The 121,918-nt window shown below is 41.7% G+C and overlaps 1 protein-coding gene and 2 pseudogenes across 4 annotated transcripts; all 3 read right to left on the reverse strand.

The window, feature by feature from the left end:
* Positions 1-9,813: 9,813 nt before the first annotated feature.
* On the reverse strand, positions 9,814-10,096 carry LOC128578222 (small nuclear ribonucleoprotein E-like; annotated as a pseudogene).
* Positions 10,097-17,613: 7,517 nt separating this feature from the next.
* Positions 17,614-17,941, reverse strand: LOC128576863 (gamma-aminobutyric acid receptor-associated protein-like 1; annotated as a pseudogene).
* A 16,256-nt stretch (positions 17,942-34,197) lies between these two features.
* Positions 34,198-113,098, reverse strand: SNX12 (sorting nexin 12). 4 transcript variants are annotated; one of them, XM_053579836.1, is made up of 6 exons: positions 112,756-113,057; positions 106,555-106,650; positions 104,721-104,845; positions 104,225-104,315; positions 100,183-100,240; positions 35,012-35,169 (listed from the first exon to the last, which is right to left on the reverse strand). In XM_053579836.1, the coding sequence occupies exons 1-6, from the start codon at positions 112,918-112,920 to the stop codon at positions 35,150-35,152; spliced, it is 555 nt and encodes a 184-aa protein (XP_053435811.1). In that variant the 5' UTR covers positions 112,921-113,057; the 3' UTR covers positions 35,012-35,149. The 4 variants fall into 4 exon arrangements, with proteins under 4 accessions (XP_053435813.1, XP_053435810.1, XP_053435811.1 ...); XM_053579838.1 differs by lacking the exons at positions 100,183-100,240; positions 112,756-113,057 and adding an exon at positions 109,489-109,545 and having other exon boundaries at positions 34,198-35,169; XM_053579835.1 differs by lacking the exon at positions 100,183-100,240 and having other exon boundaries at positions 34,200-35,169; positions 112,756-113,098.
* Positions 113,099-121,918: the final 8,820 nt, after the last annotated feature.

Raw genomic sequence — 121,918 nt, forward strand, 5'->3', positions numbered from 1 at the left:
GTTCTTTTAAATAATTTTTTTTTTTTTTTTTTTTGTAGAGACAGAGTCTCACTGTACCGCCCGAGGGTAGAGTGCCGTGGCGTCACACGGCTCACAGCAACCTCCAGCTCCTGGGCTTACGCAATTCTCTCGCCTCAGCCTCCCGAGAAGCTGGGACCACAGGCCCCCGCCACAACGCCTGGCTATTTTTTTTGTTGTTGCAGTTTGGCCGGGGCTGGGCTTGAACCCACCACCCTCGGTATATGGGGCTGGTGCCCTACTCACTGAGCCACAGGCGCCACCCTAATGTATTGTTCTTAATAATCAAAAGAAGTTAGGTTAGCTGTTTAAGGCTGGTATCTGCTCTGTTCTCAGAATTGACTGTTGCCCTTAAATATGGTCATGAAATAAAAAGGAAGCTCACCTTTTCACTGATCCTGGCCTACATGGCTCCTAAAATCCTGTTCTGGAAGGGCTTCCAGAAGCAAGGTAATATTTTTATATTACTAGAATATTTATTATTAGGTACTCACCCAACATTCCCATTTGTTCATGAAATGAAATGAGAGGAAATAGGGAAAAGGAGGATTTAATGGATATCCAAGTTTTAGGATTCAGTCACCAAGTGACAGTAGTGCCTTTTACTGAGATTAGAAAGTCTTAGGGAGATATAAGTTCGGAAGAGAAATCAGGAGTTCTATCTTGGACATTAAAAAAACTCTTCCTCTTATGTCTCTAACCTCTCCTTCCTATATAAATGGTCAAATCTTGGTGGTGCCTGTGGCTCAGTCCGTAAGGCGCCAGCCCCATATACCAAGGGTGGCGGGTTCAAACCTGGCCCTGGCCAAACTGCAACCATAAATGGTAGAATCTTTTCTTTCTTAAAAGAGATTAAGCCCTTCCCAAACCTTATAATCCCTCTAACTATTGCCCTTTTTCCTTCCCTTTAGATACAAATTTCTTTTTTTTTTTTTTTTTTGTAGAGACAGAGTCTCACTTTATGCCCCTTGGTAGAGTGCCGTGGCCTCACACAGCTCACAGCAACCTCCAGCTCCTGGGCTTAAGCGATTCTCTTGCCTCAGCCTCCCGAGTAGCTGGGACTACAGGTGCCTACCACAGCACCCGGCTATTTTTTTGTTGCAGTTTGGCCGGGGCTGGGTTTGAACCCGCCACCCTCGGCATATGGGGCCGGCACCCTACTCACTGAGCCACAGGCGCCGCCCGGATACAAATTTCTTTAAAAGATCATCTATTCACTTTATCTACTTCCTCACCTCTGAGTCTCTTCTAGACACCCTGCAATCTGGTTTCTGCTCTCACCATATTTTTGGAACTACCCTAACTAAGGCGTCCAATTATGTCTTAATTGCCAAATCTAACACATACTTTCAGTCCTAATCTTACTACAGCTCTCTGTAGCCTTTGATATAGTTGATCACATCCCCCTCTCTTTTTTGAGACACAGTATCACTTTGTCACCCTTGGTAGAGTGCTGTGGCATCATAGCTCACAGCAACCTCAAACTCTTGAGCTCAAGCAATCTTCTTGCTTCAATTTTTCACTTTTTTTTTTTTTTTTTTGGCCGGGGCTAGGTTTGAACCCGCCACCTCCGGCATATGGGACTGGCGCCCTACTCCTTGAGCCACAGGTGTCGCCCCAATTTTTCACTTTTAATAGAGACAGGGTCTCACTCTTGGTTAGGCTGGTCTAGAATTCACAAGCTCAAGTGATCTAGCTACCTTGGCCTCCCAGAGTGCTAGGATTACAGGCCACCATGAGCCACCATGCCGGGCTCAACATCCTTCTCCTTGAAAATCTCTGCTCTCTGGCTCAGTGCCTGTAGCTCAAGTGGCTAAGGTGCCAGCTACATATACCAGAGCTTGCAGTTTCGAATCCAGCCCAGGCCTGCCAAACAGCAATGAAAACTACAACCAAAAAATATCCGGGCATTGTGGCAGGTGCCTGTAGTCCCAGCTACTTGGGAGGCTGAGGTAAGAGAATCGCTTAAGCCCAAGAGTTGGAGGTTGCTGTGAGCTGTGACATCATGGCACTCTACCCAGGGTGACAGCTTGAGGCTCTGTCTCAAAAAAATAAAGGAAAGAAAGAGAGAGAGAGAGAGAGAGAGAGAGAGAGAGAGAGAGAGAGAGAGAGAGAGAGAGAGAGAGAGAGAGAAAGGAAGAAAGAAAGAAAGAAAGAAAGAAAGAAAGAAAGAAAGAAAGAAAGAAAGAAAGAAAGAAAGAAAGAAAGAAAGAAAGAAAGAAAGAAAGAAAGAAAGAAAGAAAGAAAGAAAGAAAGAAAGAAAGAAAGAAAGAAAGAAAGAAAGAAAGAAAGAAAGAAAGAAAGAAAGAAAGAAAGAAAATCTCTCCTCTCTTGGCTTCCCTGGCATCATTCTCTCCCACTTCTCTTCCTCCTCTGTGACTTTTTCTTCTTACATTCTTCCTGGCACCTCCTCTAGCTGCTGTTTGTTTGTTTGAGACAGGGCCTCACTCTGTTGCCCCTGACTAGAGTTCAGTGGTGTCATCATAGATCGCTGCAAATTCAAATTTCTGGGCTCAAGCTATCCTCCTGCCTCAGCCTCCAAACTGTCTGAGATTACAGGTACCTGCCACTACACCTGGCTGATTTTTCTATTTTTTTTTTTTAGAGACAGAGTCTTACTTTATTGCCCTCGGTAGAGTGCTGTGGCATCACAGCTCACAGCAACCTCCAACTCCTGGGCTTAGGCAATTTTCTTGCCTCAGCCTCCCAAGTAACTGGGACCACAGGCACCCACCACAATGCCCAGCTATTTTTTTGTTGCAGTTTGGCCGGGGCCGGGTTTGAACCCATCACCCTCTGTATAAGGGGCCGGCGCCCTACCCACTGAGCCACAGGCACCACCCAATTTTTCTATTTTTTTGTAGTGACAGGGTCTTTCTCTTGCTCAGGCTGGTCTTAAATTCCTGGAATCAATAGATCTTCCCACCTTGGCCTCCTAAAGTGCTAGCATTACAAGTCTCAGCCACTGCACCCAGCTTCTATCTGCTGTTTAAATATTGAATTTGCAGAGGTTCTGTTCAGCTCTTTTCTCATTTTATACTATTTTCAGGGATGACCTTATGTTTTAGATAAGTTTGGGGATCATCTATAAACTATCAACTCCCACTTTTGAATTGCCTATTAGACAGATCCATGATATTCTCAGGTGTCTCAAACTCAACATATTAAAAATTCATTTCTGGCTCAGCGCCCGTAGCACAGTGGTTACAGCACCAGCCACATGCACCAAGGCTGGTGGGTACAAGCCCGGCCCAGGCCAGCTAAACAACAACAACTGCAACAAAAAAATAGCCGAGCGTTGTGGTGGGCACCTGTAGTCCCAGCTATTTGGGAGGCTGAGGCAAGAGAATCGCTTAAGTCCAAGAGTTTGAGGTTGCTGTGAGCTGCAACATCACAGCCCTCTACCGAGGGCGACATAGTGAGACTCTGTCTCCAAAAAAAAAAAAAAAAAAAAATCATTTCTAAACAAGATAATCTAAAGAAGTTCAAGTTGCCAAAAAAAAAAAAAATAAGAAAGAAAACCTAGTCAACCTTACCTAATAATCAGGGAAATTCAAATTAGTTTATGCAAAATTTCTCACAAAGACTGGCCAAAATTAATGAGAATGATAACATTTAATGTTGATGAAAATTTAGGGAAACAGGAAGTCTTACACCCTATTGTAGAAGTATGATCTGCTGTAATCTTTTAGGAAAGCAATCTGGCAGTATTTATTAAAATATAAAATACGCATACATCCCTTATTTGCCAAGGAAATGCCCACACAGATCCATAAGGGTGCTTGTATGAGGATGCTCATCACATTGTTGTTTGTGGTAATAGGAAATTAGAGGTAATCTGGTTGCCCATCACTGGAATATGTGGTAGTTGTATGCCCTGGAGTACTATACAGCAGTTAGAAGGAATAAATTAGATACATATGTAGCAACAAGAATGGCTTTTACAAAAGAGTACCATGTGAAAAAAGAAACATTGACATGTCTAACACAATACAATTTATTTATTTATTTATTTATTTTGTAGAGACAGAGTCTCACTTTATGGCCCTTGGTAGAGTGCCGTGACGTCACACAGCTCACAGCAACCTCCAGCTCCTGGGCTTAGGCGATTCTCTTGCCTCAGCCTCCTGAGTAGCTGGGACTACAGGCGCCTGCCACAACGCCCGGCTATTTTTTTGTTGCAGTTTGCCCGGGGCTGGGTTTGAACCCGCCACCCTTGGCATATGGGGCCAGCACCCTACTCACTGAGCCACAGGCGCCGCCCCATAATACAATTTATGTAAATTAAAATACACACACAAAAATAATAAATTGCATTTTTAAGAATACATTCAAATAAAATGATGTACATTAAGGACTGGTTGCCTATGGGGTGGAGAGGTGGAGAGGGCATGGGAATGGAGAGTTAAACAAGAATATATAAAGGAGATTAAATAAGGGAAGAACTTAGTATGGACCAATAATAATATGCTATAGTCTGAGGAATATGATTAACCCAATCTGTGTCACTGAGAAACCCACCAAATTAATAACATTCTCTTTGAGCCTATAGTCTGTTTCCAGCATTTTTCCACTACAATAATGCTGCAATAAATATTCTTTATATGTTTATCTTTATATTGATGATTATGTTTCTTTTCTTTCTTTCTTTCTTTTTTTTTTTTTTTGAGACACAGTCTCACTCTATCACCCTGGGTAGAGTGCCATGGCTTACAGCAACCTCAGTCTCTTGGGCTTGAGCAATCCTCTTGCCTCAGCCCCCTGAGTACCTGGGACTACAGGCATGCTGCCACTACCCCCAGCTAGTTTTTCTATTTTTTTTTCTTTAGCAGGCTTGGGCCAGGTTCAAACCCCACCACCCCCAGTGCACGGGGCCGGCACTCTAACCACTTGGCTATGGGCGCCCAGCTGAGTTTTTTTATTTTTAGTACAGACAGGGTCTCACTCTTGTTCAGGATGGTCTCCAACTTCTGAGCTCAAGCTCTTCACCCACCTCGGCCTCCCAGAGTGCCAGGATTACAGGTGTGAGCTACTGAGCCCAGCCAGGTGATTATATTTCTACAGAATATATTTTTAAGTTGTTGTATCTCATTGGGCACAGTGGCCTGCATCTGTAACCCTAGAACATTGGGAGGCCAAAATGGGAGTACCACTTGAAGCCAAGAGTTCAAGACTAGCCTGAGCAACAAAGCAAGATTCCATCTTTACAAAAAAATTAAAAAATTAGACAGGCATGGAGCTACATGTTTTTTTTTTTTTTTTTTTGTAGAGACAGAGTCTCACTGTACCGCCCTCGGGTAGAGTGCCGTGGCGTCACACGGCTCACAGCAACCTCTAACTCTTGGGCTTACGCGATTCTCTTGCCTCAGCCTCCCGAGCGGCTGGGACTACAGGCGCCCGCCACAACGCCCGGCTATTTTTTGGTTGTAGTTTGGCCGGGGCTGGGTTTGAACCTGCCACCCTCGGCATATGGGGCCGGCGCCCTACTCACTGAGCCACAGGCGCCGCCCCAGCATGGAGCTACATGTTTGTAATCCCAACTATTCAGGAGGCTAAACCAGGAGGATAGCTTGAGCCTAGGAATTTGGGGTTGCAATGAACTATGTGAGCCACTGTACTATAGCCCAGGTAACAGAATGATATCTTATCTCTAAAAATTAAAATAATAAAATAAATTGGGTTATCTCTATTATATTTATTCATATGCAGAATGGTTTACAAAGAAATCCATGCCAAGACACATCATAATTAAACTTCAAAAACCAAAAGACAAAGAAGAAAATCTCAAAGTCAGCCAAAGAGAAAAGATGCATCACTTACTTATAAGGCGACACCAATTTAAATGAGAGAAGATTTCTCATCTGAAACCATTTGGGCCAGAATGAAATGGCATGGCATTTTTTCTTTAAAGTTTAAAGAGTTTCCACTGAGTGGCATGGCATTTTTTAAGAGCAGAAAGAAAAGAACTGTCAGATTAGGGCAAGACATATACAAGATGAGCCTAGAACATCTCATAGTACCAGAAAGTAAGGAAATGCTCAAAAAAAAAAAATGGTAGGGGTATGTGAAAGGGACACAGAAGCCAACTAAAAGAGCTCTCAGTGGCCAAAGCTAGAACAATTTGAGCAATAAAATAAAGTACCATTGGTTTGGCCCGGCACAGTGGCCGGGATCACGCCTGTAATCCTAGCACTCTGGGAGGCAGAGGCAGGTGGATTGACCCGAACTCACGTATTTGAGACCAGCCTGAGCCAGAGCAAGACCTCATCTCTAAAAATAGCTGGGCGTTGTGGCAGGCACCTGTAGTCCCAGCTACTTGGGAGGCTGAGGCAAGAGAATGCTTGAGCCCAAGAGTGGAGGTTGCTGTGAGCTGTGACACTATGGCAGTCTACTGAAGGTGACAAAGTGAAACTCTGTCTCAAAAAAAAGTACTATTGGTTTATAACACAAAGTATAAAATAAATATCCATGAGTAACTGATTGGCTGATTAGATGAATGGATGGATGAATAGTGTCTTAGTCTGTTTCCTGCTGTTACAAGGGGCTTTTTAAAAGTTTGTGGAAAAATAGAATTAAAAGATAAAAATAAAAAACACAAACTTTATTTCTCAATAGTCTCCATCAAGGTCAAGACATGTTTGTAAGCAGTAATAATAGCCATTTAGTCCAACCCTAAAGAGCTGAGGGCCCTGGGAATTTAAGCATGTCAATGCAGTCTTTTTTACATTATTAACTGAAGAAAATGTGTACTCTTTAATAATTTTTTTTTAAGATTAGGAAACAAAAATAAGTCAGACGACCCAAATCAAGGCTGTTAGGTGGATGCCTGATGATTTCCCACCAAAACTTTCACAAAATTGTCTTTGTTTAATAAGAAGAATGAGAAGGAGCATTGTTGTGCCAAAGATCTCTCAAATGCTTTTCTGCTAACACTTTGGCTAACTTTCTCAAAATACTCTCACAATAAGCAAATATTATCTTTCTTTGGCCCTCCAGAAAGTCAACAACCAAAATTGAGCATTCCTGAAAACTGTTGCCACGACCTGTGCTCTCAACCAGTCTGATTTTGCTTTGACTGGACTACTTCCACTTCTTGGTAGCCATTACTTTGATTCTGCTTTGTCCTTTGTTGTTGTTGTTGTTGTTGCAGCTGTCATTGTTGTTTTAGCTGGCCCGGGCTGGGTTCGAACCTGCCACCCTCGGTGTATGTGGCCAGCACCCTACCCACTGAGCTATAGGTGCCACCCAGATTCTGCTTTGTCTTTAGGATTGTACTGGCAAAGCCATGTATTATCTCCCGTTACAATTCTTCAGAGAAATGCTTCAGGATCATAATCCCACTTCCACTTCTTTAAAATTTCCATTGAAAAGCTCTGCTCTTATTGGCAGCTGATTTGGGTGCAATGGTTTTAGCGCCCATCAAGGTGAAAGTTAGCTCAAATTTAATTTTTCAGTCAGAATTGTGTAAACTGAACCAACTGAGATGTCCATGGTGTTGACTATTATTTCTTCTGTTAATCATTGGTTCTCTTCAATTAGAGCACAAAGAAGATTAAGTTTTAATTCAAAATTGATGTGAATGGTCTGTCTCTGCAGGTTTCATCTTCAATGTTCTCTCATCCCTTTTTAAAACAAATAATCCATTTTAAACTGATGATTTCTTTGGTGTATTGCTCCGATAAACTTTTCACAAAACATCAATGATTGCACCATTCTTCCACCCAAGCTTCACCATAAAGTTGATGTTTGTTCTAGCTTCAATTTTAGCAGAATTTGTGTTCCTCTGAGAGGGGCCTTTTTCAAACTGAATGTTTTGTCCTTCTTAGTGCCATTATCATGGGAATGGGTTAGTTAATTCAAGAGTGGGCTCCTGATAAGGTCATATTTAGATATGTTTTTTTCTTTTCCTTTTCTTTTCTTTTTTTTTTTTTTTGAGACAAATTCTCACTATGTCACTCTTGGTAAAGTGCTGTGTCATCACAGCTCATAGCAACTTCCAACTCTTGAGCTTAAGCAAGTATCTTGACTCAGCCTCCCAAGGAGCTGGGACTACAGGCACCCACCAAACTGTCTGGATATTTTTTTGTTATAATTTTTGTTGTTGTTTAGCAGGCCTGGGCTGGGTTCAAACTTGCCAGCCCTGGTATATGTGGCCAGTGCCCTAACCACTGAGCTACGGGCGCTGAGCCATGTTTCTTTTCTTTTTTGTAAAAATTCATCTATGTATTTTAATAAAAGTTCAACTTAAATAATAGGCCACCATAAAGTGAAATTTAACCATGTTATGATTTGGAGATGCCTTTTTTTTTCTTTTTTATTGTTTGGGATTCATTAAGAGTACAAAGAATTACGTTACACTGATTGCATTTGCTAGGTAAAGTCTCTCTTATAATTGTGTCCTGCCTCCAAGAGGTGTGTCATACACCATAACCCGCCATCCCCATCCCTTCCCCCCTCTACCCAGTCCCTTCTTTCCCTATCCCCCACCTTATAGATCATCTACTGCCTTTGTATTAAAATTGAGTACATTGGAGTCTTTATTCTCCATTCTTGTGATGCTTTACTAAGAAGAATATGTTCCAACTCAATCCAGGTTAATACAAAAGATATAATCTCCATCTTTTTAATGGCTGCATAGTATTCCGTGGTATACATATACCACAGCTTATTAATCCATTCTTCGGTTGGTGGGCTAGATATGTTATAACAACTTAGAATGAGTTTATTTTGATGTTAAAAAATTTTGAAATCCGGGTGGCGCCTGTGGCTCAGTGAGTAGGGCGCCGGTCCCATATGCCGGAGGTGGCGGGTTCAAACCCAGCCCCGGCCAAAAAAAAAAAAAAAAAATTTTGAAATCCATGCATAGTTATTTCATAATACACATTTTCCATGAACTTTTTGAAAAGTCATCATATAACAGAATGCCACACATTGGGTAATTTAATAAGAGCAGAATTTTATTTGGATTACAGTTCTAGAGACTAGGAAGTTCAAGAGCATGGCACCAGCATTTAGTGAGGGTCCATTCCACTATGGAAGGGCAGGCAAGCAAGCATGTGAGACAGACAGAAAGGGGGCTGACCTTATCAGGAGTCCACTCTTGAATTAACTGACTCATTCCCATGATAATGCCACTAGTCCCTTCATGAAGGTGGAGCCTTCATGGCCTAATTACCCTCTGAAGGCTTCACCTCAGCTGGACATGTTGGCTCATGCCTGTGATCCTAGCACTCTGGGAGACTGAGGCAGGAGGATCACTTGAGCCCAGAAATTTGAGATTGCTGTGAGTTAGGCTGAGACTGTGGCACTCTAGCCCAGGTGGCAGAGTGAGATTCTGTCTCCAAAAAAATAATAAATAATAAATAAGACCCCACCTCTTTTTTTTTTTTTTTTTTGGTTTTTGGCTGGGGCTGGGTTTGAACCCACCACCTCTGGCATAGGTACTGGCGCCCTACTCCTTGAACCACAGGCGCCACCCAAGACCCCACCTCTTAACACTGTTACAATGATAATTAGGTTTTCAACACATGAACTTTTGGGTGACACATTCAAACCATAGCAGATAGGTACATACAAACATACATATATACATTGACAAAAAGAGACAACTCCCCAGTTCATAATTATAAATAATTTTTTAAATAAAAACAATCCCACAGCATTTATTATCATTTTGAAATAACATAAAGGTAATCATAACCATATGAACAAATGTTTCAGAACTATACTCCCAACAAAGTATGCCAAAAAATCCTGTATTGTCCTTTCAACAATTTCTCACTTCATTGGTCATTTTTAGTTGGAGATGCTTTGTAGCAGAGTGATATTATCTCCTTTTAGCATGATCTGACCCAGTTGTTTTCTTGACTTGGTTTTAGAATGAATCTCTTCAGCATCATCTAATACAAGGTTCATATACTCTTCAAAACCAGTGATACAGCCCTGTATCCGCATATTCACTTGCTCATAGAGCCACACCTAAATCCAGGATCGGTACATTTTGTAAGTATCTGAAGATGAGGTTGATGGGCTGCACCATCACCTTCTGCACTTTCTGGCCCTGGCCGCAGTATGCCATGGCAGAATCTGACAAAGACCACACTGACCAGTACGCTATCCCAGAAAGAAACTTCCGGAATTAATCTATAAATAATTTTTTTGTTTGTTTGTTTTTTGAGACAGAGCCTCAAGCTGTCACCCTGGGTAGAGTGCCGTGGTGCCACAGCTCACAGCAACCTCCAGCTCCTGGGCTTAAGCGATTCTCTTGCCTCAGTCTCCCAAGTAGCTGGGACAACAGGTGCCCACCACAGCACCCGGCTATTTTTTGGTTGTAGTTGTCATTGTTGTTTGGCCAGCCCGGGCTGGATTTGAACCCGCCAGCTCTGGTGTATGTGGCTGGTGCCTTAGCCGCTTGAGCTACAGGCACTGAGCCAATAATTTTTTTTTTTTGAGACAGAGCCTCAAGCTATTGCCCTGGGTAGTGCAGTGGCATCACAGCTCACAGCAACCTCCAACTTCTGGGCTCGAGCGATTCTCTTGCCTCAGCCTCTCAAGTTGCTGGGACTATAGGCGCCATCACAACGCCTGGCTACATTTTGGTTGTAGTTGTCATTGCTTTTTGGCAGGGCTGAGCTGGATTCGAACCCACCAACTCTGGTGTATGTGGCTGGTGTCTTAGCCACTTGAGCTACAGGCATTGAGCCAATTCTAAATAATTTATGTATATACTGTGCTTTCAAGGAGGTGAAGCATAACACTATTCCTTAAGTTTGGGCGTTCACAGTGACTTTCGAGAGTATAGTATGAAAAGGAGAAAAAATAGTAACTTTACTATGGCAAAACCTGACATACACCACTTTGTCCAGAAGATTAAGCTCAACATCAACTGCAATAAGTCATTTTGATAGTATGTATCCTTGATATAATATGATGAAATGGTACTTTACTTTTGCGTTCTTCCTCCCTAAAATCCATAACTCAGTTTAATCATGAGACAGGCATCCGATAAATTCCAGTATTTTACAAAACAGCTGACAAGTACTCCTAAAAACTGTCAAGAAAAAAAATAAAAAATAAAAAAATAAAAACTGTCAAGGTCATCAAAAACAATAAACATCTGAGAAACTGTCACAGTCAAGAAGAGAGCCTAAGGAGACATGATGACTGAAAATAATGCAATGTCCTAGATGGTTTCCCAGAACAGATAAAGGACATTAAGTGAAAACTAAGGTACTCTGAATAATTCATTGACTTTAATAATAATGTATCAATATTGCTTCATTAATTGCAATAAATGGACTATACTAATATAAAAGATTAATAATATGGAAAACTGGATGCAGGATATATGGGAACTCTCTTTGCACTTTTTCTATAAATATAAAAGTGTTATAAAAAAGAAATATTAGTTTAAAAAGAACAATTAACCACAGATTCTATATCTAGAAAAACTATCCTTTGGGCTCGGTGCCTGTGGCTCAAGCGGCTAAGGCGCCAGCCACATGCAACTGAACTGGCGGGTTCGAATCCAGCCCAGGCCCACCAAACAACAATGATGGCTGCAACCAAAAAATAGCTGGGCGTTGTGGCGGGTGCCTGTAGTCCCAGCTACTTGGGAGGCAGAGGCAGGAGAATCGCTTGAGCCCAGGAGTTGGAGGTTGCTGTGAGCTGTGATGCAACGGCACTCTACCCAGGGTGACAGCTTGAGGCTTGGTCTCATTAAAAAAGAAAAAAAAAAGAAAGAAAGAAAAGAAAAACTATCCTTCGTGTAAGTAAATTTAGAGAATTTGTTGCTAGCGAACTTACCCTTAAAGAACAGCTAAAGGGAGGGACTTTACCTGACAATTGCATTCAGTGTAACCTGGCTTATTGTACCCTCAATGAATCCCCAACAATAAAAAAAAAAAAAAGAACAGCTAAAGGAAGTTCTCTAAACAGAAAGGAAATGATAAAAGAAGAAGACCTATAATTTCAGAAAGGAAATAAGAATATTGGAATCGGCAAATGTAGGGGTATACTATCCTTTTCATGACCTTCTTAAATCATATTTAATAGATAAACACTATCTAATCTGCTGCTCAATTCACATAGACTCGCAGGAGTCCTCAAACTTTTTAAACAGGGGGCCAGTTCATTGTCCCTCAGACCATTGGAGTGCCGGACTATAGTTAAAAAAAAAAAACAGCTATGAACAAATTCCTATGCACACTGCACATATCTTATTTTGAAGTAAAAAAAAAAAAAAAACGGGAACAAATACAATCACACTGCCTCAGGTGGCCTGCGGGCCGTAGTTTGAGGACCCCTGACATAGAGGAAATACTTAAGACAATTACATATTTTCCAAGTGGGGAAGACTAAGGGATCTAAATCTAAGTAAGGCCTCTATACTTTACATGAAGTATCAAAACATCAATACTAGTAGACCGTGATAAGTTACATAATTTATATTATAATACCTACAGTAACCACTAAGCAAAGTATATAAAGCAGTATACTCAAAGGTACTATAAATAAACTAAAATAGAATCCTAAAAACTGTTCCAAGTATCCCATAGGAAGGCAAAAAAAGTGAAAGTGAATAAGAGGAAAGAAGAAAAATAATAGAATGTCAGACTCATTCCTTAACCAAATAATAATTACTGTTATGAATTGATTGTGTTGCCCCAAAGATATGCTGAAGTTTTTAACCCCAGGTATCTGTGAATGTGACCTTATCAGGAAATAGGGTCTGTACAGATGTAATCAAGTCAAAATGAGGTCATCAGGGTGAGCCCTGATCCAACATGGCTGGTATCCTTATAAGAAGAGAGAAATTTAGACAGACATGGAAAAAGGAGAACACCATGTGAAAACACAGACACAGAGGGAAGATGGCCATATGAAGATGGAGGCGGAGATCAGAGTTAAGCTGCTGCAAGCCAAAGAGTGCCTGAACTATCAGAAGCTGGATGAAGCAAAGAAGGATCCTCCCCTAGAGTCTCTGGTGGGAGCATGGCCCTGCCAACACCGTGATTTTGGATTTTTAGCCTTGAGAATAGTGAGAGAATAAATTTCTGTTGTTTTAGCCACCCAGCTTGTCTTACTTTGTTATAGCAATTCTAGACAACTAATACAATTATCTAAAATGTAAATGATCCAAATATACCCAATTAAAAGACAGAGATTGGCAGAGAAGATAAAAGTAAAACATGATCCAAATAATATATGCTGTCTAAAAGAAACTCACTTGAGGCTGGGCGTGGTGGCTCATGCCTATAATCCTAGCATTCTGGGAGGCCAAAGTGGGTGGACCGTTTGAGCTCACAGGTTTGAGACAAGCCTGAGCAAGAGGGAGATGCCGTCCCTACTAAAAAGTAGAAAAACTGAGTCAACACTTGAGCCCAAGAGTTGGAGGTTGCTGTGATCTATGACACCATGGTACTCTACCCAGGGTGACAGCTTGAGACTGTCTCTCAAAATAATAAAATAAAACAAAACAAAACATGCCCGTAGCTCAGTGGTTACAGCTCCAGCCATATACACTGTGGCTGGTAGGTTCAAGCCCAGCCCAGGCCTGCTAAACAACAATGACAACTACAATAAAAAAAAAAAATAGCAGGGCATTGTGGAAGGCACCTGTAGCTCCAGCTACTTGGGAGACTGAGGCAAGAGAATCACTTAAATCCAAGAGTTTGAGGTTGCTGTGAGTTGTGATGCTATGGCACTCTACCGAGGGCAACATAGCAAGACTCTGTCTCAAAAAATAAATAAATAGGGTCGGCGCCCATAGCTCAGTGAGTAGGGCGCCAGCCACATACACCGAACCTGGAGGGTTCAAGCCCAGCCCGAGCCTGCTAAACAACAATGACAACTGCAACCAAAAAATAGCCAGGCATTGTGACGGGTGCCTATAGTCCCAGATACTTGGGAGGCTGAGGCAAGAGAATCACTTAAGCCCAAGAGTTTGAAGTTGCTATGAGCTGTGATGCCACAGCACTCTACCAAGGGTGACACAGAGAGACTCTGTCTCAAAATAAATAAATAAATAAATACATCTCGGGTGGCGCCTGTGGCTCAGTCGGTAAGGCGCCGGCCTCATATACCGAGGGTGGCGGGTTCAAACCCGGCCCCGGCCAAACTGCAACCAAAAAATAGCCGGGCGTTGTGGCGGGCGCCTATAGTCCCAGCTACTCGGGAGGCTGAGGCAAGAGAATCGCTTAAGTCCAGGAGTTGGAGGTTGCTGTGAGCTGTGTGAGGCCACGGCACTCTACCGAGGGCCATAAAGTGAGACTCTGTCTCTACAAAAAAAAATACATCTCACTTGAAATACAATGATATAAGTAGGTTGAAAGTAAAAGAATGTAAAAAAATATACTATACAAATATCAATCAACAAAAGCACAAGTTAGATCAGGGGTATCCAACCTGTGGCCCATGGGTTACATGTAGCCTAGGATGGCTTTAATGTGGCCAAACACAAAACTGTAAACTTACTTAAAACATTATGATAGTTTTTTAGTGATTTTTGGTGGAACTCCATTGTTTGGGTCTCGAGCATGAACTTTGTAGATGACAAGGTCGTGTCACAATGTCACATAAAATAAACATAGAGGCTAGGTGAGGTGGCTCACGCCTATAATCCTAGCACTCCGAGAGACTGAGCTGGGTGGATTGCTTGAGCTCTGGAGTTCATGTCCAGCCTGAGCAAGAAGCTGGGTGTTGTGGTGGGCGCCTGCAGTCCTAGCTACTCAAGAGGCTGAGGCGAGAGGATCACTTGAGCCCAAGAGTTTGAGGTTGCTGTGAGCTGTGACACCATAACACTCTACTGAGGGTGACTAAGTGAGACTCTGTCTCAAAAAAAGAAAAAAATACATATTTGTATGCCTGCATGGCTTCAGTTTTATAGCAGTATGTGGCTTCCAGTGTGTTCTCTTCCAAGAACAGTCAAATTGACACCATTAGATATTACATGTGCTCATGGTGACTCAGTGAGGCAGCAATTATCAATAATATGCCAACCTACTACTGCAACATTAGGCATTTAATGTTTTATTTATTTTTATTATTATTTTCTTTGAGACAGAGCCTCAAGCTGTCACCCTGGGTAGAGTGCCATGGCATCACAGCTCACAGCAACCTCAAACTCTTGGATTTAAGTGATTCTCTTGCCTCAGCCTCCCAAGTAGCTAGGACTACAGGCGCCCACCACAATGCCCGGCTACTTTTTTGTTGCAGTTGTCATTGTTATTTAGCTGGCCCGGGCAGGTTTGAACCTGCCAGCCTCGGTGCATGTGGCCAGCGTTGTAACCACTGTGCTACAGGAACCGAGCCTAGGCATATAATGTTATTTAGAAGTCAGGTAAACATTTTTATTTGATTATTAAGGTACTTCCACACCTCAGCAGTGCCTCACACATTGCCTGCTATGCTTTACAATGAGCCCTCTGTCTTGTCCTGCATCTGCAGTCAAATGTGGAAGGGCCCAAACCTTGCTTTCTATTTTCCTGTCAATTAATTTTCATAATTAAAGTATATATAGTCCCTTATCTATTATTATTTGTTTAATACCAGCATGGCTTCTATGTCTCAAAAGAAAACAGAACCGCAAAAAGAAAAATTACAGATGAAGGAAAATTATTCAATGACAAATGGGCAGATGACTACTTTTTTTTGAGGCAAATGGGTAAAACACTCTGCTTAATTTGTAGGGAATTTGTGCACATTTTCAAAGACTATAATTTGAAAAGGCATTATATGCAAAAATGTGCTGCCAAATTTGATGTGTATGAAAGATTTTGTCTTAAGAACAAAACAGTGGAACTGAAAAAATGTTTGTCTTCTCAAAATTTTTTTTAAAGTTACAACTCAGGCTCAGCGCCCATAGCATAGTGGTTATGGCACCAATCACGTACACTGAGGCTGGCAGGTTCGAACCCAGCTCAGGCCAGCTAAACGACAATGACAACTGCAACAAAAAATAGCCAGGTGTTGTGGTGGGCGCCTTTAGTCCCAGCTATTTCAGGGGCTGAGGCAAGAGAATCGCTTAAGCCCAAGAGTTGGAGGTTGCTGTAAGCTGTGATGCCATGGCACTCTACCGAGGGCGACATAGTGAGACTCTGTCTCAAAAAAAAAAAAAAAGTTACAACTCAGACCGGTTCCATTATAAAAGCTAGTTATATAGAAGCATATTTAATAGCAAAAAAATCAGAACCATTTACTTATGGTGGGTTTATTAAGTAATATATGGAAAGCATGGCAGATATAATTTGCCCTGAACAAAAGAGAAATATTTCTAAAATCAGTTCGTTTCACCAGACTATAGCCAGGTAAATTGAAGAAATTGGAAAAGCTATTGAAAGTTTTTTTTTTTTTTTTTTTTTTTTTTAGGATAAGAAATTTCTTTATTTCCTTGGCCTGATGGCATTAACATTATTATACAAAAACCTGCTGCTGACAGATCTCCCCCAACAGGAAGGCCTCTGTTCATTACTAGAGATGAATAGAAATGTCCCATTTGAGTGTAATTCCTGCTCCCCACCCCCACCCCACATAACCCCTAAAGTGAAAATCAATAAAATCCCCATGAATTACTAAAAGTCATCCCTCCAAACTTTTCTAACTAGTAGCTGCAGTGGATTAAAACCAAAGGAGGGAAGTAGCTGGCCATCACGTATTATCCTGTGCATGCGAGACTGCAGGGACAGCATCATGGGAGCAAGAATTCTATATGAGTAGGAGGTGTCATCTCCCTTACTTTACCTGCCCAGTCCCTCCATAAGACATTTCTGTCCCTAAACATGGAAAATGCTAAAGGAGACGCTAAAGGAGTGGCTTTAGTCTGCAATTAGAAATATCTGAGGCTCATTAAATTGCAAAGTGGGTGCCAGATAAGGGGCACCGGCAGAGAGAGCAAGTTAGTCTGAGATGTTCAACACTGCATCAATTCCAGTTTAATGCTACAGAAACTATCTTTGTAATCCTAACCACCTGAAAAGGTAAGACAGTGCCATCTAAACTTCCTAGTCAATGTCTACTGCCACCCATGGCAGTGGTACTGTGACATTTGCGAGATTATGTCTGAGATAGGAGGGAGGAGGTGAGAGACTGGGGGCCATAACACTTTGATTATAGTTGGTTTCTTTTGGTCCCCAGGCACTGTCTATTGCCACATGTCCTAAAACATTCCTATCCCCTTTCCATATTGTTTACAAATGTCAAAAACAGACTCTGCCCAAAGAGCAGGGAGTTGCTACTGGACTACAATCATCTCTGGCCCCAACCCATCCACTTCCTGACCCTTCTATGAAATCCCAAAAAATTCATTATCAGAAATGCTATGAAATTATGTCATCCCGATTCCCCTACCAAAGCCAATCCAACAGCTCTGTTCTGACATGCTTTCTCCCTGGGCTGAGGAAGCAGCAAAAGATATCGATTGAGTATGTGAAAATGTGATGACAGTGTGTGCGGTGTAATGTTTCTTGATGTCTTCACCTTCTGTCTCCTCCTTGATGGGAGCCTCCCTCTCTATCCCACACACACCCCTCTCCTAACCCCAAGTCCAGGTGCTCTCATCTGCTGGGTTTACACCACTCACTTTCCAAAGACACACTCTCACCACTTATAGGCCACATACAGAAAATAGTGTTCCTCATAGTTGTCCTCATACACCTGGCCCATGGTAGCACTAGTGGGAGGTATAGTGTTGTTGACAAAGAAGAATAAGGCATCCTCAGGTCTCAGGTGGATCATCTTCTAGATAAAGGAGTAGAATTGCCCAATGGTGAGATCACATGGTACTAGGTACTTCCGTTTGTTCAGATCAGGCACCCTAGCTTTCAGAGCCTTCCCCATAATCATAGGGATCCTGTCAGGATATTTCTTCCAGATGTTTTCTCTTTTGATATTCAAAGGGATGGTTTTCCTTATACTGGAACTTCATGGTGAACCAGAGGGTTTCCAAGATCCCCTCATGAGGCCTGTCTCCCTCGCTGATGACTGCGTCTCTCTCTAGTCCTGCTTCCCTCTGCCAAGTCCAATGTTATCAGAATTGCTTCCGAAGTTTCAGTTTCCCTCACAACACCACCTGGCTGAATGTTCAGATGGCATTGGGACCCTTGCCTAGAGATAATCAATAGCCAGGTAAAGAAATCCCTATTGAAGTAAGTTTGAAGAGTAAAACTGCTAATTTTTAATTTTATGTTTTGGCAATGGATAACAGCACTGATGCCATAAATATGACTCAACTTGCCATTTTTATTAGAGATACTAATGACAAATATAATGTCATTGAAGAAATGGCTTCTTTAGTGCCATTAAAAGATACAACTAAATCAAGAGATTTATATGAAGCAGTAAAAATGTTACAGTGATTTTCTTTGTCCATTGTCAACATATCTGGTATAGTTAATGATGGTGCCCAACATGGTAGGTAAAAGAGAATGACTCGTAAAATTAATAGAAGATGATGCAATTGTAGCCCAAAAGTGACATTTGATGAAGTATCACTGCATAGTACATAAAGAAAATTTATGAGAATTCTGAGAGGATGGCCGACTAGTAGCAACCCTCAGCGGAGGCTTCTAACCAGAGAGAGAAAAACTGGACAGAATCAGACTCTATGAAGCCAAAGGTAGGGAGCTGAGCCAAGAAAGAATTTTGATAGCCTGCAATTCCAAGGAACAGCATTCGAGAAAACAAATTACAGATACAAAGCCTATCAGCTAGAAGATGGGAGACCCCTCCCCCAGTGCAAGGCCTGCCACAGGCTCTCTGCGAGTGAGCAGGGAACCAAAAAACCTCTCATTTTACCTCACTGGAGAGAGCCACTAAACACTGGTCTCTTTCTCCATGGAGGTCCCACTTATGAACCTAGACACGACCCATGCAGGCATAAAATTGAACAAATATTTCCGCCCACAATCCCAAACTCACAGTTCACCCTTACCCCCCTCACATGGCAGTCTGAAGTTCTGCCCCTCATAGAGCACAGAGTGTTTGGTCTTTTCTTGAGAGATCTGGGCATAGCGTGGACCACTGAACATCAGGACAAAATCTGTGACTAGTGGGGAATAAAGAGGTCATGGGAAGAAAGGGACACTCACGGAAAGAGGAGCATTCCCCTGGTTATGACTTTACCTGGCTAGTGGTGGTGGTGACCCTTGGCTCAGGCTGTGTCTGGTGGGAGGGGGTAGAGAACCCCTGGCTCTGACAGTGCCTGCAAACAGGAGAGTGGTTGCCCAGTGTGGACTGAGTTCAGGGGGCAGGGCTAATCCCCGGCTCCAACTGGGCCAGCAAGCAGAGGTTTGCCAGGTGCGGACCGAAACCTAAAGGCAAGGGCTTGGTCCCCTGACTTCATAAGAGTCTTCAAGGCTCCAGGTGTGGACTGAGACCGGTGGGTGGGAGAGTGGTCGCCTGACTCTAACAGAGCCCACAAGCAGAGGCTTACTGGGTGTGGACTGAGATCTATGGGTGGGGGCGTGGTCCCCTGACTCCAACAGAGACCTCCAGCAGAGGCTTGCTGGGTGTGGAATGAGATCGGCAGGTGGGGGCATGGTCCCCTGCTCCAACTGGGCCTGTTGAGCAGAGAAGAGGACACCAGTGTGGACTGAGTATGGCAGGAGAGGGTGTGGACCCCTGCCTTCATTTGACCTGTTAGGGACCCTTGGATCCCTCTCTGTTGAGCAGTGTTTGTACTGCCCAGACAATTTGATTGGAACTTGCATCTGGGGCTGTCCACCCAGGGACACTCTGAGTTTGACCTTGGAAGTTTTGTAGCATAAAAGGACTGAATGGTGGGGGCGGGGTACCACAGCTATCTCTCCACAGCCGAGATTTAAACTTAATACTGTGGCTTCTTAGGATAGGGTACAGTTTGGCTGATTTCAAAACAGAGTCAGTTTGCGTTAGCTTACCAAATAGGTCCTCAGAGTCTCTGGCCAAAACTCTGAAAGGGGCCTTTGTAAGGTTGTAGGAGATAGCCACAATTACAAAGCCTAGCACTTTGGTAAGGGGCTGATCAACTCTACTACCTGGGAGACTCAATTCCATCTCACCCTATCAGTTCTAATAACCAAACGGTGAAAAATAAACATGGAGTGGAACCAATGGAAGAACTCTGGCAACACAAATAACCAGAGTAGATCAACCACCCCTAAGGAATGACAAAGGAGATATAACTGAAGATGACATGCATAGACAAATGGCTGAAATGTCAGAAATTGAATTCAGAATATAGATGGCAAATAAGATGACTAGACCAGAAGAAAAGTTGGAAATTGAAATCCAAAGAGTAGTTCTAAAGTTATCTCAAGAAATTAACGAATTCAAAGACAAAGTCACCAAAGATACGGACATAATGAGAAAAGAGATAGCAGAGCTCAAGGCAATGAAAAAGTTATTCAAGGAGCTCCAAAATACAGTAGGATCCCTCAGTAATAGAGTACAACAGGCAGATGAAAGGATCTCTGAAATTGAAGACAAAGCTTTTGAATGTTCCCAAACGCTCAAAGAGGCAGACAAATGGAGAGCAAAAACTGATCATTCCCTGAGAGAGTTGTGGGATCACTCCAAAAGAACAAACATTCATCTTAAAGGAATTCCTGAAGGAGAAGAGGATGGTCCTAAAGGTACAGATACTCTACTCCAAGAGATTATAGAGGAGAATTTCCCAAGCATTGCAAGAGACACAGAAATTCAGATAGTAGACAGTTTCAGAACCCCAGCAAGACTCAATCTGAATAAAGCATCTCGGCTTGGTGCCTGTAGCACAGTGGTTATGACACTGAGGGTGGCAGGTTTGAACCCAGCCCAGGCCAGCTAAACAACAATGACATCTGCAACAAAAAATAGCCAGGCATTGTGGTGGGCACCTTTAATCCCAGCTACTTGGGAGGCTGAGGCAAGAGAATCGCTCGAGCCTGAGAGTTGGAGGTTGCTGTGAGCTGTGATGCCACAGCACTCTACCGAGGGCAACATAGTGAGACTCTGTCTCAAAAATAAATAAATACAAATAAAGCATCTCCTAGACACATTGTGATTAACTTTGCCAAAGTTAAGATGAAGGAGAAAATTCTCCAAGCAGCCAGAGGTAAGAAAAGCATCACCTAGAAAGGGAGGAATATCAGAATGACTGCAGATCTCTCAACCAAAACATTTCAAGCCAGAAGAGGATAGTCATTGACCTTCAATCTCCTAAAACAAAACAACTTTAATCCCAGGATCCTGTATCCAGCTAAACAGAGTTTCATCTGTGATGGAGAAATCAAATACTTTAATAAGATACACATGTTGAAGAAATTTGTCATAACTAAACCAGCTTTCCAGGATATTCTCAGACCCATCCTCCACAATGACCAGCACAATGCTCTATCACCAAATTAAACTCACTCAGAAATTTTTGAACAAAACCCAACTTCCACAGTAGTGAAAGTATTAAAAATGTCCACTGCAAGATCTTTTGAAATTGGAGGCTGAATTTTGTAGTAATTATTAGCATGTGTAAATTTGGGTAGGTTAAGTCACTTTTTAAACTTTTTTGTTTCCTATTCTGTAAAATCAGGATAATAATATCTACTGATCTTCTTGTGGATTAAATGATGTAAAACATCTAACAAAGTGCCTGATATGTAGACATTGTTCAATAAATATTATCATTATGACCTATAAAAAAAAATGTCCACTGGACACTCAAAAAACATGACACCCAAAATACTACCAGGCTTATCAGTTATCTCAATTAATGTGAATGGTTTAAATTGTCCTCTAAAGAGGCACAGTTTGGATGACTGGATACATAAACTCAAACCAGATATCTGTTGCATACAAGAATCCCATCTTACCTTAAAGAAGTGGTTCTCGCTAGGGTACATGTGAGCCTTGGCAAATGTGGAATGTAAATGTCTTGGCAAAGTAACTAAGAAAATGCCAGGAGGGCTATGTCAACTAATGAGATGAAAATGTGTCAAATATTCTGTGAACCAAGTGTATGGTGCCCCATGATCATATTGATGTACACAGCTATGATTTAATAAAAAATAAATAAATAAATCCAGCAAAAAAAAAAAAAAAAAAAAGAAGTGGTTCTCAACCTTCCTAATGCCGCAACCCTTTAATACAGTCCCTCATGTTGTGGTGACCCCCAACCATAAAATTATTTTCGTTGCTACTTCATAACTGTAATTTTGCTACTGTTATGAATTGTAATGTAAATATCTGATATGCAGGATGTATTTTCATTGTTACAAAGGGGTAGTGACCCACAGATTGAGAACTGCTGCCCTAAAGGATTAAAAATAGCCTCAGGGTGAAGGGATGGACATCTATAATACAGGCAAATGGAAACCAGAAAAAAGTATGGGTTGCAATTTTATTTGCAGATACAAATAAAATTGTATTTTATGCAATACAATACATATTGTATTGTATTGTTTTAAACATATTGTTTATAAAGCAAGCCCTACTGGAGATGAACAACTTGATATCTTCCTGCACTATAATAAATGGAGATTTTAACACCCCTTTGACAGTTTTGGATAGATCCTCCAAGAAGAAGCTAAACAAATAAATATTAGACTTAAACCTGACCCTAGAACAAATGAACTTAACAGATGTCTACAGAACATTTCATCCTAATTAAACTGAATATACATTCTTCTCATCAGCCCAAGGATCATCCTCCAAAATTGATCATATCTTAGGACACAAGTCTAACTTCAGCAAATTTAAAAGAATATAAATTATTTCTTGTATCTTCTTGGACCACCATGGAATAAAAGTTGAACTCAACAGTAATAGGAATCTTCATACCCAAACAAAGTCATGAAAACTAAATAATCTTAGGCTGAATGATAGCTGGGTAAAAGACGAGATTAAGAAGGGAAATCACCAAATTTTTGGAACAAAATGATAGTGAAGACACAAATTATCAAAAGCTGTGGGATACTGCAAAGGCAGTCCTAAGAGGAACATTTATAGTATTGGAAGCTGTCATCAAGAAAATAGAAAGAGAGGAAGCCAACAACTTAATGGATCATATCAAGCAACTGGAAAAGGAAGAACATTACAACCCCAAACCCAGCAGAAGGAAAGAAATAACCAAAATTAAGGCAGAATTAAATGAAATTGAAAACAAAAGAATCATTCAGAAGATCAACAAAATAAAAAGTTGTTTTTTTAAAAGATTAATAAAATTGATAAACCTTTGGCCAAGCTAACCAGAAACAGATAAGTAAAATCTCTAATATCATCTATCAGAAACAATAAAAGAGAAATAACAACAGACACCTCAGAAATTAAAAAAAAGTCCTCAATGATTACTACAAAAAACTCAATTCTCAGAAATATAAAAATCTGAAGGAAATGGACCAATACCTGGAAGCACACCACCTTCCTAGACTCAACCAGAAAGAATTAGAAACCTTGAATAGACCTATATCAATCACTGAAATAGGATCAACAATACAAAATCTCCCCAAAAAGAAAAGTCTGGGACCAGATGTCTTCACATACAAATTCTATCAAACCTTTAAAGAGGAACTAGTACCTATATTATACAACATTTTCCAAAGTATAGAAAAGAAGCAGAATGTTCCTGTAGTCCCAGGTACTCGGGAGGCTGAGACAGGAGAATCACCTAAGCCCAGGAGTTGGAGGTTGCTGTGAGCTGTGTGATGCCATGGCACTCTACTGAGGGTGATAAAGTGAGACTCTGTCTCTAAAAAAAAAAAGGAAGAAGAAGCAGCAGAATGTTTATTGCAACCCAATTCATAATTGTGAAGTCATGGAAGAAGCCCAAGTGCCCATCGACCCTTTAATGGATTAATAAATTGTGGTATATGTATACCATGGAATATTATGCAGTCTTAAAAAAAGATGGAGACTTTACCTCTTTCATGTTTACATAGATGGAGCTAGAACGTATTCTTCTTAGCAAAGTGTCTCAAGAATGGAAGAAAAAGTATCCAATATACTCAGCCCTACTGTGAAACCAATTTATAGCTTTCATATGAAAGCTATAGCCCAACTATAGCCTAAGAAGAGGAGGAGAGAAAAGAGGGAGGGGAGAAGAGGGGGGAGAAAGGGTGGAGGGAGGGTAATTGGTGGAAACACACCTACGGTGCATTTTACAAGGGTACGTGTGAAATTTACTAAGTGTAGAGTATAAATGTCTTAACTCAATAACTAAGAAAATGCAGTGAAGGCTATGTTAACCAGTTTGATGAAAATATTTCAAATGGTATATAAAACGAGCACATTGTACCCCATGATTGCATTAATGTACACAGCTATGATTTAATAAAAAAAAAAAAGAAAAAGAAGCAATACTTCCCAATACATTCTATGAAGCAAGTATCACCCTGATCCCCAAACCAGGAAAGGATCCAACAAAGAAAGAAAATTATAGATCAATATCATTAATGAATATCAATGCAAAAATCTTCAATAAGATCTTAGCAAACATAATTCAACAACACATCAAAAAAATTATACACCATGATCAAGTTGGTTTTATTCCAGGGTTACAGGTTTGGTTCAACATACACAAATCTATAAATATAATGCATTACATAAATAAAATTAAAAAACAAAGACCATATGATTCAATTGATGCAGAAAAAACTTTTGATAATATCCCGCATCCTTTCATGATCAGAATACTTAAGAAAATAGGCATAGAAGGGACATTTCTTTTTCTTTTTTTTTTTTTTTTTTTTGCAGTTTTTGGCTGGGGCCGGGTTTGAACCCACCACCCCCGGTATATGTGGCCAGAGCCCTACTCCTTTGAGCCACAGGCGCCTCCCCAGAAGGGACATTTCTTAAACTGATAGAGGCCATCTACAGAAAATCCACAGTTAATACCATAGTGAATGGAGTAAAATTGAAAACATTACCAATCAGATCAGGAACTAGGCAAGGATGCCCATTGTCTCCACTGCTATTTGACATAATAATGGAAGTCTTAGCCATCGCAATCAGGCAAAAGAAAGCTATCAAGGATATCCAAATAGAGTCAGAGGAGATCAAACTCTCACTCTTCGCTGATGATATGGTGCTGTACCTGGAAAATCCCAGGGACTCGACTACAAAACTCTTAGAAGCAATCAAGGAATACAGCAGCATCTCAGGATACAAAATCAATACTTACAAATCAGTAGTTTTTATATATGCCAACAACAGTTGAGCAAAAAATATAGTCGAGGACTCTATTCCTTTTACAGTAGTGCCAAAAGAAGATGAAATATCTGGGAATTTAGCTAACAAAGGATGTGAAGGATCTCTATAAAGAGAATTATGAAACTCTGAGAAAAGAAATAGCAGAAGATGTTAACAAATGGAAAAACATACCATGCTCACAGCCGTAGCTGTGATTGAAGCATGATCTTATACTTAGAGAACCCCAAAGACTCAACCACAAGACTCCTAGAAGTCATCAAAAAATACAGTAATGTTTCAGGATATAAAATCAATGTCCACAAGTCAGTAGCCTTTGTATACACCAATAACAGTGAAGATGAGAAGCTAATTAAGGACACAACTCCCTTCACCATAGTTTCAAAGAAAATGAAATACCTAGGAATATACCTAATGAAGGAGGTGAAGGACCTCTATAAAGAAAATTATGAAATCCTCAGAAAGGAAATAGCAGAGGATATTAACAAATGGAAGAACATACCATGCTCATGGATGGGAAGAATCAACATTGTTAAAATGTCTATACTTCCCAAAGCAATCTACCCATTCAATGCCATTCCTATCAAAATATCAACATTGTACTTTCAAGATTTGGAGAAAATGATTCTGTGTTTTGTATGGAACCAGAAAAAAACCCCTATAGCTAAGGCAGTTTTTAGTAATAAAAATAAAGCTGAGGGCATCAGCATACCAGATTTTAGTCTGTACTACAAAGCCATAGTGCTCAAGACAGCATGGTACTGGCACAAAAACAGAGACATAGACACTTGGAATCGAATTGAAAACCAAGAAATGAAACTAACATCTTACAACCACCTAATCTTTGATAAACCAAACAAGAACATACCTTGGGGGAAAGACTCCCTATTCAGTAAATGGTGTTGGGAGAACTGGATGTCTACATGTAAAAGACTGAAACTGGACCCACACCTTTCCCCACTCACAAAAATTGATTCAAGGGCAGCGCCTGTGGCTCAAGGAGTAGGGCGCTGGTCCCATATGCCGGAGGTGGCGGTTTCAAACCCAGCCCCGGCCAAAAACCACACACACACAAAAAAAAAAGAATTGATTCAAAATGGATAAAGGACTTAAATTTAAGGCATGAAACAATAAAAATCCTCAAAGAAAGCATAGGAAAAACACTGGAAGATATTGGCCTGGGGAAAGACTTCATGAAGAAGACTGCCATCGCAATTGCAACAACAACAAAAATAAACAAATGGGACTTCAATAAACTGAAAAGCTTCTGTACAGCTAAGGAGACAATAACCAAAGCAAAGAGACAACCTACACAATGGGAAAGGATATTTGCATATTTTCAATCAGACAAAGCTTGATAACTAGGATCTATAGAGAACTCAAATTAATCCACATGAAAAAAGCCAATAATCCCATATATCAATGGGCAAGAGACATGAATAGAACTTTCTCTAAAGATGACAGATGAATGGCTAACAAACATATGAAAAAATGTTCATCATCTCTATATATTAGAGAAATGCAAATCAAAACAACCCTGAGATATCATCTAACCCCAGTGAGAATGGCCCACATCACAAAATCTCAAAACTGCAGATGCTGGCATGGATGTGGAGAGAAGGGAACACTTTTACACTGCTGGTGGGACTGCGAACTAGTACAACCTTTCTGGAAGGAAATATGGAGAAACCTCAAAGCACTCAAGCTAGACCTCCCATTTGATCCTGCAATCCCATTACTGGGCATCTACCCAGAAGGAAAAAATCCTTTTATCATAAGGACACTTGTACTAGACTGTTTATTGCAGCTCAATTTACAATTGCCAAAATGTGGAAACAGCCTAAATGCCCACCAACCCAGGAATGGATTAACAAGCTGTGGTATATGTACACCACGGAATACTATTCAGCTATAAAAAAAAATGGAGACTTTACATCCTTCATATTAACCTGGATGGAAGTGGAAGACATTATTCTTAGTAAAGCATCACAAGAATGGAGAAGCATGAATCCTATGTACTCAATTTTGATATGAGGACAATTAATGACAATTAAGGTTATGGGGGAGGAGGAAAAGCAGAAAGAGGGACGGAGAGAGGGGGGTGGGGCCTTGGTGTGTGTCACACTTTATGGGAGCAAGACATGATTGCAAGAGGGACTTTGCCTAACAATTGCAATCAATGTAACCTGGCTTATTGTGCCCTCAATGAATCCCCAACAATAAAAAATTAAAAAAAAAAAAAACTGGTTTACAGATCTAGCATTTTTAGGGGATTTAACTGCTCATTTAAATGAATGAAACATGCACCTTCAAGGTGAAAACCAATTTATCAATACAATATTTCAAACCATAACAACAGTCTAAATGAAACTGAAATTATAAGAAGCTCAAATTAAGGCAAAAAATTTTATGCATTTCTGGCTTAGGCACCTGTAGCACAGTTGTTACAGTGCCAGCCACATACACTGAGGCTGGCAGGTTCAAACCCAGCCTGGGCCAGCTAAATAACAACAACTGCAACAAAAGAATAGCCAGGCGTTGTGGCAGGTGCCTGTAATCTCAGCTACTTGGGAGTCTGAGGCAAGAGAATCACTTAGGCCCAAGAGTTGGAGGTTGCTGTGAGCTGTGACGCTACAGCACTCTACCAAGGGCAACATAGTGAGACTCTGCCTCAAAACAAACAAAATTTTATGCATTTCAACACGTTGGCTAAATACAGTCCTGTGAACAGCAAAACAAATATGGAACTTTGCTTTTTAATTTGATACCAAGAATTTGAATACAAATTTCTAGATTTTCAAGAAAATAATATTTTGGTGCATTTACAACTTTATTTTCAGTCAGCATAAATATGTTATCTGACAATTTTCAAATGGAAGGCATAGAGCTGCAATCTCACATTCAATTTTATTTATTTATTTATTTATTGAGACAGAGTCTTAGTTTGTCACCCTTGGTTGAGTGCTGTGGTATCACAGTTCACAGCAACCTCAAACTCTTGGGCTTAAGCAATTCTCTTGCCTCAGCCTCCCAAGTAGCTGGGATTACAGGAACCCGCCACAACACCCGGCTATTTTTAGAGATGAGGTCTTGTTCTGGCTCAGGCTGGTCTCAAACCTGTGAGCTCAGGCAATCCACCCGCCTTGGCCTCCCAGAGTGCTAGGATTACAGGCGAGAGCCAATGCGCCTGGCCCTCACATTCAACTTAAAGAAAAATTTCATCATGTCTTTTTAGTGGACTTTTATAGGTCCTATCTTCCGAGAGACAAATATTCCTTGCATTACAATCATGTCTTATTCATATCATCACTTTTTGGCAGCACTTACATTTGCAAACAACTATTTTTTTTCAAGTTTTTACAATATCTTTTTTTTTGAGTTAATATATGCAGTATGGGAAACTGAAAAAGGAAGCAAAGAACAAAGTCATCCACAATCACAAGCAGTTTATGGTTTGACGTGTCCTGCTAGATCCTGAATGTACATACACAATATCCAATTTTATGGGATTGTGATTGTACAGTATGCATCGTGCTTTTTCACACATCATGAATATTTACCAACAAGCAACTGTTTTCAAGAATGAAGTATATTAAGAGTAAGATTAGGGCTTGGTGTCTGTAGCTCAGTGGCTAGGGCGCTGGCCAAATACACTGGGGCTGGCGGGTTTGAACCCGGCCCGGGCCTGCCAAACAACAGTGACAACTACAAGAAAAAAAAGCTGGGCGCTGTGGTGGGCACCTGTTGTTCCAGCTACTTGGGAGGCTGAGGCAAGAGGATTGCTTATGCCCAAGACTTTGAGGTTGCTGTGAGCTGTGATTCCATCGTACTCTACTGAGGGTGACATAGTGAGACTGTCTCAAAAAAAAAAAAAAGAATTAGATAAACCAAACAAGAACGTCCACTCAGGGAAAGATTCCCTATTCAATATATGGTGCTGGGAGAATTGGATATCCACTTGTAAAAGACTGAAACTCGACCCGTACCTTTCTCCACTCACCAAAATTGATTCAAGATGAATAAGGGACTTAAATTTAAGGCATGAAACAATAAAAATCCTTAAAGAAAGAATAGGAAAAACACTGGAAGATATCGGCCTGGGGAAAGACTTTATGAAGAAGACTGCCATGGCAATAGCAACAACAGCAATAATAAACAAATGGGATTTAATTAAATCGAAAAGTTTTTGTATAGCCAAGGAGACAACAACCAAAGCAAATAGACAACCTACCCAATGGGAAAGGATATTTGCATATTTTGAATCAGACAAACACTTAATAACCTGGATCTATACAGAACCTCAATTAATTCACAAGAAAAAAAAACCAACAATCCCACACATCAATGGGGAAGAGAGATGAATACAATTTTCTCCAAAGATGACTGACAAATGGCCAGCAATTATATGAAAAAATGCTCATCATCCCTAATTATTAGAGAAATGCAGATTAAAACCACTCTGAGATATCACCTAACCCCAGCAAGAATGGCCTATATCACAAAATCTCAAAACTGCAGATGCTGGCGCGGTCGTAGAGAGAAAGGAACACTTTTACACTGCTGGTTGGACTGCAAACTAATACAACCTTTTTGGAAGGAACTATGGAGAAACCTCAAAGAACTCAACCTAGACCTCCCGTTTGATCCTGCAATCCCATTACTGGGCATCTATCCAGAAGGAAAAAAAACCTTTTTTTTTTTTTTTTTTTTGTAGAGACAGAGTCTCACTTTATGGCTCTCAGTAGAGTGCCATGGCCTCACCCATCTCACAGCAACCTCCAACTCCTGGGCTTAAGCGATTCTCTTGCCTCAGCCTCCCGAGTAGCTGGGACTACAGGCGCCCGCCACAACACCCGGCTATTTTTTGGTTGCAATTTGGCCAGGGCTGGGTTTGAACCCGCCACCCTTGGTATATAGGGCCGGCACCCTATCGACTGAGCCACAGGCGATTATAAAGACACCTGTACTAGGCTGTTTATCGCAGCCCAATTTACAATCGCCAAAATATGGATACAACCTGAATGTCCTTCAACCCAGGAATGTATCAGTAAGCTGTGGCATATGTATTCCATGGAATATTATTCAGCCATAAAAAATGGAGATTTTTCAGTATTTGTACTAAGCTGGATGGAGGTGGAACACATTATCCTTAGTGAAGCATCACAGGAGTGGAGAAGTATGAATCCTATGTACTCAATTTTGATTTGAAGACAATTAATGACAATTAATGACATAGTGGGACATGGGGGAAGGGGAGAGCAGACAGAGAAGGAGGGAAGGGCTGAGGGAGAGGAAAAGAAGAAAAAAAAAAGAACAAGAAAAGAAAAGAAGGGCGGCGCCTGTGGCTCAAGGAGTAGGGCGCTGGTCCCATATCCTGGAGGTGGCGGGTTCAAACCCAGCCCCGGCCAAAAACCACAAAAAGAAAAGAAAAGAAAAGAAAATGGTGACTAATTTTCACATAAATTGGTTTTGATTTTGACCAAAGTATATTACTTAAACATTAATTTTTAACTCAACATGTTAATATGTTGTTTAGGATATTGTATCCTCATTCATAAGTGACATATGTTTGTAATTTCCCCTTTATAATAATATATTTTCTCCAACTTTAATACCAGGTGTACCCAGATCAAGTAGAATGATTTTGATGTATTTCTTCTCTTTCTACTGTCTGTAAGATTTAGCATGATCTGTTTTTTGAAATTATCTTTTACTTTTATTTATAAATATTAGTTGTCTATTTTTTGATACTTAAAAAAAATAATAAGAAGTTAACTGATGACTCCATACTGAATCTCAGAGTCAAAGCATTCTATAATAGACATACTCTTATTTGACAATGTGAATGTTACTTTATTTGCATTATTTTATTATTGCTTAATATTTCCATTAAGCAATTGTTTGATTCCTTTTCTGAATGTATTTATGTTTGTTCGTTCTTTACAAGGTTTTTGTTTCTAATCCTTATCTTAAACACTGTTATTGTTATTAAATTTTCAGTCTTTTTATTTTTGTGAAGGCAAAAAAATGGAAACCTAATTAACACATGTATATGCAAAAATAAAAATTAAAATTAAAAAAAATAAGATTAGAACCAAAATATCTGATGAGCACCTTATGAACTCACTGAGAATTGCAGCTACTTCCATAGAACTAGACATTGATGAATTTGTTTCTCAAATACAGTTTCAAACGTCCCACTATTTTTTACCACAACACCCAGCTATTTTTGTTGTTGTTGTTGTCGTCATTGTTGTTTAGCAGGCCCAGGCCAGGTTGGAACCCACCAGCCCTGGTGCATGTGGCCTGGCACCCTAACCATTGAGCACATACACTGACTTTTGTTGTTTTTTTTTTTTTTTTTGAGACAGAGTCTCAATCTGTTGCCCTGGGTAGAGTGCCATGGTGCCATAGCTCACAGCAACCTCCAACTTGGGCTCAAGCGATCCTCTTGCCTCAGTTTTTCTATTTTTAGTAGAGACGGAGGTCTTGCTTTTTCTTTTTAAGAGACAGAGTCTCACTTTGTCCCCCTCGGTAGAGTGCCGTGACGTCACAGCTCACCGCAACCTCCAGCTCTTGGGCTTAGGCGATTCTCCTGCCTCAGCCTCCCAAGTAGCTGGGACTATAGGCGCCCACCACAATGCCCAGCTATTTTTTTGTTGCAGTTTGGCCAGGGCCGTGTTTGAACCCGCCACCCTTGGTATACGGGGCCAGCGTCCTACTCAATGAGCCACAGGCGCTGCCCGGTCTGCTTTTTTTGTTCAGGCTGGTTGTGAACTTGTAAGCTCAAGACCCACTTCGGCCTCCCAGGGTGCTAGGATTATAGGCGTGAGCCACCATACCCGGCCCCCACTAGTTTTATGTTGCCCACTTTTCTTTTACGTTTATAATAAAAAAATATTTAAAAAAAAACCAAAGATGTTTTATTACTTAGATATGTACATTTTCTATATTACAGACTGCAAACTTGGGAGCTGTTCAATGAGTATAAGACTTTCCAAATGGGCTAATGCATAATCAGGATTATTATGTGAGGACTTTTTGGCTTATCTGTGATGGCAGATATCACAAAAATTATTCATGGACCTTGTTTATTTTGCTCATCAGCTTCCATTACTATTTGTGTATTTAACGTGCAGCCCAAAACAACTCTTCTTCCAATGTATGGCCTAGAGAAGCCAAAAGGTTGTATATCCCTGGGTTACAGTGTTATACACCTATTGACCTGGGTTACATCCACTACAGTATTATCTTTTTCATAATATTTTATTTTATTTTATTTTATTTTATTTTATTTTATTTTATTTTATTTTATTTTATTTTATTTTATTTTATTTTATTTTATTTTATTTTGAGACAGAGTCTCACTCTACACAGCTCACAACAACCTCCAATTCCTGGGCTTAGGCAATTCTCTTGCCTCAGCCTCCTGAGTAGCTGGGACTACCGGCGCCCATCATAATGCCCAGCTATTTTTGTTGTTGTTGCAGTTTGTTTGGGGCCGGGTTCAAACCCGCCACCCTCGGTATATGGGTCCCGCGCCCTACACACTGAGCCACAGGCACCGCCCCCTCCACTACAGTATTATCAAGTGCGAAAATTAAGTTGCATGATTCATATATATGTAGCCTCATTTTTATTAAAAATTATTATCAAAACCATATACATATAAATACACAGTCATGAAGATGTGAAAGGCTACACATATTTGTTCCCTCGATTTTTTTTTTTTTTTTTGAGACAGTCTTATTTTGTCACCCTAGATAGAGTGCCCCGGCAGCAGCCTAGCTCGAAGCAACCTTAAGCTCCTGGGCTCAAGTGATCCTCCTGCCTCAGCCTCACAAGTAGCTGGGACTACAGGTACCCATCACAATACCCAGCCAGTTTTTCCTATTTTTATTAGAGACAGGGTCTCATTCTTGCTCAGGCTGGTTTCAAACTCCTGAGCTCAAGCAATCTACCCATCTCAGCCTCCCCGAGTGCTAATATTACAGGTGTGAGCCCCCCTGCCCAGCTGGTTCCCTCAATCTTTTTTTTTTTTTTTTTTTGTAGAGACAGAGTTTCACTTTATTGCCCTCGGTAGAGTGCTGTGGCGTCACACAGCTCACAGCAACCTCCAACTCCTGGGCTTAGGCGATTCTCCTGCCTCAGCCTCCCGAGTAGCTGGGACTACAGGCACCCGCCACAACGCCCGGCTATTTTTTGGTTGCAGTTTGGCCGGGGCTGGGTTTAAACCCGCCATCCTCGGTATATGGGGCCAGCGCCCAGCTCATTGAGCCACAGGCGCCACCCTGGTTCCCTCAATCTTAAGAAGGAGAACAGGATATGAAAAGGGAGAGATTATATTTTTATCTTCCTGTGTCTTTGGATTGTTTCACTTGTTACAATGAGAATGTACTATTTTTTTTAATTTCAAAGAAAATTGTAATTGACAAAGAAAGCTTGAGGGAATAGAATTATCTTTTTTTTTTTTTGGCCGGGGCTGGGCTTGAACCCGCCACCTCTGGCATATGGGACCGGCACCCTACCTGTTGAGCCACAGGCACCTCCCGGAATAGAATTATCTTTTACCCCAAATCTACTTTTGCTCTTGTCCTCTACGTTGGTTTATGGTACCATCATTCACTCCCAAGAAAGACAGAGACCTACAAGTAATTCTGGATCCCTCCCTTTCCATAATCTTCTACTCTTCCACCGAATTTGTCATCAGATCCAGATTCTAGTTCATAAATATGCCCACCTTCCTCTAATTAATCATAAGTGCTGTATTTTCTAGCTCCTAAATGTCTTTTAAATCCCTTCCCTCTTCATCACTTTTGCCAATAGGCTTTTTTTATTTGAGGACTTTATTATCTCTCGGTATTTCAATAGATATTAAAGTAATCCCATCTTACTCCTCCACCCAATCTCTCTCAAACAATGTTCTCAGAATTAGCTTCTAATTCTGTTACAGTCACAAAATGGTGTACAACATGATTATAGGTGGTACACAAATATATTTTTATTTTGATAGGTACAGTTTTAATATAAAGAAAATATAAAATATAAGAAAATATAAAATAAAATTTATGACTTCAAAGATACATGTATTATTATCTTTTTTTGGTGGGGGGGGAACAGAAACTCACTTTGTTGCCCCCAGTTGAGTACTGTAGCATCATAGCTCACAGCAACCTCAAACTCTTGGGCTCAAGCAATCCTCTTGTCTCAGCCTCCTGAGTAGCTGGGACTATAGGTACTCACCACAACACAACAGTTTTCTATTTTTAGTGGAGACAGGGTCTCGCTTTTGCTCAGGGTGGTCTTGAACTCCTGAGCTCAAGGCAATCTACCCATCTTGGCCTCCCAGGGTGCTAAGATTACAGGCGTGAGCCACCCTACCCGACCTATTGTCTAAATTTAAGAATTTAAAATAGTGAAGGTAGAATATGATTAAGTGAAGTTTAGAAAACACTGGCCTACATGATAAACTCCAAACTCCATAGGGAAAGTCCCATCGTATCTTTCTGATTTTGTCATCATAAATGTACCATACTAATTAGAGAGAACTTTCTGATGGCCCCCAAATAGTCCATGTTCTTTTACCCCCTCTGCTCTTACTCATTTTGTTCTCTCTAATCTCTGCCTAGTAAACTTTTATGCTTCAATATTCAGCTCAAATACCTACCTTTTCCATGAGGATTTCTTTCTGACACTTTTAGGCTCTCACTGTTTTTCTCTATTCTATTGCTTAAACTTTAAAATATGGTAACTATTTATTTATATGCTTGTGTTCTACCACAAAATTATGAACTCCTCCTGGACAGTGACTAAATCTTACCCAACTTCTTATCCCAAAGTTTCACAAAATACCTGGCATAAGTAAGTACTAATAAAATTTAAGTAGAATGAAAAGATCAAAGTCTGGAATCTAGAGCCAAGTAGAAATTTCCCTAAAGGCAGATGTGTTTTGTTTGTTGCTATGGCTTTCTTTCTCCTTTTAGATGTCATCCTGGTCACCTGGAAAAGAACACAAAGGCCAAAGTCATAAAGATTTCAGGGAGAGGAACAGAACAGATTAGGAGGGTCTAGTTTATTTCACTTAGAATAATGTCCTCAAGGTTCATCTATGTTGTAGTATATATCAGAATTTCTTTCCTTTTTAAAGTTGAATAATATTCCATTGTATGCATATATCACATTTCTTATATTCATCCATCCATTGCTGAGCACTTAGGTTGTTTTCACCTTTTGGCTATTGTGAACAATGCTGCTAATAAACATCGATGTACAAATACCTATGTAAGTCCCTGTTTTACTTTTATAGTATACACTCAGAAGCAGAATTGCTGTTTTGCATTTTTTAATGTATATTGTTTCTTGTTATTGTGGTCTGTTTTGAATTTTTAATCACATTTTGTATTTTGATTCTCAGTGTGAGTTTTCCACAAATGTGTTACTTTAAATTAGAAAAAATAAAGCTATAGCTGGGTGCTGTGGCTTATGCCTGTAATCCTAGCACTCTGGGAGGCCAAGACAGGTGGATTCCTTGAGCTCAGGAGTTCAAGACCAGCCTGAGCAAGAGTGAGACCCCATCTCTAACAAACAAACAAACAAAAACTAACTGGGCATTGTGGCAGGTGCCTGTAGTCCCAGCTACTCAGGCAGCTAAGAAAAGAGGATCACTTGAGACCAAGAGTTCGAGGTTGCTGTGAACTATGACACCATGACACTCTACCAACGCAATGTAATCAGACTTTGTCTCAAAAAAAAAAATCTACTAAAATAAAAGCAAAAAAATGCTGTACACATTTAAGAAACATTAATTAATACAGTTGTATTTCTGGTCTATTTGCCACAGAATTCAAGTTAGAATCTGATTATTTTTCCATGAACTGACAAAATTGTGTTTGCAGATCTACAAAACAATGGATTAGACCCTGGTCTTAGAAATGCCATAAAGATATAGGCCTCTTTAAGGCTCAGTCTAAAGCAGCCTGCTGACACCTTTCTAATCTCTCTGTAAGCTGCAATGTTGGTGATTCCAACGTTAGGAACAATGAAAACCAAATTTAGAAATAAGAGCTTCCCGGTTTTCTTTCTTTTTATCACTTTCCTGAATGAATTTCAGAATTGGAAAAAGCATTAGATGTCAATAAGAAAAATCCTTTTATAAAACAATCTACCTGAACCCTGAGATATCATCTAACCCCAGTGAGAATGGCCCACATCACAAAATCTCAAAATTGCAGATGCTGGCGTGGATGTGGAGAGAAGGGAACACTTTTACACTGCTGGTGGGACTGCAAACTAGTACAACCTTTCTGAAGGAAGTATGGAGAAACCTCAAAGCACTCAAGCTAGACCTCCCATTTGATCCTGCAATCCCATTACTGGGCATCTACCCAGAAGGAAAGAAATCCTTTTATCATAAGGACACTTGTACTAGACTGTTTATTGCAGCTCAATTTACAATCGCCAAAATGTGAAAACAGCCTAAATGCCCACCAACCCAGGAATGGATTAACAAGCTGTGGTATATGTATACCATGGAATACTATTCAGCCACTAAAAAAAATGGAGACTTTACATCCTTCATATTAACCTGGATGGACGTGGAAGACATTATTCTTAGTAAAGCATCACAAGAATGGAGAAGCATGAATCCTATGTACTCAATTTTGATATGAGGACAATTAATGACAATTATGGTTATGGGGGGGAAACAGAAAGAGGGAAGGAGGGAGGTGGGTGGGGCCTTGGTGTGTGTCACACTTTATGGGGGCAAGACATGATTGCAAGAGGGACTTTACCTAACAATTGCAATCAGTGTAACCTGGCTTATTGTACCCTCAATGAATCCCCAACTATAAAAAAAAAAAAAAAAATCTACCTGAAATGAATAGGCTTCTGACAGTGCTTTTAGTGTACAGATGTTTCGCCTCTAAGGGCATTAATTAATCCGGGTGTAGATCTCTTAAGAAATGCAATTACAGGATTATTGTTGTTTTTTAAAATAATATTTCAGGAGATAATTTCCAAACACTCTATAACTCCATTTATACCAGGACAGCTATCTTCTCTGTACTACAGAGTAGGAAACTTTATCATAAGTTTGTATCGCAGACTGACTACAGAACTCAGCTCCCCTTAAGGCCAACTACAAATGTATCAAGCAAAATCCACCTGGAAGAAAAATTCAGCGGGAATTAACTGCAAATAGGTATAGAGTTAATTTTAGGGGTAATGAAAATATTGAAATTTGGTTGTGGTGATAGTTGTACAACTCTGTGAACATAACTAAAAACCCCAGGCTGGGTATGGTGGCTCATGCCTGTAATCCTAGCACTCTGGGAGGCTGAGGTGGGTGGATTGCCTGAGCTCAGGAGTTTGAGACCAGCCTGAGCAAGAGACAGACCTCTTCTCTACTAAAAATAGAAAAAACTAGCTAGGTGTTTTGGTGGGAACCTGTAGTCCCAGCTACTCGGGAGGCTGAGACAAGAGGATTGCTTAAGCCCAAGAGTTGGAAGTTGCTGTGAGCTATGGTGCCAGGGCACTCTACCCAGGATGACAAAGTTACACTCTGTCTCATTAAAAAAAAAAAAAACTAAAAACTATTTAATTATAGACTTTAAATGAGTGAATTGTATGGCATGTTAATTATATCTCAATAAAGCTGTTTTGTTTTGTTTTGTTTTGAGACAGAGTCTCACTTTGTTGCCCTTGGTAGAGTGCCATGGCATCACAGCTCACAGCAACCTCAAACTCTTGGGCTCAAATGATTCCTTTGCCTCAGCCTCCCAAGTAGCTGAGACTACAGGAGCTCATCACAATGCCTGGCTATTTTTAGAGATGACATCTTACTCTGGATCAGGCTAGTCTCAAACTTGTGAGCTCAGGTGATCTACCCTCGGCCTCCCAGAGTTCTGGGATTATAGGCATGAACCACTGCACCCAGCCTAAAGCTGTTATTTTTAAAAAAGAAAACAAGGGAATGAAAAGACAACCCACAGAATGGAAGAAAATATTTGCAAATGATATATCTGATAAGTGCCCAGTATCCAGAATATGTAAGGAACTCCTACATCTTGACAACAAAAAGATAAACAAACCAAGATTTAAAAGGTAAAGAGTTCAACAGACATTTCTCTAAAGAAGAAGTGCAATGTCAACAAGCACGTGAAAAGATGCTTAACATCATTAGCCATCACAAAAATGCAAGACAAAGATGGGTGCAGTGGCTCACATGTAATGCTAATACTCTGGGAGGCCAAGGTGGGCAGATCACTTGAGGTCAGGATTTCGAGACCAGTCTGAGCAAGAGAAAGACCCCTGTCGCTACTAAAAATAGAAAAAAAAATAGCTGAGTGTTGTGGTGGGCACCTGTAGTCCCAGCTATTTGGGAGGCTCCAGCAGGAGGTTTGCTTAACCCTAGGAGTTTGAGGTTGTTGTGGCAAGGCTGAGACCATGGCACTCTAGCCTGGGCAATAGAGTGAGACTCTGTTTCCAAAAAAAAGGAGAGTGGGGGGGAGAAAAGAAAGAGAGAGAGAAAGGAGAGAGAGAGAGAGAGAGAGAGAAAGAAAGAAAGAGAAAGAGAGTGAGAGAAAGAAAGAAAGAGAGAGAGAAGTCAAAACCATAATGAGGCTGGGGCAGGTGGCTCACTCCTGCAATCCTAATACTCTGGAAGGATCGCTTGAGCCCAGGAGTTAGAGACCAGCTTGAGTAAGATTAAGACCCTATCTCTACTAAAAATAGAAAAATTAGAAGGGTGTGGTGGTACACACCTCTAGTACTAGCTAACTGGGAGGCTGAGGCAAGACGATCGCTTGAGCCCAGGAGTTTGAGGTTGCTGTGAGCTAGGCTAACACCAGGGCACTCTAGCCTGGGCAACAGAGTGAGACTCTGTCTCAAAAAAAAAAAAAATTCGGCAGTGCCTGTAGCTCAGTGGGTCAGGTATCGGCCACATACACGGAGGCTGGCGGGTTCGAACCCAGCCCAGGCCAGCTAAAATCAACAATAACAACTGCAACAAAAAAATAGTCGGGTGTTGTGGCAGGCACCTATAGTCCCAGCTACTTGGGAGGCTGAGGCAAGAGATTCTCTTAAGCCCAAGAGTTTGAGGTTGCTGTGAGCTGTGGTGCCATAGCACTTTACCAAGGGCAACATAGTGAGACTCTGTCTCAAAAAAAAAAAAATCCATAATGAGATACCACTTCACATTCACTAGTACGGCTATAATCAAAAAGGCTAGTGCAGTGGCTCACTCCTGTAATCCTAGCGCTCTGGGAGGCTGAAGTGGGTGGGTCCGTTGAGCTCAGGAATTAGAGACCAGCCTGAGCAAGAGTGAGACTAAAAATAGAAAAAAACAGCCAGGTGTTGTGGCCCAACCTATAGTCCCAGCAACTCCAGAGGCTGAAGCAAGAGTATTGCTCAAGCCCAAGAGTTTGAGGTATCAGTGAGCTATGACGCCATGACACTCTACCCAGGGTCACAGAGTGAGACTGTCTCAAAAAAAAAAAAAAATCCAAAATGACAAATAATAGCAAGTGTCAGTGAGAATGTGAATAAACTAGAGCCCCCATGCATTGCTGGTGGGAATATAAAATGGCACATCTGCTGTAGAGAACAATGTGTCAATTCTTCAACAAGTTAAACATAGAATTATCATATGACCTAGCAATTCCACTTCTAGGTATATACTCCAAAGAATTGAAAACAGGTATTCCAATAAAACTTTAAACAAAAATGTTCACGGAGGTACTACTCACAACAGCCAAAAGATAGAAACAACCCAGATGTCCACTAATAGATGAATGGATAAACAAACTGTGTTATGTCCATACAATGGAATGTCATACAACCATAAAAATGAAGTACTGATACACGCTACAACACAGATGAACTGTGACAACATTATGCTCAGTGAAAGTAGTCAGACCACATATATTCTGTCAAGTGGGAAGTATCTTTTTTTTTGAGACAAAGTCTCACTTGTCACCCTCAGTAGAATGCTGTGGCTTCACAGTTCACAGTAACCTCAAACTCCTGGGCTTAAGCGATTCTCAACTTCCCAAGTAGCTGGGACTACAGGAGCCTGCCACAATGCCTGGCTATTTTTAGAGACGAAGTCTCACTCTGGATCAGGCTGGTCTTGAACCTGTGAGCTCAGGTGATCCGCCCGCCTTGGCCTCCCAGAGCGTTGGGATTGCCCAGCCCTGAAGTGGGAAGTATTTTTAAAAAATAAAATAAAGACATATTATCTGATTCCATTTATATGAAATACACCAAATAGGTAAATCTACAGATACAGAAAGCAGGTTATTATTATTATTACTTTTTTTGCAGTATTTGGCCGGGGCTGGGTTTGAACCTGCCACCTCTGGCATATAGGTCTGGCACCTTACTCCTTTGAGCCACAACCACTGCCCAGAAAGCAGGTTATTTTGTCAGTACCTGGAGGAAGAGGAAAATGAATGATTGCTTAATTGGCATAAAGTTTCCATTTGGGATGATAAAATAATTCTGGAATGGCTCAGCACCTGTGGCTCAAGCGGCCTGGGCCCGAATCCAGCCCAGGTCCACCAAACAACAATGACGGCTGCAACCAAAAAATAGCCGGGCGTTGTGGCGGGCGCCTGTAGTCCCAGGAGTTGGAGGTTGCTGTGAGCTGTGATGCGACAGCACTCTACTCAGGGTGACAGCTTGAGGCTCTGTCTCAAAAAAAAAAAAAAATTCTGGAACTAGAGAGAAATGACGATTGAACAACACTGTGAATATACTTAATGCCACTGAAATGTACCCTTTAAAACAGTTAAAATAAGGCCAGGCCTGGTGGCTCACACCTGTAATCCTAGCACTCTGGGAGGCTGAGGTTGGTGCATTGCTTGAGCTCACAGGTTCAAGACCAGCCTCCCTTGAGCCACAGGAGCCACCCCAACCTGGCTACTTTTTGGTTGTAGTTATCATTGTTGTTTGGCAGGCCCAAGCTGGATTTGAACCCGCTAGCTCTGGTGTATGTGGCTGGCATCTTAGCCACTTGAGCTACAGGCGCCGAGCCCTCTCGTTTTTTCTTTGGCACAAGGTCTCGCTTTGTCACCCAGGCTAGAGTACAGTGGTGTCATCATAGTTCACTGCAACCTTAACCTGCTGGGATGAAGCAATCCTCCTGCTTCAGCCTCCTGAGTAGCTAGGACTACAGGTGCATGCCACCATGTCCAGTTACTTTTTCTATTTTTTTGTAGAGATGGGTCTTGCTCCTACTCAGGCTAGTCTCAAATTCAAGATTTTCTTTCATAGACTAAGTGAATTAATATGAAGTAATCAACAGAGGAATAAATCAGGAGGCTCTCTTGTAGAACTTTACTTCTTGTTTTGGGTTTTTTTTTTAACTTTATTCAAATTAATAGGAGGGTACAATATTTAGGTTAAATTGTTCTCACTTCCAGGGTAAAGTTCCATTTATAGAAGAGCCCCTCACCCAGGGGACATGTTATATACCCTCATAATGTGCGCATTAGGTGAGATCCCACCTCATGCCCTCCCTCCCTCTGCCATATATCTTTTCCCCCACCTCCCTCGACCCCTGAAATGAACTATAATCATATTTTATTATTCTTATAAACATGTAATTATTATTATTATTATTTTTTTTTTTTGTAGAAACAGAGTCTCGATTTATGGCCCTCGGTAGAGTGCCATGGCATCACACAGCTCACAGCAACCTCCAACTCCTGGGTTTAAGTGATTCTCTTGCCTCAGCCTCCCGAGTAGCTGGGACTACAGGCGCCCGCCACAATGCCCAGCTATTTTTTGGTTGCAGTTCAGCCGGGGCCGGGTTTGAACCCGCCACCCTTGGTATATGGGGCTGGCGCCCTACCAACTGAGCCACAGGTGCCGCCCTAAACATGTAATTATTTATATATTGATTTCATATTAGTATGGAGTACACTGGATATTTATTTTTCCATTCTTGCAATACTTTACTAAGAAGAATGTATTTCAACTCCATCCAGGTAAATTTAAAAGATGTAAAGGCTCCATCTTTTTCTTTTTTTTTTGGCCGGGGCTGGGTTTGAACCCACCACCTCTGGCATATGGAGCGGCACCCTACTCCTTTGAGCCACAGGCACTGCCCAAGTCTCCATCTTTTTTAATAGCTGAATAATATTCCAAGGTATATGTATGCCACAGTTTGTTGATCCATTCATGGGTTGATGGACACTTAGGTTGCTTCCACAACTTGACAATTATGAATTGAGCCACAATAAACATTCTAGTGCAAATGTCTTTGTGGTTAGAATTTTACCTCTTGAATTAACTTTCTCTTTTAGCAGCTTATTCTACTGACACCTCCACAACTTATCAATGTTTTTAAGCCTTTTCCCTTCTTAAAAAAAATAGTATTTATAGGGAGGCTGAAGCAAGAGAATCGCTCAAGCCCAAGAGTTTGAGGTTGCTATGAGCTGTGATACCAAGGCACTCTACCAAGGGCGACATAGTGAGACTCTGTCTCAAAAGAATAACAATAATAAATAAATAAAACAGCATTTCTTCAAATGCCTATTTTCTCTATTGCCCTTTTCCTTTGCCAAACTTCTTCAATGATTAGTCTGCATTTCCACACTTCCTATTTCCTTTTTTTTTTTTGCAGTTTTTGGCCAGGGCTGGGTTTGAACCCACCACCTCTGGCATATGGGGCTGGTGCCCTACCCCTTTGAACCACAGGCACCGCCCCCCACTTACTTTTTTAAAATTTAGGAATGGTTTAAACAAACAAAAAAGGGTAGAGAAAAGTATAATAAAAACTCATGGCCAGGTGCAATGGCTCACACCAGTAATTCTAGCATTCTTGGAGGCCGAGTCAGGTGAATTGCTTGATCTCAGGAGTTCAACAAGCCTGAGCAAGAGTAAGACCCCATCCCTACTAACAATAGAAAAACTAGCCAGGCATCAAGATGTGCAGCTATAGTCTCAGCTACTTGGGAGGCTGAAGCAAGAGGATTGCCTGAGCCCAAGAGATTGAGGTTGCTGTGAGCTATGACAATGCTATAGCACTCTACCCAGGGCAACAGAGTGAGGCTCTGTCTCAAAACAACAACAAAACAACTTGTGTACCTACAACTTAATTTGTCAAATATTAACATTTTGCCAAATTTCTTATAATTTTTAATGAAATAAAACATTGATACAGTTTAAGGATCATGTATAGCTATCCCCTCCCCATTCCTCTTCCTCCCTCCCCAGAGGTAACCACTATTTAGACTTTGGTATTTCTTATTTCCATGCATGTTTTTATATGTATGTGAAAACTACATGTGTATGTAGCTCTAAAAAATATGTAGTTGTGGGAGATGTGAGAGTAATGGCTCCCAATGAAGTGTTCCTTCCTGAATGCATAGTATTCCTTGAGTAGTCTCCTCCCTCATTGACTCTGAACTTGGTCATGGGATTTGCTATGGCAAATGGGATATCTGCAAATGTGATGCAAGTAGACTTTAAAGGCACTTGTACATTAGGGCCTGACCCCTTGAAATGCTGCCATCATGTGAGCATGTCCAAACCTTCTGGAGAGACCACATGGAAGATAACCTGGCTTCTGAATCATGGCTGACAGCCTGCCAACTGCCAGATGTCTCAGTAAGGTCATTTTAGATTATCCAGACCACATCACATTGCCAACTGACTGCAACAGTATAAGTGAGCCTAGGCAAGATCAGCAGAAGAAATGTTCAGCTGAGTCTAGTCCAAATTATCTACTGAAGTTTGAATACAAATCATAAATTTTGTGTTAAGTGACTAAGTTTGGGAGTATCTTAGCTTTATAACTATAGTTTCACACTATACATGCCATGTCACAATTTGTTTTTTGTTTCTCCATATTGAGATATTTCAAAGTTTATACATACAGCTGTAGTTCATTTATTTATTTATTTTTTATTTTTTTCTTTTTGAGACAGAGTCTCACTTTGTCACCCTCAGTAGAGTGCTGTGGTTTCACAGCTCACAGCAACCTCAAATTCTTGGGCTCAAGTGATTCTCTTGCCTCAGGCTTCCAAGTAGCTGGGACTACTGGGACCCACCACAATGCCTGGCTATTTTTAGAGAGGAGGTCTCACTCTGGCTGAGCTGGTCTTGAACCTATGAGTTCAGGCAATCCACCCGCCTTGGCCTCCCAGAGTGCTAGGATTATAGGCATGAGCCACTGCGCCTGGCCTGCAATGAACATTCTTATATGGGTTCTCTTGAACTAGGTGTAGAATTACTTGTTTGAAATGTGAAGACATCTTCAGCTTTACTGTACAGTCATGCACTGCGTAATGACATTTCAGTCAAAGAAAGACCACATATGTGATGGTGGTGCCATAAGATTATATTACCAGCTCGGCACCCGCAGCTCAGTGGTTAGGATGCAGGCCACATACACCAGGGCTGGTGAGTTCGAACCCAGCTCGGGCCTGCTAAACAACAATGACAACAACAAAAATAACCGGGTGTTGTGGCAGATTCCTGTAGTCCCAGCTACGTGGGAGGCTAAGGCAAGAGAATCGCTTAAGCCCAGGAGTTTGAGGTTGCTGTGAGCTGTGATTCTACAGCACTCTATACAAGGAGACATAGTAAAACTCGGTCTCAAAAAAAAAAAAAGATTGTATTACCACATTTTTTTAAGGCAAGCATGGAAGCATAAAACAAAGTTTATTGAGGAAGAGAAAGATAGACTTACAAAGTAAGAAAGCTTACAAAGAAGAATACATCCACCATAGGCAGCAAATGGGCCTTTATTGCCAGGGCAAGTAGGCAAAGAGGCCTATACTACCATTGTTACTGTATCTTTTCTATGTATCTCTTTCATCCAACATAACATAGAAAGATATCCAAACATACACAAATACTAGATAAACAAATGTTTATTGTTGTGTTGTAATTTCCTACCGTATTCAGTACAGTAATATGCGATACAGGTTTATAGCCTAGGAGCAATAGGCTATAACATGTAGCCTAGGTGTATAGTAGGCTGTGTCATCTAGATTTGGGTAAATACACTCTATGGGCTGAGCCAGGGCAGCCCTGCGCTGGCAGAGGTGTGGTGGGCACACGGGGCTGCGGCGCGTGGGAATGGAGGTCACAGTGGATGTGTGTCAGGTGGACAAGTACCCCTTCAAGCAGGTGGTAGCCAGCTTCCTCCAAAAGGACAGACTTCATTCAGAAAGGCAGGATTTCAATCACAGGAGCTGGATTTCTCAACGACATTTTAGAAACTTTTGCCAGTACATTCTTAAGACAGGGTGCCCAGAAGGGAATTAGAATCATGGAGATGCTGCTAAAGGAACAGTGTGGTGCCCCTTTACCTGAATAAAGAATTGTCGGGAACCTGTAACCATGTACATTTATTTTTGAGAATCACTTCTTGGCCACAGCATATCATAGACACACACAGTTTCTGGAATACAGATTTGAGGATATAGTATCAGCAGCTTAAAGAAGAGGAAACCTTCTTGTCAGGACATACAATGATGTACTCCCCTGGGAGCTTGCTTCAAATAGGGCGACTCATGGAGGGAGATAAAACCTTCCTGCTGGTTTTTTATGACGCATCTCTTTATGATTTTTACAAATAAAAGAAAAGCTCATAAAAAAATTCTCTGAAAACCAGAGTATTTTCATAAGTTTGGTTTTTTAATTTTGTTTATACTGTTTTGGTATTTTCTACTACTTAAAAGTTTTCCATTTAAGGTAATCAAGTTTACAATCATTTCCTTTATGGATATGCTTTACTTTACTCTTCCATCCACTATAAACTGATTTATGAACCATAACACTCCAGTAAATATGCTCAAGAAGGCCACCAACTGCCTTTAAAAGCCAAATCTCATGGATGTTTTCAAGTTTAATAGAACAACTAATTGACCTCTGCAGCCTTTGATCCTATTCATTTTTCCTGCTTTAGAACTTTTATTTCCTTTAGCCTCTCTGATACCACTACCTCTTTCTTACCCCTGTGAATCTCCCTTTCAACTAACAGTTTACACATCATTAGTGGGATACAGCCATGTGCAGTGGTATTCAGAGTTTTGATAAAAATTACCAAGAATTCTTCTTTCCTCATGTTCATCTGTGTAATGTCTTAGGTATGGTAGGTGTGATGTATTGTTAAAAACATGGGCAGCACCTGTGGCTCAGTGGGTAGGGCGCCGACCCCATATACCGAGGATGGCGGGTTCAAACTCGGCCCTGGCCAAACTGCAACAACAAAAAAATAGCCAGGGGAGGTGCCTGTGGCTCAGTGAGTAGGGCGCCGGCCCCCAATACCAAGGGTGGCAGGTTCAAACCCGGCCCCGGCCAAACTGCAACAAGAAAATAGTGGGGCCTTGTGGTGGGTGCCTGTAGTTCCAGCAGCTTGGGAAGCTGAAGCAGGAGAATTTCCTAAGCCCAAGAGCTGGAGGTTGCTGTGAGCTGTAACACCACAGTACCCTACCCAGGGTGACAAAGTGAGACTCTGTCTCTAAAAAAAAAAAAAAATGGGTGCCACCTGTGGCTCAAGGAGTAGGGCACCAGCCTCATATACCAGAGGTGGTGAGTTCAAACCTAGCCCTAGCCAAAACCTGCCAAAAAAAAAAAAAAAATCTGGGCGTTGTGGTGGGCACCTGTAGTCCCAGCTACTTGGGAAGCTAAGGCAAGAGAATCACCTAAGCCCAGGAGTTGGAGGTTGCTGTGAGCTGTGACACCACGGCACTCTACTGAGGGTGATAAATAAATAATATATAAATATTTTTTATATATTTAAATTTCATTTATATTTAAATATATAAATAAAATAAAAATAAATGATATATATATATCGTTAAAAACTTAACTGTGCGCTAAGAACTCATAGCACAGTGGTTACGTCACTGGCCACATATATTGGGGCTGGCGGGTTTGAACCTGGCCCAGGCCAGCTAAAACAACAATGACAACTGCAGCAAAAAAATAGCTAGGCATTGTGGTGGGCACCTGTAGTCCCAGCTACTTGGGAGGCTGAGACAAGAGAATCGCTTAAGCCCGAGAGTTTGAGATTGCTGTGAGCCGTGACGTCACAGCACTCTACCGAGGGTGACATAGTGAGACTCTGCCTCAATAAATAAATAAATAACGTGGGGACAGATGCCTATAATCCTAGCATTCTGGAAATCTAAGGTGGGCAGATTGCTTGAGGTCAAGGTTTTGAGACCAGCATGAGCAAGAACAAGACACCATCGCTACTAAAAATAGAAAAAAATTATATGGGCGTTGTGGTGTGTGCCTATAGTCCCAGCTTATTGGGAGGCTGAGGTAGGAAGATCACTTGGGCCTAGGAGTTCGAGGTTGCAGTGAGCTATGATAACAACACTGCACTCTAGGCAGAGTGACAGAGCAGAACCGTCTCAAAAAAAAAAAAAAAATTACTATGGGGCGGCGCCTGTGGGCGCCGGCCCCATATACTGAGGGTGGCAGGTTCAAACCTGGCAGTGGCCGAACTGTAACAAAAAAATAGCCAGGCATTGTGGCGGATGCCTGTAGTCCCAGCTACTTGGGAGGCTGAGGCAAGAGAATCGCCTAAGCCCAAGAGCTGGAGGTTGCTGTGAGCTGTGATGCCACGACACTCTACTAAGGGTGACGGAGTAAGACTTTGTCTCCAAAAAAAAAAAATACTATGCAAAAATATTAATGAGTACTTTTGAAATAAATTCTATACTACAGTGATGTGACATTAATGCCAATGAATTTAGGAGATAAATTATGTATCTGCTACACCTACACTAATTGTCACATATTCATTTATTTTTTTCTACCCAAGTGCCATGTGTTTCCCTTACACTAGCAGATAGTTAGCTGCTGATTAAGATGTATCTTCTCAAGAATGTAAATTTAGTCAAAACATTCACAGTCCTAACATAAAATAAAGGTCAGATACTGAAAACAAAACACTTCATTGTGCAACATTTTGCAGCTACCATAGTAATAACTGTTTTAGGCAAGAATCAGCAAGGCATGCTAAAACTACTGTTTGATGAGAAACAAGATATCTCCCTAAAAGTTACTTATTAGTTGCAAAAGGAAGAATAGTACTTTACAGTAGAGAACCTGACAGACCTTACTTTAAAGAACTGATCAATGGGCTCAGCGCCTGTAGTTCAGTGGCTAGGGCACCAGCCACATACACCCGAGCTGGCAGGTTCGAATCCAGCCTGGGCCTGGCAAACAACAAAAAAATAGCTGGGCGTTCAGGTTCAAACCCAGCCCCGGCCAAACTGCAACAAAAAAAAAAATAGCTGGGCGTTGTGGTGGGCGCCTGTAGTCCCAGCTGCTTGGGAGGCTGAGGCAAGAGAATCGCGTAAGCCCAAGAGTTAGAGTTTGCTGTGAGCCGTGTGACGCCACGGCACTCTACCCGAGGGCGGTACAGTGAGACTCTGTCTCTACAAAAAAAAAAAAAAAACTTGTGGCCGAAATAAAAAAAAAAAAATCTCTGAAAAAAAAAAAAAATAGCTGGGCGTTGTGGCAGGCACCTGTAGTCCCAGCTACTTGGAAGGCTGAGGTAAGAGAATCGCTTAAGCACAAGAGTTTAAGGTTGCTGTGAGCTGTGACGGCATAGCACTCACCTAGGGCGACATAGTGAGACTCTGTCTCAAAAAAAAAAAAAAAAAAAGAAATGATCAATAGCTGGGTGCTGCGGCTCATGCCTGTAATCCTAGCATTCTGCGAGGCCAAGGCAGGTGGATTGCTTGAGCTCAGGGGTTTGAGACCAGCCTAAGCAAGAGCAAGACCTGTCTCTACTAAAAATACAAAAATCTGAGGCAACAGGATCACTTGAGCCCAAGAAATGGAGATTGCTGTGAGCTATGATGATGCCATGGCACTCTACCCAGGGCGACAGCTTGAGATTCTGTCTCAAAAAAACAAACGAACAAACAAAAAAAATCTTCACTCTGGGCCAGACGTGGTTGCTCACACCTGTAATCCCAGCATTTGGGAGGCTGAGGCAGGTGGAATGCCTGAGCTCACCAGTTAGAGACCAGCCTGACCCAGAGCAAGACTCCATCTCTAAAATAATAGCTCAGCGGGCGGCGCCTGTGGCTCAGTGAGCAGGGCGCTGGCCCCATATACTGAAGGTGGCGGGTTCAAACCCAGCACCTGCCAAACTACAACCCCCCAAAAAAATAATAATAGCTCAGCATTGTGGCAGGCGCCTATAGTCCCACCTGCTTGGGAGGCTGAGGCAAGAGAATCACTTGAACCCAAGAGTTTAAGGTTGCTGTGAGCTATGACATCACAGCACTTTATCAAGGGTGACCAAGTAAGACTCTGTCTCAAAAAAGAAAAAGAACTGATCAATGTTAACATTAGTAGTGATGGCACAGACAGATACTATGCGCCTCTTTATATTACGCACTGGGAAAGACACAAATTACTTCTGCAGTATTCCTACCCAAAATGCTTAACCTGAATCTGATCACATGGAAACATCAGACGAACTCAAAATGAGAGACATTCTACAAAATAACTGGCCTATACTCTTCAACAATACTAATGTCAAACCAAGTATGGTAGCTCATACCTATAATCCCAGTGACTTGGGAGGCTGAGGCAGGAGGATCTCTTAGAACAAGAGGTTAAGACCAGCCTGAGCAACATAGAGGACCCCATGTCTGAAAAAATAACAATAATAAATAAAATAATAGCAGGACAAGGGCAGTGCCTGTGGCTCAAAAGAGTAGGGCATCAGCCCCATATACTGGAATAATAGCAAGACAATCGGTAAAATTTGAATAAGGTCTGTAGATTAGGTAGTAGCATTGTATTAATGTTAATTTCCTGATTTTGATCATTGACCTGTAGTTTTATAAGAGAATGTTCTTGTTTTTAGGAAAAATGATCTGGAGTACATAGGAGTAGAAAGTCATTATGCCTATAATTTGTGGGGTTCAGAAAAAAATAGAGAAGAGAAATGAAGTGAGGGAGAAAAAAAGAGAAAGAATGATAAAGCATATGTGGTAAGATATTAATATGTCAGGAATCTGAGTTTAAAAAAGTAATTATACACACTGTTCTGACAACATTTTTGTAGGTCTGAATCATTTCAAATTAATGTTTTTATAAACCAGCCTGAGAAAGAGCAAGACCCCATCTCTATAAAAAATAGAAAAACTAGCCAAGCATTGTGGAGGGTACCTGTAGTTCCAGCTACTTGGGAGGCTGAGGCAAGAGGATTGCTTGAGCCCAAGTTTGAGGTTGCTGTGAACTATGATGATACCATGGCACTCTACCCAGGGTGACAGAGTAAGACTCTGTCTAAAAAAAAAAAAAAGTTTTTTTTTTTTGTTTTTTTTTTTGACAGTCTCACTTGGTCATCCTTGGTAGAGTGCCAAGGCATCTTAGCTCACAGCAATCTCAACTCTTAAGTTCAAGTATCCTCTTGCCTCAGCCTCCCAAGTAGCTGGGACTACAGGCGCTCACTATAATGCCCAGCTATGTTTTTAGAGACAGGGTCTTGCTCTGGCTCAGGCTGGTCTGGAACCTGTGAGCTCAGGCAATCCACCTGCCTCAGCCTCCCAAGTTCTGGGATTACAGTCATGAGCCACTATACTGGGTTAAAAAAAAAAGTTTTTTAACAAAACCTCCAAGTTACCTGAATCTGGGCGGTGCCTGTGGCTCAGGGAGTAGGGCGCCAGCCCCAAATACCAAGGGTGGTGGGGTCAAACCCAGCCCCAGCCAAACTGCAACAAAAAAATAGCCGAGCATTGTGGCAGGCACCTGTGGTCACAGCTACTCGGGAGGCGGAGGCAGGAGAAACGCCTATGCCCAAGATGGGGAGGTTGCTGTGAGCTGTGACATCACACCACTCTATTGAGGGTGACAAAGTGAGACTCTGTCTTAAAAAAAAAAAAAAGAATAGGGACTATTGCTTATTTCTCTCTATCTCTTAATCTCTGGTATATATAAATTCTCAATAAATTTCTATCAAGTAAAATTATGCATTACAAGCAAGGACCACAGTGCCTGTCAGGCAATAATGAATTTCCTCATAATCCAAGGAATTCAAGTTGATTGCCAATTAGAATCCAGAAAATCCTATAAAAGGAATTAGGCATTTTAACATTTTTTTTTTTACTTTATTGTCCTCGGTAGAGTCCTGTGGCATCACAGCTCACAGCAACCTCCAACTCCTGGGCTTAGGCGATTCTCTTGCCTCAGAGTGGTAGAGTGCTGTAGCATCACAGCTCACAGCAACCTCCAACTCCTGGGCTTAGGCGATTCTATTGCCTCAGCCTCCCAAGTAACTGGGACTATAGGCACCTGCCACAACACCCAGCTATTTTTTGTTGCAGTTTGGCCAGGGCTGGGTTCGAACCTGCCACCCTTGGTATATGGGGCCTATGCCCTACTCATTGAGCCACAGGGGCCGCCCACATTTTAACGTTTAATCTTATTACTTATTATGTGGTATCTGACACAAGCAGAGAGTAGAAATTCAAAAAAATAGGCAACAGGCAACAGTGTTACTGACTTTTAATAGAATCAGAGAAATATTTGTCTAAGATTCTACTTATAAGATAAAATGAAAGATGCCTGCAGGTACCCATAAATTCTACATTTCGAGTCTGTCCCACCCACTTCAGCCCCATCATAGTGACTAAGTTCAGGCTTTCATCATCTCTCTCCTAGAATACCATAATAGCCTCTTGTACTGTGATGAATAGTGCTCCCCAAGATTAATGTCCACTTAGAACCTCAGAAGGTGACATTATTTGGAATTAGGGTCTTTGCAGATGAAATTAGTTAAGATAAGATCATAGTGAATTAGGTTAGGACCCAAGATCAAGTGTTCTTATAAAATGGCCACATAAATATCCACAGAGAAAAGACCATGTAAAGCAGCGGTTCTCAACCTGTGAGTCATGACCCCTTTGTAACAATGAAAATACATCCTGCATATCAGATATTTACATTATGATTCATAACCGTAGCAAAATTACAGTTATGAAGTAGCAACAAAAATAATTTTATGGTTGGGGGTCACCACACCATGAGGAACTGTATTAAAGGATCACGGCATTAGGAAGGTTGAGAACCACTGATGTAAAAGCATGCAGGGAAGAAGGTCACAAAAAGAGAAAAACAGAGATTAGAGAGATACAACTACAAACCAAGGAATGCCAAGGATTGCTGGGAGCCATCATGAGTAGGAACAGGCAAAGAAGAATTCTTCCCTCGAGCCTTCAGAGGGAGCATGGCCCTGGCAACACCTTGATTTTGGACTTCTAGCCTCCAGAACTGTGAGAGAATAATTTCTGTTGTTTTAAGCTACACAATTTGTGGTAATTTATTCCAGCTATCCTACAAACTAATATACCTCCTAAATGATCTCCTTGCCTTGGCTTGCTTCCTTCCGATCCATTTTCCAGAGTGTCACCAGGATGGCCCTTTTTAACATATGTGATCATGTCACTCCTCTGCTTAAAATCATGCCATAAATCCCCATTGGCCCATGTTACTCCATTACATAATCCCTGATCTTTAACAATATATTATTTGAAGTTCTCCCCAAATACTATACTCATGCACACTTCTATGCTTTCCTACATACACACTGCTCCCTCTGTTTGAAACATACCTCTACACCATCAAAACATTCTTATTTCTATCTCTATAGCCTAATATGTAAGACAGTGACAACAGTGAATACAAATGGGTTTTCACAAAATTTGACTATGAAGGCTAAGTTCTTTTGTCAGTTCCACATTTTGAAAATCAGATTCTAGAGTTTGCTTTTAGGCATACACTGCTAGAAAGGAATCCCCTACTTACATAAAGGCATTCTAACAATATCTCATTGATCCTCTTCCGTTTTCCCTCTACTATTTTCCCCCTTTGGGATAGCATCCAGTCTTACAGCTGCAAACCACCTATCATCAATGAGATTAGCAAATCTCTCTTTACTTTTACTTTCTCACCCCAAGTTCAGGCAACTTGAAGTTGTCCCCATAGCACACTGATGCTCTATTCATTTTTTATCCCAGTTATCTCTTCTCTCAGTTTCATTTTGGATAGTTTTGATTTCTGTATCCTCACGTTCACTAATATTTTTTCAGTGGTGTCTAATATCTGTTAATTCCATCAAATATATTTTTCTCAGATATTGTATTTATCATATCTAGAAGTTTGATTTCAGTTCTTTTATATTGTCCATTCCACTCAACATGGTCACATGATCATATTTTCCTCTACTTTATTGCACATAGGAAGTATATTCATAATAAATGTGTTAATGACATTTCTTTCTTTCTTTTTTTTTTTGAGACATAGTCTCACTCTGTTGCTCCAGGCTAGAGTTCCATGGCATCATAGCTCACAGGAACCTCAAACTCCTGGCTCAAGTGATCCTCCTGCCTCAGCCTTCTGAGTAGCTGGGACTAGAGTCACCTGCCACAATGCCTGGCTAGTTTTTTTTTTCTATTTTTATTTATTTTTTTTCTTTTTGAGGCAGAGTCTCACTATGTTACCCTTGGTAGAGTGCAGTGGTATCGCAGCTCACAGCAACTGCAAACACTTGGGCTTAAGTTATTCTCTTGCCTCAGCCTCCCAAGTAGCTGAGACTATACGTACCCACCACAATGCCTGGCTATTTTTTTTTTTTTGCAGTTTTTGGCTGGGGCTGGGTTTGAACCTACCACCTCCAGTATATGGGGCTGGTGCCCTACTCCTTTGAGCCATAGGCACCGCCTGGCTATTTTTTTAGTTGCAGTTGTCATTGTTGCTTAGCAGGCCCAGGCTGGGCTCGAACCCACCAGCTTTAGTGTATGTGGCCTATGCCCTAACCACTGAGCCATAGGTGCCAAGCCATTTTTTTATGTTTTTGAGACAGAGTCTCACTCTGCACCTTGGGTAGAGTTCTGTGGCATCACCACAGCTCACAGCAACCTCAAACTCTTGGGCTCAACTGATCCTCTCACCTCAGCTTCCCAAGTAGCTAGGACTATAAGTATCTGCACAACACCTGGCTAGTTTTTCTATTTTCAGTAGAGATGAGTCTCACTTTTGGCTCAGGCTGGTCTCAAATTCCTGAGCGCAAGCATTCGACCCACCTCGGCCTCCCAGAGTGCTAGGATTACAAGCATGAGGCACCACACCCGGTCTGACCAGCCTGGTCTTGAACTCTTGGCCTCAAGCAATCCTCCTGCCATGGCCTCCCACAGTGCTAGGATTGCAAGTATGAACCACCACACCTAGTCAAACATATTCTTTTTTGATTTAACAGATAACAGTCTGCTCAAAATACTAATAGCAACAATAGATTCAATTATATATACTTATACGTCTCTCTCTGTATATATTTGTATACAAACACATATACTTATTTATACTTTTGTATAAGTGAAATGAATCACAATACAAGGTACACCAGTTGGCTTGAATTAGTTCTAAATATATATTGCAAATTCTGGAGCAGTGATTTTCAATTGGTGGGCCATGAGAGGATCTTAGGTGTGCCACAAAAATTTTTAAAGATCATTAATTAAATTATTTTTGAAAGAAGTTCAAAACACAGGAAGTATATTCTTTTTTAATTCTTTTTTGGATCAACATAATTTAAGTGTGCCACTGAGTTTAACTACAAGAGTTTTATGTGTGCTGTGAGATAAAAAAGGTTGAAAAGTGCTGGCGTGGATGTGGAGAGAAGGGAACACTTTTACACTGCTGGTGGGACTTCAAACTAGTACAACCTTTCTGGAAGGAAGTATGGAGAAACCTCAAAGCACTCAAGCTAGACCTCCCATTTGATCCTGCAATCCCGTTACTGGGCATCTACCCAGAAGGAAAAAAATCCTTTTATCATAAGGACACTTGTACTAGACTGTTTATTGCAGCTCAATTTACAATCGCCAAAATGTGGAAACAGCCTAAACGCCCACCAACCCAGGAATGGATTAACAAGCTGTGATATATGTATACTATGGAATACTATTCAGCTATTAAAAAAAATGGAGACTTTACATCCTTCGTATTAACCTGGATGGAAGTGGAAGACATTATTCTTAGTAAAGCATCACAAGAATGGAGAAGCATGAATCCTATGTACTCAATTTTGATATGAGGACAATTAATGACAATTAAGGTTATGGGGGGGAGGAAAAGCAGAAAGAGGGACAGAGGGAGGGGGGTGGGGCCTTGGTGTGTGTCACACTTTATGGGGGCAAGACATGATTGCAAGAGGGACTTTGCCTAACAATTGCAATCAGTGTAACCTGGCTTATTGTGCCCTCGATGAATCCCCAACAGTAAAAAAAAAGAAAAAAGGTTGAAAAGCACTGCTCTAGAGTAACTAGTAAAAAAAAAAAAAAATCAGTATAACTGATATGCTAAGAAAGGTGAGAAAATGAAATCAGATAGTGGTCAATTAAAACCACAAAAGGCAGAAAAAGTGGAAGACAAATATAGGAAGAACGGACAACAAATCGAAAGCAGTAACAAATATTGTAGATATTAATCCAACTATATTAATAATACTTTAAATATTGATGGTCTAAATACACCAATTAAAACACCAATTTTGTCAGAGTAGATCAAAAAAGAAGACCCACTGTATGTTGTCAATAGGAAAACCACTTTAAAAATAAGGACACATAGGTTAAAAGTAAAAGAATGGAGAAAGATATGCCATGCTAACACTAAGCAAAAAAGAGCAGGAATAGCTATATTAATTTCAGACAGAGCAGACTTCAGAAAAAGAATGTACTGAATACCACTGAAGTGTTCATTCTACAATAGTATTTTTACCTTATCTTAATTTCACTCAATTAAATTGAATCATATACTTTCAATATGTGAGTTTTGTGGTGTGTGAATTATACTCCAATAAAGCCACATTTAAATATCAGAGCAAAACTACAGAGACAATAAAAAGATCAGTGGTTGCCAGGAGTTGGGGGAAAAAGGGATAAATAGGTGGAACATGGAGGATTTTTAGGGCAGTGAAACTATTCTTTATGATACTGTAATGGTGGATACATGTCACTAAACATTTGTTCAAACCTTTAGAATATATAACAGCAAGAGTAAACCCTAATGTAAACTACAGACTTTGAGTGATAATGATGCTGCATTGATTGAGACAAATGTACCTAGTGTGGGATGTTGATAGTGCAGGTGTGTAGACAGGAAGTATCTGGGAACTCTCTGTATTTTCTGTTCAAGATTGCTATGAACATAAAAATTCTCTAACAAGGCAGTGCCTGTGGCTCAGTGGGTAGGGCGTTAGCCTCATATAACAAGGGTGGCAGGTTCGAACCCAGCCCCAGTCAAACTATAACAAAAAAATAGGCAGGCATTGTGGCAGGTGCCTGTAGTCCTGGCTACTCAGGAGGCTGAGGCAAGCGAATCGCCTAAGCCCAGGAGTTGGAGGTTGATGTGAGCTGTGACACCAGAGCACTCTACCAAGGGCGATAAAGTGAGACTCTGTCTCTAAAAAAAAAAAAAAAAAAAAAATTCTCTAAAAAGTAAACTCTATTTAAAAGAAAAAATGTTTCACCACAATGAGGTATCACTTCACACCAGTTAGAACAGCTAATATCAAAAAGGTGAAAGTGGCGGTGCCCATAGCTCAGTGGGTAAGACCCCGGCCACATACACCTAGGCCGGCGGGTTTGAACGGGCCCAGGCCAGCTAAACAACAACAGCTGCAACAACAAAAAAATAGCCGTAGTCCCAGCTACTTGGGAGGCTGAGGCAAGAGAATCACTAAAGCCCAAGAGTTTGAGGTTGCTGTGAACTGTAACACATGGCACTCTACCCAGGGCGACATAGTGAGACTCTGTCTCAAAAAAAAAAAAAAAAGGTGAAAGTAAGGCAAGGCACGGTGGCTCATGCCTGTAATCCCAGCACCTGGGAGGCCAAGGCAGGATTGCCTAAGCTCACAGGTTCGAAGCCAGAGCAAGACCTTATCTCTAAAAATAGCTGGGCTTTGTGACAGGTGCCTTAGTCCCAGCTACTTGGGAGGCTGAGGCAAGAGAATCACTTAAGCCCAGGAGTTGGAGGTTGCTGTGAGCTGTGATGCCATGGCACTCTACCAAGGGTGACAGATTGAGACTGTCTCAAAAAAAAAAAGAAAAAGGAAAAGAAAAGAAAAAATGTTTCAAAAATCAGAGACTCTTCAAACAGAATGTGAAATGACAACAAAAATTATCCCATATCTTTAAACTTTATCCTCCATGGCTCATTTTTAGGTTTAACAAAGCTAGATCCATAAAAACCAGTCCATCCTCTCCCTCCCTATCTAGATTAAGAGGTCTACCTTCATCTCTTTAACTTCAATAGGCTGGCCAGACAGCCTTTTTAGGACCTCTTTTTTAGGTTCCCTGTGACAATTCAACTCTAAGCAGCCTGTTTTGCTCTACCCAGACAAATGACCTAATGAATTAGATCCTGATTACAGAGGAAATTTTATCTTTTATACTCTTACCATCTTCTCTGTTTTCAACTATCATGGGCTGGCTACCTGACCTGTCCATTGTTTTGCTGTGTTCCTCCAAAATTCAAGATCTAAATCAAGCAAATAAAAACAATAAAAATGCTAATGGTAAGTGCTAACTTAAAATGCTAATGTTAAAAGTACTATTCTGAAAGAAAAGTGTATTAGTCAGGGTTCTCCAGAGACAAAATCAAAAGAATATATATAGATAGAGGGATGAGAGGGAATTTATTGGTTAGGGAAATTGTCTCAAATGATTATGGATGCTGAGAAGTCCCACACCAGATCCAAGACCAAAGGGATGCTGATGGTTAACTCTCAGGCCAAGGCCAAAGGCCTGAGAACATAGCAGGGGTTGGGTGAGGCAGGAGTTCTGTTGTTCAACTCTAAGTCCTAGAGTCCAAAGACTGGGGAACCTGGAGTTCTGTTGCTCAAGGCAGGAGATAAATGTATCCCACCTCCCCCAGATAAATCAACATATTCACCTTTCCCCCATTTTTTGTTCTCTACAGGTCCCTAGATGGTGCCCACCCACATTGAAGGCAGATCATCCCCAACTAGTCCATTCAGATTCACATGACAATTTCTTCTAGAAGCATCCTCATAAACATACTCTAAAATAATGCTTTTCCAGGTTTCTAGGCAGTCCTAATTAAGTCAAATTGATACCTAAAATTAACCATTACAGAAAGTATATAGAGGACCTAATTTTTTACAAGTTCAAGAAACAAAGGGGGCAGCGCCTATGGCTCAGTGAGTAGGGTACCAGCCCCATATACCAAGGGTGGTGGGTTCAAACCCAGCCCAGGCCAAATTGCAACAAAAAAATAGCCGGTGTTGTGGCGGGCGCCTGTAGTCCCAGCTGCTCGGGAGGCTGAGGCAGGAGAATCGGGTAAGCCCAAGAGCTGGAGGTTGCTGTGAGTCCTGTGACATCCTGGCACTCTACCGAGGGCAATAAAGTGAGATTCTGTCTCTACAAAAAAAAAAACAAAATAATAAATAAACAAAGGAAATTATCTTTTTTCAAATGGGCCTAATTTTCACTCACTACAGCCTGATCTCTAAGAGGTTCTGACTCTGAAACTTCTATAAACCGTTCTAATAAGAAATAATTGATTGCATACCTACCCGTGAAGAAAAATCTGTCACATGATTAAACTTCCGTCTCACTAACTCTCCTTTTCCCTGCCTGGTAATAGTGATTATTTATTGAACTCTTAAGTATATGCCAGGCACCATGCTATGTACTTTATATGTTTTCTCATTTAATTCTTAAAATAACCATATAAGTATCAATAATCCATTTGATAGATGAAGAAACTGAGGTTTGAAAAAGGTAAATAATTTCCCCATGACCACACAACTAGCAAATAGGAAAGCCAGGATTCATTCTTTTAACCATTAAACTTTATAGAAATCTTTAAAGTATGATTATTATCTCTATATAGCTAATATTTCCTTAGAAAATGACACATCATTATAATTGAACTTCTATCCATTTTAACTTCAAAGCATACTTGCTTTCTATTTAACCTTGTCTTCATAGCTATTTTAACTACAATTCAATCTAAGTTTTTTCATTCTTGAACTCAAGCCAAGTACCAAAGCAGACTTAGTTCTCCCAGTTCCCCCAGTTTTTATATTTCACGAATACCACTCCACTGAGTTTGTGTATAACCCCAGGGCCCTCTCTCTTTGTTTTGCCGCTTGTGGCCCAAGCTTTCACTTCTCCCCTAGAGTCTAAGATCCATATCTATATTTTTCCATATTTCCCATCTTTGCTTTTTTCTTTCTTGTTCTTTTCTATAGAGCCAGGTCCTGTATGACTAGTCCTCAGAAGTACTTACCTGGCTAAACCAGAATGACATAGATTACCTCATAAACTGGAATTCTGACAGCCTAAGAGCTCAATATTCCAGGTCACTAATGACAGAGGACTATACAGGTAACAGCTTTTTTGTGATATTTTTTTATGACGGTTGCTAGAGTAACAATAAAAAAAAAAAGAAATATTACCTCTATAAGAATAGCCATTAAATTCCATATTATTTCAGAGTAGAAATCAATTTAACAAGTCCTCAGCATGTTGATAATTTTTCTTCTATTGTCAGCCAATATCAAATATACAGTATTCATATAGAAATAGTTATAAGCCTCCTTTCTAGGTAATCAACCTCTCCTCCTTCACCCCATTGCCAGCAATTATGCACCTCACTATCTATTCCAATGTTCTTTTTTTAATTTTTTAACTTTTTTAGAGACAGAGTCTCACTTTGTCACCCTTGGTAGAGTGCCATGGCATCACAACTCACAGCAATCTCCAGCTCTTGGACTTAGGTGATTCTCTTGTCTCAGCCTCCCGAGTAGCTGGGACTACAGGCATCCACCACAATGCCTGGCTATTTTTTGGTTGCAGTTTAGCAGGGGCGGGGTTCGAACCCACCACCATCAGTACATGGGGCCAGCGCCCCACTCACTGAGCCACAGGCACCGCCCTATTCCAATGTTCTTTTATACTCTAACAAATGGTAGCCAGAACAGAATATATGCCAGATTACCATAAGAACGATTAATCTTAATGGTTTTCATAACTGGAACTCTACATCTCTAATTCAGTCTCGTTTTAGCTTTACATTTTCTCTTCTTCCCTGCTTCTAGACACATATTTATATATAGACACAATTATATCAAATACAGTTAGGGAAATTAAGATCAAATCCTTACACTAAATCAGATCCTACACAGTCCTCTATATACTGTGGGTTGCAAATGGTCCTGGAAAAGAATAGTAAAATGATTATTCCAAAAAGTCAATATATTTTTTAGGTTCTGATTTTCTAATTACAAACTAGATCAAAATTTATCACACCACACTGACCACAACCCAAGAATAATCTCTTTTCTACTAACCTTCATTTATACCAAAATTATAATCTATATACAATTTCAATTCCAATGGTGGCATTAATAACTTATCAAATGTATACCAATTTCACATTCCTCATAGTCACACTACTCTAAAACTTTCAAATTACTTCCCAGATACCAATATCAGTTTCAAAATTGCCTTAAAATCTAAACAAAACAATTTCAAGAGGTTTTCTTATATACCATCTAGTGAATAATAGATATTTTAAACAATAGTGACTCTAGTTATATTCTGGATTCATACTAATTGCATACATTCCACTATTATATTCTTTTTATACACCTAATTGCACCCAATACTTGAGTTAAAAAAAATGAACTATCCACCATTTCCTAAAACCTTCTAACCTTTGGTCATGCCATCCATCTTGGGTGCCACCATGACTGGCTGAGGCTATTCACTTTCCTTTGCTTACCTCTCCACATAAGTCAAGATCAGGTTGGTATGTTTTCATATTTTCTTCACTGAATCCTCAAAATTTTACTTTACCATCTTACCTCACTGGCCTCTCCTAAAGTTCATACTACTCAATTCTGTAGTCCTCTCAATGTTAAATATCAACCTCTAAGTCTCTCCCCTAACATTCACTGAGGACTTTGGTACTGTTTTCCTTTCTTCTTTTTATCCCGAAAGCCTTCATTATTCTCCTTGTGACCTAACATACAAACCTTACAGATCCTTGGCATATTTTATTCTAATTTCTTCAATTTGATAACATTTCAATCCTCCATTTCTTTAGTGACACCTGGAATGGCTCCACCTCCAAAACCAAACACAGGGTCTACTCTCAGAACTACTTCTTTTCTACCTTTCCTTTACATTATACTCCCTGAATTTACCCTTGAACTTCCTCAAGGCCTTTAATTCATTAACCCTCTTACCTATTCTCCAAGGCTATCATGTCCTTTTGAAACTTCCTTCTCTACCTAAAATTCCATGGACAGTGGGACTTTAATGACAGTAACCAACAGTCTCAATTCTCCTATAACCTTGATTTTTCACTATACCTATTATGTCAACACTTACCCACAAATCAGCCCAACTATTTATATTCTCTATTCCTGCTTATAGTTTAGTGCTGCTGAATAAGATTCTATGCTCCTGGCTACCAGTTTCCCTTCCACCCAGACCACCTTCCTCTGCTTTTAGAATGATCTAATTTTTTTTTTTTTTTTTTAGATAGAATCTCACTATGTCACCCTGGGTAGAGTGCCGTGGAATCATGGCTCACTGCAATCTCTAACCCTTGGGCTTAAGCGATTCTCTTGCCTCAGCCTCCCAAGTATCTGGAACTACAGGCACCTGCCACAACGCCCAGCTATTTTTGTGTTGCAGTTGTCATTGTTGTTCAGCTGGCCCAGGCCGGGTTCAAACCTGCCAGCTTCAGTGTATGTGGCTGGCACTGTAACCACTGTGCTACAGGTGCCGAGCCTGATCTTGTTTTTTTTTTTTTTTTTTTTTTTTTATTACTGATCTTGTTTTTTTTTAATTGACAAATACAAATTGTATATATCAATGGTGATGGGGTATCCAATCTTTTTTTTTTTTCCTCTGCCACACATTAGAAGAATAAGAGTTGTCTTTGGCCACATATTAAATATACAAACACTAACAAAAGCTGATTAGCAAAAAAAGAAGAAAAAAAAGGTTTGTACATACTTTTTCTGAAATCTGACACTGAAAATAAGCAAAAAAACTCCTCACAAAATTAGCATGTGGTCCATGGGCCACAGTTGCACACCCTAGTTTTACAACATGATGTCTTGAAATATGTATACATTGTGGAATGGCAAAATTGAGTGTGAATAAGTAACATACATTTTACCTGAAATAATTTTTGTGACAAGAATACTTAAGAATAATCTTTTAAAACATTTTAAAAGGGGTGGATCCCGTAGTTCAGTGGGTAGGGTGCCAGCCACATACACCCGGGCTGGCAGGTTCGAACCTGGCCAGGGTCAGCTAAACAACAACAACTGCAACAACAACAAAAAAATAGCTGGGTGTTGTGACAGGCGCCTGTAGTCCTAGCTACTTGGGAGGTTGGGACAAGAAAATCACTTAAGCCCAAGAGTTTGAGGTTGCTGTGAACTATGACACCAGAGCACTCTACTCAGGGGGACAAAGTGAGACTCTGTCTCAAAAAAATAAGGCTCAGCACCCATAGCACAGTGGTTATAGCGCCAGACACATACACTGAGGCTCGCGGGTTGAAACCCAGTCTGGGCCAGCTGAAAAACAACAATGGCAACTGCAACAAAAAGAATAGCTGGACATTATGGTAGGCGCCTGTAGTCCCAGCTACTTGGGAGACTGAGGCAAGACAATCACTTGAACCCAAGAGTTTGAGGTTGCTGTGAGCTGTGACGCCACAGCACTCTACCAAGGGAGACATAGTGAGACTGTGTCTCAAAATAAATAAATAAATAAATAAGTAAAACATTTTAAAACATAAATTGGTCAGGACTTCTGGAAAGGCAGAATGAGGAGGTTAGTAAATCCTCTCTTCCTTAAAACAATGATAAAGGTGTATAAAGTTGTCAAAAACAACAATTTCAGGACCCTGGAAATAGGTCGAAATTAAATTAAGAACTTTTTAAGAACACAAACCAGGGGGCAGTGCCTGTGGCTCAAAGGGTTCCAGAGGTGGTGGGCTCAAACCCAGCCCTGGCCAAAAACTGCAAAAAAATAATAATAATAATTATAAATAAATAAATAAATAAATATGGGTAGAACACTGAACTCCTTTAAAAAAAAAAAAAAAAGAACACAAACAAATCATCAAGAAAAAACAGGCCCTGCAAGGTAGCTCACGCCTGTAATCTTAGCACTCTGGGAGGCCGAGGCAGGTAGGTTGCCTGAGCTCAAGAGTTCTAGACCAGTCTAAGCTAGAGCAAGACCCCATCTCTAAAAGAACTTTGCCAGGCATTGTGTTGGGTGCCTGTAGTCCCAGCTACTCAGGAGGGTGAGGCAAGAGGATTGCTCAAACCCAAGAATTTGAGGTTGTGTGGGCTATGATGCCATGGCACTCTACCGAGGGCTACAAAATGAGACTTTGTCTCAAAAAGAGAAAAAAAAAAAAAAGACAACCTCATTAAAAAGTGGGCAAAAGGGTGGTGCCTGTGGCTCAGTGAGTAGGGCGCCGGCCCCATATACCAAGGGTGGGTGGCGGGTTCAAACCCAGCCCCGGCTGAACTGCACCAAAAAAAAAAAAAAAAAAAGTGGGCAAAAGACAAGAAGTTTTTCAAAAGAAAATAAAGGGTATATAAAAAAATGTTCAATGTCACTAATCATCACAGAAATGCAAATTAAAACCACAATGAGATATCACTTTACCCTAGTTAAAATGGATTTTATTAAAAAGTCCGAAAACAGGGTGGCGCCTGTGGCTCAAGGAGTAGGGCGCCAGCCCCATATACCAGAGGTGGTGGGTTCAAACCCGGCCCTGGCAAAAAACTGCAAATTAAATAAAATAAAAAGCGAATGTTTAAAGAAAAAGAATCCAAAAATAGGGCGGCGCCTGTGGCTCAAAGGAGTAGGGCGCCAGCCCCATATACCAGAGGTGGTGGGTTCAAATCCAACCCTGGCCAAAATCTGCAAAAAAAGAAAAAAGTCCAAAAACAATAGATGCTGGCATGGATGCATGCATGAAATGAAAATAGAAAGGAACACTTATATACTATTGGTAGGAGTGCAAATTAGTACAACCTCTATGGAAAACAGTGTGGTAAACCTGCCATTCAATCCAGCAATCCAGCTACTGGGTATCTACCCAAATGAAAGGAAATCATTTTATCAAAAAGACACCTGCACTCAAATGTTTATTGTAACACAATTCACAATTGCAAAGATGTGGGGAATCAACCCAAGTACCTATCAATTCATGAATGGATTAATAACATGGGATACACACACAAACTACACAACTACTCAGTACTACTCATCCATAAAAAAGGATAAATTAATGCCTTTTGCAACAATTTGGATTGAACTGGAGGCAATTCTCTTATGGGAAATAGCTAAAGAATGGAAAAACAAACAGCATAAGTTCTTGCTATTAAATTGGAACTAACCAATACACATGTGCACAGAGGGAAGTAAAACTCAGTGGAAATCAAGCAAGGGGAAGGGAAGAGAAAAGGGACAAAAACCTACCTAATGGGTATAATGAATACTATCTGAATGATGGGCACACTTATAGCCCTGACTCAAGCCATGTAACAAAAACAGTCATACCCCTTAATATTTTGAAATAAAATAATAATAAATAAAAGAACAGAGGCTCGGCGCCTGTGGCTCAAGTGGCTAAGGTGCCAGCCACATATACCTGAGCTGGTGGGTTCGAATCCAGCCTAGACCCACCAAACAACAATGATGGCTGCAACCAAAAAATAGCCGGGTGTTGTGGTGGGCACCTGTAGTCCCAGCTGCTTGGGAGGCTGAGGCAGGAGAATTGCTTGAGCCCAGGAGTTTGAGGTTGCTGAGCTGTGATGCTACGGCACTCTACCCAGGGCAACAGCTTGAGGCTCTGTCTCAAAAATAAATAAATAAATGAATGAATAAATGAAATAAAATAAAATAAAAGAACAGAGGCAAAAGTGTTTATGAAAACATATTGAACCTTGGGTTTAGAATAGTGGAAGTCTATGGTGTTTTAGCCTGAGGCTGCTCTCATCTCCTTTCCCAGGTCCACTGGAGCTTATTTTACAAATGCAGACAAGGCAAGCCATTAAAAAAAATCCCAGTAATTTAGCTGCTGGAGGGGAATTACTTGAATGGGAAGTATTCAAAAAAATTCCTATGCCCAGGGGTGTTGAAAACAATAGCCTAAGAATAGGGGGAAGGGGGAAAGGGAGGGGAGGGAGGGGGGAGGTGGGTAGAGGGAAGGGGATTGGTGGGATTACACCAGCGGTGCATCTTACAAGGGTATATGTGAAACTTGGTAAACGGTCTGTGAAGCTAGTGAATGATGCCCCATGAATATATCAATGTACACAGCTATGATTTAATAAAAAAAAAAAAAAGAAAACAATAGCAAACTCAGTGGCATACTTTGCCAAACCACAAAATCAAGGTGGCTATGGTGGTGGATCTAGTAGCAGCAATATGTATGGCAGTGGCAGAAGGTTTTAATTACTCCCAAGAAACAAAGGTTAGCCGGAGAGGAGAGCCAAAGAAGTTACAAGAGATTTGTGAACTCAGCCAAGCACAGTGGTGGCCAGGCCTAGGTGCTACAAAGAAGACATGTTTTAGATAATACTCATGTTGAGAGAGGATACTCAGGAAAAGTAGTCTGAGAGAACAAAAGTCTTCTCACAGGAAGCCCCAAGGACACACCTGTAAGGTCCTCACCATGGTGACTCAGATCTTAAGAATTTGTAGAAACTTAACTTTCTGGGACCTGGAAACGCTTCTGTAAAAGCCCACAGTTCTGTAAAAGCCTGAGCCCACCTTCTCTAACTTGATTCAAATTGACCAATCAGAAGGATAGCCAAGGATGAGGAACCCTTGACTGAAGATAAAAGGGAAAACACTTAGCCAGTCCAGAAGCACAGCCATTTTTGGACTATAGTCTGCTGTGTCTCTGCCTGCTAGAATAAAGCTCTTCCTCCATATCTTTGTGTTTGGGTGAGGGCCTCCATGGGGCCCTCATCTTCCTGTAACAATATGTAGGAGTAAAAAACTGAGAGGATTGTATTTGTGACTAGTTGTATAACAGGTTATTTTAGTTTCCATTCTGTGGAAAGTGGAAAGCATTCCAACAAAGGATTTTAATGTAGATTTTTTTTTTTTGTAGATTTTTTTTGCACCCATGATGTTGATTGCTAAATGTAATAGTTTGATATGATGCTGAATAAATGTCTTAAAAAAAAAAGAAGACATGTATAAAGTTAGTCAACTCTGAAGACATTTTGACAAATGTCCCCAAAAGCGTAAAGACAGAATTCCTTCAGGGTGGCTCTGCACCTGTAGCTCAAGCGGCTAAGACGCTAGGCACATATAACAGAGCTGGTGGTTTTTTTTTTTTTTTTTTTTTGTAGAGACAGAGTCTCACTTTATGGCCCTCGGTAGAGTGCTGTGGCGTCACACAGCTCACAGCAACCTCCAACTCCTGGGGCTTAAGCGATCCTCTTGCCTCAGCCTCCCGAGTAGCTGGGACTACAGGCGCCTGCCACAACGCCTGGCTATTTTTTGGTTGCAGTTTGGCCGGGGCCGGGTTTGAACCCACCACCCTCGGTATATGGGGCCGGCGCCTTACGGATTGAGCCACAGGCACCGCCCGAGCCACAGGCACCGCCCAGAGCTGGTGGGTTTTAATCCAGCCCAGGCCTGGCAAACAACGACAACTATAATCAAAAAATAGCTGGGCATTGTGGTGGGCACTTGTAGTCCCAGATACTTGGGAGACTGAGGCAAGAGAATCGCTTAAGCCCAGGAGTTGGAGGTTGCTGTGAGCTGTGACGACATGGTAAAGAATTCCTTCAGGGTAATGCCATGCTCTGTTTGAATTCATTTACAACCTGCTTGGGTGAAGAAGCTGTTGTCTTCGGAAACGTTTGTGTAGTTGAACTGAAGGTAACTGTTGTGACCCAAAGTTCAACATTAAAAGGGGTAATCCAAGGAAAATCATGAAATTATTGGTTATAAAGATGATTGTTGGTATATCCTATCCAATACATCTAAATTGAATAATGGTACCTGATAAAATTATAGATGAGAATGAAGCTTGTGCATCAATCATAATCCTGTATAATCAATAAATGATTTCATTAAATAAATGATTTTTTTCAGGGAAAAAAGCTAGGTTTGTTGTTTGTTTTTTTTTTTGAGACAGAGTCTCACTATGTCACCCTGGATAGAGTGCCGTAGTGTCACGGCTCACAGCAACCTCAAACTCTTGGGCTCAAGTGATTCTCTTGCCTCAGCCTCCCAAGTAGCTGGGACTGCAGGCGCCTGCCACAATGCCTGGCTATTTTTAGAGATGAGGTCTCACTGTGGATCACGCTAGTCTCGAACTTGTGAGCTCAGGCAATCCACCCGCTTCAGCCTCCCAGAGTGCTAGGATTACAGCCACCGTGCCTGGCCAAAAAGCTGTTTTTTAAAAATAAAATATAAATCAACTAGGGATCCTTGGAGAAATAACAGTCTATGGCTGGAAATATACAAGATAAACCTAGTGCCAGAAGTCAAGCAACCTATGGAACACTAACAAGTCATGTCAAAATGATACAAGAGATGGGATAATTTGAGCATTAATAAGACTAATGAATGCAATCAATTTAAACACATTGAATATGCTACTTAATTTTTTAAAAATATTTTTTAAATTTTATGGATACATAATAGTTGTACATATTTATGGAGTATATGTAATATACATTTTAAAAGGGGGTTCATGATGATAAAGAACAAACACAACTCATTGGATATCATCGAAAGTAAGTAGGGTACCAACCCTTTATTCTGAAAACTGGTAATTAAGGAAAGAAGTAATTGTTTCTTCTGCCTTCCCCGTAGAGGTATACCAATAGTTCTAGTTGATGAGGGAAAGTTAACTTTCAGAAGAATTCCAGTTAATTAATGTAGAAAACAAAATTAGGAAATCGGGTGGCGCCTGTGGCTCAGTGAGTAGGGCGCCAGCCCCATATACCGAGGGTAGAGAGTTCAAACCCGGCCTGGGCCAAAACTGCAACCAAAAAATAGCCGGGCATTGTGGCGGGCGCCTGTAGTCCCAGCTGCTCCGGAGGCTGAGGCAAGAGAATCGCTTAAGCCCAAGAGCTGGAGGTTGCTGTGAGCTGTGTGAGGCCACTGCACTCTACCGAGGGCAGTACAGTGAGACTCTGTCTCAACAAAAAAAAATAATAATAATAAAAAAACAAAATTAGGAAATCACCATTTTGAAACCTCTAGTAAAATAATTAAGTCCACCAGTGGTCACCAATGGATTAAACTATTAGATGAAAGGCTGATGGGAAACAATGAAGGATCAGAATGTCACTGATTCATTAAAAGTAGAATAGAAGCCAGGTGTGACCGCTCATGCCCATAATCCTAGCACTCTGAGGCTGAGGCAGGTAAATTGCTTGAGCTCATGAGTTCAAGACCAGCCTGAGCAAGACCGAGACCCATCTCTAAAAAATAGCAAGGGTGTCATGGCAGGAGCCTGTAGTCCCAGCTACTCGGGAGGCTGAGGCAAGAGGATTGCTTGAGCCCAGGAGTTTGAGGTAGCTGTGAGCTATGACACCATAGCACTTGATAGAGGGTGACAAAGTGAAACTCTGTCCTGAAAAAAAAAAAAAAAAAAAAAACCTAGCTGATGCCAGGCTCTCTAGCCTGGGGCAACAGAATGAAACTCTGTCTCAAAAAAAAAAAAAAAAAAAGGGCAGCGTAGTGGTTCAGTGAGTAGGGCGCCGGCCCCATATGCCAAGGGTGGCGGGTTCAAAACCCAGCCTCCGCCAGACTGCAACAAAAAAAGTAGCCGGGCGTTGTGGCGGGCGCCTGTAGTCCCAGCTGCTCGGGAGGCTGAGGCAGGAGAATCGCGTAAGCCCAAGAGTTAGAGGTTGCTGTGAGCCGTGTGACGCCACGGCACTCTACCCGAGGGCGGTACAGTGAGACTCTGTCTCCACAAAAAAAAAAAAAGTACAGAAGAAATGTGATTCAAAGTGAATTAAGTAAATTATATAGCCACTATGGGGTGGCTCCTGTGGCTCAGTGAGTAGGGCGTCGGCCCCATATACTGCGGTGGGGGGTTTAAACCCAGCCCCGGCCAAATTGCAACAACAACAAAAAATATCTGGGCGTTGTGGCAAACGCCTGTAGTCCCAGCTACTAGGGAGGCTGAGGTAAGAGAATCGCGTAAGCCCAAAACCTGGAGGTTGCTGTGAGCTGTGAGGCCACAGTACTCTACTGAGAGCGACAATGTGAGACTCTGTCTCTTCTGTGGCTCGGTGAGTAGGGCGCCGACCCCATATACTGAGGGTGGCGGGTTCAAACCCGGCCTCGGCCAAACTGCAACAAAAAATAGCCGGACGTTGTGGCGGGCGCCTGTAGTCCCAGCTACTGGGGAAGCTGAAGCAAGAGAATCGCCTAAGCCCAAGAGCTGGAGGTTGCTGGGAGCTGTGATGGCAAGGCACTCTACAGAGAGTGACAAGGTGAGACTCTGTCTCTACAAAAAAAAAAAAATTATATAGCCATTTCTATGAAATATTGTTACCAAACTTAAAAAAAAAAAAAAAGTTGAACCTGGCCAGGCGTGGTGGCCCATACCTGTAATCCTTAGCACTCTAGGAGATCTAGGAGTGCGGATTGCTTGAGTTCAGGAGTTTGAGACCAGCCTGAGCAAGGGTGAGACCCTGTCTCTATTAAAAATGAAAAAACTGAGGCAAGACGGTCACTTGAGCCTAAGAGTTTGAGGTTGCTGTGAGCTATGACACCATGGCACTCTACCAAGGGTGACAAAGTCAGACTCTATCTCAAGGAAAAAAAAGTTGAACCTGAATATTATCAAGCCTCTAAAACTAACTTAATTCTATTATAGGAAAATATGAAATATAGAAAAATAAAGTAAATGACAGAATGATAAAGAAAACAAATACAAAATGTGGGATATTATATAGGACAGCAGACCCACTGGCCCATGAGTCAATAAATGAGGCTGGCTCAGCACCTGTAGCTCAAGCAGCTAAGGCGCCAGCCACATACACCTGAGCTGGCAGGTTCGAATCCAGCCCAGGCTGCCAAACAACAATGACGACTCCAACCAAAAAATAGCCGGGCATTGTGGTGGGCGCCTATAGTCCCAGCTACTTGGGAGACTGAGGCAAGAGACTCACTTAAGCCCAGGAGTTGGAGCTGTGATGTCATGGCACTCTACTCAGGGCAACAGCTTGAGGCTCTGTCTCAAAAAAAAAAAAAAAAAAAAGAGCACAGATTGCTCTTGATTAAGTGAGATTTCAGAGTTAATAACCACATGTAACATAAGGATTGTGCTTCAATCTTGGTATGAATAAACCAACTATTAGACAATCTTCTGAGACAATCTAAGAAATTTAATAATAGACAATATTAGCAGCTATTAATGAATCAGTCATTTTTAAGGTAGCACAGTGACAGGGTAGTTATATAAGAAAATGTATGTACTTTTTAGACATGCCTACTAAATATGTAGGGGTAAAATAACATGATGTCTGGGGTTTGCTTTAAAATATTTTGGCAAAAAAAAATTTTTTTTGAGGAAGTCTCACTGTGTTACCCTCAGTAAAGTGCAGTGGCATTACAGCTCACAGCAACCTCAAACTCTTGGGCTTAAGTGATTCTCTTGCCTCAGCCTCCCAAGTAGCTGGGACTACAGGTGCCCACCACAATGCCAGGTTCTTTTTTGTTGTTGTTGTAGTTGTCTTTATTGTTTGCCAGGCCCCAGGCCAGGTTCAAACCCACCAGCCTTGGAGTAGGTGGCTGACACCCTACCCGCTGAGCTGTATAGGCACCAAGCCTATTTTGGCAATTTTTTTAAAATAAAAGGAAAAAGAAAAAATGTAAAAAGATGGCTGAAATAAGACTAGCAAAATCTTGATAATTATTGAATATGATTATGGGTATACGATGGTTCATTATGCTATTCTTTTTACTTATGAGTACGTTGTTTTTAGAGACAGAGTGTTACTTTATCGTCCTCAGTAGAGTGCCGTGGCGTCACAGCTCACAGCAACCTTCAATTCTCTTGCCTCAGCCTCCCAAGTAGCTGGCACTACAGGCGCCCGCCATAATGCCTGGCTATTTTTTTTGTTGCATTGTGGCTGGGGCCGGATTCGAACCCACCACCCACAGTAAAAGGGGCCAGTGCCCTACCCATTGAGCCATCCATACTTATGAGTACTTTTGAAAATGTTTAATGATTTTAAGTTCATAAATCTGACCATGTAATCTGCAAGCATAAAAAAACATCAGTGGTTCCCCAAAGTCCACAGAGATAAAGTCCAAATGTACAGCATGGCCTATAAAACCCTCCATAACGTGGTGCCTAACCTCATCTCTTACTACTCCCTAAATTCCAGCAACTAAATCTCCTATTTCACACCTTCATGCCTTTGTACCCGCTGGTTCTTTTGTCTTTGCTATCACACTTCTTCTCCCACCTTTTTGGGCTGAGGAGTTTTCTGACTTATCATTTAGACTTCAACACAGGTCTCCTCTGTGAAGCTTTTCTTGACCTCCAGTGTTCAGTCTACTTTTGTTTTGACCCTAATCCTCCTACCATGTAGGCTCTGGGTTCTTACGTACAGCGAAAGAGATTATAACTCTTGTACCCAGGACCTCTACTAGGACTCCCAAAGTCCTTCCATGGCTCTCACAGCCCTATTTCACAGTGACAGATCTCAGAATCTCTGTTCTAGGGCATAAACTTTAAGGAGGCATTCACTCTCAGGGTCAATCAAGTGTAGGTTCCCCTCTATAGGTACTTGGCTTACCTTAACCTAGTCCTGGCCCTGGCCCTGACTTACACCTCAAAGTCCTGACATAAACATTTTACTTCTTCCTCCTCCTTGTTTTATATTACTTTCAGCTCAGTTAACCTAATACTTGGCATACTAAGAAATGTGCTTCTTCATTTATGAACCAAAATTATCTTGATCATGGGCCCTAGTTGCTGAATATAAGAAAAGTGTTGGCAATAACACCTGTCAAAGAAATGGAAATTGTTTACATATGTAGTGAAATTAGATATAAGAATCAGTACTATCAAACTCTAAAAGCCCTTAAAAGTACTCAGCAGATCCCATCAAATCACCATACATACTTACAAAGCTCCAAATTACAAATTACAATGACCTTTTACCATCCTTATTAGCAAATTCTAAGAGCACCTTTCTATAAGGCACTTTTCTTCCTTCAACTTGTACACTTAAGGCGTCTAAGTACTACCTCTTCTTCCTCTAATTAAGATTGCTTTCTCTGGGGCGGCGCCTATGGCTCAGTGAGCAGGGTGCCGGCCCCATATACCGAGGGTGGCGGGTTCAAACCCGGCCCTGGCCAAACTGCAACAAAAAAATAGCCGGGCGTTGTGGCAGGCGTCTGTAGTCCCAGCTACTCGGGAGGCTGAGGCAGGAGAATCGCCTAAGTCCAGGAGTTGGAGGTTACTGTGAGCTGTGTGACGCCACGGCACTCTACCAAGGGCGATAAAGTGAAACTCTGTCTCTACGAAAAAAAAAAAAAAAAAGATTGCTTTCTCTGGCAGCACTTGTAGCTCAGTGGGTAGGGCACCAGCCACATACACCGAGGCTGGTGGGTTTGAACCCGGCTTGGGCCAGCTAAATAACAATGATGACAACTGCAACAAAAAAAATAGCCGGGGGTTGTGGAGGGCACCTACACTCCCAGCTACATGGGAGGCTGAGGCAAGAGAATCGCTTAAGCCCAAGAGTTGGAGGTTGCTGTGAGCTGTGACACCATCGCACTCTACCAAGGGTGACATAGTGAGACTCTGTCTCAAAAAAAAAAAAATTGCTTTTCTCTCAAGTACTAGCACTCATGTTAAACTTTAAAAATTCATTCAGTTTTCTTTTGTTTAATAACTAATATTTTAAAATTTTTCTATTTTTCATTGCTATATGTAAGGTTTATTTACCCTGTGGGTTAAAGGGGGCTTTTATCAACTATTCTGGAAACAAAACTACCACTTATAAAGGGTTTCTCTGATAAAGCTGTCCGAAGATCCAAATTACAAAATTTAAATGAACTTTATTTATTTATTTATTTATTTTTCGAGACAGAGCCTCAAGCTATCACCCTGGGTAGAGTACCGTGGCATCACAGCTCACAGCAACCTCCAACTCCTGGGCTCAAGTGAGTCTCCTGCCTCTGCCTCCCAAGTAGCTGGGACTACAGGTGCCCGCCACAACGCCCGGCTATTTTTTGGTTGCAGCCGTCATTGTTGTTTGGTGGGCCCAGACTGGATTCGAACCTGCCAGCTCAGGTGTATGTGGCTGGCGCCTTAGCCGCTTGAGCCACAGGCGCCAAGCCTTAAATGAACTTTAAAAAACACAACAACCAGGCTGGATATAGTGGCTTTCACCTGTAACCTCAGCACTTTGGGTTGACCAAGGTAGGAGAATTGCTTGAGGCCAGGAGTTTGAGACCAGCTTGTCTGACATAGCAAGACCTCATCTCTACAAAAATTTTTCTAAAATTAGCCAGATGTGGTAGAACTTTACCTGTAATCCTAGCTACTAGGGAAGCTGAGGTAGAAGGATTGCTTGAGCCCAGGAGTTTGAGTTTACAGTGAGCTATGATTGTGCCACTGCCTTTCTATCCTGGGTGACAGAGAGAGACCCTGTCTCTCTCTCTCTCTTCTTTTTTTTTTTTTTTTTTTGTGAGATAAAGTCTCATTATGTTGCCCTCGGTAGAGCGCTATGGTGTCACAGCTCACAGCAACCTCAAACTCTTGGGCTTAAGCAATTCTCTTGCCTCAGCCTCCCAAGTAGCTGGGACTACAGGCACCTACCACAATGCCCAGCTATTTTTGTTGCATTTGTCATTGTTGTTTAGCTGGCCCAGGCGGGTTTGAACCCACCAGCCTTGGTGTATGTGGCTGGCGCTGTAACCACTGTGCTCTGGGCGCCAAGCCTAAATTTTTTTTTTTTTCTATACAAAGAGCACCTAACCAAAATTATGGACAAGAGGATTGGTGAAAAGGAACTTACTCTCACCTATAATGTTTTTATATTTTTATAAGAATATACTCACATAATTACCTATGTAATTTTTAAAAAGCAACAAAAAGAACCCCCAGAAAAAGCTAAAGAAACAAAATACCATCCTTCCCCTTTCCAGACTCCTTGAAAATAACTACCCTTTGTTCTTCTATTCCTAGATTGCTATTTCATATGGCCAAGTTATAAAGCAGTTAAGTGAGTTAGGATTTCTTTACATTATTACATTTCATTCCCTTTTTCCTAAGACCACACTCTGGTCTTTGATGGAAACTTGAAAACTATCCTAATGTCATTAAAAGAAAACTTAGCTCTCTATTAGGGTAGATTAATTCAGTAAATGTATGTTTTGTTTTTTTAAATGTATGCTTTTAGATAGCTATTATTATTATTTTTTTTTTTTTGCAGTTTGGCTGGGACTGGGTTTGAACCCGCCACCCTCGGCATATGGGGCCAGCGCCCTACTCACTGAGCCACAGGTGCCACCCAAAGATACATTTTTTTTTTTTTTTTGGTTGCAGTTCAGCCGGGGTCGGGTTTGAACCTGCCACCCTCGGTATATGGGGCCGGCGCCTTACCGACTGAGCCACAGGTGCTGCCCTAGATAGCTATTTTTATCCATATGTTTCATTTTACTTCATTTTCAGACAATGACCATTTCCCATCTTTATTTGCAAATTCTGAGAGCACCTTTCTATAAGGCACCTTTCCTCCTTTAACTTATATACTTAAGGCATCTAAGTACTTGTTTAATGATATAGCACTAAAATAAAAGGGCACATTAATAGACATTGTTAGTCAGATTTTTATTTTCTATTTTTTTTTTTTTTTGAGACAGAGTCTCACTTTGTCGCCCTTGGTAGAGTGCCATGGCGTCATAGCTCACATCAACCTCTTGGCCTCAAGCAATCCTCTTGCCTCAGCCTCCCGAGTAGCTTGGACAACAGGCACTCACCACAATGCCTAGCTCATTTTTCTATTTTTAGTAGACATGGGGGTCTGACTCTTGCTCAGGCTGGTCTTGAACTCCTGAGTTCAAGGGATCCACACACCTCGGCCTCCCAGCATGCTAGGATTACAGGCGTGTCAGTCAGATTTTAGAAGGTTGAACTAGATGACCACTGAAGTTCCTTAGATTCAGTAACTAGTATATTAGATTAAGTAAAATAGCCTTGGCTGCCTGAAACATTTCTCTTTGCCTCTGTGACCAAGGAGGACACAGACTGAACCAAACCAGGACAGTCTCCACTCAAGAATAGTAAGTGTGGGGCTCAGTGCCCGTAGCACAGTGGTTATGGCGCCAGCCACATACACCAAGGGTGGCAGGTTCAAACCCAGCCAGGGCCAGCTAAACAACAATGACACCTGCAACAAAAAAATAGCTGGGTGTTGTGGCAGATGCCTGTAGTCCCAGCTACTTGGGAGGCTGAGGCAAGAGAATCGCTTAAGCCCAAGAGTTGGAGGTTGCTGTGAGCTGTGACGCCACAGTACTCTGCCGAGGGTAACATAGTGAGACTCTGTCTCAACAACAAATAAATAAATTAAATTAAATTAAAAATAATAGTAAGTGTGGACTATGTGAAAAGCCCCCATTTTTCTTTTTTTTTTTCTTTTTTTTATTGTTGGGGATTCATTGAGGGTACAATAAGCCAGGTTACACTGATTGCAATTGTTAGGTAAAGTCCCTCTTGCAATCATGTCTTAAGGCCCCCATTTTTCAAGAAACAAGCATCCCTATAACACTGAAGCACTAACCCCAGAAAAGATTAGAAATTGGTTCTCAGCAGTACTGTGACAGGTCTGTTGGCTTAGATCCTATATACAACAGCAGCTGAAGGTAGATGAACAGCAGCAAACCCTTACTTGATAGATTGATTTCAAGACACTATCATGGGAGAAAGTGTCTAGTCAAACTGAAAAGATTTGAGCTCCACTCTGCCTTTTTTTTTTTTTTTTTTTTGCAGTTTCTGGCCAGGGCTGGGTTTGAACCCACCACCTCTGGCATATGGGGCAGGCGCCCTAGCCCTTTGAGCCACAGGCGCCGCCCCAACTCTGCCTTTTTTGATATTTTTAAATATTTATTTGTATGAAGACACTAATGGCATAATAGTCAAATTTGCATATGATAAGCTGGAAAAGAAGCTAGTACATCTGTATGACATTTGGGATTCAAAGAAAGTTTGACAAGCAGGAATGATAGGATAAAATTTAATAAGCTGAAAAAAAAAGAGATCAAATTAAAATCTCATACTAGGTCCTAAAAACACAAGTGTTCAAATATCAAATGGATGAACAGCAGAGTTAAAGTATTAGGGATTTCAAATCAATAATTGTAACTGATATGACTGTCAAAAAAGAAAAATGCTAACAATCTTGGTCTGCATGAGTAACGGCATAGAGTCTAGAACAAAGAAAGTCATTGACCACTCTTCTGTACTGATCAGAACATGTACCTGAAACAGTACATTTCATTCTAGATGCCAATCTTTAAAGAGATACTAATGAACTGAAATATGAACAGAACAGAATAACCAGAATGATGAGTTTACCTTAAAACTCTGCCATGAGAGTAATGGCAATAAAGGAACTACAAACTGCAGACATTTAGCACAGTGGAGACAAGACTTAGTAGAAGAAAACCAATGACCATTGTTTTCAAATATAAAATGTTGTCAAGTATCAGAGCTACCCAACAAAGAAAGAGTGTCACGGGAGCAATTCTTCAAACAAAGAAGTTTCAAGCACAGACCTACAATCACTTCTTAGAAATACTAAGAAATATATTTAATTCTAGGTCTGTTTTCTAAAAGAGCCCTAAAGCAAAGGCATTCTAGTAGCATAAGTATATCCAGCACACAAATATTGGTTTCTAAATATCATTCCTCATTTAAAGGAGTCAGGGCATCTCGGAGAAATAGCTGATTCCAGGGTGAGAGCAGGGAAAATACAAGATAAGCCTAAAACATTCTTCTTGTCCCAGAAAGTAAAGAAATGCTAAAAAATAATGGAGACATGTCAATGAAAACAGAAACAAACTTGAAGGGACTCCCACTGGCCAAATCTGAGGTAACTTGAGCATCAAAAAGAATAACAACGGTAAAAGTTTATAACCTATATAATAAATAAGAATCCATGAGTCCATACCAATAACCAATTGATCAATACATGGGGTAAAGGAAAAACTCTTCTTTACAATAATGCCAACTAATAAATGTAGAACTAATGATGTATTTAGAAAATCACCATTTTTCAAAGATCACACTAATAACTGATTTGGGCAATAATCATTAATAAATGTTTAAAACTATTGGGCAAGAGTTTGATGAGGAACATTTATTTTCTTAGAGACAGAGACTCACTTTATCGTCCTTGGTAGAGTGCTGTGGCATAACAGCTCACAGCAACCTCCAACTCCTGGACCTAGGCGATTCTCTTGCCTCAGCCTCCCAAGTAGGTGGGACTACAGGCGCCCTCCACAGCACTGGGCTATTTTTGTTGTTGTTGCAATTTGGCTGGAGCCAGGTTCAAACCTGCCACCTTCGGTATATGGGGCTGGTGCCCTACCCACTGAGCTACAGGGGCCGCCCAAGAGGAACATTTATATAGTTTCAAAGTATCCCACCACAAACAGTGTATCCTTTTCTATTATTTATTTATTTATTTATTTTTAGACAGAGTCTTTGTTGCCCTTGGTTGAGTGTCGTGGAGTCACAGCTTACAGCAACCTCAAACTTTTGGGCTCAAGCGATTCTTTTGCCTCATCCTCCCAAGTAGCTGGGACTACAGGTGCCCACCACAATGCCCAGCTATTTTTAGAGATGAGGTCTCACTCTGGCTCAGGCTGGTCTAGAACCTGTGAGCACAGGCAATCCACCTGCCTCGGCCTCCCAGAGTGTTAGGATTACAGGCATGAGCCACTGCGCCTGGCCTATTTTTTAATTCTTGTATTTCTTTCTTACTTTCTTTCTTTTTTTTTTTTTTTGAAACAGAGTCTCACTCAGTCACCCTGGGTAGAGAGCCATGGTGTCATAGCTCACAGCATCCTCAAACTCTTGGGCTCAAGTGATCCTTTTGCCTCAGCCTCCCAAGTAGCTGGGACTACAGGTGCTCACCATAATGCCCAGCTAGTTTTTTTTTTTTTTTTTTTTCTATTTTTAGTAGAGACAGGGTCTCACTCTTGCTCAGGCTGGTCTTGAACTCCTGAGCTCAAGCAATACACCGCCCTCAGCCTCCCAAAGTGCTAGGATTACAGGTGTGAACCACAAATCACGGCTAAATTATGTATTCATTACAAGGGTAAAAGTAGACCTTACATTAACCAAACAGTCAAAGTTAACATCACTAATGGGGGGGGGGCAAACTGACATCATGTACCTCCTGCTGCAACACACTGAAAATACATTACTACTGTGACAGTCCTACAAAAAAAGTATAACCTGAGTCTAATCATGAGGAAACATCAGAAAAATGCAAACTAAGGGACAGTCTACAAAATAACTAGCCCATATTTTTCAAAAGTGTCAACATCATGAAAGACAAAGAAAGGCTGAGAAACTATTTCAGATTAAAGGAGACCAGAGTGGGCTGGGTGCTGTGCTCACACACTATGGGAAGCTGAGGCAGGTGGATTGCCTAAGTTTACCAGTTCCAAACCAGCCTGAGGCACAGCAAGACCCCATCTCTAAAAATAGTTGTGTGTTGTGGCGGGTGCCTATAGTCCCAGCTATTTAGGAGGCTGAGGCAAGAGAATCCCTTGAGCCCAGGAGCTTAAGGTTGCTGTGAGGTACGACGCCACCGCACTCTACCAAGGGCGACAAAGTGAGACTCTGTCTCGAAAAATAAATAAATAAATAAAAATAAAGGAGACCAGAGTGACATGATAACTGAATTCAATGTATAATCCTGGATTGTATTCTGGACTAGGAAAAAATTGCTATGGGGACATTACTGGGACAAGTAGTAAAATCTGATTAAGGAGAATAGTATTATATCAATGTTAATTTTCCTGATTTTGATCACTATACTGTGGTTTTGTAATAGAATGTCCTTGTTCTTAAAAAAGATATGCTGAAAAAAAATTAAAAAAAGATATGTTGATATATTTAGGAGTATAGGGGCCTTATGTTTGCAAGTTATTCTCAGGTGATTCAGAAAACAAAATAGAGATAGAAGGATAAAGCAAATGTGGCCAACAGATTAAAAATTTATGAATCTGGGTAAACGGTATATGGAAATTCTTTGTATTATTCCTATAACTTTTCCTTAAGTTTGATTTTTTTCAAAGTAATATCTAAAGAAAATCTTTGAATGATAAAATAAAAAAGGGATAACTATACTAAATTTTCTCTAAAATTCTAACAAGACTGTCAGCAGGAACCAAATTCTGAAACTAAGGCTTTTAACATAGGAGATAGAATCTAAATAATTTTTTAAAGACTTGGAAAAGTTATTAAAAGACTAAAAATAGGCTTTCTGTAACAGAAAGAACATGGCATTTTGTGTCATACAGACCAGGATTCAAATCTTTGCTTTTTTATTATTTCCGTGACCTTGGTCCAAGTCATTTAGCTTTTCTCAGCCTCAATCACTTCCCTGCAATACTACCTATTTTTCTAGTTACACACACACATATGCCTGAATGCAAAAAGCTTTTACAAATCATTACATATTAACATTAAAAATATAAATACCACAATAGAAAAATGGGAAAGGGACAAGAACTGACAATTCAACAAAAATTATAATATATACAAGTAGTCAAAAACACAGTATATGAAATGTTTAACCTTACCAGTAATCAACGAAATGTCAATAAAACAGATAGGGATGGGCACGGTGGCTCATCCCTATAATCCTAGCACTCTGGGAGGCTGAGGTGGGTGTATTACTTGAGCTCAGGAGTTTAAGACCAGCTTGAGCAAGACAGAAACCCCATCTCTCAAAACTAGCCTGATGCCTGTAGTCCCAGCTACTCAGGGGACTGAGGTAAGAGGATTACTTGAGCCCAAGAGTTTGAGGCTACTATGAGCTACAGGTACCATGGCACTCTACCAAGGGCAACAAAGTGAGACTGTCTCAAAAAAAAAAAAGAAAAAAGAAAAAGAAAGAAAACGAATTAAGTAAGCACAGACTGGAGTACAGTGGTGTGATGACAGATCACTGCAACATCCAACCCCTGGGGTGAAGCGATCCTCCTGGCTCAGCCTCCCAAGTAGCTAGGACTACAGAAATGTACCACTATTCTTAGCTAATTTTTTTTCTTTTCTTTTTTGAGACAGAGTCTCACCATGTCGCCTTCCGTAGAGTATTATGGCATCACAGCTCACAGCAAACTCAAACCCTTGGGCTTAAGCAATTCTCTTGCCTCAGCCTCCCAAATAGCTGGGACTATAAGCACCCGCCACAACGCCCGGCTATATTTTTGTTGTAGTTGTCATTGTTGTTTGGCAGGCCTGGGCCAGCTCTGTTGTATGTGGCTGGTGCCCTAGCCGCTGAGCTACAGGTGCGGAGCCTTAACTAAATTCTTAACAGTAGTTACCTCAGAGTGATAAGATTACAGGGACTTATGTTCTCTAGTTTATAGATCTATGTCATTAAGAAAATTTTTAGGGCCAGGCGTGGTGGCTCACGCCTGTAATCCTAGCACTCTGGGAGGCAGAGATGGGTGGATTACTTGAGGAGTTCAAGACCAGCCTGAGCAAGAGTAAGACCCCATCTCTACTAAAAATAGAAAAAAAACTACCCAGGCTGTATTATGGTGGCTATGGCCACCTGTAAGCTTATGGCTTATGCCTATAGTCCTAGCTACTTAGAAGGCTGAGCCAAGAGGATCGCTTGAATCCAGGAGTTTGAGGGCAACAGAGTGAGACTGTCTCCAACAAAACAAAACCAAAAAAACCCACAAGAGCCATATCAATAAAGAAGCATACTCCTAGAGAGAAGCCTCCCAAGTAGCTGGGAGTTGAAGTTGCTGTGAGCTGTGACACCACAGTACTCTACTGAGGGTGACATAGTGAGTTAAAGTAAGCAAGTGGAGAGATAATTTGGGAATGAAATTCAGGGCACAGTAGAGTTCATCTGCAATAGAAACTGTTTTCCAGAATACATGGTACAAATAATTGGCAAGAGAGGCAATAGTGAGTTGGTGATTGGGAGTAAGGGAAGGTATAGAAGGGCAGGAAGAAGCCAAAGGGATTCAAGAAAAAGAAAACAAAACAGCAAATGATCAAAAGGCTTTCAGGATAAACTGGTTTTCCAGTTAACTGGACACTTTCACCTAAAATGCCTCCCCCATCCCCGAAAATCCAAGAAATGCCTACTCATTCTTTAAATCTTAGGCTAAAAACGATCTTGTCTCTGCAGCCTTCCCTGATAGCCTGTGGTTGAATTATAAAATTCTTCCCTAAATTCCACAGTAATTTATATGACCATGGTTATAAGATGTAACACTACTGATTAGGGGTATTTATATATATATATATATATTTTTTTTTTTTTTTGAAACAGAGTTTTACTCTGTCACCCAAGGTAGAGTGCTATGGCATCAAAGCTTATAGCAACCTTGAAATTTGGGGCTCAAACAATCCTCTTGCCTCAGTTTTTCATTTTTAGTAGGTTTATGGATGGGTATCAGGGAGTAGTACCCAGGTATGAAACGTTATACAAAATTCTATGTATAGTGGCAATTTTTCTAGGGGGAGAAGTGTATGGGTTTTTTATTATTTCAAAATTGGGATTCAAAAACTCTACAGTGACCCCAACAACAACAACAACCATGTACTCACGATGAAAAGTATACAGTTTTTAATCAAATTCTGGAACAATTAAAGTAGTGTAGTTTGTTCAACATTTACTGTGCAACCTATTATATGTCAAGGCAGTATAAATACAGAGATGAAACAAGAAAGTCCCTAAACTCAAAAAGTTTACAGATGAGAAAGAGAGAGAAGTAAATACAGGGTTACAAAATAATGTAAAACACAAAAGAGGCCTAAATAATAAGAGAGAGATACTATTAATAAAGACCTAAATAAATGAATATACCATGTTCCTGGCTGGGAAGACTCAATATTGTAAAGATACCCATGTTCCCCAAGTTAGGCTGAAAATTCAATATAATCTCAATTAAAATCTCAGCAAGATTTTTGGGGGGAATTTATTGGATGATTCTAAAAATTCTCATGAGAGGAAAAATGAGCTAGTCAGCCAAGAAATGTTTATAAATAACAAACATCAGTGAAAAAAAATAGATGGTGCAGAAACAAACTTATGTGCATAAGGAAATCTGGCATATAATAAAGGTGGCATTTCAAATCATCAGAGACAGAAATAATGTTGGGATAATTAGCTATGTATTTGGAAAACAATAAGTTATAATGATATACCATTCACAAAAATAAATTTTCTATAGACAGCTTAAAGAATAAAACCTAAAAATTAAATTTAGAAACAACTTTGTGGTAGATAAAGATTTCTTTTTTTTTTAATGTATTTTTATTTTTTTTATTTATTTTTGCAGTTTTTGGCTGGGGCTGGGTTTGAACCCCCCACCTCTGGCATATGGGGCCAGTGCCCTACTCCTTTGAGCCACAGGTGCTGCCCTGATAAAGATTTCTTAGATACAAAACTAAAAAGCATGAGCCATAAATGAAAAAAAAACTGTTGAGTTGAACTTCATGGAAATTATGAATTTTTGTGCTTCAAAAGATACTGGTAAGACAGTGAAAAGACAAACTAGCGACTGGCAGGAAATATTTATAAATCACATATCTGATAAAAAGGATTTGTATTGACAATATGTAAGAACTCTTTAAACTCAAGAAAATAAATAACCCAATTTTTTTAAGTGGTCAAAAGATTTAAAGAGATACTATGCTAAAGCAGACATACAGATGGCAAATAAGCACATTAGTCTTAGGAAAATGCAATTGCAACCACAAAGGGATACTATTAAACACCTAAAATTTAAAGAGAAAAATTGGCACTACCACGTGCTAGGGAGCTAGGAAATTGGAAATGAATGGAACTCTCATACATTGCTGGTGGGAATGCAAAACCATACATCCACTTTGGAAAACAGTTGGAAGTTTCTTACAAAGTTAGACATACGTTGACAATACAACCCAGCAATCTCACTCCTGGGCATTTGCCCAAGTGAAATGAAAACTTATATTCACACAAAAATTTGCTGATATTTATAGTGACTGTATTTATAATCACCAAAAACTGTAAACAACCCAAATGACCTTCAATTGGGGAATAGAAAAACAAACCATGGTACATCCATACAATGGAACAGTACTCAGCAATAAAAAGGAACAAACAACTGATAAATACAACAATATGGATAGCTTTTAAAGGCATCATGCTGATTGAAAGAAGCCAGTCCTAAAAGGTTATGTACTATATGATTTCATTTAGATGAGTAATTTGAAAAGGCAAAACTAGCCGGTATGGTGGCTCATGCCTGTAATCCTACCCTTGGGAGGAGAAGGTGGGAAAATTGCTTGAGTCCAGGAGTTCAAAGTTGCAGCAAGCTATGTTGACAACACTGCACTCCAAACTAGGTGATAGAGCAAGACTTTGTCTCAAAGGAAAAAAAAAAGAAAAAAGAAAAACTATACTGAGAAAAGTAGTGATTACTGGGAAGTAGTGGGGAGGAGAGGACTATTAAGGGGAACTGGGGATTTTTTGAGGTGATGGAACTAGTCTTTATCTTTTTTTTTTTTTTTCTGAGGCAGAGTCTCACTTTGTTGCCCTTGGTAGAATACTGTGGCACCGGGGTGGCGCCTGTGGCTCAAGGAGTAGGGTGCCAGTCCCATATGCCAGAGGTGGTGGGTTCAAACCCAGCCCCGGCCAAAAACCACAAAAAAAAAAAAAGAATACTGTGGCACCACAGCTCACAGCAACCTCAAATTCTTGAGTTCAAGTGATTCTCTTGCCTCAGCCTCCCAGATAGCTAGGACTATAGACACCCACCCACAACATCCGACTATTTTTAGAGACCAGATGTCACTCTGGCTCAGGCTGGTCTCGGACTCGTGAGCTCAGGCAATCCACCCGCCTCGGCCTCCCAGAGTGATAGGATTACAGGCGTGATCCACTGCGCCCAGCCTTTATTCTGTATCTTTTTATTCTCTCTCTCTTTTTTTTTTTTTTTTTTTGAGACAGAGCCTCCAGCTGCTGCCCTGGGTAGAGTGCTATGGCATCACAACTCACAGCAACCTCCAACTCCTGGGCTCAAGCGAGTCTCCTCCCTCCGCCTCCCAAGTAGCTGGGACTACAGGCGCCAGCCACAACGCCTGGCTATTTTTTGGTTACAGCCATCATTGTTGTTTGGCAGGCCAGCTCAGGTGTATGTGGCTGGCATCTCAGCCGCTTGAGCCACAGGCACCGCCGAGCCTCTCTCTTTCTTTTTGAGACAAAGTCTCACTATGTCACCCTCGGTAGAGTGCCGTGGTCTCACAGTTCACAACAACTTCAAACTCCTGGGCTTAAGCGATTCTCTTGCCTCAGCCTCCCAACTAGCTGGGACTACAGGCGCCCGCCACAACACTCAGATATATTTTTTGGATGCAGTTGTCATTGTTGTTTAGCTGGCCTAGGCCAAGTTGGAACCCGCCAACCTCGGTGTATGTGGTTGGGTCCTACCGACTGAGCTTTGGGCGCCACCTATTCTACATCTTGATTGTGGTGATTGTATGCATTTATCAACATTTGCAGAAATGTATACTTAGAGTGAATCTTACTATGTAAATTTACCTTAATTAAAAAATAGGTGGTGTCTGTAGCAAGTCAGTAGGGCACCAGCCACAAACACCAAGGCTGGCGGGTTCCAACTCGGCCCAGGCCAGCTAAACAACAATAACAACTGCATCCAAAAAATATAGCTGAGTGTTGTGGCAGGCCCCTGTAGTCCCAGCTAGTTGGGAGGCTCAGGCAAGAGAACCCAGGAATTTGAAGTTGCTGTGAGCTATGACTCCACAGCATTCTACCCAGGGCCATAGCTTGAGACTCTGTCTCAAAAAAAAAAAAAAAAGGAGGGCGGTGCCCATAGCTCAGTGGGTAGGGCACCAGCCACATACACGCAGGCTAGCAGGTTTGAAACCAGCCTGTGCCAGCTAAAATCAACAATGACAACTGCAACAACAACAACAAAAATAACCGGGCATTGTGGCAGGAACCTATAGTCCTAGCTACTTGGGAGGCTGAGGCAACAAAATGACTTAAGCCCAAGAGTTTGAAGTTGCTGTGAGCTGGGATGCCACGGCACTCTACCAAGGGCAACATAATATGAGACTCTGCCTCAAAGAAAATGAAAATATGGATATTCCCTGTACATGTCCATGCATGCACACACACATGCACACTTAGAAATGTATGAGAACAAAGGGAAACACAGGTAATTTTTGGAGGTGATAGACATGTTCATTATTTTGATTGTGGTGACTTCACGTGTGTACATATGTCAAAAATTCATCAAATTGGCTTGGCACCTGTAGCACAATGGTTTTGGCACCAGCCACATACACCAAGGCTAGTGGGTTCAAACCCAGCCTGGGCCAGCTAAAAAGAAAAAAAAAAACAATGACAACTGCAACTAAAAATAGCTGGGTGTTGTGGTGAGCACCTTTAGTCCCAGCTACTTGGGAGGCTAGGCAAGAGAATCACTTAAGCCCAAGAGTTAGAGGTTACTGTGAGCTGTGACACCATAGCACTCTACCAAGGGCAACATAGTGAGACTCTGTCTCACAAAAGGAAGTCAACAAATTATATACCTTAAGTATGTTCAGCTTAGTGTACATTGATTATACCTCAATAAAGCTATAAAAAGGGGAGAGAAGAAACATATGAGAAGAAAATATCAGTGAATATGTTTAAAATATTGAATAGAAACAGCTATCTTAAACAAGACTAAAAAAGCAAAAGCCATAAAGAAAAAGGATATATCTGACTATATAAATTTAAAGTTTCTATCGCTTAAACCCAAGATTTTGAGGTTGCTATGAGCTGTGACACCACGGCACTCTACCAAGGGTGACATAATAAAACTCTATCTCAAAATAAATAAACAAATAATGTTTCTACTCTAGGCTGAGCTTTGGGAGGCAGAGACAAGTTTATTGCTTGAGCTTAGAAGTTCGAGACCAGTCTGAACAAGAGCAAGACCCGGTCTCTACTAAAAATAAAAAAAATGCCACAAGAGGATCATTTGACCCCAAGAGTTTGAGGTTGCTATGATCTATAATGATGCACAGCACTCTACCTAGGGCAACAAAGACTGTTTCAAAAAAAAAAAAAAAGTTTCAGTTTCCAGTGGCAGGGTCTGAGGAAGGGGCGGCAGTGCCATGTCCAGCCTTGAAGGTGGCAAGAAAAAGTCCCTGAAACACCCTTAGAAACAGGTCAAGGAGATGGAAGAGGAAGATAAAGTGGTCAAACAGAAACAAAAAGAAGAGCAGAAGAAACTTGAACTAAAAGCGAAGGCTGCCAAGCACGGTGGCTCACACGTGTAATCCTAGCACTCTGGGAGGCCAAGGCAGGTAGATTGCTTGAGCTCACAAGTTTGAGACCAGCCTAAGCAAAAGTGAGAACCCATCTCTACAAAAAATAGAAAAACTGAGACAAGAGGATCGCTTGAACCTGAGTTGGAGGTTGCTGTGAGCTATGATGCCAAAGCACTCTACCCAGGGTGACATCTTGAAAGTCTGTCTCAGAAAAAAAAAAGTAAGCTGGGCAACACCTATGGCTCAAGGGAGTAGGGCACCGGCCCCATATGTAGGAGGTGGCAGGTTCAAACCCAGCACTGGCCAGAAACTACAAAAAAAAAAAAAAGTAAGCTGTTCCTTATGCCTGAGACAATGATGACCCTTGATTCCCATTTAAACATCTGTATTCCCTGCCATAGCATGTTTTGCCACCTAATGTGGCAAAAAAAAGTGTTGTCTTAAAGCCTATTGTACATGAATAAATTTTTGCAAAAAAAAAAAGTTTCTATTCTAAAGATACCATAAATAAGCTATGTACAGTGGTTCATGCCTATAATCCCAGCACTTTGAGAGGCCAAGATAGGACAATCATTTGAGGCTAGGAGCTCAAGATCTGCCTGGGCAACAGAGTGAGACCCTGTCTCTACCAAAACAAAACAAAAAACTTAAAAAAAATTTTAAAATGAGACCATAAATAAATATAAAAGAAGGCAAATTAAGGGAAAATATTTGCAACATAGATAGTAAAAGGATAATTTACATCCAAAAAATACAATGAATTTCTACAAATCAGTAAGAAAAAGCTAATAACCCAATAGGAACATGGACAAAAGATACAACAAGCAATTAACAAAAAAGAACAGCAAAAATTCACTAAACATGAAGGCATGCTTAAATTAACTAATAATCAAAGAACTATAAAAAAAGAGAAGACATCAAACAGATTAACAAAAGTTTAAAAAATTTATAAATGTTGGCAGAGATATAGGGAAATAGGTATAGGTACTTGCTAGAAGTATTCTCTTTTTTTTGGAGAACAATTTTGCATTATTATTATTTTTTTTTTTCTTTAGAGACTGCATCTCACTCTGTTGCCCTCGGTAGAGTGCTGTGACATCACAACTCACAGCAACCTCCAGCTCTTGGGCTTAGGCGATTCTCTTACCTCAGCCTCCCAAGTAGTTGGGACTACAGGCGCCGGCCACAACTCCCAGCTATTTTTTTGTTGCAGTTTGGCCAGGGCCGGGTTTGAACCTGCCACCCTCAGTATATGGGGCCGGTGCCCTACTCACTGAGCCACAGGCACCACCTGCAATTTTGCACTATTAAAATGTAAAACATACACATACTTTGGTCAAGTAATTTTGCTCTTTAATACCTACCTTAGAGAAACATTCTCCAAAATAAAAAGTTAATGTGGAAAAAAAACCCTGGAAACTCTCTTAATCAGTATTTCTCAAACTATCTACGGTAAAAGACCAGTTTTTTTTTTTTGTTTGTTTGTTTTGTTTTTGGTAAATTTCCAATTTGTCACAGACTAATACCTTTGTAGAGAAAGAAAATATTGATACCTAGAAAAGCAATCATGTGCTTTGATGGTAACATCAAATTGCTTATCCTCAATTTCTGTACTTATCTTTGTGGATGGGTGATAAATAGTTCACAGCTGACATCTATAGAATAGAGTTTGAGTAGTGCGCATATAAATGTCCATCAAAAGGGAAATGAGAATTACCTTATGATTCAGCAATTCCACTTCTGGGTATGTACTCAAAAGAATTGAAAGAAAAGACTCAAACAGGTACTTATACAACCATGATCATAGAAATAATGTTCACAATATACAAAAGGTGGAAATAACCCAAATGCCCTCAACAGATGGACAAACCAAACATGGTATGTATATAAACACACATATACACTTACATATTATTCAGCCTTTAAAAAGAAGGAAATTCTGACATATACTACAACGTGGATGAACTTTGAAGACACACTATATTATGCTAAGTGAAATAAGCCAGTTATGGGCGGCCACTGTGGCTCAGTCCATAGGGCGCCAGCCCCATATACCAAGGGTGGCGGGTTCAAACCCGGCCCCAGCCAAACTGCAACCAAAAAAAAAAAAAATAGCCAGGCGTTGTGGCGGGCGCCTGTAGTCCCAGCTACTCGGGAGGCTGAGGCAAGAGAATCGCTTAAGCCCAGGAGTTGGAGGTTGCTGTGAGCTGTGTGAGGCCACGGCACTCTACCAAGGGCCATAAAGTGAGACTCTGTCTCTACAAAAAAAAAAAAAAAAAGAAATAAGCCAGTTATAAAAATACAAATACTATATAATTTCACTTATATATGATACCTATAATAAGTCAAATTCAAAAGCAGAATGGTGGTTGCTAGGGGCGAGAGGAGGGGACAATGGGAAGTTATTGTTCTGAGTTTCAGTTTGGGAAGATGAAAAAAGTTCTGGAGATGAATAGTGGTAGTGGTGTTTGCATAACAATGTAAATGTACTTAATGCCACTGAACTGTACTCTTCAAAATGGTCAAAATGGTAAATTTTGTGTTATTTATATATTTACTACAATAATATGTGTGATATACTTCAATCAAAACATTTTATCACAATGGATCAAATGCAGAAGCAGATATGAAATCTAGATGTCTCCTATTAAGCCAGACATTAATGAGACTTATACAAAATGTAATACAATTTTACTCTATTATTTTTTGGTTTGGAAAAGTTATTTTTCATTTTAAAATGTTACTTAGAGGGAGGCACCTGTGGCTTAGTGGATAGGGCACCGGCCCCATATACTGAGGGTGGCGGGTTCGAACCCGACCCCAGCCAAACTGCAACAAAAAATAGCTGAGCGTTGTGGCGGGTGCCTGTAGTCCCAGCTACATGCGAGGCTGAGGCAAGAAAATTGCCTAAACCCAAGAGCTAGAGGTTGCTGTGAGCTGTGACACCACAACACTCTACCAAGGGTTATAAAGTGAGACTCTGGCTCTAAAAAAAAAAAAAAAATGTTATTTATAAAAAATAAAAAGGGCAGTACCTGTGGTTCAAAGGGGTAGGGCGCTGGCCCCATATGCCAAAGGTGGCGGGTTCAAACCCAGCCCCAGACAAAAACTGCAAAAAAAGTATAAAACCAGTGTATGGTGCCCCATGATTGCATTAATGTACACAGCTATGATTTAATAATAAAAAAAGAAGAAAATGTCACTTATATTAACACATAAAGGGTTTATTACTGTTGTTTTTAATGATTATACGCTTTTAATATTTCCTCAGTTTTAATTTCCAATACATTGAATAAAGACAGACATAAACCCACATAAACAAATTCTCTCAGGAGAGTGAGCTGGATGCTGTGGTGCTTGCCTGTAATCCCAGCTACTGGGGAGGCTCAGGTGGAAGGTCCCTTGAACTCAGCAATTCAAGGTTACAGTGAGCTGATAATTCCACTGCACTCCAGCCTGAGCAAAACCTGGTCTCTATTTTTAAAAGGAGAAAAAGAAAGAAGAAAAAGGAAAAGGAATGTCAAGGGGTGCAATTACCAAAGTTTGAGAAACACTGCACCAGAGAAACTCTGATGAGAAGTCATGTTCAGGAATGTTCACAGCAATACTGCTTGTAAAAGCAAAAAATTGAAAAAAATCTAGTAGTCAATCAATAACGAAATGGCTAAATAAACCACTTTATAGCCATAGTATGGTATATTATGTCACTTTAAAGAAAAAAACATAAATCTAGATGTACCAAAACAAAAATGTTTCCAAAACACTAAATGAAACATATACAATGGGGTATAGTTTTTATAGAAATAAAAACACAGGCTGAGCGCCTGTAGCTCAAGCAGCTAAGGCGCCAGCCACAAAAACCACAGCTGGTGGGTTCAAATCCAGCCCAGGTCTGCCAAACAACAATGACAACTACAACCAAAAAATAGCGGGGCGTTGTGGCAGGCGCCGGTAGTCCCAGCTACTTGGGAGGCCAAGGCAAGAGAATAGCTTAAGCCCAGGAGTTGGAGGTTGCTGTGAGCTGCGATGTCACCACACTCTACACAGGGCGACAGCTTGAGGCTCTGTCTCAAAAAAAAAAAAAAAAAAGAAAGAAAGAAAGAGGGCGGCACCTGTGGCTCAAAGAGGTAGGGCGCTGGTCCCATATGCCAGAGGTGGCGGGTTCAAACCCAGCCCCGGCCAAAAACCACAAAGAAAGAAAGAAAACACAATATAACGTATTTTCTACCGTAAATAGAAAAGAAGTCCACCAGGACTTCTGTAACACCAAACTGTTACAAGCAGTCATTTGGGGGAAGAGGTAAAGAGGACTAGGGTTATGAGTAATAGAGTGTACGTTAACCCCATCTATGTGCAATGTGTTGATGATTTTTTTTTAAAGGAGAGTGTACTGCTGTAATTAAAAAATAATTAGGAAAAAGAAATAAAAGCAACAAGGTCAAGCTTACTGATGGTGAGGAAGAAAGGAAACTCTCTGAACCCAGGCTGTGAGGGCTAATAAATTTTCTGCAGTGGTTCTGGAACTGGTAAGTCTAGAAAGGAGTCATAAGAGGTGAAATCGGGGAAAAGGGGAGGCGGCTGGATGAAATGGTGGTGGCCAACCGGATGGCAGAACTTTCTGGGTCAGACGTCTTCTGCTCCCTTCACAGGTCTTAACATAAACAAGGTATTCACAGCCGCAGAGCTTAGCCTCTCCTGCTTCTATCGCAAATCCCGCAGTGCTGCTCGGGAGAACCTCAAACTGTGAGAACCTCGCCCGGATGTCTGCAGTCTTGCCCCATTCCCTGGTCCCCGATCCCCACCCCAAGGCCCAAACCTACAACCTCAGTGGCCCAGTATCAGAGGAAGGGCTCCTGGATGGCGTTTGTGGGAGATCGGCAGCCAAAGGAAGGACCTCCGGAGGGCCAGACAAGTACACTACAACCAGAGTCGCCACAGCACAACAGGAAACACTCTTAGACACTGCAAAGATGGCCAAGAGTAAAGGGTAGCTAAACTATGGGAGAGTGCAATTACCAGATCCGAGCCAGAAGCTCACAGGAAACCAGCTATTCCAGGCACCGCTGGGCAGGCCAGGCTTTTGAAAGCACCGCCACGGCGTTCCCATTGGTCTTCCGTTTCAGCCAACCAGCGGGTCTCCTTATGGCCCACCCCCTCCCCTGCACTAAGAAGCCAATCAGGAGAGGGTATGTGCATCCCATTACGATAGACCAACTAAAGCTTGCTCTTCTGACTGACGCATGGACAGCCAACCAGAAGAGTTGAGACCTGGTAATGCGGCCTCCTGTTTCAGTCACCACGTCGATCTTAGTCTGCATCCCTGTTTGGTCTCTGTCTGGAATCTAAAGTTTGGATCTGGGAGAAATAACCCAAGAGGAGGTACACGCTGGAGTGATGGTGGCCCAAGAGGCAAAATATTTTCCCGAGTACTCAGGGAGGTTGGCCCTGATATCAGATACACCTGCTGCTCTTGGCTTGACCTCAAGTAGGGCCAATCTCAGAAAAGTACTGGTCAAGAGAGGGGCTTCAGGCGGCGCTCGTAGCTCAGTGGATAGGGCGCTGGCCACATATACCGAGATTGGCGGATTCGGACCCGGCCCTGGCCAGCTAAAATAACAATGACAACTGCCAACAACAACGACAAAAATAGCCGGGGCGGCGCCTGTGGCTCAGTGGGTAGGGCGCCGGCCCCATATGCCGAGAGTGGCGGGTTCAAACCCAGCCCCGGCCAAACCGCAACAAAAAAATAGCCAGGCGTTGTGGCGGGCGCCTGTAGTCCCAGCTGCTCGGGAGGCTGAGGCAAGAGAATCGCTTAAGCCCAAGAGTTAGAGGTTGCTGTGAGCAGTGTGACGCCACGGCACTCTACCCGAGGGCGGTACAGTGAGACTCTGTCTCTACAAAAAAAAAAAAAAAAAAAAAAAAGCCGGGCGTTGTGGCCGGCGCCTGTAGTCCCTGCTACTCGGGAGGCTGAGGCAAGAGAATCACTTAAGCCCAAGAGTTTGAGGTTGCTGTGAACTGTGACACCACAGCACTCTACCCAGGGCGACAGCTTGAAATTCTGTCAAAAAAAAAAAAAAAAAGAGAGAGAGAGCACCTCAGAGAATGTTGCATCGTCACCAGGCTCATCACTTCGCTTTGTTTTCCCCCAAAGTCAGGCAGGAAGAAACATATGAACATTCAGGACCTTTAATTGTGATGGTTTGTTTATGGTGAGGAGTGGTAAGTATCCTCCATTGGCAGCAATTGTGCCTCTAGAATGACCAAAACTAAATGTGTGGGGAAACTTAAAAACCTAACAGTGGTATCATTATAACTAAATGTACCAGAAACCTAACAGTGGTATCATTACAACTAAATGCAAATTAAAATTATGAAATATGATTTTCCCCGGTTTAGATAATTATCAACTGTTTAAATTTTTTACCACTTTTGTTAAGGAAACTTTTTGTAGGGAAAAAGAAATTGTCATTTTTTGTCAATGGAAACCTAAACTGCACTGTTTAAGAAGGCATTTAGCTATACCTATCAAAATGTAAAACACATACACCCTTTCATCCAGCAATTCCTTCTCTCGAAAATTTATTCTACGGAAATACACACAGAAGCAAAGTTATATATGTAGCACTATTTATAATAGTGAATGATTGGAGACAAATTTCCATCAATAGGTGACTTACTACGTTGTGATACAACCACACTATGAAAAAAATTTTTTTTTGAGACAGAGTCTTACTATGTCACCCTTGGTAGAGTGCTGTGGCGTCATAGCTCACAGCAACCTCAAACTCTTGGGCTTAAGTGATTCTCTTGCCTCAGCCTCCCAAGTAACTGGGACTACAGGCGCCTACCACAACGCCCAGCTATTTTTTTGTTGTAGTTGTCATTGTTGTTTTTAGCAGGCCGGGACTGGGTTCGAACCCGCCAGCCCCAGTGTATGTGGCTGGCACCCTAACCACTGATCGGCAGGCACGGAGCCATATACTATGAAATATTATGCAGTCATTTTTTAAGTGAGGTAAATTTCCATGTATTAATGTGAAAGGAAGTTCATAATACATTGCATAGTGAAAAAATTAAGTTGCAAAGTAGTACATATAATATTCCACTTTGTTTGAAAATATATACAAGTGTATGGGTATCATACATGTATGTATGTGTATATTAATACACACAGAGAAAAAGGTCTGAGAAGACACATACCAAATTAAAAGTTATTCTTGGAAAATGAGAGCAGGGAGAGGGACAAAGGAAAAATCTTTCAGTTTTTACTTTACACATATGTTTGTATAAATTTTTTCAACATTACTTTTGAACTTTGTATCACCACAATAAAACATTTTTTAAAAACAGGCTCTTTTGTAATCAGAACAATCAAAATGTTATCACTTATATATTTTAAACAAGAATAACTCCATATATGTATGAGGCAATTATTTCATTTAAAATTTTTCAGCTAAGGGGACGGCGCCTATGGCTCAAAGGAGTAGGGCACTGGCCCCATATACCAGAGGTAGTGGGTTCAAACCCAGCCCCAGCCAAAAACTGCAAAAAAAAAAAAATTTTTTTTTTCAGCTAAGGCCAGACATGGTAGCTCACGCCTATAATCCTAGCATTCTGTGAGGCCAAGGCAGGTAGATTGCCCAAGCTCATGAGTTCAAGACAAGCCTGAGCCACAATGAGACCTCGTCTCTAAAAATAGCCAGGCGTTGTGGCAGGCACCTGTAGTCCCAGCTACTTGGAAAGCTGAGGCAAGAGAATCGCTTGAACCCAAGTGTTTGAGGTTGCTGTGAACTGTAATGCCACGGCACTCTACCAAGGGTAACAAAGTGAGACTATCTCACTAAAAAAAAATAAAATAAAATAAAAATAAACAGGGGAGGCGCCTGTGGCCCAAAGGAGTAGGGCACTGGCCCCATATGCCGGAGATGGCAGGTTCAAACCCAGCCTCAGCCAAAAAAAAAACTGCAAAAAATAAATAAATAAATAAATAACAAAAATTTTCAGCTAGAAGACCAACAATAAAATTAGGGCAACTTGGCTTGGCACCTGTTGCTCAAGCAGCTAGGGCACCAGCCACATACACCAGAGCTGGCAGCTCCGAATCCAGCAAGGGCTTCCCAAACAATGACAACTACAACCAAGAAATAGCTGGGCATTATGGCAGGCACCTGTAGTCTCAGCTACTTGGGAGGCTGAGGCAAGACAATCACTTAAGCCCAAGAGTTTGAGGTTGCTGTGAGCTATGACGCCATAGCACTCTACCGAGGGCGACATAATAAAACTCTGTCTCAAAAAAAAAAAAAAAATAGGGCGGCGCCTGTGGCTCAGTCGGTAGGGCGTCGGCCCCATATACCGAGGGTGGCAGGTTCAAACCCGGCCCCGGCCAAACTGCAACCAAAAAATAGCCGGGCATTGTGGCGGGTGCCTGTAGTCCCAGCTACTTGGGAGGCTGAGGCAGGAGAATCGCTTAAGCCCAGGAGTTGGAGGTTGCTGTGAGCCATATGACGCCATGGCACTCTACCCGAGGGCCATAAAGTGAGACTCTGTCTCTACAAAAAAAAAAATATATATATATATATATATATATATGGCAACTGTAAACAAAATCAACATCAAGGCTTGGCGCCTGTGGCTCAAGCGGCTAAGGCGCCAGCCACATACACCTGAGCTGCCAGGTTCGAATCCAGCCCGAGCCGCCAAACGACGACAGCTGGAACCAAAAAATAGCTGGGCATTGTGGCGGGCGCCTGTAGTCCCAGCTACTTGGGAGGCAGAGACAGGAGACTCGCTTGAGCCCAGGAGTTTGAGGTTGCTGTGAGCTATGATGCCACAGCACTCTACCCAGGGCAATAGCTTGAGGCTCTGTCTCAAAAAAAAAAAAAATCAACATCAAGTTTGAATGGGGCACTTGTGATTTGACACAATAGGATGTGTGAAAACAATCTAATCAGAATAAATACATTTCTGAAAGAGAAAACTACACTATAGTGAACTACTCAAGAAAAATTGTGCTTTCAATTTTTTGGTGGCTTCACCTCCAGGGTTTACTTAATTCCTTGGCAAGAGTGGAAAATCTTAAAAGTTAGAGATTTAAGATACCTCAGAGATCATTTAGTCGAATCCTCTCATTTTACACTTCATAAAACAGGTCAAACATGATGAAACAATTCAACTAAAGTCCTATAGCCAGCTATATAGTCAGCTCCCCAAGTCAGGTTTCTATTCCAGGCCTAGCACTTTTTCTACTTCTTTTCATACCTTTCTGAGTTTTCAGTGTGATAATATATAATGAATTTTTTTTTGAGACAGAGTCTCAAGCTATTGCACTTGGTAGAGTGCTGTAGCATCATAGCTCACAGCAACTTCCAACTCTGGCTCAAGCAATCCTCTTGCCTCAGTTTTTCTAATTTTTTCCCCATCTTCCCTGCTGTCTTGTCTGGAATCCACTTTGTACTTCACAGTCCATCTCATCCTGTTCATCACTCAGTTTTTCTATTTTTAGTAGAGATGGGGGTCTCGCTTTTGCTCAGGCTGGTCTCAAACTCGTGAGCTCAAGCAATCCACCTGCTTCGGCCTCCCAGAATGCTAGGATTACAGGTGTAAGCCACCTTACCCAGCCAATGAAATATTTTTAAATTTTATGATTAGACATCTTGTATTTAAATTTTAAAACAAAAATGTATAACTATTAGCACAGATGATGAAAAGTTGACTGTATCTGGACCAAAAAAAACATTATTGGTATAATAATATAACATTTTCTTGAAAAGAAATGAAATTTTTGTCATTTTAACTGTATTTTGTTTCAGAATTATTGTTTTATCCTAATTTCTTTTTTATTTGAGACACAGTCTCGCTTTGTCACCCTTGGTAGAGTGCCGTGGCATCATAGCTCACAGCAACCTCAAACTCCTGGGCTTAAGCAATTCTCTTGCCTCAGCCTCCCAAGTAGCTGAGACTACAGGTGCCCGCCACAACACCCAGCTATTTTTAGAGACAAGGTCTCACTCTGGCTCAGGCTGGTATCGAACCTGTGAGCTCAGGCAATCTACCCATCTCGGCCTCCCAAGTGCTAGGATTACAGGCATGAGCCACCTTGCCTGGCTGTTTTATCCTAATTTCTAACTATTCTTCGATTGGCAGTGCCTTTTAACCTTCTACCTTCAGTGTCTCTATATTAAGTAATTGATGACCTATATATAAACACTTATAACTACCATAGGAAACACCTATTTAAAGGAAGCTTACAGTGATTTAAAGAATCCTTCTATGATGTTGATAATTACTACATTTGTCTATTTTATAAGGAATAAACTCTCTGTTCTTAAATGCACAGATAAACAGAGAGATGGAAGGAAGCCTGCAGTGATTTAAAGAATCCTTTTGGGCCACGTATGGTGGCTAACATCTATAATCCTTGCACTTTAGGAGGCTGAGACAAGAGGATTTCTTGAGCCTGGGAATTGGAGGTTGCAGTGAACTATGATTGGGCCACTGTACTCCAGCCTGGACAACAAAGCAAAGTCCTATCTCTAACAAAAAAATAATAATAATAGTAAATAAAGAATCTCCTGGGTGGCGCCTGTGGCTCAAAGAGTAGGGCGCCCACCCCATATGCCGGAGGTGGCAGGTTCAAACCCAGCCCTGGCCAGAAACTGCAAAAAAAAGAATCTCTTTGTGGCTTGGCACCAGTAACTCAGTGCTCAGTGAGTAGGGCACCACCCACATACACCGAGGCTGGCAGGTTCAATCCCAGCCCATGCTGCTAAACAACAATGACAACTGAAACCAAAAAATAGCCAGGTGTTGTGGCAGGCACCTATAGTCCCAGCTACTCAGGAGACTGAGGCAAGAGAGTCGCTTAAGCCCAAGAGTTTGAGGTTGCTGTGAGCTGTGACGCCATAGCACTCTACCGAGGGTGACATAGTGAAACTCTGTCTCAAAAAAAATAAAATAATAATCTCTTTGTGGGTGGCACCCGTAGCTCAGTGGGTAGGGTGCCAGCCACATACACCCAGGCTGATAGGTTCAAACAGGGCCCAGGCCAGCTAAACAATAATGACAAGTGCAACTGCAAAAAAAAAATAGCCAGGCATTGTGGTGGGTGCCTATAATCCCAGGTACTAGGCAGGCTAAGAGGATCACTTAAGCCCAAGAGTTAGAGGTTGCTGTGAGCTGTGACGCCATAGCACTCTACCAAGGCTAACAAAGTGAGACTATGTCTCAAAAAGAAAAAAAAAAGAATCTCTTTGTGATGTTGATAAATACCCGTTTTTTCTCTTTTATAAGGAATCAGTTCTCTGTTCTTAAATGCATAGAGAGATGGAGGAAAATGGAGAGAAGAAATAAAATAGTGAACAACTGGTTCAAAAAAAAAAAAAAAGATAAGGGAAATGAGGGGTGGTGGGTGATCAGGAAGGGAGTGGCAGACAACCACAAGCTAAATTAGTCACAAAGAGTGTATATTATATATATATATATTTTTTTTTTTTTTGAGACAGAGCCTCAAGCTGTCACCCTGGGTAGAGTGCTGTTGCATCACAGCTCACAGCAACCTCAAACTCCTGGACTTAAGGGATTCTCCTGCCTCCACCTCCCAAGTAGCTGGGACTACAGGTGCCCACCACAACACCCAGCTATTTTTTTTTTTTCATTGCAGCCATCATTGTTGTTTGGCGGGCCCAGGCGGGCTTTGAAACTAACAGCTCAGGTGTATGTGGCTGGCGCCTTAGCCACTTGAGCCACAGGCACCGAGCCAAGAGTTTATATTTTAAAAGTAAACTTGTATAAATGGAATAATAACCACCTAACCTTAAGGCTATAATTAAAGTGGTATATAGTTTTAGACTCTGTGACTTCGGGTCATGTGAAGACCTTGTAGATTTCAGAATAATAAAGACGAAAGGGTTAAAAATGAGCCAAGTAAGAAAAAATTAGAACTGTTATTGTGTTTCTAAGAAGAGAATACCTAAGGTGACTCAATGTTCCTCAAGAATATGAAGAAAAATCCACTTTGGTGAGCAGGCGATCTGCATTTCCACAGCAGAAAGTAGTTTTACTTAAATTATTACAGTATATATTTCAACATAGTAGTATGCTCACCTAGGATAGCTATCAAACAAAAACTCCAGAGAGGGCCAGGCATGGTGGCTTATACCTGTAATCCTAGCAATCTGGGAGGCCAAGGTGGGTGGACTGCCTGAGCTCACAGGTTCAAGACCAGCCTGAACCAGAGTGAGACCTCATCTCTAAAAATAGCCGGGCGTTGTGGTTGGTGCCTGTTGTTCCAACTACACGGAAAGCAAGAGAATCGCTTGAGCCCAACAGTTTGAGATTGCTGTTAGCTATGACACCATGGCACTCTACTGAGGGTGACAAAGCAAGACTTTGTCTCAAAAAAATTTAAAAAAACCCCACAAAACTCCAGAGGCCTGAATATTGTCTATCTCTCCTACATTTACTAGCTCAATTCCTTGTCTGAAAGATTGGGTCAAAGGGTAGATGAGACATCTGTGGAATGTGAAGATTCAAACTTGTTTTGGGTCTAACTATGTTCAAATTTTTTTGTTAAGTCTCTGTCCCCAGGTTCCAGTGTAATGGTAAGCCCTTTCTGTGATATAGATAAAGAGGATTAGTTAGCAGTAAACGCTCAGATACGTGTATATACTTGAATGCAGGCAGTGCCCATAGCTCAGTGGGTAGGGCACTGGCCACGTACATCAAGGCAGGCAGGTTCGAACCCAGCCCTGGCCTGCTAAACAACAATGACAACTGCAAATAAAATAGCCAGGTATTGTGGTAGGCACCTGTAGTCCCAGCTACTTGGGAGGCTGAGGCAAGAGGATCGCTTAAGCCCAAGAGTTAGAGGTTGCTGTGACCTGTGATATGACAGCACTCCACCCAGGGCGACAAAGTGACACTCTGTCTCAAAAAGAAAAAAGTATGTTTCTCCTCAGTGTTGATGAGTAAGAAGACTTAGATTCTCTGGGCGTGGTAGATCACGCCTGTAATCCTAACACTCTGGGAGGCTGAGGTGGGTGGTTCAAGACCAGCCTGTGCCAGAGCGAGACCCCATCTTCAAAAATAGCTGGGTGTTGTGGTGGACACCTGTAGTCCCAGTTCCTCAGGAGGCTGAGGCAAGAGAATCGCTTAAACCCAAGAGTTTGAGGGTGCTTTGAGCTGTGATGCCACAGTACTCTACCAAGGGTGACATAGTAAGGCTCTCTAAATTAAAAAAAAAAAAAGAAGGTGGAGGCTTAGATTTAGAGTTCTTGTGGGATCCAGTTACTGTGTTAAAACGGCCAATTAACTTCAAAGAGAGGGAATTTACCTGGCTTGATATTTAAAAAAAAGAAGAAAAAGAAAAAAGTCTAGACAATTAAACAGATGTGCCTGAACCACTTATCTTACTTTTGTCTCCAGCATTTTCTTGTCTTTTATAGACAACTCTTGAACAGAAGTCTAAGGTCTATGAAGAAAAAGAATGTAATATTTTACTTGTGCTACAACTACCCTACCTCACTGCCAGCACAGTTTTTAGCATACGGCTAGGCACACAGAATACTGTTAGCACTTATTAAATGAGTATCATCTGTCCAAAGTTTTGTTAATACTTTATTGTTGCTTTTTCCAGGTATTCTCCAGTTCATTCTCTTTTTTTTTTTTTTTTTTGAGACAGTCTCACTTTGTCACCCTTGGTAGAGTGCTGTGGCATCACAGCTCACAGCAACCTCCAGCTCTTGGGCTTAGGTGATTTTCTTGCCTCAGCCTCCCAAGTAGCTGGGACTACAGGCGCCTGCCACAACACCCAGCTATTTTTCTGTTGCAGTTTGACGGGGACGGTTTTGAACCCACCATCCTCGGTATATGGGGCCAGCACCCTACTCACTGAGCCACAGGCGCCACCCTCCAGTTCATTCTCTAACACTGCTGCCTATGAAGGTTGCATCTCTGTCTTTACTCTTCCTTTCCCTTACCTCACAGAAATACCTATTCTTCCCTCACCCCTCAGATATCCTTAGTCACCAAGTCATCTCATTCCTGAACTACCTAAAACCTAACTTCTCCGATTCAGCCCTCACTCTTCTATTTAGAATCAAATACTGCTAAGTCACCTTAATTTCCTAACACATCATTTTCTATATCTTCTTTCCATACTGAACCACATTAAAACTAGCTTTGACTTTCCAAATATTAAGACTTGTATCTCCCCTCACTCCAACCCTTCCCAAACCTACTCTGTGTAGGAAAATCATTTCAGAACATATTGATCAGATGAAAATATCTACCCATCAAAAGTTCTCAGAATTTGGCCAGTCACAGTGGCTCACTCCTATAATCCTAGCACTCTGGGAGGCTAAGGCAGGAGGATCTCCTGAGCTGAGAAGTTTGAGACCAGCCTCAGTGAGACCCCCATCTCTACTAAAAATAGAAAACTTAGCCAGGTGTGGTGGCAGGTGTCTGTTGTCCCACCTACTTGGGAGGCTAAATAAAGCAGGAGGATCATCTGAACCCAGGAGTTTGAGGTTGCTGTGAGCTTGGCTAATGCCATAGTACTCTAGTCTGGGCAACAGAGTGAGATTGTCTTAAAAAAAAAAAAAAGTAGGGGGAGGAAAAGCAGAAAGAGGGATGAAGGGAGGGGGTGGGGCCTTGGTGTGTGTCACACTTTATGGGAGCAAGACATGATTGCAAGAGGGACTTTGCCTAACAATTGCAATCAGTGTAACCTGGCTTATTGTACCCTCAATGAATCCCCAACAATAAAAAAAAAAAAAAGTAGGCTCAGCGCCTGTAGCTCAGAGGCTAGAGTGCCAGCCACATACACCAGAGCTGGCGGGTTCAAACCCAGCCTGGGCCTGCCGAACAACAATGACAACTACAACAAAAAAATAGCCAGGTGTTGTGGCAGGCACCTGTGGTCCCAGGTACTTTAGAGGCTGAGGCAAGAGAATCTTTGTTGTTGTTGTTGTTGTTGTTGTTGCAGTTTGGCTCATGCCCCTGAGCCCCATTCAACAGCTTGAACCAGCCACCCTCGGAATATGGGGCCAGCGCCCTACTCACTGAACCACAGGCACCACCCGCAAGAGAATCTCTTAAGCCCAAGAGTTTGAGGTTGCGTGAGCTGTGATGCCACGGTACTCTACCGAGGGCGACATAATGAGACTCTCTCTCTCAAAAAAAAAATAACAATAATAATAATAATTTCTCAGAGTTCTCCCACTTTTCTACCTATATCCAATCTTTGGGAGAAAAAGTCTCAATTGACGTAAAAAGCCTCTGAAAGAATCAGTGTTTGTTGATGATGTACAGGTACATCAGATGATGAGCACATGCATGCGTGTACATGTACACATATTACATATACATCATACACATATATACTATAAATATATTCTGCCCAAATTAGTATAAACCCACAATCATCTTAAAAATCAAATCTGCTAAATCTGATCCAAACCACAGGTACTGAGCCTATGGCTACTTCCTGCAAGCAGATGTGTTAACTCTGTGACAAAGTCAGTTGTAAATTGCAAGGATAGGTAAATATTGCCATGGACAGTTAGAATTCTGCTTTTAAAAAAATAAATATAAAACTTATTACCTCAGAACATTAGCCACATTGTATAATTTCTGCATATTACCCAGAATAGTCTAGACACTAAAAAATACTTAACATACAACTTAAGCAGGAAAACAGAGGCTTGCTTCACAGTGGTTTAATATGAACAGAGTTGAGTATGACATTGTCTGACAGAAGAATGAACAATTTGCTGAAAAAAGCCCCGAGTTAGGATATATACACAGCAGAAATGGGGCCTCGGACTCTCAGTACTTGTGCACAATGAAAGAAGGAATGTTTTTTTTTTTTAAAAAGTCTGTATCAGAGGATACAAATCAAAAAGGAGGCAGCAACAACACCAACGAGGTGGGAAATGGAGCAGAGCCTCTCTCTAGGGGCTGCTCAGCCCCTGGCACAGGCTCGTAGCTGGAGAGCTATCTCAGGACATTTCAACATTTAGATGGGCTCCAAATCCATATCAAAATCCAACCCTAATCTCTCTGATCAGGGTCATGTTGGAATCAGCAATCCTTTTCCCCAAGGTCCTATATAGAAAAGTCTAATCCTTCTGTGATAAGGAGTCTAATCAAAGAGCCTTTCATCTGGCACCAGAGTTAACTTGCTGTCATCCCACCACTTGGTACAGAAATCAGGCCCCAACAAAATACCTCCTCCCAGACAGAAGCGCAGGACAGCTGTCAGCCTCAAGAAGCTGCTTCAGACTCTAAGATTTAGGAAATTCATATCCAGCTACTATCCCTAGTTCAACTCCTGAAGAAAATGCTGGGGTTGTATGGAAAACAAGTGCAGGCAGTTCAATAACCCTGTGACCAAGCTGGGGAAGACAGTGACAACTCGTGCCCCTGAGCCCCATTCAACAGCTCAAAGTGCTTAGTGAGAAGTCAGAGACTGTGTGGTTTGTTCGTGTGCTTCTGCCCAGTGGCAGCACTGAATGGGATGGTGGTGGGGGAAGGAGAATGGAAGAGTGGTGATGCCCTTCCCGGAACCTAGAACATAATCAACTCCCATGGGTCTTAGAGCTACGTGGCAGTGGTGAGTTACCCCCACCCATTACGCCAGCGAACCTACAAAGCTAGCCCATAAAGTAGCAAGGCCTTGGGCAGGGAGTACTACTGGCCCATATTAACTCACCCACTCGTGAGTGGGCAGCCAGAATGAGAAGCCACAAAACAAGAGAGGTTAGGCACTAGGAGCTCCCTTACTGCCCTATGGCTTTCTTCTGACTCTGAGGCAGCCATGATGATGGGCCTAGAAAACCCACACACCTTGCTCCACACAACACAATGCTTGGACTCTAGAAGGATTACTGCCATGAAAAGCAGTAAGAGAGAAAGAGAAATGAATAAAATAAACTGTTAAGAAAACTGGGAGCAGGCCTGGAGAAAAAAAAAAGGAAAGCTTCTGATTCTTTACCACCTTCCCCAAAATGAAAAAGTTCATGCAGGCAGGAAAGGCAGGGTTTTTCCCTGTTCAGTGTTCCTGGTTAAACCTAAGAGTAATAAAAATCCCCTGGACTTGCAGCATCAGTATGTCCAAGTGCCTCACCAGAACAAGACCCCCTCCCCCTAAGGTTAGTCTTTTGGCATTTGGTAAATGCCAAAAAAATTGCCTTCCAGTCCAATCCCCCCACCTCCCAACCCTAAGCAAAGGGCATCTGCCTGTGGTTTCCCACCTCTCCTCAGAGAAGAGGATCCTAGCAGAATGCCCACATGGTGTAGTCAGGTACCAAGGAGCACAATGCCAGACAGTGTATCAGGCCAAGGGATGGGCAGCCAACTTCAGATCAAAGAGAGAGAGGCTTAGTGTAAAAACCAATGTCATTTCAGCAGGAAAGTAGAGGGCAAGTGGTGAGAGGGGCTCCTACTGGCGCACCTTCCCAGGGACGTAGTTCCTGTCAATTGCCTCCTCCTGCAGGAACATGTGTAGACAGCGTTCGTTCTGAGCCAGTGGGTGCCCAGCAATTCTATAAAAAGACCAAGATGGTTATCAGTAGTATTTGGGATCAGAGAGAATTAGCAAAGGGATGGGAGTGTGGAAAGGGGAGAAAAGGGAAAGATCAGCCCTAAGGTTTAAGCCACTGGAGGACAGCAGTAGGGTACCACCTCAACCCTAATATTGTAGAGGGAAAGGGAAGATATAGGGGCAAGGTAGGGAAATCCCTAGATACAACCAACACACAGTACATTCTAAGGTCCTGACATACGAGATCAGAATTCTGCTCAAAGGAATGAATTTTACTGTCCAGTCAGCCCACCACAACAATTGGGACCACATCACAGTACCCATTACAAAAGATGAGGTAGAAAAAACATATAGAAAGACCATGATGGCAAAAGTAGCAAGCAGAGCCCCCAGGAACTTGGCTTACTTGTTAATAAACTGTTCAAGGCCCTGCCTCCTTTCTTCAATGAAAGATTCTTCAAAGATCCCTTCATCTCCTCGGAAAGGGAGCTGCCGCTTCAAGGCTTTCCCCGGCAGTGGTGGTACTACAATCTGCAGGCAGACACAACATATCAGCCACGTGGGAGAGAGACAAAGTGGGAATGAGATGATAAAGCACTGTATACCTCATTTCTTATTAGGCATAGTTTCCATACTGTCCCACAGCCAGCAACTTGCAAGAACTAAGACCATAAGTCAAGATGACTCACATAAAATAATTAATACAACTCTGTTTCTGTGGAAGGACAGGTTTATCATCTTAAAAGAAAGCAAACAGGGCAGGGCCTGTGGCTCAGTGGGTAGGGCACTGGCCCCATATACTGAGGGTGGTGGGTTCAAACCTGGCCTCAGCCAAACTGAAACAAAAACAAAAAAAAATAGCCGGGCACTGGGCGGCGCCTGTGGCTCAAGGAGTACGGCACCAGTCCCATATGCCAGAGGTGGCAGGTTCAAACCCTGCCCCGGCCAAAAAAAAAAAAAAAAAAAATAGCCAGGCACTGTGGCACGTGCCTATAGTCCCCGCTACTCGGGAGGCTGAGGCAAAAGAATCACCTAAGCCCAGGAGTTGGAGGTTGCCGTGAGCTGTGTGATGCCATGGCACTCTACCAAGGGCTATAAAGTGAGACTCTGTCTCTACAAAAAAAAAAAAAAAAAAAAAAAAGAAAAGAAAGCAAATAAACTCCAAATAATGCTTTCTTTCCTATCCACTACCATCTAAGATTTTGGCTAGGACTTTCCTGACACCAAACTTTCCATTTTTAGCACCTATAAGAGTTAAGTTATACAACTTTACTGGCTACTTAAAAGTAACACTGGCTGTGTGCGGTGGCTCACACCTGTAATCCCAGCATTTGGGAGGCTGAGGCAGGTGGATTGCCTGAGCTCACAGGTTCAAGACTAGCCTGAGCCAGAGTGAGACCTATTCTCTAAAAATAGTCGGGTGTTGTAGCAGGCGCCTGTAGTCCTAGCTACTTGGGAGACTGAGGCAAGAGAATTGTTTAAGCCCAGGAGTTGGAAGTTTGGAGGCTGCTGTGAGCTATGACATCATGGTACTCTACCAAGGGTGACAAAGTGAAACTCTGTCTCAAAAAAAAAAAGTAACACTGATTTTTTAAAAATTATCCTGAATTTTGCTCTTTCACATTTCTCTTTCCTTTTTTTTTTTAGAGACAGAGTCTCACTTTGTCACCCTCAGTAGAGCGCCTTGGCATCACAGCTCACAGCAACCTCCAGCTCTTGGGCTTAGACAATTCTCTTGCCTCAGCCTCCCAAGTACCTGGGACTATAGGTGCCCGCCCACAACGCCCAGCTATTTTTTGTTGCAGTTTGGCTGGGACAGGGTTTGAACCCGCCACCCTCGATATATGGGGCCAGTGCCCTACTCACTGAACCACAGATGCCACCCAAAGACCATCTTTTTTTTTTTTTTTTTTTTGAGACAGAGTCTCAAGCTGTCGCCCTGGGTAGAGTGCTGGTGTGTGGTGTCACAGCTCACAGCAACCTCCAACTCTTGGGCTTAAGTGATTCTCTTGCCTCAGCCTCCCAAGTAGCTGGGACCATAGGCACCCGCCACAATGCCCGGCTATCCTTTTTCAAATTTCAAAGGATATCCCTCAGATCCAATGTATTGAGATTTGATAGATAAGAAATGTTCACTCTCTCTCCATTCACTTCAAGATTTTGTAGACTGTGATCATAAGCGTTCTTAGCCTATGTAGGTCTCCTCCTACATGGTTGCCTCATAGAGAATGTAGCCATACCTTACTGTCTCGCTCCAGCTCATTTTTCAGCCACTCAAAGTCACTGTAACGCCGCCGTACGCAGGACTCCTTCAGCTTGAATATAGGTAGGTTTGTCTATGGGGAAGGAAGAATGAAAGAAGAGAGATAACAAGTAATGTTCAACCTGTAGCGGCCACCTGTCAGAACCACTTTGACAGGTCCCCAGTGAAGAAATAGCTCCTATGGACCATGCTCCTATAACCCTTTTTCAAAATGCCACTAAATGAATACTGACCCTTACCATATTCAGCTTGTCACAGTTGGTGATCAGAAGTCCCATGCTGCTTAGAATTTATCATACAAATAGACTTGTATTTGTATTTAAATAAGTATATACAAGAGTTTTAACTGCATTTTATTACTCATAATAATAATAAATATCCATCAACAGGCAATTGGTTAAATGAAAATGGTATACCTAAGTAGTAGAATACTATGCAACTATTAAAAGAATATGAAATATTTATATGCTGGTATGGAAAGATATTAAGTGGTAAAACCAAGGTACAGAGCTATATATATATATATATATATATATATATATATATATATATAATATACACACACACACACACCCCGTACCCCATGAATGAGTGCATGTGCATACTTGCCTCTATTTGTGATTAAAAAGAAATATATATAAATTTATATTAATGAATAAAATATTTATGAAAAGATAAGTAGTGATTGACTTTGGAATGGGTGGGAGAGTCACATTTTTTCTTGTACAATTTGAATTCATCATGAGCATGTATCACATTTTCCATAAAAAGTGGATTTAAGTTCTCTGTAAAGAAGGTAAGACACATGCAAGGCATGCCTTCCTCTGCTCTTCCTGTCCAAATCCTTTCCATTCTACAAGTCTTCACTCAAGTTTCACTTCACACAGAAAAATCTGACAACACTAACTAGATTTATTGGTTTCCCTCCCCTCTGAACTCCCGTGACTCTCATACTTTAGTATTGTATGATGCACTATTATTTTATGCATTATGTTTGTTTTGTCCACCTAATTAGATTATAATCTCACTAAGATTAAGAACCATGACTACTTCTGCATCTTTTAAAATGCAGAATATGGGCTTGGCACCTACAGCTCAGCGGCTAGGGTGCCTGCCAACATACACTGAGGCAGGCAGATTCGAACCCAGCCCAGGCCTGCCAAACAACAATAACAACTACAACCAAAAAAAAAAAGCCAGGCATTGTGGTGGGCACCTGAAGTCCCAGCTACTTGGAAGGCTGAGGCAAGAGAATTGCTTAAACCCAAGAGTTTGAGGTTGCTGTGAGCTGTGATGCCACAGCACTCTACCGAGGGCAACATAATGAGACTCTGTCTCAAAATAAATAAATAAATAAAATATAATGCAGAATATGTAAGTTACTCAAGAACGACTCAATTACTTGAACCCTTATGTATCTGTTTATCCACTCCTTATCTAGAAAATGCAGGAGAAATAGCCATTACATAAGTTGCTTACCATAGCTTGCTCCCTGATATAAATCAGTTCTTTCCCATATCTTAATCACTGAGAAGATTCCCAAGGCTTTAGTGTGGCAATATGAAAATCCTGACAAACAAAAAGTCCTGACCTTCACTTCTGTCTACAAATTCCAAATAGAAATGGCTAACCAAATATACTACTACTGACCATATTTCTCGCCAGTCAATTCAGATCAGTGGAAGGTAATAAAAGGAACTAGCTCTCTCCTTTTTCCACTCTGGGCACGAAAAGATCATCTTGGAGCTCTGCTAGAGCTTCACACAGTCCTCACACATCATGCTTTACAGTTCTGGAATCTGGAAATTGTCTTTTCTGATATAGGTCATCAAAAACCAAATAAATGACCAACTTATATTAGTGTGTGTGTGTGTGTGTGTGTGTGTGTATGTCACAACTCTACCCAGGATTATCAAGTCCAAGGAATGTCAATAGGTAGAAATGGAGTAAGATACGTGTAAAGTAACATTGTATTACTTAAACCATTCTTTAAAAGAGTAAGAAACTAGAAACAGTGATTTCTTCAGAAAAGGGAATCTCTGGAGGACAGAGGAGGTAGGGAGACTTAGTAACAGTATACCTTTTGAATTCTGTAGCACATGCATGTATTAACTATTCAAAATAAACCATTATAGAAAAAATTCTCAGAATCTTGCAAAAAAAAGCCCTTCGGTATCACATGATTTTAGGTTTCCACTAGAGTTCATTATAATACTGTGATCCCCAAACAGAACTTTAACTAGTAGTCTTTCACAGAAACCAACAAAAGACCAAATAAAAGAAAAGAAATGTGGGCGGCACCTGTGGCTCAGTGGGTAGGGCCCCAGGCCCCAGATACAGAGGGTGGCAGGTTTGAACCCGGCCCCGGCCAGCTGAAACAGCAGTGGCAACTGCAACAAAAAACAGCTAGGCATTGTGACGGGCGCCTATAATCCCAGCTACTCAGGAAGCTGAGGCAAGAGAATCGCTTAAGCCCAAGAGTTGGAGGTTGCTGTGAACTGTGACAGCACAGCACTCTACTCAGGGCAACAGAATGAGACTCTACCTCAAAAAAAAAAAAAGAAAGAAAGAAAATAAAAGAAATGCTGAGTACATTCTTTTAAGACACAGGCAAACCACCCACTGCTATTTCATGGACTTCCTCCTTTGATTCATAAAAATGCTATTCTCTCTCACAGTATGGTGACAATAATGGCTTTTCATCTCAGCACCTAGCCATCTAAGGAAGGAGCTACTACATATTAGGATAGTTCCCTGGCTCAAACCTACAAATCATATGAGGAAGCCAAGATTGTGCAGTACAGGATATTGAAAGTCCTTTGGCTCTGATCAACACAAAGTCAAGGGAAAGAAGAGAAAGAAGCAACATTCAAGTCCACAGGACAACTAATGTTTAAAAAGTTCCACGTACATCACATAAGGTCACCATGACACCACTCTTGACTCCCCATTTCAGGGAAGGGGAGGTTCCTTCCTGAGCAAAATGAAAGAGAACAACTTCAGAGATATTTAGCATTATACACAGAAAAAATAGTTAGTGTCATCTATACACAAGGCCAAACTCCCAAAGACCATTCTCTAAAGTCCCATGCTCCCTATAATACATACCATGATTGATCACTTAAAACAGCAATTTAAAATATGATTTTAACTCCAAGAAGTTCAATAAAAATATTAAAAGCCTATATAACCATACAAATTAATATAAACAACACAAATTAACTCAAATCCACAGAGCTAGGAACCACCATCAACTTTATCATCATTATACAATTTAAATTGTGGAAGGGACTGACAAAAAACTTAGTAGGTAGAAAAATTTTGCATACTACAGTTTTGCCACTAAGCCTTGCCAAAGAGTCTGAAGTGTAGTGGGAAGAGCATGGGTTTTGAAGTCAGACAGGCTGACTTCAAGCCCCATTTTATATATACTTAGGGCAACTTACTTAAACTGCATTCCTCCTCAGTTTCCCATTTGTAAAATGGGGCTTTTTGACATAGACTCTCATTCTACCACCCTGGGTAGAGTGCCGTGGAGTCATAGGTCACAGCAACCTCAAACTCTTGGGCTCAACCCATCCTCTTGCCTCGGCCTCCTGAGTAGCTGGGACTACAGATGCCCATAACAACATGCAGCTCGTCTTTCTATTTTTTAGTAGAAATGGTGTCTCACTTTTGCTCAGGCTGATCTCCAACTCCTGAGCTCAAGCAATTCACCAGCCTCAGCCTCCCAAAGTGCTAGGACTGCAGGTGTGAACCACCACACTTGGCTAAAAATGGGGCTTTTGTAAAGATTAAGATGGAAACTAAAATCGACTTCAGTGCCTGACACATAGTAGGCACTAGATGAGCAGTCTCTATTGTTATTCAGAATACCTGAAGTAGAGAATTATACCTCAGGTAATGAATGCATTGAATGAGTCCAAAACCCCACAGCAGAGAGCCTTTATACTGAACAAGTTATATCCAGGCTCCCTCAGTAACTAAGTTCTCCACCACTGACAAGTCCCTGCCTTTATCATATTTTGAAGGACCTAACTATCACTCTTCCCAAAAGAAATTATTTCAAATAGTTTTTATATAGGTTAAGTATTTCTCGTGTTTCACTATTCACTTTTCTTTCTTCAGTTTAGACTTTGCCAAACTTGGAATTTGGAGATCATTTCTCAATTAGATTCCAAAGCCCAGGTAGGAGACCACACTTTCTTATTCAGTTCATTTCCTTCAAAAATGAAAGCACAGGGTCAGGGGTGGTGGCTCACACCTGTAATACTAGCAGTCTGGGAGGCAGAGGCAGGTGGATCATCTGAGTTCAGGAGTTCGACATCAGCCTGAGCAAAATCAAGACACTGTTTCTACTAAAAATAGAAAAAAACTAGCCAGGCGACAGGGCAGGTGCCTGTAGTCTCAGGTACTCAGAAGGCTGAGGCAAGAGGATCACTTGAGCCTAAGAGTTAGAGGTTTCCAGGTGCTGTGGATCACGCCTGTAATCCTAGCACTCTGGGAGGCTGAGGCAGGTGGATTGCTTGGCTCACTAGCTCCAGACCAGCCTGAGCAAGAGCAAGACCCTGCCTCTACTAAAAATAGAAAAACTAAGGCAAGAGGACTGCTTGAGCCCAAGAGTTGGAGGTTGCTGTCAGCTATGACAATGCCCTGACACTCTACCCAGGGCAACAGCTTGAAACTCTTGTCTCAAAAAAAAGAGTTTGAGGTTGCTGTGAGCTATGACACCATGGCACTCTTCCCAGGGCAAAAGAGTGACTCTGTCTCAAAAAAAAAAAAAAAAGAAAAAACATGAAAGCACGCACAGTCTTTTAGGTCTTCCATGCTGTTGGAGCAGGATGCTGTCCATAGAGAATATTCTGACCTTCTAACCTTAGTCTGAGGAGAAAACATATGAGGGAAACTAGAAAATGGTTTTCCCTATACCCACTTCAACTGGGCAAAAGAACCTGCACACCATGTACTCCATCTGCACATTCTATCTTTGTTTTGTGGACTAAGCTCTAGAGAGTACATGCTGGAAGAAGTCATTCCTGGGCAGTTCTTTTTTTTTTTTTTTTTTTGTAGAGACAGAGTCTCACTTTACCACCCTCGGTAGACTGCCATGGCGTCACACGGCTCACAGCAACCTCCAGCTCTTGGGCTCACATGATTCTCTTGCCTCAGCCTCCCGAGTAGCTGGGACTACAGGCGCCCGCCACAACGCCTGGCTATTTTTTTGTTGCAGTTTGGCCGGGGCTGGGTTTGAACCTACCACCCTCGGTATATGGGGCCGGCACCCTACTCACTGAGCCACAGGCGCCGCCCTCCTGGGCAGTTCTGAAATGTCATTTATTAAAATAACGACAGATCAAGGCTAAAATCCAAAAGGTTAATCTAGGACAATAAGAGAAATAGGCATTCATATACAGATAAAACAACTGAGACCTAATAAATACTTAAGTAACATTCTGGACACTTCAAATCTAAAGGATCAGCACAAGATGAAAGCAGCGACTGACAATTCACCAATCCAGTACAATGTTTCATAATGAGACACAGCATGTAGTATCTGAGAAAACTTAAGCATAAAATGTTTCTTTCTTTCCTTCACATGCTAATCCTACACAAGTCAGAGAAGCACTGTCTTAAGGAGACTCCCTTTATTATTTCTGCTCCCACAAGCCCACAGGCTCCCTTTTCTGGAGTCTATCTTCTTTTAATCCAAAGCTTTGCCTAACTCCATCATCCCTGGGAGACCTCATTAGGAAGATGCCTGGCCTTCATACCCTCCCTCTTCAGAATGACTTCCCAGAACCTAGTTTAGTTATGAGACCCAGGGATATCGCCTTGGCTTTCCATCCCCCAGCCCTCTTCCAGCCTCCGTTCCTTCCTTCTGTTGCTACAATCATGATTTCTATCTCCTTGAATTCCTCACTCTGATCTTACTCCATCTTCCCCACCCTATCCAGCCATGCTTCACTTCTGTTTTCCCTCATTCCCGGTCCGATGTCTCCCTTAGGAGTTTTCTGCATCCTTGGGCCACAACCAAATCTGCAGACCTCTCTCCAAACCTACTAAGTCTCTAACCCCCAAATGACCCCTTCAAGCGTCTTCTCCGCCCTTAGCTGTCCCCATGGCAGCGCCCCCTCCCGCCCCGTCCTCCCGCAGCTGTCTCCCTCACCCCGTGACTCACCCGCATGCGAACCTCATAGGTGGTGAACCGCGCGCGGCCCACGCCCACTGTCTGAGGATTAAAGATGTCGATCTCCAGGAAGTTACTTGGCGGCCCGTAAGCGTCCGTCAGGTCCTGAGGCTTCGAGTTAAGGCGCCGAGTGTCAGCGACTGCTGTGTCCGACATCTTTCCGAAGAAGAGTAGGACTGGGAAAGGGGGGGGTGGGGAACAGAGGCCGCAGGCAGGAGCGCGAACAGCCCCTCCCGCTTGCAAAATAACCAGCCAACCCACAGTCAGCGGAGCCGCGCACGCGCGCCCACGCACGCACGCACGCGCACGCCGCCCCGGGCCAGGGACTCCGCGCCCCGCGCCCTGAATAGCTGCCAAGGGGACTGCAGTGTGTCATGTAAAGTGGAGGCCTCATTCAGGCTCCTGGGTGACGTTTGTGACTGCCCCGGAATCTGCATCTCAAATGCGCACTGCCCAATACCCTAGGAAGCACCATAGGCAAGCTCGGCCAATCGCCGCTCCGCAACCCAAGAAATTGTCTCATATCGTTTATCAATCATCAGTGGGTACTGCCCCATAAGCTAGAATCTACGGTGATAGGCCGAAGCCCCGTGACCTGAATAAGTCCCGGTTTTCCGCGAAAATAGAAGGGTGGTCTCTAGAGGGTGCGAGTCCAGCAATAGTACCAAGATCGTAGAACGCAACCCTGCCACTCGCGCCACTGATAGTTTCAATGCATCCACACGCAGTTAAGCACTCAGCACTATATATGGTGCCAGGAAAGCAGCGAGCAACTAGAATGAAGTAAACGAAGATATTTCTCATTCTTTTCAGGAAAATTGGACATATCTTCATCCTCCACTTGTTGCCAACTTAAAGCTAACTCCAGGTTTACTCGATATTACATTTATCAGCAAATTGAAGGCATTTGTTTCATACCTTCTAACTCTACTCTGCAGAACTCCATACTTGGCACTCCTCTGAGGCTGCTCGCAAACCATAATGGAGATAAATAAACGTCTACATGAGAACATCTATGGAAAGATTAATATTTATATGACTGATTTATAGATCCCCCACATTAAAAGGTAAACTGGGTGGTGATTTCAGGTCATCATTCCTTCTCTTTTCCTCTGCCATCATGTGCTCAAAAATTATTTCCCTGCACGCAGTGACTCACGCCTGTAATCCTGGGAGGCCGAGGCGGGTGTATTGCTTGAGCTCACAAGTTCAAGACCAGCCTGAGCAAAAGTGAGACACACACACACACGTCTCTAGTAAAAATAGTAAAACTGAGGCAAGAGGATCGCTTGAGCCTGATTTGGAAGTTGCTGTGAGCTATGACGCCATGGTACTCTACCCAGAGCGACAGCTTGAGACTGTCTCAAAAAAAAAAAAAATTATTTCCCGTATCACCAATGCCTGAAATTCTTTCAACAGAGTACAAGCCCTTACAATATAACAAGTGTTATTTAACTATTTGTGTGCCAAACACCATGCTAATCACTGAAGACCTAGAATTAAAGGAGAAAGTCTTTGCACTCAAGGAGTTAACCTTCTAGCAAAAGAAAGAAGTAAACAAAATTAATATAATGTGACAAGTATAAAATAAGCAAATGGTCAAGGCAGCATATAAGATATGTATAATTGGAGGAATTAGGGAAGGGTCCCTAGAAGAGGGAACATCTGAGTTTAACATATGTGGAAAGCCATAAAGGACAAATGTGAGTGGAAATTGGGAAAGGTGATTTCTGGCAGAGGAAATAGCCTATGTGAAGTCCTTACAATAAGAAACAGTACAGTTCAAGCTCATTCTTGGTATAAAAAAATTAAAAATCAGAACCCAAAATGTTAAAAAATAAACAGCGTGACATTTTTAGGCACTTATCACCAATTCAGATTTGTATGATGGAATTCTTTAGAGAGGTAGGCTGGCTGAGGATAGGCAGGCAAGGATGATCCATCTATATTAAGCAAAGGATCTCTTTATGACAAATGATGTTAGGAAGCTTTATGATACATGATAGGGAGCCACCGAAGGATCTTAAGCAGGAAAAAGACATGATCAGATTTATGTTTTAGAGGGATTATTTTGCAGGTAACATGGAAAATGTATTTGAGTTTCAGACTCAGATAAAGAGGTGGATGCTGGTGCCTAATGAAAATTTGAATTACAGAAAGGAGAGTAAATTTAGGAAGAAAGACAATGAGTTCAGTTAAGATAAATCTGGGATGTCCGTAGGACATCCAGGTAGAGATGTCCCACAAGTAGCTGGAAATACTGCCTGGGGCTTGGGAGCATGGTCAGGGTTAGAGAGATCTGGGAGTAATCAACATACACTACAGAAAGAAAAACGTGAAGAGGCAAGGATAGACTTAAAATTTGGTGACAAAATGCAGTTTTGGTGGGAATGTGCATTCATACAATATTTCTGGGAAATGGATTGGCAGTATGTATAAAAAACTTTGACTTCAAGAAACTCATAATAGGCTCGGCGCCTGTGGCTCAAGTGGCTAAGGCGCCAGCCATATACACCTGAGCTGGCGGGTTCAGATCCAGCTTGGGCCTGCCAAACAACGCCGGCTGCAACCAAAAAAATAGCCAGGTGTTGTGGCAGGCAACTGTAATCCCAGCTACTTGGGAGGTGGAGGCAGGAGAATCAATTGAGCCCATGAGTTGGAGGTTGCTGTGAGCTGTAATGCCACAGCTCTCTACCCAGAGAGACAGCTTGAGGCTCTCAAAAAGAAAAAAAAAGAAACTCATAATAACTGGTTGTCTCTGGAGAGAAGAACTAGAGGACAGGAGTAACTGGTGGCAGGGAGAGTTGGTTTTTATCAATTGTGCTTTTGTACTTTTTAAATTTTAAACATTGTTTACCAAAATGTTTGACTCAAAAAATTTTGCTTCCAATAATTTATTCTCAGAAAATGATCAGATAATCACATAAAAATACCAGTGTAAGGATCTTTTTATTTTTTTTTATTTTTTATTTATTTTTTTTTTTTGTAGAGACAGAGTCTCACTGTACCGCCCTTGGGTAGAGTGCCGTGGCGTCACACGGCTCACAGCATCCTCAAACTCTTGGGCTTACGCGATTCTCCTGCCTCAGCCTCCCGAGCAGCTGGGACTACAGGCGCCCGCCACAACGCCCGGCTATTTTTTGGTTGCAGTTTGGCCGGGGCTGGGTTTGAACCCGCCACCCTCGGCATATGGGGCCGGCGCCCTACTCACTGAGCCACAGGCGCCGCCCAGGATCTTTTTAAAGAGGAAATATTTGTTCGTTTTATGCAACATTTTTGTAGTCATATTCTTCTAATTGTGGATTTGTTTATATGACAAGTCTTTCTTTTTTCCTTTTTTTTTTTTTATTAAATCATAGCTGTGTACATTAATGAGATCATGGACTGGTTTTATATACGATTTGACATATTTTCTTTTCTTTTTTTTTTTTTTTTTTGAGACAGAGCCTCAAAGGTGTCACCCTGGGTAGAGTACCGTGACATCTCAGCTCACAGTAACCTCAAACTCCTGGGCTCAAGCGATTCTCCTGCCTCCACCTCCCAAGTAGCTGGGACCACAGGCACCCGCCATAACGCCTGGCTATTTTTTGGTTGCAGCCATCATTGTTGTTTGATGGGCCCGGGCTGGATTCGAACTGGCCAGCCCAGGTTTATGTGGCTGGCGCCTTAGCCACTTGAGCCACAGGCACCGAGCCCATTTGACATATTTTCATCACACTAGTTAACATAGCCTTCCTGGCATTTTCTTAGTTATTGTGTTAAGACATTTATATTCTGCATTTAGTAAGTTTCACACGTACCCTTATAAGATGCACCGCAGGTGTTATCACCCTCCGTCCACCCATCCTCCCCCCTCCTCCCTCTCTCCCTTCCCATATTCTTAGGTTATAACTGGGTTATAGCTTTCATATGAAAGCCATAATTAGTTTCATAGTAGGGCTGAGTACATTGGATACTTTTTCTTCCATTCTTGAGATACTTTACTAAGAAGAATATGTTCCAGCTCCATCCATGTAAACATGAAAGAGGTAAAGCACCCATCTTTCTTTAAGGCTGCATAATATTCCATGGTGTACATATACCACAATTTATTAATCCATTTGTGGATCGATGAGCACTTGGGCTTTATTGCAAGTCTTATAAAGGAGTAGTGGATTTTATATTTTACAAGACTTTTTATCTCAATCACTTCCATCATAAAACTAAGTCTCTCGTGTAAATGGACAAACTTGGCTACTCTTATTTTTTTTGGGGGGGGGAAATGTGGCCTTCAGAGAAATCCAAAAGTACACTCTCTCAGGTTCTCATATTTATCAACTTAAAATAATGTTCTATGCTTGATAATATAAAATGATATTCATGAAAAAGTAAAAGAAGCTGGTAAGACATATAGTAGTATGATATCATTCGTATTAATATATATAATATATACATATATATATTTTTTTAGAGACAGAATCTCACTTTGTTGCCCTCAGTAGAGTGCTGTGGTGTCACAGCTCACAGCAAACTCCAGGTCTTGGGCTTAGGCGATTCTCTTGCCTCAGCCTCCTGAGAAGCTGGTTCTACAGGGGCCTGCCACAACACCTGGCTATTTTTTTGTTGCAGTTTGGCCGGGGCTGGGTTTGAACCTGCTACCCTCAATGTATGGGGCCGGCACCCTACTCACTGAGCCACAGGCAGTGCCCCAATAATTTTTTTAAGACTGGAAAGATGAGCTGAGCACAGTTGTTCATGCCTGTTATCTTAACACTCCAGGAGGCTGAGGCGGGAGGATTGCTTGTGGTCAGAGATTGAGACCAGCCTGAGCAAGAGTTAGACCCAGTCTCTGTTAAGAATAGAAAAATTAGGCGGCGCCTGTGGCTCAGCTGGTAGGGCACTAGCCCCATATAACAAGAGTGGTGGGTTCAAAACCAGCCCCGGCCAAACTGCAACAAAAAATATCTGGGCGTTGTGGTGGGCACCTGTAGTCCCTTCTACTTGGGAGGCTGAGGCAAGAAAATCGCCTAAGCCCAGGAGTTGGAGCTTACTGTGAGCTGTGACACTATGGCACTCTACGGATGGCAATAAAGTGAGACTCTGTCTCTAAAAAAAAAAAAAAAAAAAAGAGAAGAAAAATTAGCTGGGAGTGGTGGCATGGGCCTGTAGTCCCAGCTACTCAGGAGACTGAGGCAGGAGGATCACCTGAGCCCAGGACTTTGAGGTTTCAGTGAGCTATGATGATGCCACTGCACTCTAGTTGGGGAAACAGAGTGAGGCTCTGTATCAAAAAATAATTAATTTTTTTTTTTTTTGAGACGGAGTCTCCCTTTGTCAACCTCGATAGACTGCCGTGGCATCACAGCTCACAGCAACCTCCAGCTCTTGGGCTCAGGCGATTCTCCTGCCTCAGTCTCCCATGTAGCTGGGACTATAGGCACCTGCCACAACTCCTGGCTATTTTTTTGTTGCAGTTTGGCCAGAGCCTGGTTCGAACCTGCCAACCTCGGTATATGGGACCAGCACCCTACTCACTGAGCCACAGGCGCCACCCTTAACTTTTTTTGAGACAGAGTGTCACTATGTCACCCTCGGTAGAGTGCCATGGCATCACAGCTCACAGCAACCTCAAACTCTTGGGCTTAAGTGATTCTCTTGCCTCAGCCTCCCACGTAGCCTGGGACTACAGGTGCCTGCCACAATGCTCGGCTATTTTTTGGTTGTAGTTGTCATTGTTGTTTTTAGCAGGCCCAGGCCGGGTTCAAACTTGCCATCCCTGGTGTATGTGGCCAGCGCCCTAAGCACTGAGCTACAGGCGCTGAGCCATAATTAACTTTTTTTAAAAAATCTGGAAATGGCTCGGCGCCCATAGCATAGTGGTTACCACACCAACCACATACACCAAGGCTGGTGGGTTTGAACCCAGCCCAGGCCAACTAAAGCAACAATGACAACTGCAGCAATACCAACAAAAATAGCCGGGCATTATGGCAGGCGCCTGTAGTCCCAACTACTTGGGAGGCTGAGGCAAAAGAATTGCTTAAGCCCAAGAGTTTGAGGTTGCTGTGAGCTGTGACACTACAGCACTCTACCAAGGGCAACATAATAAGACTCTGTCTCAAAAAAAGAAAAAATCTGGAAGGATGTACATCAAAATGTTAGGTGTGGGTCACCCCTATGTGATGGGGTTTCAATTGGATTTGATGTTTTTATTTGTAATTTATAATTTTCTAAAGGATTTGACTTTTTTAAACAGTGAACTTATATTTCTTCTTTTATTAGAAAAACATATTAAAAAAAAAAAGAGTTTCACTACATTGCCCTCGGTAGAGTGCTGTGGCATCACAGCTCACAGCAACCTCAAACTCTTGGGCTTAAGCAATTCTCTTGCCTCAGCCTCCCAAGTAGCTGGGACGACAGGCAGCGACTACAACGCCCAGCTATTTTTTGGTTACAGTTGTCATTGTTGTTTAGCTGGCCCAGGCTGGGTTCAAAACCGCCAGCCTGGGTATATATGGCTGGCTCCGTGACCACTGTGCTACGGGCGCTGAGCCAAAAAAAAATTATTTCAACTTGGGAAAATTTATAGAGATAGGGGAGGAGGGAACTTTCCTATATTGTCCAGGCTGGTCTTGAACTCCTGGCTTCAAACAATCCTCCCGCTTCGGACTCCCAAGATACTGGCATTACAGGCATGAGCCATCATGCATAGCCCACTTGCTGAGCAGGCACGAAAGAAAACCTTGCAAAGGAGACCAATAAGAAATAATCAGTGGGCGGCACCTGTGGCTCAGTGGCTAGGGTGCCAGCCCCATATACCAAGGGTGGCGGGTTCAAACCTGGCCCCGGACAAATTGCAACAAAAAAATAGCCGGGCGTTGTGGTGGGCACCTGTAGTCCCAGCTACTTGGGAGGCTGAGGTTAGAGAATCACCTGAGCCCAGGAGCTGAAGGTTTCTGTGAGCTATGACACCAGGGCACTCTACCGAGGGTGATAAAGTTAGACTCTGTCTCTACAAAAAAAAAGGAGGAGGAGGAGGAGGAGAAGAAAGACCAGGGGACAATAGTGATCTCTGAAGGCAAGGAATGACGCAAATAGGCAGTTAACAGTGTTTAATATGGTAGAAAGTTCAAATAAGATAAGCCCTAAGGAATGTTCACTAGATTTGAGCACTGGAAATACAACCCAGATGACAATGAATTTTTTTATTTTTGAGACAGACTCTTACTCTGTCACCCTGGGTAAAGTACCATGGCATCATAGCTCACAGCAACCTCAAATTCTTGGGCTTGAGCAATCCTCTTGCCTCAGCCTCCCAAGTTGCTGGGACTACAGTCACTGCCACAAGGCCCATCTAGTTTTTCTATTTTTAGTAGAGATAGGGTCTCTCTCTTGCTCAGCCTGATCTGGAACTCTTGAATTCAAGCAATCCACCAGCCTCAGCCCCACAGAGCACTAGGATTACAGGCTTGAGCCACCATGTCCTGCCAAGATCACAATGAATTAAGAAATGAGTAGTCCCAGCTACTCAGGAGGCTGAGCCAAGATAATGCCTAAGCCCAAGAGCTGGAGATTGCTGTCAGCTATGATGCCATGGCACTCTACCGAGGGCAACAAAATGAGACTCTGTCTCTAAAAAAGAAAAAAACCTAATTAAGAATTGAATCAGAGGTGAAGTGGAAAGATTTAGTAAAGAAATTCTTAAAGAAAGAAAGAAATTCTTTTGAGGCTTGGCGCCTGTAGCTCAAGCTGCTAGGGCGCCAGCCACATACATGGGAACTGGCAGGTTCAAATCCAGCCCAGACCCACCAAACAACAGTGATGAAACTACAACCAAAAAAAAGAAAAAAAATAGCCAGGCCTTATGGCGGGCGCCTATAGTCCTAGCTACTTGGGAGGCTGAGGCAAGAGAATCTCTTAAGCCCAAGAGTTTGAGGTTGCTGTGAGCTGTGATGCTACAGCACTCTACCGAGGGGGACATAATGAGACTGTCTCAAAAATAAATAAATTAATAAAAATAAAAATAAATAAAGATAGGGGAGATTTAACTATTAGTTTAGCAGGCCCAGCGCGGTGGCTCATCCCTGTAATCTTAACACTCTGGGAGGCTGAAATGGGTGTATTGCTTGAGCTCAGGAGTTCTAGACCACCTGAACAAGAGAGAGAGACCCTGTCTCTTAAACAAAACAAAACTAAACAAAAAACTAGCCAGGTGTTGTGGTGGGCACCTGTAGTCCCAGCTACTCCAGAGGCTGATGCAAGAGAATCACTTGAGCTCAAGAATTATTATTTTTTTTTAGACAGCCTCAAGCTGTCACCCTGGGTAAAGTGCATGGCATCACAGCTCACAGCAACCTCTAACTCCTGGGCTCAAGCGATTCTCCTGCCTCCGCCTCCCAAGTGGCTGTGAGCCCAAGAATTTGAGGTTGCTGTGAGCTACAATGACGCCACAGCACTCTACCCAGTGTGACAAAGTGAGACTCAGTCTCAAAAAATAAATATGTTTAGGCTCGGTGCCTGTGTCTCAAGCGGCTAAGGCGTCAGCCACATACACCTGAACTGGCGGGTTTGAATCCAGCCCAGGCCCGCCAAACAACAATGACAGCTGCAACCAAAAAATAGCTGGGCGTTGTGGCGGGTGCCTGAGTCTCAGCTACTTTGGGAGGCAGAGGCAAGAGAATTGCTTGAGCCCAGGAGTTGGAGGCTGCTGTGAGCTGTGATGCCATGGCACTCTACACAGGGCGACAGCTTGAGGCGCTCTCTCTCTCTCTCTCTCTCTCTCTGTGTGTGTTAGCAGCTAGAGGGAAAGATTTCATTGAAAGAGAAAAGTTGAATATATAGGTGAATGAAGAGATAAGGCTTAAAATCAAATAGCCCTAGGAGAATTGTGCAAATAAAATTCCCAATAAGATGTTAATAACTGGCAAATGGTCTTTTTTAAGGGAAAGTTTGATAGGGTGGAAAAGGGTCAGTGGAAGGTACTGGGTTAATTAAATTCTTTGCAGTAATAGGGTGATGATAGCTATTAACAGCTGGCTCACACACACACCTTTTTGTTTTTCATGCATAGAGCTTTGTAGTAAGTGATCTTGGATAAAATACAATTATCCTCTGTACTTCAATCATCACACCAAAGGAAAAAGAGAAAGAAAGAGTAGCTGAGTCAAATCTCTTG

Source organism: Nycticebus coucang, chromosome X (genome assembly GCF_027406575.1).
Source record: "Nycticebus coucang isolate mNycCou1 chromosome X, mNycCou1.pri, whole genome shotgun sequence".
NCBI lineage: Eukaryota > Metazoa > Chordata > Mammalia > Primates > Lorisidae > Nycticebus > Nycticebus coucang.

Excerpts from the sequence above, each read along its gene's own strand:
- SNX12 (XM_053579835.1), bottom strand. The coding sequence starts at position 112,920 with ATGTCGGACACAGCAGTCGCTGACACTCGGCGCCTTAACTCGAAGCCT. Across the intron at positions 104,846-106,554 it reads AGCTGGAGCGAGACAGTAAG|ATTGTAGTACCACCACTGCC; the intron begins GTATGGCTACAT and ends GTCTGCCTGCAG. Across the intron at positions 35,170-104,224 it reads GGAACTACGTCCCTGGGAAG|GTGACCAGGATGACATCTAA; the intron begins GTGCGCCAGTAG and ends GTTCTTTTCCAG.